The sequence below is a fragment of the Rhinatrema bivittatum genome, unplaced genomic scaffold (assembly GCF_901001135.1).
Source record: "Rhinatrema bivittatum unplaced genomic scaffold, aRhiBiv1.1, whole genome shotgun sequence".
Taxonomy (NCBI): Eukaryota; Metazoa; Chordata; class Amphibia; order Gymnophiona; family Rhinatrematidae; genus Rhinatrema; species Rhinatrema bivittatum.
The window spans coordinates 1-124,568 of record NW_021820978.1 but is presented as its reverse complement, the minus strand read 5'-3'; the positions used below and the strand labels follow the sequence as shown (position 1 = coordinate 124,568).

General features: G+C 46.5%; 1 protein-coding gene across 1 annotated transcript; it reads left to right on the top strand.

Annotated features, from left to right (window-relative positions):
- Positions 1-6,456: 6,456 nt before the first annotated feature.
- On the top strand, positions 6,457-112,981 carry LOC115082340 (breast cancer type 2 susceptibility protein homolog; the record flags this gene model as incomplete). Its single annotated transcript, XM_029586576.1, has 11 exons — positions 6,457-6,571; positions 27,144-27,395; positions 45,289-45,400; positions 68,924-69,006; positions 69,120-69,160; positions 78,921-79,032; positions 82,345-82,397; positions 83,216-83,330; positions 97,580-98,734; positions 106,596-112,040; positions 112,823-112,981. Coding segments are annotated over exons 1-11 (7,594 nt in total), but the record flags the coding sequence as incomplete, so codon positions are not given.
- Between the last annotated feature and the right edge of the window lie 11,587 nt (positions 112,982-124,568).

The window sequence follows — 124,568 nt, the reverse complement described above, 5'->3', positions numbered from 1 at the left end:
CTTAACCAACTAATCAAACTTAATATTTCACTTGGAAGCAGCTCCATCACTGCTCTCTACATTAATGGTGGGGGTGAAAGGGAAATAGAACCTAAGGTTACTAAGAGCCAAGAGAAACATAAGTATGAGAAAAAAGAAGTGTGAAGCTTGCTGGGCAGACTGGATGGGCCGATTGGTCTTCTTCTGCCGTCATTTTCTATGTTTCTATACACACATCCCTCAGGCAGGTTGCCATTCACACACACCCCCCCTCAGGCAGGTTGCCATTCACACACACACACACAGACAGACACACACCCCCCCTCAGGCAGGTTACCATTCTCATACACAAACCCCTCAGGAAGGTTGCCATTCACACACACGCAAACACGCATACCCAGGCAGATTCCCATTCACTCACACACACGTACACCCCCACCCCCCTCCAGACAGGATCCCATACACACACACACACCAGGCCCGATCCCATTCACACACCCGCACCATTCTGCTGGTTCTCCGGTAAGCCGACCCCTGCAGTGCTGAAATGTTGTAATGCTAGCACTTCCTTTATGCTAATCTCATGCATGCCGGACCAGCATAGAGCATGCGTTAGCTGCATAGGTTTTGGACAGTGCACGCCAGCACCCAGAAGCAGGAGGATGGGCTCCCTTTTTTTTCAATCGCTGGTGGGGATGGGGTCCACCGGCAGCCTCCTCACTTTCTTGGCCACATGAGCTTCTGTTTTTCCTTCGGCCGCCAGCGGGATAATTGCAGCTGCACAGGCCTCTATGGTGTGAACTTTGCTTTACGAAAACACTTAGTTCACGCCCATACGTCGTGAAGCTTTTTCTACACCCAATCTGTGCGCGCTTCAGACCGGGGCCAAACCCTCTTCCCCGCCCCAAATTTTACATCATTTCCGGTGTCACGGTGCTTCACGCGGCGACGTATCTAGAATGTGGCGCGAGCAGTTGAAAAGTTCATTGGCGCCATCAGGTGAGGAAGGGAGTTTTAGGGTTTAATGTGAAACCCCCATCTGATAAATGACAACAGGAGGGTTATTGCAGAGTCGCTCAGCCCTTTCACGTAGTGGCTATCCTGCAGTTTGATTACAGAGGTAGCGGTTTCATGCTTCCTTTTGCAAAACGATTCTTACCGTTGCCCTTTAGCGAAGTTTGATAATATCCCCTCTTTTCTATCATATCTACTTTAAAATGGCCCCGAAAGTATTTTTGACAGTTGAGAACAGGGCCTGCAGAGACCCTGCTGCCCCGTGTCCCCTCTCTGAACTTCATCGTGTTAACACAGGCAGGACTCCAGATCCCAAAATGCATCAGGGCAGGGCTGGCTGGATCCTTTAATCTTCGGGAAACGCTTGCCCCAAAATTTAAAATTCTGTATCTTTCCCCCGCTGTCTCTCGCCTGCTTCCCCGCTGCTTATTACATTAATTTCTTTCTTCCTGTTCTTCCTCACACTTACCTATCTCTGTTTCTTTCTGCCTTCTACTCTTAACAAGCCTGCACCTGATTCATTTTGATGGCTTCTCAGTTTTAAGGGCCTTTCTCCCTACCCACCCTCAATCATCTGGGTTCTTCCTTCCTGCCCACTCTGGAAACCTCAGGTCATTGCACCATGTAATGTGGGCCTACAATCCTCATGGAAAAGATGGGGGAAATAAAGAGAAAAGATGAAAGGAAGGGCCACTGCACTTCTATTTATAGTGCCGTGCTCCATGCCCAGCCAAAGTGTTTAGGGTAATATCCTGCTTTTAGAACATAAGGTATGCCATGCTGGGTCTGAGCAAGGGATTTTCAAGCCCAGTATCCTGTCTCCAACAGTGGCTAATCCAACTCACAAGGACTGGAACATAATTTATATATGGAATACAGACCCTTTGGGGCAATTTTCAATAGGCTGCATAGTTGCAAAATTGTGTACTTGTAACATATACATTTTAGTTAATTGTCAAAGGGAAACTACTTCTGTAGTTTCTGTTTGAAAAGTAGCTAATGTAAATCTGGCACATACAAAGGGTACTCATACTTTAATTTATTCCTTGACCTAAAATTCCTATAACAGTGGTTCTTATCAGGTGTGTTACAGGACCAGCAGGAGATGGTTCTTGCCTCATTATCATGGGTGGAAGTCAGTTGACTTTTCCTTTATCAGGCCTGATGGTAGGCCACTATCACTTTTGCCTGCTCTTTCTGGCCCAGTGAGAGGCTGTTTCCTCCTTCATCTGGATCAGAGCAAGACATTGCCAACTTCTGCTCTTCTGGGCCCAGTGGGACACTGACTTTATCGTTCCTTGCTTGGCCTGGAAGTGAAGCGGGTTGGAGGAAAGGAGGTTGAGGTTAGCTGGGCAGGGAGGGGAAAGGGGAGGAAGAGAGCAGGGAGAGTCTAGGAGAGAGGGAATGAGGAATGTTGGGCAGGGATGTGAGTGTGAGGGGATTGAAAAGAAGTACCGGTAATTGGGAGAAGTGAGGGATGATGGAGGGGAAGTGAGGATGCAAGAGACATAGTATGTCAGTTTTGGGAGTGTGCATTTCTTCTATTTTTGTACTTAGTATAGAGGAAATTATTTCTGTTTCTAGTTCTCCAGTATTGCACTGCATGCATAGTTTTTATTGGGGTTTCCATTCTAGTTTTGGTCCCCACAATTGTAATTTTTATTCTGTATTTGGTGAATGTCAGTTTTGTGTGTGTGACTAACGTGACCTATTTTGCTAGCATATAGGCATTTGTAGCAGACTTATTTGTTGTGTTTTCTCAATAGGATGTGCATTGGTTGTGTACTGCTGTCTTTTCATAGACAGGGCTATTGCTATTTGAGTCCTTGGAGATAATGTTGCTATGGTATGGCAGATTTACTACACGTGCTGAGTGGATTCTGTTTTTTTCAGGTTTTGTATTTTACAATGCGCCTGGTAGAGAATGTTTGTGGTGTTGTTACTGAGATGACAGAATATCTTTTTTCTATGGTGAGTTGTATGTGGAAATACCCTAGATATATAGTGCTTCAGCATAAGGCAGCTATAAGAACATAAGAAATTGTCATACCAGGTCAGACAGAGGGTTCATCAAGCCCAGAATCCTGTTTTCAACAGTGACCAATCCAAGTTACACATACCTAGCAAGTGCCCAAATGTTAAATACATCCCCTTCTACTAATGACAGTAATAACAGTGGCTAATCCCTAAATCAGCTTGATTAATAGTTTATGGACTTCTCCTCTAGGAACTTATCCAAGCCTTATTTAAACCCAGCTACGCTAGCTGCGCTAACCACATCCTCTAGTCATGAATTTCAGAGCTTAATTGTATGTTGAGTGAAAGAATTTTGCCTGATTTGTTTTAATTGTGTTACTTTCTAATTTCATGGAGTGGTCCTTAGTCTTTCTATTTTCTGAAAGAATAAATAACTGATTTGCATATACCTGTTCTCACCCTGTCATGATTTTATAGACCTCTATCATATTCTACCTCAGCCGTTTCTTCTCCAAGCTGAACAGCCCTAACCTCTTTTGCCTTTCCTCATGGGGAGCCATTCCATCCCCTTTATCATTTTGGTCTCTCTTCTCTGTACCTTCTCCAGTGTTATATCTTTTTTTGAGATGCGGCAACCAGAATTGCATACATTACTCTAGGTGCAGTCTCACCATGGAACAATATGGAGGCATTCTGACATTCTCTGTTTTATTCACCATGCCCATCCTAATAATTCCAGTCATTCTCTTTGCTTTTTTGACCACCACAGCTCACTGAGCTGAGAATTTCAATGTATTATCCACTATGACGCCTAGCTCTTTTTCCTGGGTGGTAACTCCTAATATGGAACCTAACATCATGTAACTACAGCATGGGTTTTTTTCTTATATGCATCACCTTGCACTTATCCACATTATCCAGGAGAGTAGCTGAGAGGAAAAGAGTGGTGCAGATTCCCTGCTAAGGGCCCTTGTTAGCGGTAAATCAGAGCTGTGTTTTGTGAAGTGTGGGAATTTCAGGACCACTGGAGAGCCATCCAGATTAGTTCTCCCCAAGAAGAAAAGAGATACTGTCTTGCGTGGGGAAGCCCACAGTGTAGACGTTTGGAGAAGTATTATTTGAAGTAGCAACCAATGCCTTTGGGTTATCTGAGAAGAGGAGTTGTATCATACTACAAGTGTATTGTTTGGACTGAGAACTGTCATCAAAGGAAGCTGTGTCTATTCATTTTTATTTTGCTTCTCTCCATTGTTTATCTGATTTGAATTTGTGTGCTGAGAGCTACCTTTTTTTCTTATTAAACTTTACAATATTTTTTTGGAACTAATTACAGTGGTATGGACCCTCTTTTTTTTGAAAGCCTCCCCATGAACCATCCAAAACCAATTGGTCCCCACTTGGTGAACTCTGGAAGTTTGGATTGTTGCTCTTACATTTCTGGGGCTGCAAAAGGGTCACTCACCACCCCTGCAACCCCAAAGGGAACCCCCATTGACAAATGGGTTACATATATTCTGTGTCCTCAAGAACCTCCCGATCTCCAACAATGAGTATAGAGCAGAAATGTCTCTTTGATCTATGGGGAAAACCTCCCACTAAGGCCAGAAGTGAACATAGCCCCTTATCCTTTTACCTGAACTTCCTCTCTTCTGCAGAGAAAATATCCTAATCTCTGCAAACACCTCTTTAGTGACCCGGGAGGGTTACATATATGTTTACATTTAGCCCTGTGACAGTCATATGTTCAGTGAGCATCATTTGTCAGGTGTGTCTAGACAGAAAAAAGATTGAGAGCCACTACCCTAAAAGGTTTCAAGTCTGCTGTAAATCCAAGTTTGTTGATTGTTTGTTTATTTATATTTTGTATATTTATACTTATATTTATAATAATTTAATGTTATTTTAAGTCGTTCGCTGCTTTATCTATAAGTTCATACGAAGTTAGCCCTGTTATCTGTACCCTCTTGTTTGATGTAATTTCCAACTTTGGTTCTATGTAAACTGACGTGCTATGTACTAGTACAGGAACATCGGTATATAAAAGCTGTAAATAAATAAATAAAACACCTCTTTTTTTTTTTCATTTATCTTTATTGAGGCAAGATAGGTGTACATACAAATCAACGAGAACAGAACAGTAGAAAATAGCCCTAACATGCCTCCTTTTGGCCCTTTATACCCCTTCCCTCCCTCCCCCCCCCCCCCCAACCCTCCCACCTTCCCCTTACAGAGGATCTCTAACTATGGTGATTACATATCAATTCACATAGATGTACAATAAGATGGAAAAGGGAGGAACTAGGAAACAAGGAAAAATGGAAAACCCAGTATACCTGAAAACAAACTATAAGGTTTGGGTACACGCATAGATGGGATGGAATAAACCTCAAGTGTCCCCCATCAAACGGGGCCAACCTTTGGATTGGTGAAGGTAGCATGCGATAACACCCCCAGATCTCCTGGAAAAGCCTCTTCCAGCAAGGAGAAAAGCGTTTGAACATAGAACACCTCTTTTTAACTTTGCTAAAAGTTTGCATGCTTTGGAAGCTTACACAGACTTTTAGACAGGCTGAGGAAGGCAATTTTCAGCCAGGGCTGATCTATCAAAGTAAATGGCTTTGAAAATTACCCTCTTTGAAGAGAATATCACAATTTTCTACTTCTGTATATTGAAGCATTTGTAATTGTGAATTACTGGTTCGGTATTATGACTTTTATTGCATGTATAACTTGGTGTCTTGCCATTTAAAATTAATCTAATGCCTTAAAATTTGAGAAGGTCTAAGTCACAGGTTTCAAACTTCCATCTGGGTTGCACTGTTGAGGTGTAAAAAAAATCATGTGCTCTAATACAAAATAAAGTACATTAAATTTGGGAGGGTTTTACAGTTTTAATTTTCTGTCATGTATTTTTAAATTCTTTGCAGATTGTTTTGCATTTTACTCTTTAATTTCCCCACACAGGGGCTTCTTCAAGAGACCACCTGACAGTCTTTCTAGATCCCTGATTTGGGAGCTTCTGACATGACTCCTCTTTCCCCTTTTGATTATATAATTCATACTACATTTATTTATTGGATTTATATCCTCCTTTTTCAGGCACTTCAAAGCAGATTATATTCAGGTACTGTAGGTAATTTTCTTGTCCCCAGAGGGTTTATAATCCTAAAGTCCAGATTTACCTAAGGTTTTTCTTCCATTCTGTGTTTATGGGAAAAATGTATAGTAAATGAGGGTCAAAGTTTGAACCTGAGGCAGTGGAGAATGAAGTGACTTGCCCAAGGTCACAAGGAGCAGCAGCAAGATTGAACCCTGGTTTCCTTGGTTCACAGCCCTCTGCTCTAACTACTAGCCTACTCTTTCACACTACATGAGAATTACACCACAGACGCGCACACTCCTCTGTAGCACATGTTATGGTATAATTATCTGAAGTTATTTCATCTCTTGATGACAAAAATTCTAAAGCTTTTTGCCATTAATTTTCAGGTTTAATCCAAGAAGAGCTCTGTCCGTGATGCTGGGAGTATCAAAATGGCAATTGAACGTGAAGAGCGACCCTCTTTCTTTGAGCTTTTTAATGCTTGCTGCAGTAATGCAGGTATAACATTTATAAAAATAGCTTCTACATAAACTGACTACAGATTATTATCTAAGAGAAAAATCAGGAACTGTCATGTATGGTGAAGAATAAGCCTTCTGATATGCTTGTGGCTTGTTGCATTTTGCACCATTAGAGAGAATTTTTCAACTTCCTTGATAAGATGTATTGGACCCCAGTATCATATATATGATAGTCTATCTATCGTAGAAGTGCCTCATACTGATGCATAGGGCTAGTGAGAGGAGGCTTGGCCTGAGGAGGAACAGCTGAATGGCTGGCAGAGACCAGCAAGCAAAAATAATGATCCTCTATTGTAACAGGTGGAAGGGTGAGAGAAATGGTTGAAGAATGAGAGAGGAGTAGCTCAACTTTCCTAAGATGGCATTTGAGAGTTGGACAGACCCCAGTAAGGGAAAGCTCAGAAATTGAGAATCCAGCCCTGGGGAGGGGGATGTCCACAATCAAAATTAGAATCATTTTTCTGTAGTAAGGTTGGGTTTTATGCTCTATGCATTTGAATGACTTTTAAATCTGAAAACTACAAGAGCTAGGAGGCTGTCATGCCACTAGTTTTTAGTGTACAGTCTAGACCAGCGGTTCTCAACCGGTGTGTCGCGAAGCACCGGCAGGTGTGTCACGCACCTGCTGCTCTTCCCCTCCCCCCCCTTTCACCTCAGCGAGATGAACACTGCTGCCGTTCCTGCCCGGGCTATCAGCACCTTCAAGCCCTGAGGCAGCAGGGTTTGTGGAAGCCGGCAACAGGAACGTGACCTTTTCTTCTTGCCGCCCCTGTGGCCCGGAAGAGGAAGTGATGTCTACCGGGCACGCGGAAAGAAGAAAAGGCCATGCATGCTGCTGCTGCAGAAGGAGCACGGTGCCGCTGCCACCTCCCCTTCTCTGGCCAGCGCGACACCTGCAAGAAAATATAAAATTATAATTATCAAACTGCAAAAAAAAAAAAAAGGCTGGGGTGGGGAGAAAATAATAAAATTACAATCTCAGCTGATTGCTCTGTGCTGCGATCGATCGCAGCACAAGCAAACAGCTGAGTGCTGCCTTCTTAGCGCTGTGGGGCTGGGGAGGTCACTCCTGCTGCAGTTTCCAGCCTGTCAGGACTCTGCTTTTAATAGCAGCATACCGGCTACCTTGTGCTGTAGCTGCTATGTGTGCTGTGGGTGGGGGTGAGAGAGACAGAGAGTGAGTCAGTATGTGTGTAAGTGTATGAGAGAATGTGTGTGTAAGTAAGAGAAATGTGTGAGAGCAAGAGACTGCTCAGGAAAGTCACTGGTGTGTGTGAGAGAAAGAGATTGGTCAGGCAGATGACTGGTGTGTGTGAGTGAGAGAAAGAAAGAGAACTTGGTCAGGCAGGTGACTGGTGTGTGTATGTGTGAGAGACAGACTAGTCATGGGCCGTAAGGAAGAAGAGCGTCAGGACAGAGCTTCAGCAGCCCTTGCTGCTTCTGGTATGTGCTATTGGCCTACAATGGAAAGGAGTACGAGAGTTACTGGAGAGGGTAAGTAAAGGTGGCTTTTTAAGTTTATCTATCTTGATTGCCATTTTCATTATTAGGTATTATGTGATGTGTCTGCTGTTAGAAATATTTTATTGGTGTTTGGAGAATTTTTAATAATTTTGAAAATTTTTAATGATTGGATGTTCCATTTATCAGTTGTTTTGAAACATTTATTATATTCTAGTTTTAGAATTATTTTATATTTCTCGGGGTATGTATAGAAATGGGGAGACAAAAACTGAATTGGAAACAGCAAGAAGCCAAACTCTGTATGCAGTAAAACAACGCAGAAACAAAAACATTAGCTTTATGGTCACTTTATTCTGTATTTGGTGAGGGTCTGTCTGTGTTCTGCGTGTGTGACCCAGCTAAGGGTGTTCTGCGAGCTTATAGTTTCTTGGTAGGGAGCTATAGCAGCTTGGCTTGTTCTGTTTTCCTAATAGGAGGTGTATTGGTGTTTAGGGCCTGGTGTAATTTTTGCAGTGCTGTCTTTTCATAGGTAGGTTGTTACTGTTTGAGTTCCATAATTTATTTATTTATTTATTTATTTGCGTTTTTTCTATACCGGCATTCATGGTTAGAAACCACATCATGCCGGTTTACATGTAACAAGGGGTGAGAACAAAGAACAGAACATAAACAAGTGCAAGGAGATAAAAAAGTTACATTACAACAAGGGTCTTAAACTTGGAGGAGAGATAAGAATAAGAGAGTAGAACTGTAAGGATTACCTTATTTACATTATATACATTATACTGTGAAGTTTCTTGAATAAATTACTATCTCTTATAAAATTGTTATAATGCAGGTGTAACTTTGCGCACATTATTTCAGATCCTAGAAATCTGATAGGTGCCATATTTTTGTTTTGCACAGAATGTAGAGTGGATTTTTTTGGGTTTCCATTCCAGTTTCTGTTTCCATATTTGTAATTTGTGGTCTTTCTGTACTTGGTGAAGGTTGATTCTATGTATGAGACCGAGGTGAAGTATTTTACTAGCATGTAGGCATTTGTATCAATATTATTTGTTGTGTTTTCTCAATAGAACATGCATTGGTGGTAAATTACTGGGTTTTTTTCATAAGGTCTATTGCACCTGGTAGGAGAGAGTGTGTTATTGAGATGTCACCAGAAATATCTTTTTTTGTATGGTAAATTGAACGGGGAATGTCATAGTTCCCTGTACGTACCAGGATCAGTCCAGACGGTGGGTTATGTCCCCCGTCCAGCAGATGGAGTCAGATCAGAGCTCGAGAGTGTCACCTCATCTACCAGCGCACCCTCTGCTGGAGCTCAGTATCTTTCTGACTCCAGCAGATGCAGTGCTTCCCCAGTGAGACAGGTTTTTGGTTTATTTTCGTTTTATCAACAGTTCTTCCTGTCATTTTGTTGGTTCTTTAACAATTTGGATCAAGTTTAAAAAAAAAAAAAAAAAAAAGTTTAAAAGTAGTTTAATTTCTGAGGAGGCGTGCTTTCCTCTGCTCTGCCTCCTTCTGCGCTTTCCTCTCTATACTTCGGGGTAAGTGTGGTTTTTCTTGTACTATTTTTTTTTTTATCTTTTCAGCTGTTTGCTTTTTCGGTCGGCTTTACCGGCCACTGAGCACTTCGGTCCCGCGGCCCGGCAAGATTTCTCGCGGGCCTGGGCGCGCCGGAGGGGATTTCCCGCCGGTGCAGGTGGACTCGTAGTCGGGTAGTGAGAGGCCTTTGGCCCCCCCGTGGTGCGATTTTGTTTTCGGCCCCCCCCGATGCATTGCTTTTTCGCCGGCACAGCTATGCCGCGATTCTCCCGTTGTGAGTCCTGCGGAGACCCGGGGTCTCGCTTTTCGTGGGAGGGACTCTGCCCTCGATGCCTTCCCGATGGGGAAGGTGAGGCGCACACTTCGGGGGCGTTTCCGACGCCATCCTCGCCTCAGCCCGGGAAGCGTGGGCCGGCCACCTCTTCGCCGAGGGCGGGAAGGGCGGCCATTTTAGATGAGGTTCCGTGCGCTGCCATTTCGCCAGAGGATGAAGACGCAGTTAAGGGGCCCCCTCGCCTACACCGATGCCCCGAAGAAGGACGGCCTGCTCAGCTGCATCAGGGGGACCCGGCTGCTGCTGCTGCGCCTCCCGGTATGCCATTTTTTTCCCCGGATTTTATTTTAAAAATGCACACTGCATATTTGCAGGGCCTGGCAGATCCGGGAGGTGCTTCAGCTGGTCCTACGGCGCCCAAGGTTCCTAAGCTTGCGCTCGCCCCTCCAGGGTCCCTGCCTCCGGCTGGGGCAGTTCCCGGGACCTCGGTCTTGCCATCTCAGCCACGGCTGGTAGGAGCGGCTTCCCCGTCGGGGTTTGACCCCTCGGACCCTTCACTCCCGGAGGGACAGGCGGAGGGCGATGATCCTCGCGCCTTGCGAATTTTTCATAAGGAAGAGCTGGAGGATCTCCTTCGGCAGACCCTGCAGGAGCTGGATCTGGATCCCCCACCGGACCCCCCGGCACCGGTGGCTCCGGCGATCGCGACGTCATCAAAGAAGGGGGACCCAGTGCTGGCCGCTCTCAGACCTCGGGCAAAGGCTTTCCCAGTACATGAGTCTTTCCTGCAGCTCCTCACAGGGGAATGGGACGTCCCTGAGGCGTCGTTGAAGGTTTCCCGGGCCATGGAAAAATTATATCCCTTGCCGGAGGATTTCTTGGAGTTCATTCGCTTTCCGAAAGTGGACTCGGCGGTCTCAGCGGTGACGAAAAGGACGACAATTCCCGTCACGGGCGGAACGGCCCTACGGGACACGCAAGACCGCAAGCTGGAGACGTTTCTCAAGAGGGTGTTTGAAGTTTCGGCCTTGGGTATGCGGGCCGTCATGTGTACTTCTTTGACTCAGAGGGCCAGCCTTCTCTGGGTCCAGCGGCTCTTGACGTCCCAGCAGTTGCCTCCGGAGGAAGCCGCCCAGGCCGACAGCCTGGAGTCTGCTGTTGCTTACGGGGCGGATGCCCTGTATGATCTGTTCCGGGTACTGGCTCGATCCATGGTTTCGGTGGTGGCGGCTCGGAGACTCCTCTGGCTGCGTAATTGGTCGGCGGACGCCTCGTCCAAATCGAGCCTGGGATCCCTCCCCTTTAGGGGGAAGTTCCTATTTGGAAATGATCTCGATGAAATCATCAAGTCGCTGGGGGAGAACTCGGTACATCGTCTGCCGGAAGACAGACAGCGTCCTTACCGGGCGTTTGCTTCCACTAGAACCAGGGCTAGAGCACAGCGGCGTTACAGGTTGTACCGACAGCCTGGTTCTCGCGCAGCTCCCAGTAGATCGCAGCCTTGGTCCCGTTCCTTTCGCGGGCGGCGTCCCGCAAGAGAGGCCTCGGGACAGGGGAATACCTCCACCAAGCCTTCCCAATGATGCCAGAGCGACCCACTCCTCCAGTCCGCCCATCGGGGGCAGGCTCACGGCATTCTTCGAGGAGTGGGTAAGGATAACCTCAGACCAGTGGGTGCTGGACACCATACAACACGGTTACGCCTTGGAGTTTGTCCGTCCTCCAAGAGACAGGTTCGTCTTCTCTCCTTGCGGCTCCGATCTCAAGCGGATGGCGGTTCAACAGACGTTGGACCGGCTCCAGAACATCGAGGCTATTGTTCCCGTTCCCTCCGCCGAGGTGGGCTCGGGCCATTATTCCATCTACTTCGTAGTTCCCACAAAGGACGATTCGTTCAGACCCATACTGGACTTAAAGGAAGTAAACCGCTCACTACGGGTCAGTCGGTTCCGCATGGAGACGTTGCGGTCGGTAATTGCAGCAGTCCACCAGGGGGAGTTCCTGGCTTCCCTGGATCTGACAGAGGCGTATCTACACATCCCTATACGTCCGGACCACAGACGATATATCCGCTTCAAAGTTCTGGATCAGCATTTTCAATTCCGGGCTCTACCCTTCGGTCTCGCGACGGCTCCACGAACTTTCACCAAGCTCATGGTGGTGGTGGCGGCGGCCCTTCGACGGGAGGGGATCTTAGTACATCCCTACCTGGACGACTGGCTGGTGCGGGCAAAGTCTTTCTCGCATGGACAGGCTTCGGTGTCCAGAGTTTTGGAGATGCTCCGCTCTCTCGGCTGGGTGGTGAATCTGGCCAAGAGTTCCCTAGCTCCCTCCCAGCGCTTGGATTTTCTGGGGGCGACCTTCGACACTCAACAGGGCATGGTCTTCCTACGAGCGGACAAGGCCCTCTCCTTGAGGGAGCACGTCAGACACTTCGCGTCTTTGACGGAACCCACCGCTTGGAATTATCTACAGCTTCTGGGAGTGATGGCATCCACCATAGACATGGTTCCGTGGGCATTTGCACACCTACGCCCGCTTCAGGCGTCCCTACTCTCTCGTTGGAAACCGGTGTCACAGGAGTATCACGTGATTCTGCCTCTTCCTCAGTCGGCTCGCGACAGCCTAGAGTGGTGGCTGGTCCCGGCTCACCTGGCTCGCGGCGTTTCTCTGGAAGTTCCATCTTGGGTGGTGGTGACCACTGACGCCAGCCTCATGGGGTGGGGCGCGGTCTGCGAGCGCAGCGCCATACAGGGGACATGGTCTCCGGTGGAGGCGACGTGGCCGATCAATCGTCTGGAGACCAGGGCAGTGCGCCTCGCGCTGCAACGTTTCCTTCCCCTGCTTCGGAACAGGGAGGTACGGATTCTCTCGGACAACGCGACTACTGTGGCTTACATCAATCGTCAAGGAGGAACGAGGAGCGCTCAGGTTTCAGCCGAAACCACGCCCCTGATGGCATGGGCGGAACTTCACCTGGTTCGGCTCGCGGCCTCTCACATTGCCGGCGTGGACAACATTCAGGCAGATTACCTGAGTCGGCAAAGGCTGGATCCCAGCGAGTGGTCTCTCTCCGACGAGGCGATGGCTCTCCTGGTTCGTCGCTGGGGAACCCCTCGCCTGGACTTGATGGCGACCGCGCTCAACGCCAAGGCCCCGCGCTTCTTCAGTCGCAGAAGGGAGCGGGGGGCAGAGGGGGTGGACACTCTCGCTCTGCCGTGGCCAGAAGGTCAGCTGCTCTATGTTTTTCCTCCCTGGCCTTTGGTGGGGAAAATACTTCGCAGAATAGAGAATCACAGCGGTCCTGTGATTCTCGTGGCGCCGGAGGGCCGTGGTTTGCAGACCTGCTGCACATGTCGGTGGACGGGCCGATCCGTCTGAGTCATCTTCCCCAGCTCCTGCAACAGGGACCGGTATTTTTCGAGCAGGCGGCACTCTTTTGTCTTGCGGCCTGGCTTTTGAACGGCGCCGCCTCCGCCGCAGAGGCTATCCAGAGGCGGTAATCTCCACGATGCTCAGGGCACGCAAGCCTTCCACTTCTGTAGCCTACGTTCGCGTATGGAAGGTTTTCGAGTCTTGGTGTATCGACCATGGAGCCCGGCCCACGGAGGCGACGGTCCCACTGATCCTTCAATTCTTGCAGGACGGGCTGGATAAGGGACTGGCATATAATTCTCTCCGAGTGCAAGTCGCGGCTCTGAATGTCCTGGTACAGACAACAGTCTCTCTCTGCTCTCCAACCGGATATCACACGTTTCCTGAAGGGGGTCCGACATTTACGGCCACCGGTCAGGGATCCCTGTCCGTCGTGGAGTCTCAACCTGGTTCTTCGAGCACTGGCGGGCACGCCTTTCGAGCCTCTACAGGGCGCTTCACTGAAGGACCTCACTATGAAGACCGTTTTTCTGGTAGCGATCTGCTCTGCCCGCCGCATTTCGGAACTGCAGGCGCTCTCCTGCAGGGAACCTTACCTACGCATTTCGGAAGCGGGGATCTCGCTTCGTACGGTACCATCTTTCCTTCCGAAGGTGGTTTCTTCCTTCCACATGAATCAGACGGTGGAGCTCCCGGCGTTCTCTCCCGCGGATTCGAAGTCTCTTCGTCATTTGGACGTCAAGCGGGTGCTCCTCCACTACCTAGAGGTTACCAATGACTTCCGGGTTTCCGATCACCTGTTTGTGCTCTCGTCGGGACCTAAAAAGGGCTCCGCCGCGTCAAAGACGACCATCGCCCGCTGGATCAAGGATGCCATTTCGGCGTCTTACATTGGGTCCGGTCAGGATCCGCCTAGGGGCGTCAGAGCTCATTCTACACGCTCTCAAGCTGCGTCTTGGGCGGAGTCTCGTGCGGTCTCTCCACAGGAGATCTGCCGGCCGGCGACGTGGAAGTCACTGCATACCTTCGCTAGGCATTATCGGCTACACCTGCCGCCTTCGGCTTCTGAGCACTTTGGCGATCAGGTTATCCGAGCAGGGCTCTCAGGGGCCCACCCGATTTAGGGAAGCTTTGGTACATCCCACCGTCTGGACTGATCCTGGTACGTACAGGGAAAAGAAAATTATTCCTTACCTGCTAATTTTCGTTCCTGTAGTACCATGGATCAGTCCAGACGCCCACCACTTTGGGACTGGGAGCCTCTGCTCGGCCTTGTATCTGTAGCTGTCTCTTCTATATTCTTGCTATGGGGGTTGGTACAGCTCCTCACAAGTTTGACTGTTACGACCTAGTTCTGGGTCGTCCCTGTTCTTGTTCTTGGTGTTTTCTTACGCCAGTTTGTTTGATCCAAATTGTTTTATGTTTCTTGCTCGTTTTTGGGCTTTGTTATTCATGATACTGAGCTCCAGCAGAGGGTGCGCTGGTAGATGAGGTGACACTCTCGAGCTCTGATCTGACTCCATCTGCTGGACGGGGGACATAACCCACCGTCTGGACTGATCCATGGTACTACAGGAACGAAAATTAGCAGGTAAGGAATAATTTTCTTTTTTGCTCTGCACCCATTGTTGGGGGTCGAGGGGGTTCCTGTGGAATGCAGAGTGTTTGTTTACATTTAGCCTGGTGATGATCATGTGCTCAGTGTGTCACGCATGTGAGAACCATCTGTGAGGTGTGTCCCAACTCATAAAAGGTTGAGAACCACTGGTCTAGATCTTGCTTGGTAAACTGGGTTAAACCTGGTTTAAGCATATAAGGAAAGCGGAGTAAAGGGCACACACATTTAGATGAACAACAACAGAGTAATGTGCGGCAATTAATTATACTGGACAATATCACTTTGGCAAGAACAATTTTTAATTCTATATTGTGCAATTAAAAATTGTTCTTGCCAAAGTGATATTGTCCAGTATAATTAATTGCCACACATTACTCTGTTGTGTTAAACCTGGTTTAACCATTTTCATTGGGTGAAAGTTTAAAAAATGCACACTGCCTAAAAATTTGACATCCTATCGGGAAAAGTCAATAAATTCAAAGGGATATAAAACTTACACGGATTTGAAACTAAACTATTACTCCAAATAGATCAAGGTCCAACTGTGGTTTTTTTCTGTTGATAAACAGGCTGAATTAGCCATTACATGTGGGTGATGTCATCCAGTGGCACCAAACAAACTTGTTCTTCCAAACTGTAGAGATTTTAGCTCTACTGAGCGTGTGTGGAAGTTGCCTCATGAGTCTCCTCAGTTATTTTTTTTTTTAATCTGAGCTGAAGCACAGATGTATACTTTCTCTCCTCTATTTTTTCCTTACTTGTTTTTCTCTTCAGGAAACGTTTCTCACCTTGACTTGCACTTTTAAATGCTTAAAAAAAAAAAAAAAAAAAAGACCAAATTTCTCCCTCGCAGAAAAATGTCGCTGCAAAGCCTATGGATGAATGTACCCCAGCACTTCAGTATTCCAGGTCCTTGAGAATGGAAGACCTGTGTAAATCTTTAAGGAATAGCAATAGATCCTCTTTCCGCAGTGCAGCATCGCCTCCTTGGGAAAACTGTTAAGCTGAAGTTGCTCAAAATCTCCCCAGTCTGCAAAGGCCACAGAGTCCAGTTCAAGTGCCTGGGAGCCATAGACACACAAATGGCATCACTTCCTCGAGCCAGTCCTCTCTGCACTGAAGAAACATAAATATTTCCTAGCGTGTAGCCAGATGGACTCGGGACCAATGGGTTGTGGTCTCCCCTGCTAGGAGATGGAGACGGAGTCTGGTTTCAAAGCTGACGTCACCCTAGATGCACCCCTGCGGTGACCTCAGCCATCCAGTATCTCTCCGTCTCCTAGCAGATGTGGATTGTGCCTTCTCTAATGGGAACACAGTACTCTTTAGAAGAGGAAATTTTACCTTTAAATTGGGGAACGATCGAGCCCCGCTCTCCTGCAGTGATACCTAATGGTCCCTCGCTCAGTTGAGAATTCTTGAGGCGATTTCAGAGATCTCTCAGAGGTGTGCCTTGATCCTGTAGCCAGTTCACAGCGTGGACTTTGCTGCTGAAGCAGCTGAAAGGCAGCGGGTGCAGGAAGCAGAGCATGGTGGTGATGACCTAATCCCTCTCCCCCTGCAGTCAGAGACTGTCTCTGTACTCAGCCAGTAAGCTCTGAGCCCAGGTAAGTAAAGAAGAACTCCGATTCAGAGATGTGGAAGGGCTTCAGTAAGTCTTTCCACCGGTCTCCTTGCTTGGTGCGCTGTATCGACGACATTCCTGATCCCGTTAGGGCAAGGGAAGGGGGTTTCCGAGCGGGTTGAGCGGCCCCCTGATGGGCTAGGCCCCACTTCAAACTTGGTGAGCACTCCACGTGGCAGGCCACGGCAGAGCCGTCTTGTGCACGGTTTGGTGCGGCGCCATTTTTCCCCATTAATCGTCGGTATGCGAGGTGCAGGCCAGCCCTGTTGTGCGTCTAACCCCCGCGTAAGTGCGCGCATAACCGCATGCATATATTCGCGCACAATCGGACGCTTATACTTACATGTCGGGGCAGATTTGTGCGCGCTCGAGCTCAGGCGCTAACTGGCTGAACGCACAAGCTACAGTTAACTATAGCTCCAGGCATCAAAGAAGCACAAGCGACACTCCCTTTGTGTTGCCTGCCATATTAGGGTTGCACAGTCTGATCTAGAATCCTTCCTGTGTCAGCCATGTGAGGAAGCACAGGGAGAGCTGGACTCTAGAAATTCTCCAAGTTCGGCCCCTCCTAATCGGAGAACGGGTCAGAAACAATCTTATCTAGTAGCATCCCAGGGCTGCGTCCGCCCCTTGAGAGGGCAGTTCAGTGGCCCCTACCCCAGTTCCTTCTGGGCTAGATATGGACCCAGCGACCTTTTCTTGGGTGGAATTCTTTCAGGGCCTTCAAGCCTTTGTTCAGGCGCAGTCAGCTGCTGCCCCTGCCCAGTCTGAGCCCCATCTGGGAAGGTCTCATCCTCCCAGCCCTATCAGTATGCCTCGGGAAATGCCTCGCCTCACCAAGGGTCTCCCCGATAGGGACCCAGACACCACGGATGACGATGGGGATGCAAACTCATTGGAGGACGGGGAAATTCATCCAGGCCTGGAGCCATACCTGGCTATTCAAACAAGCCTTTCAAATAGCCATACCTGGCTATTCAAACAAGCCATACCTGGCTATTCAAACAAGCCTTTCCCCAACACCCTTGATGAATATTGAATTGTGATGGATCATGACCTGAATTTGACTATGACCTTGTTCTTATGACATTATAGTTCACTTGTTGTTTGTTCCTATGCTTCTCTGTTCTCCTTATGGTTTTTTTGTACCCCTTCCCCTGTTACTTGTAATTTCCGTTGCTTTTGTTCCATGTAAACCGAGGTGACGTTTCGACTAACATCGGTATAGAAGACTTTTAAATAAATAAATAAATAAATAAATAAATAATGCTATGGTTTTTCCACATAGATGAATTGCCGGTCCTGGTCTCCCAGACCCTGAAGACTGGGAATTCCCAGCACGAACCCTGTGTCTGAACCAAAGAGGAATCCCATACTGGTGTCTTTATGGAAAGCCTCTTGCTATTTCCTGATGCTGGAAGCAACCCAGGAGTTGATTGATTTGGAGTGGGATGCCCTGGAAGCCAGTTTTAAAGGAGGTAGGGCCTTAGAGGCTTTGTATCCTCTGGACCTGGCGGCCAAATAATGCCTATATTTCCCAAATGTGGATGCCCTGGTCTGTGCTGTTTCGAAGCAAACAACTATCCCAGTAGAGGGAGGAGCGGCCTTGAAGGATGCACACAATAGGCAGTTGGAGTCCATCCTTAAGCAAGCCTGTGATGCAACAGCAATGACACTGCAGATCGCTTCCTGTTGTGCCCTGGTGGCTCATTCATGTCTACTATCGAGAGAGAGGCAGATAGCTCGGGGGCGCATCCCAGAGAGGTGATGGAGTCCGTCGCAGCCTTCCTAGCGGATACAAGCTCTGACCTAGTGCATACGTGGCCAGAGGAGTAGCCTCAGTGGTGGCGGCCAGAAGTCAGCTATGGCTGCGAAATTGGTCAGCGGACGTGACCTCTAAGGCAACCCTCACAAAGATGCCCTTTACGGGATCCCTTCTATTCGGAAGCGAATTGGAAAAGCTAGCCAGTAAGTGGGGTGAATCCAGTGCCACGGCTACCGGAAGATAAGAAAAAGAGGTCACAGTGCCCCTTGCCCATGAGGGGTCAGGCCAGGGGCTTCCAGCCTACAGAAACTTGACATTTCGGCCCTCAGGAAGGTCTCAGTCCTTTCGGAGCTGACAACCAAAAAGAGGAACTAGTTCGGGCTCAGGTTCGAACCGAACTTCCCAATGAAGTTTGGCCAACCCATCCATGGGATGAGGAGAAGGGGGCCAACTAACCCTCTTCTATCAGAGGTGGGTCAAATCACGTCGGACAAATGGGTACTGGACATCATACGAGAAGGATACGCTCTAGAATTTCGCAGCATCCCTCGGGACATGTTGATGATATCACCTTGCCACTCCCAGAACAAAAAACTGGCAGTGGCAGTTTGAGGTACCTACTCCTCAGGAAATTACGGGGCGTCTTTCCATCTATTTCATCATACCCAAGCAGGAGGGTTCATTTCGCTCCATCCTGGATCTCAAGAGCATCGATCGTCATCTGTGGTTCATTTACTTCCACATGGAAACTCTTTGCTCTGTCATAACGGCCATACAACCGGGAGAGTTTTTAACATCCCTGGACCTCTCAGAAGCCTACCTTCATATCCCAATCCGTCAAGACCACCAGCGTTTCCTACGCTTTGCGGTATTGGGCCACCATTATCAGTTCCAGGCATTGCCCTTCGTCCTGGCAACTGCCCCCAGAACATTCTCCAAAATTATGGTGGTTGTAGCGGTGGCACTGAGAAAAGAAGGGATCCGGGTGCACCCTTACTTAGACAAGTGGCTGATTTGGGCGAAGTCGTTGGAAGAGAGCCTCCAGGTGACCAGCAAGGTCAGGTCCCTGTTTCAGGAACTCGATTGGGTCATGAACATGGACAAGAGCAATCTCAAGCCCTCCCAGTCCTTAGAGTACCTGGGAATCCGGTTCAACACCAAGCAGGACAAGGTCTACCACCCTCCCTCAAGGTTAAGAAAACTGATATGCCAAGTGCGTTGGTTGACAAACACAGTGTGCCCCAGGATGTGGAGCTATCTCCAGGTCCTCGGCCTGATAGCGTCAACCCTGGAGGTAGTACCGTGGGCGAGGGCACACATGTGGCCACTCCAACGCTTCCTGCTGTCACGTTGGAACTCACTGTCTCAAGACTACTCGATTCGCCTCCACCTATCGATGGAAGTATGTTCTCGGCATCAGTGGTCGCTACAGGAAGTGCATCTAAGCAAGGTTGTAAGCCTGTCTCCACCAAACTGGCTAGTCCTCATGATGGATGCAAGCCTCCAAGGGTGGGGAGCCCACTGTTAGGAATTGACAACCCAGGGCAATGGACTAAGGAAGAGGCGCGCTGGAACATAAACCATCTGGAAGACCGAGCTGTCAGATTAGCATGTCTGCAATTCAGCTATAGGCTCCAGGGACAAGCAGTCTGTGTGATGTCGGACAACACAACAACGGTAGCCTACATCAACCAACAGGGAGGAACCAAATGCCACCGAGTGTCTCTGGAGATAGAACCCCTTATGGAATGGGCGGAGTTAAATCTACAAGGGATCTTGGCCTCCCACATCACAGGAAAAGACAGCGTCAGAGCAGATTTTCTCAGCAGGGAGAGTATGGATCCAGGGGAATGGGCGTTGTCGACCAGAGCTTTCCAGCTCCTAGTAGATTGCTGGGGCCTCTCATCCATCGACCTACTGGCCACATCTCACAATGCAAAGGTCCCCTGATTCTTCAGTTGCAGAAGAGATCAACGTTCCCAAGGGATCGATGCCCTTGTCCAGAGGAGGACTTACTGTACGCCTTCCCTCTGTGGCCTCTGCTGGGCAATGTCATTCGCAAGGTCGAACGCCACAGTCCTTCTGGTGGTCTTGGCTTGGCCCAGATGCCCGTGGTATGCAGACATGCAGAGGCTTCTGGTGGAGAGACCCTATACCTCCCCCCACACAGGGACCTTCTCCAACAAGGTCCGATCCTTCACAAGGACCCAACTCTGTTTTTTCTTACGGTCTGGCCCTTGAGAAGGCTTGCCTGACAAAGCATGGATATTTGGTGTGTTATCACCACCTTGCTCTGTGCGCGGAAGTTCTCAATGTCCCTGGCATTCGTGTGGATCTAGAGAATATTTGAGGCCTGGTGTGAGGAACACGGGGAACCCCCTCGGACAACCAAGATTCCCATGATTCTGGAATTCTTACAGGGTGGCCTGAACAAAGGACTGCCCCTCAACTCCTTGAAGGTCCAGGTGGTGGCGCTCTCCTGTTTCAGAGGGTGAGGTGAACGGAGCTCGCCTGTCGACACATCTGGACTTGGCCCGTTTCCTAAAAGGAGTTAAACACTTCCAACCACCCTTAAAGTGGCCAATGCCCCTATGAACCTCAATCTAGGATTGGACTTCTTAGCAGGGCCTTCCTTTCAGCTGCTGCACGCTCTCTCTTCACTGTAATGCTGAAGACTGTATTTTTGGTGGCGATATGCTTGGCTCGTCGCATCTATGAACTACATGCGCTGTCATGTCGGGAGCCGTTCCTCTGGTTGACTCCAGGAACATTGCAGCTTTGCACTGTCCCTTCCTTCTTGCCATAGGTAATCTTAGAGTTTCACCTGAACCAGTCCATTTCCTTACCATCCCTAGATAGATGCAAGGACTCGGAAGACTACCGCCTCCTACGCCACTTAAACGTCAGTAGGCTGCTAGCATGGTATCTAGAAACTACAAAACTGGTGCGCAAGATGGACCGTTTGTTTGTTCTTCACGGTGGAAGGAAACAAGGCGAAGCAGCTTCTTCAGCTACCATAGCTCGCTGGATCAAGGAAGTGATCAAGGGAGCTTATGTAGAGGCTGTGAAGCCTTTACCTCTTCAGGTTAAAGCTCATTCCACTAGGGCCCGAGCTGTATCCTGGGCGGAAGCTAAGCTACTGTCTCCCGTCAACATCTGCCGAGCATCGATGTGGTCTTCCTTGCACACCTTCTCCAGGTTTATTGCCTTGGCGTCCAAGCCTGAGAAGACGCAGCCTTTGTGAGGGCGATCCTGAGTGCATCTGGCTACACTCTAGGAAATGGTGAAATGACTTGCCTGATAATTTTGTTTTCCTTACTGTAGACAGATGGACTCAGCATCCCGTCCACGGCTGCCCATGAACAGTGCCAAGGAATCACACATGAATCTCGATCCCAAAGAGGTTACGGGTAAGCCATCACCCTATGCCTAGATCTGGGCATCTATAATATTGTGGGGATTTCCGCGCTTATGTTTGGTTGGGTACAGTTACAGTCACCAGTTTTAATCAAGTTCTCAAGTTATTAAATTCAAGTTTTTCAATAGCATGTCCACAATGGCTTTTGAAGAGAATACTGAATGGCTGAGGTCACTGCAGGGGTATATCTAGGATGATGTCAGCTTTGAAACTTGACTCCGTCTCCATCTGCTACCAGGAAAGCGCATAACCCATTGGTCCTGAGTCCATCTGTCTACACTAAGGAAACAAAATTATCAGGTAAGTAATTTCTCAATTAGACATACTGAGTGTTCATGCCAGCGCCATCAGATCAACCACCTTCAGCACCACTGATGCACGTCTCGACTCAACATGGTGCTCCTGCTGCATAGAAACATCATGCAGTGACCCACTCAAAACACGGAGCATCACTGAACTTGAAGCACAATGAATTGGCGCACTCGGTATGAGGAGCATCAAAGCACTCAACGCATGATGGATTTGATGCACTCGATGCATGGTGCATGGACACATGACACATCCTACACTGATGCACGATGTACCGATATACCAATGCAGGTGATCCCGATGCACTTGATGCATCTTGACGCTTCCGATTCAGGTCTGACTTTTCCTTAGCTGGTGCCGGTGCACTCTTTGCAAGCCACGATACATTCAGTGCATATTTTGCTCCATGATGTGCCAGGTCCATCCTTGACCATACCACACAAAAGGGGCTTCAGATCCATAACATCAGCCAGAGATTTTGCATCTCCGTCCTGGGACCTGAGAGCATGACCTACCAGTAAATCACTAACCATCCCAGAACTGCAGGAGAAGGGGTCAGATTACCCTTACCTCCTCCATTAATCAGAAGAATAAAGCCCCAAAGGCTAGTAGTGAAGAACTTCAATTGCAAATAATAGAACCTGTTTGCTCAGTAGTGCCAGTGTCCCTGAATAAGCCACCTATCACTTTGCAAAAAATCAGTACTAGTTTTGGAAGATATTCTTCTGCTCACCTTGGGCCAGAGGACACAACAGTCTTATGAAAAAGTTGCAGTAATAACGAGGAATTTCTTTGCTTGTAAAAGAGACAGATAGAACATTCCACCCCCTCTTTTCAACTCCTGCTTTGGTGGTTCCCGAGACCGGAGACCCTGTTTCTCTCGTTCCCTCTCCCCTACACCTTCCCTCCTTTACTTTGATTTATTCCCCCCTCCTGCCATCCTGCGCATTCTCTCACTTTAACCCTCTTTAATTTAATTGTAAACCTCTCTGAGTCCTTCACTTGTTAATTGCTATTTTTCCCTCATTTGAAATCCTGATATTTACTTTTTATTTATTACTATGTTTATAGTTATGTACTATATCTTAACACTATGCTACCAATTGTTCCATGTAACTGTTATTCTTTTTTATTTAATTATACTGTTCCATGTAAACCGATACGATGTGCAAACGGTTATCGGTATATAAAAGCCTTTAAATAAATAAATAAATCACTGATAAGTGTGTTTTCAGTATCAGAACACCAGACTAGAGGTTCTGAGGGATCTCAGTGTGGTTCTCTGATCTGATGAATCCTCCTTTTGAACCAATGGAAACTGTTTCTTTAAAATTCTTGGCTTGGAAAGTACTTTTTCTCGCCAAAAGTAGTAGTAGCTTACTTCCCAAAGTTCAATGCTGATTGAGGGATAAAAAGCACTCCATTCTATAGACCAGTAGTTCCCAACCTGTGGTTCGCAGACCCCTGGGGTCTGCCACACTATAACAAGGGGTCCATGGGAAATGAGCAGCGATAGAAGAAAGCCCGCACTTTGAAAGAAGAGGCTCGACAGGCCACTGGTGCACCCATCCTGCCAGCGACTGAAGATGATAGGAAGCTCTACAGGCTGCCAGCGCACTCATCCCGTCGGTTGAAGATGACAGGAGGCCCAACGGGCCACTGGCACACCCATTACACCGGCGGCTGAAGCTGGAAAGAGGCCCTCGTGAGAGTGTGAGCCTGTGTGAATGAGAGAGGAGGAGTGAGTGTGTGTGTATGAGAGCATGTGTATATGAGAGAGTGGGAGGGATATGTGCAACAAACCTCTCTCCACATCTCCTTTTAGTGATGTGGCCCTGTCCCAAACATCCCTCCTTCCCCTTCCCCCACCAGTCTCTCACTCTGTCTCTGCTTCATGGTCCATTCCAACCAGGCCCTCTCTCCTTCACCAGTCTATCCTGCAAATTTCTCTCTCTCTCCCCTGCACAGTCCAAGTCCATCCCCCCCAGTCCCTTTCTCTCTGCCCTCCTCCACCAGTCCTTTGACATCAGTGCTTCTCCCTCTCTACCGGTCCATCCCTACCAGTCTCTCTCCTTCTCCACCAATCTCTCTGTCTCCTTCCACCAGTCTGTTCCTACCACTTTGTGTGTGTGTCTCTCTCAGTACATTTCTACCAGTCTCTTTACCCTCCTCCAATCTTTCACTCTTTCCCTCCACCAATCTTTCTTGCCAATCTCTCTCCTCTCCCTCCAGTCCATTCCCCCCAGTTGCTACTGATCCAGCTGTGTGGCTGCCTGTAGTTTCACTATTTAAGTTATTTAATATAAGTGCATTCTTGCACATTTACTGCTGTGCTTTGCAATTATATGTATTCCATTTATATCAATAAGCTTTATTTAATGTTTTATATATTATGTATGAGCATGGTGTGCATATAATTATTTTTTCTTTCATTAATAACTTTTCTATATATGGCCTATAACTGCAGGTAAAAATGAAAGGGAGGCATATGGGGGTCTGTGAAAATTTTGAAGGTTGAAAAGGGGGTCCATACTTGAGGTGGAGGGAGTTTGTGTTGATGTTAATGAGATGACACCAGAATTTGATTTTATATATATATATATGTGTGTGTTTAGCCTTTGACAAGTGTACATAAAGAGGTATATTTATTAATAAAGAAAGCAACACCGTTTACTAGCTGATTGTTGTGAGTGTACCTTTGACTGGAGAAGGTACAGAGAAGGGCTACCAAAATGATAAGGGGAATGGAACAACTCCCCTATGAGGAAAGACTAAAGAGGTTAGGACTTTTCAGCTTGGAGAAGAGACGACTGAGGGGGGGATATGATAGAGGTGTTTAAAATCATGAGAGGTCTAGAACGGGTAGATGTGAATCTGTTATTTACTCTTTCGGATAGTAGAAAGACTAGGGGGCACTCCATGAAGTTAGCATGGGGCACATTTAAAACTAATCGGAGAAAGTTCTTTTTTACTCAACGCACAATTAAACTCTGGAATTTGTTGCCAGAGAATGTGGTTAGTGCAGTTAATATAGCTGTGTTTAAAAAAGGATTGGATAAGTTCTTGGAGGAGAAGTCCATTACCTGCTATTAAGTTCACTTAGAGAATAGCCACTGCCATTAGCAATGGTTACATGGAATAGACTTAGTTTTTGGGTACTTGCCAGGTTCTTATGGCCTGGATTGGCCACTGTTGGAAACAGGATGCTGGGCTTGATGGACCCTTGGTCTGACCCAGTATGGCATTTTCTTATGTTCTTATGTCTGCTTTTTGGTGACCTTAATTAGAATAGCAGTTGCCAAACACACACTTTGTCAACTGGATAGCAGATTTATTTATTTATTTATTTATTTATAGATTCTTTTATACCGCGGTACGTATAGTTATACATCACCTCGGTTTACAGTTAAACAATTTAGCAACAGGCTTTACATATAACAGATTGCATCCATCATGGCTATAACTTAGCAGGACTTAAACTCATGGACTTAGGCTCATCATATGCGAGCTGTGATTTTTTCCATTGCTCACCTCTGAGAGGCACCTGTTGAAGACATGTGCAAAGCTGTAACGTGGTCTTCAGTCCACACATTCCGTTCCCTTACTGCCTTGATAACATTTCAAGGACTGAGAGTAGATTTGGTCAAGCAGTTTTGTGTTGTCCTCCTCTCCCCCTTTCCTGGGAAATTGTTCCATGCATTTGCCATCTAGATTCAGATAACTTTATTGGCATGACAATTTTACATTTGTTGTCATATAATACATAGAATGATTAACCCTTTTTAGCCACATATTATGACTTCTTGAGACTTAGAAGGTAAACTCAGCACTAGTATTAAAAAAAAAAAAAAAAAAAGTAATGCAAACCACTGGACATACAGGGAAACAGAATATGACAGAGATAAGGGACTTAGGCTTCATCTGTCTGCTCAGATTCATTCCTGGTGCAGTAACATAGACTCCAATGTGCTTTCTTCTCAAGACCAGACATCCTCTGTGCTTCTCATGCTCTCCTGAATTCTTTGTGATTCATAAAATTTATTAGCATGACAATTTGTGCATGAATTGCCAAAGTAATATATAAAGGAAGAAAAAAAAGTACATAGAATGGTAAATTAAAATTACAGGATTTATAAAGGTCAATAACAATCCTCTGGTTCTGGTCCATTTTGTCCCTGGTTATGTCTTATTTCTGACCTGATGGCAGGATACAATGTTTTGCTGCTATAGCTATTTATTATACAGAGGTTTTCCTGCCCGTTTTTTGTGAACATCTTTCATTTTCTCCTTTAGTTTTGGGACATGGCATCTCTGATTATATTTGTATTTTGTATAGCACAAGAAGAAATGCATTTCTGTTTCTATTTCTTCAGTGTTGCATTGCATGCAGAGTCTAGTATCTTGGGGTTTCCAGTTCAGCTTTTGTCTGCACATTTTATTTATAATTTGTGGTCATTCATTTTGTATTCATTGAGGGTTTCTTTTTTTAGCATGTGTAACTGAGGTGTGAGGTATTCTGCTAGAGTGTAATTTCTGTGTAGCTATCTATAGCAGTCCCCTTATGTTCTCCAGTCTGTGCTTCCCAGCAGGAAGTTTATCGATGTTCTAGGGCATGTTGCAATATGTGCTGTCTTTCACTGTCTGCTTCCACCACCTTTTCTGAGAGACATTTCATGCATTCACCACCCTTGATGAGAAGAAGAAAGGAGGAGATTAGTAACACCCAGTTACAGGAGTCGTTTGCATTTGTGCACAATATAAAATGACTTTTTTTCCAAAATTTAAATACTATCTCAAAACTCGGTAAATTTTACATTTTTTCATTTTTGAGATTCCTGGATAATGAGGTTTCTTGTTTTCTCTACAGGTCACATATTGGTGAATTCAAGAACAGAAACTTGTGTTTTTTGAAAGATCACCAGTATTCCTAATATAAAAAGTTTGACTCTGTTAATTATTTGGGTGGTATTTCAATGGAATGCCTTTTTTGTATATAATTTTTGTATTGATAAATTCTCATGTTTTCTGTCAGCGATTCTGTTACATTTCTAATGCTTTAGTTTTTTTTAATATGTTCTAGGCCTGTTTTACTGAATTACATGGGTCTTTTTCTGCCATTATTTACTATGTTACTGTGTTTCTTGGGATTTTCAGATTTGGGACCGATAAGTCTTAACTGGTTTGAAGAGCTCACTGCAGAAGCTCTCCCATATAACCCTAAAACTTCAGAAGAAACTGAATACAAAACAGACTTGCCTTATAATTATGGTTTTAAAACACCAAAGCGAAAGCAACCTATGTGCAGCCAGCTAGCATCAACGCCAAGAATTTTCAAAGAATTGCCTTTAACTTCACCACCGTTTTCCTCTCCAATAAAGAAACTATGTCAAAGAAGATCTGAGGAAGGTGAGTGACTCTATTGTGCTTACATTTATTCTGGGTCCTGACATGCTTTCTTAGTCATTTATTACAATTAGGACTAATAGTACTGGCAACAGACAAATGCTTTAGAGTGGACACCTACTACATTGAATTCCCTATATAACTCTGATACTGTTGCTGATCCCTAAACTAGCTGTACCCTAGGTAATACACTCCTCTGGGAAGCTAATATCATCCATCCAAGGACAAAGCTTAGACTACCAAATTCATGCTACTAAGGATGAGAGCCATGTTAGGATCTCAGGGTTTTTAAGGAGGCGTCAAGCATGCTCTGAATAGCTCCCTGATTTCTTGAGTTTAGTATCCATCATATCCTTCAAAGGGCATTATTTTTGCCTTCATAAATGAAAAAAGGGCATCACACTAGCCCCTGTATCTGTACAAAATATCTTTTCATGAAGTTAATTATCATCCGTGCATTTTTATATGAGAGTTTTAGTGCGTACAAATCAGCATACATTTTTTAAGAAAAATATTTGCTTAAATCAGAAATATTTACTACTTATCTTTTCATTTATTTTACAAGTTGCTGATTGGTGCATGACTGTTTTGGGTTCAGCGTTTATCCCCATGATTAATATTCTCTTCTGAGATGGATTGTAATTTTGTAGTTTTGGTGTTTTAATTGAGAAAATAAACAGTGTAGAATTTTCTAACAGTCCTTTATTTAATTTATTTAAAAGTGTTTACCGCTTTTACAAATATAATTTAATCAAAATGGTTTACAATATGAAACATACATAATAAAAAACATGAAATTAAAAGAACTAAACTAAAAGGAAAATTAAAAATATCAATAAAATAGAAGAATAAGAACAATCATAACAGAAAAAAAAAACACCATAGCTAAGTAAAAACTAGTCATACATCAAGTGCCTAAAATACCGCAGTAATGTAATTTGATGGGTGGGTGAAGGAGGGAAGAACAAGAAGGAGTGGAGTGTGTAGACAGGTTATAAATATTTCATATCTTGGTTTTTGAAAGCAAGTTTAAATAAATGAGTTTTTAAAGATTTTTTTAAATTGTTGTGTATTAGGAATATGACGGAGAGAGTTGGGTAGAGAATTCCAGAGTATTGGCCTGGCCATGGAAAAAGTTATTTTTCGAGCGATGTCAAGTCTAGCTAAACGGACTGAAGGAATATCAAGAAGGTTTTTTGATACAGATCTTAAATGTTGCATTGGTTTGTAGATACGTAATATTGAACATAACCAGGTTGAGGAAGGATTATATATAAGAAAATAAATTATGGATAAGATTTTATACTGAATTCTAAATTTTATTGGAAGCCAGTAGAAAGAGTAAAGGATTGGAGTTATATGATTTCTAAGTGAAGTGCCGGAAAGTATATGTGCAGCGGCGTTCTGAACCAATTGTAAAGGATGAATAGTAAGCCCAGGTAGAGTGCGTTGCAGTAGACAAGACCGGAAAACACAAATGATTGAAGAACAGTTCGAAAATCGTGATGAAACAGCATGGGACGGAGACGTCTTAATAGGTGAAGTTTGTAAAAAGATTTTTTAGTTACAGCAGAAATATATTGTATCATGGATAGATCTGAATTTAATATTCCCAGATTGGGTGCATGCTTTACAATCGTTTAAAAAAAAGATGAGAGGGGGAACCGATGTTGGAACTAGAGACTGATGTTAAATGAACTGGAGTGGAGGAGTAACCTAGTGGTTAGAGCAGTGGGCTAAGAACCAGGAGTCCAGGGTTCGAGTCCTGCTGTCGCTCCTTGTGACCTTGGGCAAGTCACTTTATCCTCTATTGCCTCAGGTGCAAACAGATTGTAAGCCCCCTGGGGATAGAGAAATACCTACAGTAACTGAATGTAATCCACTTTGAAGCACTGAAAAAAGTGCAAAAAGCAGAATATAAATCTAAATAAATTTCAGTTTTGGAAGAGTTTAATTTTAGACGATTATGAAATAGCCAAGTATTGATAGTATTTAAATATAAGATCACCATAGAAAGAGTAGAAGACCAAGAAGAATTCTAAGGAACCAGAAACTGAATATTGTCAGCATAAATTTTGAATTGAATATTTAGAGAGGAAAGGATATGACAGAGAGGAAGCAGATAGATATTAAAAAGAATAGGAGATAAGGAAGAACCTTGAGGGACACCGGATCAGATCGTGTATTGCTCTGATGAATGATTATCAATGTTAATTTGTTGTGTATGGCCTGATAGGAAGGATGAGAACCAGTTTAGAACAGTAGCAGAAATACCTATAGATCGTAAGCCTGAGATAAGAATCTGGTGATCTAGGGTGTCAAAAGCTGCAGAAATATCTAAGAAAACCATGATAAAGTCCACATTGGAGTCGAAGCCTCACAGTAGAGTATCAAAAGAGGAAAGAAGAAGAGTTTCTGTAGAATGGCCCTTACGGAAGCCATGCTGTCCAGAGTTAAAATGTCATGTTCAGAAGGAAAGTCTTTCAGTTGATGTAAAACTACTGATTCTAACAGTTTCGCCAGAGAGGATAGTGATGCAGTGGGTTTAAGATTATTTGGATCTAAGGGATCTTTAGATTTGATTTTTATTATCGGAAGAATGGAGATTTGCTTAAGACTGTCTGGAAACTGACCGGATTCAAAGGACTGATTTATCATTGCATAGAGAAACTTACTAACGAAGGGGCCCTGAGGATTTAAAAAGGGAACCTGAGCATGGATTCAGAGGTGAGTTAGAGACGTGAAGGTGGCGGACCTCACGCATCACCTAGATAAAATTTTAGACAGTGCTGGGGAGGAGCCAGCTGTCGTGGTACATGTGGGCACCAATGACATAGGAAAATGTGGGAGGGAGGTTCTGGAAGCCAAATTTAGGCTCTTAGGTAGAAAGCTTAAATCCAGAACCTCCCGGGTAGCATTCTCTGAAATGCTTCCTGTTCCACGCACAGGTCACCAGAGGCGGGTAGAGCTCCGGAGTCTCAATGCGTGGATGAGACGATGGTGCAAGGAAGGAGGGATTCAGTTTTGTTAGGAACTGGGGAACCTTTTGGGGAAAGGGGAGTCTCTTCCGAAGGGATGGGCTCCACCTTAACCAGGGTAGAACCAGACTGCTGGCGCTAACCTTCAAAAAGGAGAGAGAGCAGCTTTTAAACTAGAACATAGGGGAAAGCCGACAGTCGCTCAGCAGTGCATGGTTCGGAGAGAGGTATCTTCAAAGGATACTAATGATGCATTAGAATTAGGGCATCCCGACAGTGAGGTTCCAATAATAAGAAAAGTAGTCCAAGTAGTCGGTGGAAGGGAGTGGGCAGTGGAGTGCCTCAGGGATCTGTATTGGGACCCTCACTTTTCAATATGTTTATAAATGATCTGGAAAGAAATACGACGAGTGAGATAATCAAATTTGCAGATGATACAAAATTGTTCAGAGTAGTTAAATCACAAGCAGATTGTGATAAATTGCAGGAAGACCTTGTAACACTGGAAAATTGGGCATCAAAATGGCAGATGACATTTAATGTGGATAAGTGCAAGGTGATGCATATAGGGAAAAATAACCCATTCTATAGTTACACAATGTTAGGTTCCATATTAGGTGCTACAACCCAAGAAAGAGATCTAGGTGTCATAGTGGATAACACATTGAAATTGTCTGTTCAGTGTGCTGCAGCTGTCAAAAAAGGCAAACAGAATGTTGGGAATTATTAGAAAGGGAATGGTGAATAAAACGGAAAATGTCATAATACCTCTGTATCGCTCCATGGTGAGACTGCACCTTGAATACTGTGTACAATTCTGGTCGCCGCATCTCAAAAAAGATATAATTGCGATGGAGAAGGTACAGAGAAGGGCTACCAAAATGATAAGGGGAATGGAACAGGAAAGACTAAAGAGGTTAGGACTTTTCAGCTTGGAGAAGAGACGGCTGAGGGGGGATATGATAGAGGTGTTTAAAATCATGAGAGGTCTAGAACGGGTAGATGTGAATCGGTTATTTACTCTTTCGGATAATAGAAAGACTAGGGGGCATTCCATGAAGTTAGCATGTGGCACATTTAAAACTAATCGGAGAAAGTTCTTTTTAACTCAACGCACAATTAAACTCTGGAATTTGTTGCCAGAGGATGTGGTTAGTGCAGTTAGTATAGCTGTGTTTAAAAAAGGATTGGATAAGTTCTTGGAGAAGTCCATTACCTGCTATTAATTAAGTTGACTTAGAAAATAGCCACTGCTATTCTAGCAACGGTAACATGGAATAGACTTAGTTTTTTGGTACTTGCCAGGTTCTTATGGCCTGGATTGGCCACTGTTGGAAACAGGATGCTGGGCTTGATGGACCCTTGGTCTGACCCAGTATTGCATGTTCTTATGTTCTTAAGTGCCTGTAACTAAAAACTCACCTGAGCTAAAAAATTCTAACTTATCCCTATGAAAATACAAACAAAAAACAAACTTTGAAATGTTTGTATGCTAATGCCAGAAGTCTAAGAAGTAAGATGGGAGAATTAGAATGTATAGCAGTGAATGATGACATAGACTTAATTGGCATCTCAGAGACATGGTGGAAGGAGGACAACCAATGGGACAGTGCTATACCGGGATACAAATTATATCGCAACGACAGAGAGGAGCACCCAGGAGGCGATTTGGTGCTTTATGTCCAGGATGGCATAGAGTTCAACAGGATAAACATCCTGCATGAGACTAAATGCACAATTGAATCTTTATGGGTAGAAATCCCTTGTGTGTCGGGGAAGACTATAGTGATAGGAGTATACTATCGTCCACCTGGTCAAGATGGTGAGACTGACAGCGAAATGCTAAGAGAAATTAGGGAAGCTAACCAAATTGGTTGTGTGGTAATAATGGGAGACTTCAATTACCCCAATAATGACTGGGTAAATGTATCATCGGGACACGCTAGAGAGATACAGTTCCTGGATGGAATAAATGATAGCTTTATGGAGCAATTGGTTCAGGAACCGACGAGAGAGGGAGCAAATTTAGATCTAATTCTCAGTGGAGCACAGGATTTGGTGAGAGAGGTAATAGTGATGGGGCCGCTTGGCAATAGTGATCATAATATGATCAAATTTGAATTAATGACTGGAAGGGGACAGTAAGCAAATCCACGGCTCTCGTGCTAAACTTTCAAAAGGGAAACTTTGATAAAATGAGAAAAATAGAAAAAAACTGAAAGGAGCAGCTACAAAAGTAAAATGTGTGCAAAAGCGTGGTTATTGTTAAAAAAAAATACCATCCTAGAAGCACAGTCCAGATGTATTCCACACATTAAGAAAGGTGAAAAGAAGGCAAAACGATTACCGGCATGGTTAAAAGGGGAGGTGAAAGAAGCTATTTTAGCCAAAAGATCTTCATTCAAAAATTGGAAGAAGGATCCAAAAGAAGAAAATAGGATAATGCATAAACGTTGGCAAGTTAAATGTAAGACATTGATAAGACAGGCTAAGAGATAATTTGAAAAGAAGTTGGCCGTAGAGGCAACTCACGGTAAAACATTTTTAAAATATATCCGAAGCAGCCTGTGAGGGAGTCAGTTGAACCGTTAGATGATCGAGGGGTTAAAGGGGCACTTAGAGAAGATAAGGCCATCGCGGAAAGATTAAATTATTTCTTTGCTTTGGCGTTTACTGAAGAGGATGTTGGGGAGGTACCCGTACTGGAGAAGGTTTTCATGGGTAATGATTCAGATGGACTGAACCAAATCACAGTGAATCTAGAAGTTCCCTGTACGTACCAGGATCAGTCCAGACTGCTGGGTTATGTCTCCCCTCCAGCAGATGGAGTCAGAGAGAAAACTGAAAGCACCCCCTAGATATACTCTTGTGCCACCTGCGATCACTCAGTATATTCTCTGACTCCAGCAGATTGAGAGGCATAACCTGCGGTCCTAGCCTGGTCAGTGTGTTGGTACGGGAAAAAAAAAAAAAAGAAAATTTTTGGGGACAAGATCAATTAGTCTTTTCCCTTCTCTCGCTGATGTTACTACTTTTCTTCTGTCTGTTTTCTGGTTGCGCAGCGCAGTTTGGAGCTTAGCGTGGGGCAGGCACAGAGGGCATTGCCCTCTTAAGTTTCCCGGACTAGTGTGTCCCTGAGGATGGGGGAGAGCTTACCGGTGGGCCGGTCACCCTACCCCTATTTTCCAGGGGTTCAGCCCTGAAGGGGGTTTAAAAAAAAAAAAAAAAGCAAGCGCAAGTTTGAAAAAAAAAAAAAAAAAAAGAGGATTAAATGTCTTTGTCCTTGCTCCGGAGCCACTTAAGGCCTGTTGGGGACAGGCAGTGAGCTCCTTTCTTTCAGCCCCGGCCTGCCAGTGCCTCTACGGACTCCGGAGGGGGTGGCTCGTCACCCGGCGCGTTTTGCTTGGGAAGGTTTCCTCACCTTATTCTTTGGCGCGCTTTTGTGTTGCAGCTCCGTTCCTGCTGCGATGCTGCGATCTTCGGCCTGCACGGCCTGTGGGGGGGCGGGGGCGCGACTCTCCCGAGAGGGCTTCTGCTCCCGATGCCTTCCTGGGGGCGAGGGACCCTCTCGGGGGTCGAGCGCTGCCCGCAGTGCATCCTCTCCCCCCTCTGCTGCGCGGCATCGCAGAGCTCCGGGCAGCCGTTCTCCGGCCCCTCCTCCCTCGGGGAGGAGAGCGGCGGCCATCTTGGCCACGCGGCAAGCAGACCTGTCAGCATCGGAGGAGGAAACCTCCCCTCCTCCTTCTCCTCCCGACCTGAGCCCGCGATCTCCGCCCGCTTTGGGGGACCCTCGAGCCCCCCCCCCTAGGCTCCACGAAAAAAGATTTAAAACGGTCGGTGCCATTTTCTTCAGAGTTTGTGCTCTTGATGCACAAAGCTTTTTTGCAGGCAGAGGCTGGCTGGGAGGCGGAAGGTCCCTCTCCTCCGAAGGTCCCCAAGACTTCCTTGGATCAGGGGAGCTCCCTGGGGCTGGGGACCACCGGGGCTCCTGTCACCCGCCCGCGGGGGGGGGGGGGGGGGGCGGAGGGTCCGGGGGACCTGGGGGACCTGGGGGCCGCTCCGGATCCTCCGGGGGCACCGGATTTGACAGCGGATGAACAGGGGTCTGTAGAGGGGGACGACCCCCAGGTACTACGCTTATTTGGGAAGGATGAGTTAAGCTTTCTCATTCTCCATGTCCTGCAGGAGCTAGAGCTGATGGCTCCGTATCAGGATGCGGACACTTCTACGGGGGATATCGCTATGGCAGGCCTTCGGGCCCCCCCCTCAGACTTTCCCCTTCCATCCCAAAGTTTTGCAGATTGTCTCAAAGGAATGGGAGCTGCCAGAGGCTTCGTTGCGGGTGAACAGAGCTATGGAAAAGCTATATCCCTTACCCGCGGAATCCCTGGATCTTATGAAGACATCCGCGGTGGATTCGGCTGTCAAGGCCGTGGTCAAGCACACGACTATCCCTGTTATGGGGGCTATAGCCTTGAAAGATCTCCAGGATTGCAAGCTGGAGGTCTTGTTGAAGCGCATTTTTGACGTGGTGGCCTTGGGTGTCCGGGCAGCGGCATGCAGCAGCCTCGTACAGAGGGCCAACCTGTGCTGGGTCCAACAGCTGCTGACCACGCAGGAGCTTCCTCTGGGCGAGGCAGAGCAGGCAAATTGTGTTGAATCTGCGGTCGCTTATACGGCGGATGCCTTGTATGATTTGTTGCGCACCTCAGCTCGCATTATGTGTTCGGCAGTTTCCGCAAGGAGGTTGTTGTGGCTCCGTCGTTGGTCGGCAGATGCCTCCTCCAAGGCGAGATTAGGTTCCTTCCCCTTTTAAGGGCAAGTTGTTGTTTGGCGAGGAATTAGATCAGCTCATTAAGGACCTGGGAGACAACAAAGTTTACAAATTGCCTTAGGATAAGCCTCGTCAGTCTCGGTCCTTTGGGAATGCCAGGGCTCGGTTTCAGGGTCAAAGGCGATTCCGTGCGGGAATAGGTGGTTCCTTTCCCCAGAAGCAGCAGTCAACAAGGTCCCAGTCTTGGTCTCCTTCCTTTCGTGGCAGGAGGCCTCAGCGGGGAGGGTTCTCGCAAGGTTTTGCTACCATCAAGCCCGCTCAATGAAGGCGAGCAGGCCCATTCCTCCGTTCATTTTATCGGAGGTCGGCTGTCCTGGTTCTGGGAGGAGTGGGTCAAAATAACTTCGGATCAATGGGTCCTCGACGTTATTCGGCACGGTTACGAGTTGGATTTTGCACGTCCCCTCCGGGATCTTTTTATGATATCGCCGTGCGGTCCTCCGGAAAAACAGCTGGCTATAGCTCAAACTGTCAACCACTTGCAGGCTCTGGGAGCGGTGGTTCCGGTCCCGCCGGACCAGCTCAGGACAGGTCTGTATTCCATATACTTCCTGGTTCCCAAAAAGGAGGGCACATTCAGACCAATTCTGGATCTAAAAGGTGTGAACAAGGCGTTGCGCGTGCCTCGCTTTCGTATGGAGACGCTACGGTCTGTTATTGCGGCCGTCCACAAGGGAGAGTATTTGGATTCTTTGGATCTGACCGAGGCGTATCTCCACATTGGAATCCGAGAGCGTCATCAAAGATACCTGAGGTTCATGGTGTTGGGGGTACCATTAACAATTTTGTGCCCTTCCATTCGGGTTGGCGACCGCTCCGTGAGTATTCACCAAGGTTCTCGAAGTGGTTGCGGCTTCCCTCCGTCGTCAAGGAGTCCTTGTACATCCCTATCTCGACGATTGGCTCACCCGGGCAAAGACGCAAGCGTCCTGCAAACGGGCGGTTTATTTAGTGGTGCGTCAACTTCAGTCGTTGGGTTGGGTAGTCAACTTCGCGAAGAGCCGACTCGAGCCGACCCAACAGTTGGAATTTTTGGGCGCTCGGTTCAATACCTTGGTAGGCAAGGTCTTTCTTCCACATCAACACATGCTCAATCTCATGACATAGGTGCGGCGCCTGATGGACCTTCCGACTCCTACGGCTTGGGATTATTTACAGGTCATTGGTCATATGGTGTCTACTATGGAGATGGTGCCGTGGGCTTTTGCGCATATGCGGCCGTTGCAAAGAGCGCTTCTTTCTCGTTGGGATCCCAGGTCCGAGGATTACGGGCTGGAATTGCCTTTTATGGAGCCGGCCCGCTCCAGTCTCTCCTGGTGGCTAACTCCAGGCAATCTCCTGCAGGGAGTGGACTTGGAGCCTCCGTCCTGGATAGTGGTGACGACGGATGCCAGCCTCTCCGGCTGGGGGGCGGTCTGTCAGTCCCAGGTGGTCCAGGGCACCTGGTCAGCGCTCCAGTCCACTTGGTCCATCAGTCGTTTGGAGACCAGAGCGGTACGTCTGGCCTTGCGTCGCCTCCTTCCGATTGTGCGCGGCCGAGCAGTAAGAATTCTGTCGGACAATGCAACCACAGTGGCGTACATAAATCGGCAAGGCGGCACAAAAAGTCGGGCGGTGGCGACAGAGGCGGCGTTGTTGATGGACTGGGCGGAACGACATTTGTCGCGCATCGCGGCAACCCACATTGCGGGCGTGGACAACGTTCAGGCAGACTACCTCAGTCGGCAGCATCTAGATCCAGGAGAATGGGAGCTGTCGGCAGAGGCGATGCATCTCATCACCCAGCGTTGGGGGACTTCGCGCTTGGACCTGATGGCGACTCGGCTAAATGCGAAAGCGGCGCGTTTCTTCAGCCGAAGACGGGAACACGGGTCGGAAGGTGTGGATGTGTTGGTGCTTCCGTGGCCCCATCGCATCCTTCTTTATGTGTTTCCTCAGTGGCCCCTGGTGGGGAAAGTCTTACGGCGCATAGAGGCCCATCAAGGTCTGGTGATTCTCGTGGCTCCGGAATGGCTGCGTCGCCCGTGGTTTGCTGATCTCGTCAATCTGGCGGTGGACGGTCCTCTACGTCTGGGTCATCTTCCCAATCTTCTCCGTCAGGGCCCGGTATTTTTCGATCTGGCAGATCACTTTTGTCTGGCGGCCTGGCTTATGAGCGGAAGCAGTTCAGGAAGAGAGGTTATTCGGACGCTGTTGTTTCTACTCTCCTTCGGGCACGCAGGTCTTCCACTACGCTTGCTTATGCTAGGGTTTGGAAGGTGTTTCACGACTGGTGTGCTGCGCTAAGTATTTCGCCCAGATCCTTACCTTCTTGAAAGATGGCCTGAAGAAGGGTTTGCTGTACAATTCGCTTCGAGTTCAGGTGGCGGCTCTGGGCTGCTTGAGAGGTAAGGTCGAGGGGTCTTCCCATGCGAGTCACCCAGATGTTGCATGGTTTTTGCGAGGTGTTAGGAACTTGCGTCCTCCTGTGAGGGTTCCCTGTCCTTCCTGGAACTTGAACTTGGTACTCCGTGGCCTGTGTGCGGCCCCTTTTGAGCCTATTAAGACTGCTTCGTTAAAGGATTTGACTCTCAAGACGGTATTTCTAGTGGCCATTTCCTCGGCTCGTCGTGTTTTGGAGCTGCAGGCTCTTTCATGCAGAGAACCGTTCTTGCGTATTTCTGCGTCAGGAGTCTCATTACGAACCGTACCCTCCTTCTTGCCTAAGTTGGTTTCCGTGTTTCATGTTAACCAGACGGTGGAATTGCCTTCGTTTTCGGAGGAGGAGCTGCAGTCTTCTCAAGGTAGAGACTTGAGACGTTTGGACGTCCGTCGGGTTCTTTTGCGCTATTTGGAGGTTACCAACGACTTTCGAAGGTCGGATCACCTTTTTGTGTTATGGAATGGACCCAAAAAGGGACTTCAGGCGTCCAAAGCTACGATCACACGCTGGTTGAAGGGCGCTATTGCGTCCACGTATATTGGCTGTGGTAAACCTGTTCCTGATGGACTTAAGGCTCATTCATTGCGTTCTCAAGCGACTTCGTGGGCAGAAAATCAATTGGTCTCTTGCCAAGAGATATGCAGGGCGGCCACTTGGAAATCCTGGCATACGTTTTCCAGGCATTATCGCCTGGATGTCCGTGGTCCGTCTGCAGAGTCCTTTGGGAGCAGCGTGATTCGAGCGGGACTCTCCGGGTACCACCCCAGTTAAGGCGGCTCGGGTACATCCCAGCAGTCTGGACTGATCCTGGTACATACAGGGAAAGGAAAATTAGTTTCTTACCTGATAATTTTCGTTCCTGTAGTACCAAGGATCAGTCCAGACGCCCGCCCACAGTTTCTGGGAGTCCGCTCGTGTTCAATATTCTTCATTTGCAGATAATATTCGTAACGTTTGGAACAGTTTTGATGGTAAGTTTGTCGTTTCGTGTTTTACTGTACACTCTTTGGTGTCATACTTTGTTATACCTGGTTTTTCTCTGTTATCAAGGAGGTTTCTGCTTGATCTGGTCACCAAGTTTAGGGAAAAAAAAAAAAAGAAAAGGAACTTTATTGGGGGCAGTAACGGAAGTGGTTAATTCATTACTTCTGCTTTGATATCACATATACTGAGGGATCGCAGGTGGCACACCAGTATATCTAGGGGGTGCTTTCAGTTTTCTCTCTGACTCCATCTGCTGGAGGGGAGGCATAACCCAGCAGTCTGGACTGATCCTTGGTACTACAGGAACGAAAATTATCAGGTAAGAAACTCATTTTCCTATGTGGTAGACCTGATTGACAAACTGAAGAGTAGTAAATCACCTGGACCAGATGGTATACACCCCAGAGTTCTGAAGGAACTAAGAAATGAATTTTCAAACCTATTAGTAACAATTTGTAACCTAACATTAAAATCATCTATTTCCTAGCATGTAGCAGATGGACTCAAAACAAGTTGGTATAGTGTGCTCGTGCTAGCAGTTGGAGACGGATCTGACGTCAGCACGGGTACATATGCCCCCACAGGAAGTGCAGCAATTCAGTAATTTCCGTCTCCAAAGCAGTTTGGAGCTACCTCACGCTCGCTGAGCGTGTTTCCAAATTCTGACGACTAAATTCATAGAAGAAACCTACCTGAAGACGAGCCCCGCACTCCTGCGGTGATATCATTCGGTCCCTCCCCCAGTTGAGTTTCCTGAGCTGATTTCCGTGATCCCTCGGAGGTAAGAGCCTCGGTCCGGTGGCCGACTCGCGGCAGGGACCTAGCCCCCGAGTGAGAAGGGCTCGGGCGCGGCATAGAGGCAGCCTCGGTCCCGGTGAGGACTTGGCCCCCGAGCGAGACGAGTACGGGCGCGGCATAGAGGCAGCCTCGGTCCCGGTGAGGACTTGGCCCCCGAGCGAGACGAGTACGGGCGCGGCCTAGAGGCAGCGGGTGCACTTCCTCGAGCGCGGCGGTGAAGGTACTCACCCTCTCCCCCCGCAGCCGGAGACCGCCCGGGTTGCAGCCGGAAAGCGCCGAAGACAAGGTAAGGCGTACATCTTTACTGTGGTCTCCGAGGAAGTGAGGATTAGCGGGGTCTGCCTTCATGGCAGCCCGCCAAGGAGGTCGCCATTTTGCCTGCCTGCCCGCCTTCGCCACCTGTGCGCACGTTGCTAAGCGCACGCTGATAGGGCGCACATTGCTAGGCGCACGCTGATAGGCGCACGCTGCTCAGCGCACGCCGATAGGCGCAGGCCGATAGATAGGCGCCCATTCATAAGCGCACGTTCATAGACGCACGTTCATAGGCGCCTGGGGATAAGCGCATATTAGTAGGCGGCACATATTACAAGGCGCATACTCCGGCTGGAAGGAAATAACAGATGCAATGGAGCGTAAGAGAGCCCATGCGTCCGCAGAGCCGGCACCTCCAGAATCAGGCATAAGAGCTCTAAGCCTCTGCTCAGCATGCAACCTCAGAGCCACACTGAGCGAGGATGCAGACTCCCTATGCGCCCAATGTGAGGAGGCCCTGGGAGTTCCAGGCCCGGTCCCAGCCCAGCGTACTTGCCAGTTCCTCAGGGAACACTCCGGACTTAGCAGGCCGCGGTGAACAGCCAGGGAACCCGAGAGACCTGGTGCCCCTAAGGCCAGATCCGGCTTCGCTTTCCTGGGTGGAATTATTCAAGGGGATTCACACCTTTGTCCAGATGCAGTCTGCTCCTCAACTGGGTCCTTCCATACCGGATGATCCGGCCCCTGGACCCTCAAGACCTAGGCACGGTCACTCGCCACCCGGAAGCCCCACTTATGGGGATTCGGACTGCTCCGAGGAAGACGAGGAGCCCCCCGAGGAGGGAGAACTCCCCTCGGAGATAGAACCATATCGGACCATGAGATGCTTCTTTCGAAGGAGGATCTCCCAGGCCTGGTCTCTCAATGCATGTCAGAACTGGCTATTCCGGGCCAGGACACACCAGGGGAACCTAGAATGAACCCCCTGCTAGAGGGCCTGCGCCAAACGGCTCACCATTTTCCCCTCCTACAAGCAGCACAGCAGCTAATCGATCTGGAATGGAATGCGCCAGAGGCCTCATTCAAAGGGGGTCGGGCATGTACCCTCTGGACCCGGCGACCAAGGAGCTGCTAGCGTGCCCCAAGGTAGAAGCCATAGTTAGCGCAATTGTGAAGCGCACCACCATTCCGGTGGAGGGGGGAGCGGCCCTCAAGGATACACATGACCGGCGCATGGACGCCATTCTGAAACAAGCTTTTGAGGTGGCAGCCATGTCCCTACGAATTGCGACCTGCTGCACCGTGGTGACGCGTTCCTGTTTATCACAAGCTAGGAACAACACCCCGAGAGAAGAAATGGAATCAGCTCTATCGTTCCTCACTGACGCAGCCTCCGACCTAGTCCGTACGGCAGCCAAGGGAGTGTCATCCTCAGTGGCAGCCAGGAGACAGCTCTGGCTACGTAATTGGGCGGCCGACTCTTCCTTCAAGACACGCCTCACAAGACTACCCTTTAAGGGATCCCTACTGTTCGGCAGCAATCTCGAGAAATTGGCTAATAGATGGGGCGCCTCCCCATTACCCCGTCTACCAGAAGACAGGTCGAGGAGGAGCCAGCGTTCTTTTCCTAGGCCATCCAGAGGTAGACACTCTCAGCGCTTCAACCCTTACAGGGCTCGCTACCAAGCACCTCGTTCTCAGGCCAGGAACCAGCCCTTTCGGACTAGGTACAACAAGAGGAGAACCGGCTTGGGTTCTGGTCCCGGCCGCACCCCACAATGACAATCAGCCGACCCATCCGGGGGTAGCAGCCATAGGGGGCAGGCTAACCCTCTTCTACCGCAGGTGGGTCGAGATTACCTCGGACCAGTGGGTCCTCGCCATCATCCGAGAAGGGTATTACCTGGACTTTCTTCGGCTCCCGCCGGACAAGTTTGTGGAATCTCCTTGTTCACCCCTAAAGAAGGCGGCACTAGAAGTTACCTTCCGGAGGCTCCTATCCCTAAAAGCCATAATCCCAGTGCCTGCAGGGGAGATAAATTCTGGGCATTATTCCATTTATTTCATAGTACCCAAGAAGGAGGGCACTTTCAGGCCCGTCCTGGACCTCAAGTCAGTCAACCGACACCTACGGGTCCCCAGCTTTCGCATGGAAACTCTGCGGTCTGTCAAGAATGCAGTACAGCCAAGGGAGTTTCTCACATCCCTAGATCTGTCGGAAGCCTACTTGCATATCCCAATCCATCGGGATCACCAGCGCTATTTACGCTTCAAAGTCCTGGGCCAACACTTCCAGTTCCGAGCTTTACCCTTCGGGTTAGCTACCGCACCGCGGATCTTTACCAAGGTCATAGTAGTAGTGGCGGCGGCACTCAGGAAGGAAGGAATTCTTGTCCATCCCTACCTGGACGATTGGCTGATCAGGGCAAAGTCACCGGAGGAGAGCCACCAGGCAACCAACAGAGTTATAGCTCTTCTGGAAAGCCTAGGATGGGTAGTAAACTTGAACAAGAGTTCCCTGCAGCCTTCTCGGTCACTGGAATACCTAGGAGTCCGATTCGACACCCAGGAAGACAAGGTCAGTCTGACATCCAAGAGGAGAGCAAAGCTCCGGAATCGTCTGCAGGCCCTGCTGAGCGCCACCCGGCCCACAGCTTGGGATTACCTATAGGTCCTCGGCCTTATGGCATCCACTCTGGAGGTGATACCATGGGCGCGGGCTCATATGAGACCATTACAACGCGCCCTCCTATCTCGGTGGAGCCCACGATCACAGAATTACACCGTACACCTACCTCTACCAGCCAGAGTTTGGAATCAGATACGGTGGTGGTTGCAGCCCGGCCACATGAGCCGGGGGTCAAGAATGTCCTCCCCAACCTGGACCCTGCTCACTACAGATGCCAGCCTGAACAGATGGGGAGCACACTGCGAGGAACTCGCCGCCCAAGGGCGGTGGAACAGAGAAGAGTCAGGGTGGAACATCAACCGACTAGAGGCACGGGCAGTCAGGCTAGCTTGCCTGTGATTTGCCCACAGACTCCGAAACAGAGCGGTCAGAGTAATGTCGGACAACGCCACCACAGTGGCATACATCAACCGTCAAGGCGGAACCAGAAGCCGACAGGTATCTCTAGAAATAGCCCCCCTGATGACTTGGGCGGAAGCAAATCTCCAGGACATCTCCGCCGTCCACATCGCCGGGAAGGACAACACCACGGCAGACTTCCTCAGCAGAGAAAGCCTAAATCCGGGGGAATGGCAGCTGTCGCCCACAGCTTTCCAGATGATTGTGGACCAGTGGGGGACGCCGGGCATGGACCTACTAGCGGACAGGTCCAACGCTCAAGTACCCAGATATTTCAGCCGCAGGCGGGATCCTCTATCCCAGGGGATCGATGCCCTGCTACAGCCATGGCCTCAGGGGATCCTGCTATATGCCTTTCCTCCATGGCCCCTGCTGGGCGCCATTATACACAAGATTCGGTGGCACAGAGACCTAGTTCTTCTAGTGGCCCCGGACTGGCCAAGAAGACCCTGGTACGCAGACATGAGAAGACTACTGGCAGGGAATCCATTACCCCTGCCTCCACACAGGGACCTGCTGTGGCAAGGTCCCATCCTCCACGAGGATCCAGCTCAATTCTCTCTTACGGTCTGGCCATTGAGAGGGCTAGACTGAAGAAAAGGGGATACTTGGAGCCGGTAATAGATACACTCCTCCGAGCACGCAAGTTCTCCACATCACTAACATATATAAGGATCTGGAGAGTATTTAAAGCCTGGTGCGACACTCACAGCACCAATCCACATGCTACAAAAATCCTTATCATTTTGAATTTCCTGCAAGATGGACTTCAGAAGGGTCTATCCCTCAACTCCATCAAGGTTCAGGTGGCAGCGCTGTCTTGCTAAGGTCCCAGGAGGGACGGCAACACCATTGCCACACACCCAGACGTCTCACGTTTCCTGAAAGGAGTCAAACACATTCGCCCGCCACTGAAGTGGCCAGTGCCCCTGTGGAACCTCAACCTAGTGTTGGAATTTCTAGCGGGACCCGCCTTCAGGCCCCTTCGAGGCCTGTCTCTCCGTTTGTTAACCTTTGAAGATGGTGTTCTTGCTGGCTGTGTGTTCAGCACGCCGCATCTCAGAGCTACAAGCACTGTCCTGCCGTGATCCGTTTCTCAGAATCACTCCAGAGGCTATCCATCTTCGCACGGTTCCTTCCTTCTTACCCAAAGTAGTCTCACACTTCCAACTCAACCAAACCATATCCTTGCCAACCACGGAAGGTTTGAAGAAATCGGAAGAAGATCGAATGCTACGCCATCTCGACATCGGCAGACTGCTGTCCAGATACCTGGAAATGTCAGAAGCAGTACGAAAGACGGACCACCTGTTCGTCCTTCACAGCGGGAAGAAGCAAGGGGAAGCGGCCTCATGGGCAACCATCGCCCGCTGGATCAAAGAAGTTATCAAGGCAGCCTACGTAGAAGCGGGAAAACCACCACCTCTACGGGTCAAGGCTCATTCTACCAGAGCGCAAGCGGCCTCTTGGGCAGAAACTAGGATGCTGTCGCCTGCAGAGATATGCAGAGCGGCAACGTGGTCCTCCCTCCATACCTTCTCCAGATTCTACCGTCTGGACATCCAGGCCAGGGAGGACACAGCATTTGCGAGGGCAATCCTAAACGGTCCTCGGGCAGCCTCCCGCCCAGTCCGGGAGTAGCTTTTGTACATCCCACTTGTTTTGAGTCCATCTGCTACACGCTAGGAAATGTAGAGATTACTTACCTGATAATCTCCTTTTCCTTAGTGTATGCAGATGGACTTAGCATCCTGCCCAGCTGCCGGTATACATGGGGATTCACCGACTCACGGTAAGCCATGTTTTCTTATAATAGGGCTTCCACCCTGCCGGGTGTCGACGCCTTCTGGTTGGGAACGCTGGCGGTCTCCAGCTACTATCAATCGGTCAGGAACTTGGATCAATTGTTCCCATCCCATTCCATAGCGTCTAAGAAAGAGATCACTATAGGAGGAGGAGGAGGATTGGCATTGATATGTATATTAACTAATATGGTTTTGGATAAATCTTCCGGAAGGGAGGAAATCAGTTCTAAGAAACTAGATGCATCTGAAAAGAGGAGCCCTGGGAGGCAATATATTATACAGATATTTAAAACAGAAGTAGTTAGTAGCAAAATTTCATAAGGAGGTATCGTAGTAATTTGCTTTTTAGTTGGACACATAGAAGATTTTATAATTGCTAATAAGCCACCACCTCTACGGTTTGGCCTAAGTTCAGATATAATAGTATAACCTGTAGGACAAAGGTTATTTAATATGACAGTGTTTGAGTCAATTAGCCAAGATTCTGTAATTAAGAAAAAATCGGGGTTGTTAAGATGTAGCAAATCTGTCAGAACTGGAATTTTCTTTCTAACAGATTGAGCATTACAAAAAATAAATGACAATGATGATAAAGCTAAAGTTCTAATTAAAGCTGGAACAATGGGTATCAAAGAGTTCCAAAGGTAGAATTTATAATTTGAAGAATAGGAGTGTTTTTTCTTTGGCACCAGCATATCATATTTACCCATACCAGTTGTATCTGTTCTACAGGCAATGAGAAAACAGATGGTAAAATGCAAATAATGAGTCCTTTTATTGCAAGAACCAAGCCAGTTCTACCAGATGATGATTTCTCTTCTCGCAACAGCTCCCTGAATGAGAGGTATGCTAAGGTCACTTGCAAAGGCTTTACTTTTTAATTGAAATGTTGCAGTTTAACTTTCTTGTGAAACATTAAGTACTTAGACTCCACTCTTTCTTTGGTTATGCCATTCCACAAGGATAGAGCTATAACAGAAAACTTTTTGAGAACTGTTTATTAGGCTGTTCTGTGATTTAGAGCACATATCTTTAGTTGACTGGTTAAATTTGCCTTTTTAACATTTATTTTCTACACAGGAACAATAGAGTACATGAGATGAATGCTTTGAGATATGACAATATTAGACTTTGCTCCACCTGTTGATGTGTCAGCTCCTGAGACCATCATCCAGAGTATTTTATTCATTTATAGTTACTTTATTCACTGGTGGACCACATCGAACAAACATAGAAATGTATAACAGTGGTGCTCAGAGCAGTCTGCAAACACACCAGGTTTTCAGGATACCCATAATAAATAGGCATGGAGTATATCTGCATGCACTGATTCCAATGAGCAAGTACCTCCAACACCATAGAAAACTTCAGGAAGTGGAAGCGCTGCAAGATTTTCAGCATTCAAAGAGGAGTTTCTGTCAGCTGGGGCCGAGATGATGTGCCATTTCCAAGTATCTCATTTAAGATCGGAAATGGTCAAGGAGCTTAACAGGCTGGAGGTTACCCCAGTGAATACAGCAATAACCGGGAATGTGGGAGAGATAGCTGGATCCACTGTTAGTATTGAAGCCTCTGGAGTGTTTCTGGGGCCTTGCAGTTGTCCCTCTTTAGCTCACATAATGAGATGATTAAAGGTACAGTTATTCATTTGCAAATCTTGGAGAGTTAATTTGTCCCTCTGCATGACTTTACTAAATCTTTTCAGAAGTCCGAGACTATCTTGTCCAAGAAGGATATTTTGGAAAACATAGGAGGAATACCCCAGTTTGATTAACTTTTTCTGTTTGTTCACTATTACTCTTGTCATGCTGAAGAGATGCTTGCATGAGTTGCTTAAGCTTCCTGAAGATGTGATGCTGCCTTTACAAATATGTATTTATTTGATCTCTAATAGATTGAGGGACAACTAGTGGGGAAGGGATGGGGTGGGTAGATAGAGGTTTCTATGATAGTCTCGATCTTACCTGATTACTAGAATCGTCTCGAGGAGAAGGATATACATAGGACCACTTTATTTTTGTGTTTAGACCAGTAAAGATGGCATTTTGAAATGTTACTTTCCTGAACATACCCAGATCAGTCCAGACAAGCGGGTTTTATTCATCCCTACCAGCAGATGGAAGTAGAGAACAAAACTTTGGGCACTGCCACGTATACAAGAGTGCCCCCTGCAGTCCCTCAGTATTTCTCTACCTACAGCAGATGGTAGAGGTGCTAATCCTGCAGTACTGACTGACTGGATATTTTAAGGAAAATTGCTCCCTGAGATGACAGGCTCCTGCAAAAGGGTCGTCCCTCGGGTTGAGCCGGGCGAACGGGGTTTGGATGCCCCTGGCCAGCTTCAGCCCATGACCCCGGGACCACTGACAGCCAGTGGTCTGGTTCCCTCGGTGGGCCCGAAGCCCCTCCGCCTGCTCAGGACAGGGAAGAACTCTTACTTTTATTTTTGTGCTTTACTGTGTCTGGGCCTTTAAATCTTTGTTGTGGAAAAAAAAAAAAAAGTCGCTGGCAGCTGTCTGCGTTTGCAACAGCAGCCGCATGAGAGCAGGCTGTGCGGCCTAGCAGGCTGAATGCAACAGCAGAAGCATGCGGCAGGCTGTGTGGCCTAGCAGGCTGAAATCCTCGGCAAGATTGTCGGGTGCAGGCCGGGCAGTAAGTGGGCGGATCGGGGGATCATTTGGAGGAGGATGGTCCCGGTCGGGGCAAATTCACTCCGGTGGGGGCTGGCTGTACTCCTGAAAAAGCCACGTGGTTTTCAGTTGCGGCAGCGGCCTGTTCACTTCGCCGGTGGGAAATTCTTGGGGCAGTGCTCCCTCTTCAGGATTTGACAGCTGCCACATGGTGCGCCCCTCCCCCTCGCGATCCAGGCCGTGTGGAAGCGCGGCAAGCATAGGATTGCCTGTTTGGATTTGTATTTTGCTTTGCTTTATTTCTTGGTGCTTGTTATGACAGACAAGCAGCTCAGAGAGACCTGCAGGGCCTGTGGCAGCCCGTCGGTCGGCCTGAATAACCACCTCCTCTGCACGGAGTGTGCTGGAGGGGGAAGGGGGAGTCTGAAGAAAGGCAAGCAAAGCGCGGAGGCATTCGCGGACCGCAGTGGTGGTGCTGGGATCATAAGAGGGAGTGGCTATGGCCGCAGAAGCGGAGCTCGATAGGGGGGCTTCTCCCCGGGGGTCCCTGCCGCTCCTGTCTCCCATGGTTCGACCTGGGGAAAATGTTCCGGATGTCTCGGGGCCTAGCAGCCCCAAGCGCCCTTCGGGGCCCTGGAGGGGGGGGGGTTTCGCCCGAATTCGAACTTTTCCTGCATGAGGCCTTCCTGGCTAGGCAGGCAGGTAAGTGCGATGTCACAGAAGGCCGACGGATTTGGCAAAGCAGGGGAAGGTCCCCCTTAAAGGTTCCGTGGGCCCGCGAACTCTGCCTCCCGAAGGATGGCTAGCGAGATTGGAATCGGACCCGGAAGATTCGGACGAGTCTAAGCAGGAAGATGAGGTCTCCTCGAAAGCCTATCAGGATGGGGACCCAATTGGGTGTCCCCCTCTGGACCAAGGGGACTCTAAAACTGAACAGGGGACCTTGGAGAGTCCGGAGGCTGAAGGCGAGCCACGGGTGGATCCGGCTTTTCAAGAGAGAGGAGCTTCGCCCGCTTATACCTCAGGTGTCTGAGGAGCTGGGGATTAAGCTCACCCTGGAGAATTCAGATGCTGAAGGGGTTAATCAGTTCTGGATGGCCTACAGAGACCCCCAGCGCTTTCCCAATTCCGAAGAAAATCCAGAAATTGATCAACCGAGAGTGGAATTCCCCCAACTCGGGTCTGCGAGTTGGCAGAGCGATGCCAAGCTTTATCCGCTTCTGCAGCACCATCTGGACGTTCTCAAGGTCCCGACGGTGGATGCGGCAGTTTCGGCAGCCACTAAGAAGACCACTATTCCAGTGGTTGGAGCTAGCGCTCTCAAGGATGTTCAGGAGCGGAAGTTGGAAGATCATCTCAAGCGAGCTTTTGAGGTCCTGAGGCTCGGCCTGCAGGCGGCGGTATGTTCAAGTCTGATGCAGCGGACCTGTTTGTGTTGGATCCAGAAGCCGCAGGACCAGTCGGCCTCCAGGACTCTTTCCCCAGTCCAGGCGGCCCGCCTGGAGGCAGGGGTTGCCTTTGGCACGAATGCCTTGTATGACCTGGTGAGAACCACGGCCCGCGCTATGTTGTCGGTGGTGGTGTCCAGGCGACACTTGTGGCTACACAGCTGGTCAGCGGATCTGTCATCAAAATCGCAGCTCTGTAATCTGCCCTTTCAGGGGAAACTGCTGTTTGGTGAGGACCTCGATCGTCTGATGAAGTCGCTAGGAGAGACAAAGGGCAATAGGCTGCCAGAGAATCGAAAGTCTGGCCAGAAACATTTCTCGGCCTCGCTTTCGGGAGTCCAAACGTTTTCGTCAGACGAAGCCCTCGGGGGGCCTTGGCCCCAAGACAGTCCTCGCACTGGCAACAGTCCTTTCGAGGGGCTGGAAAGTCATCTAGAGGCGGATCTACCCAGGGTGCAGGTGGCAATAAGTCCTCACAATGAGATCCGGCAGGTCCCCTCCTTGTCTCTGGTAATTGGGGGCAGGCTGGCCCAGTTCTACAGGAAGTAGACCAAGATCACTTCCGACCGGTAGGTGTTGAGCGTGGTGAGAAACGGCTACGGCTTGGAATTTTCTCACCCACTGTGGTCGGTCTTTCTGGAGTTGTGTTGTCTTTCCCGAAGCAAGCGGGCAGCGGTCCTGGAAATGCTTCAGCAGTTGTTAAGTCTGGAGGTGGTTGTACCGATGCCAGTGTCCGAACAGGGACAAGGCAGATATTCCATCTATTTCGTGGTGCCCAAGAAGGAAGGCACGTTCCAACCTATCCTAGACCTGAAGAAAGTCAACCAGAGTTTGAAGGTACCACGTTTTCAGATGGAGACGTTGCGCACCGTAATTGCGGTGGTACGGAGTTGAGAGTTTTTGGTGTCTCTGGATCGCACCGAGGCTTATCTGCATATCCCCATCAGTCAGGAGCACCAGAAGTTTCTCAGATTCATGGTTCTGGGACAGCACTATCAGTTTTAAAGCGCTGCCTTTCGGGCTGGCCACCGCCCCGTGGACCTTTACAAAGGTGATGGCGGTAGTGGGGGCGGCGCTGCAACAGGAGGGATTGCTGGTACACCCGTACTTGGACGATTGGCTGATACAGGCAAAGTCACTAGAGGAATGTGTGCGCTCCGTGAACCGAGTCTGTCGCTCCTGGAATCTCTAGGCCGGATTATCAATGTGCAGAAGAGCCATCTGGTCCCCTCCCGTTCCCTCGGATACTTGGGAACCCGTTTCGACACCCAGCAGTGCAGAGTATTTCTTACAGATGACAGTGTGAACAAAATTCAGGGGCAGATAGCGTGTCTGCTTTGTCTACAGGTGCCGAATGTATGGGATTACTTACAGGTCCTGGGCTCGATGACGTCCACATTGGAACTGGTGCCCTGGGCGTTTGCCCATTTGAAGACTCTGCAGAGAGCTTTGTTATCCTGTTGGAAACCTTTGTCGCAACAATATTTCCCGCCCCTGGCTCTGATGGAGTCGGCGAGTCTGGCCTGGTGGATGATGCGAACAATCTGGAGAAGGGGATGCCTCTCGAGATCCCGTAGTGGGTGGTGGTCACCACGGATGCAAATCTTCGGGGCTGGGGGACAGTTTGTCTGGGCAGGTCTGCTCAGGGCCTTTGGTCGACGTCTGAACAGACATGTCCATCAAGCGCCTGGAGATGAAAGCGGTGCGCTAAGCTCTGGAGCAGTTTCTACCCTTGGACCCCGATCGGATGGTGCGAGTTTTCTCGGACAATTCAACCACAGCGGCTTACATCAACCACCGGGGGGAACCAAGACTCCCCACAGTAGCGCAGGAGGCTCAGATGCTGTTCGAGTGGGCAGAGCTTCATCTCGAAGGAATCGCCGCCTCCCATGTCGCAGAAGTCTACAAAGTCCAGGCGGATTACTTCAGCCGGCAGCAGTTGGATCCGGGGGAGTGGAAATTCTCTCAGAGGGCCTGGGAGCTTCTCTGCGAACGGTGGGGATCCCCACAGTTTGATCTCATGGCAACGAGTCTCAATAACAAGATGAAAGGTTCTTCAGCCACCGGAGGGAGTCCGGGGCGGTGGGGCTCAATGCCCTCATATGTCCATGGCCGACCGGAGTCCTCTTGTACGTCTTTCCTCCGTGGCCACTTATAGCAAAGGTACTTAGGCGTGTAGAGGGCCACGCGGGGTCAATGATTCTGGTGGCTCCGGAATGTCCTCGCCGTCTGTGGTTCGCGGATCTGGTGCGGCTGGCAGTGGATGGATCGCTACGCCTGACCCATTTACTGGATCTTCTGCGTCAGGGTCCTATATTTTTCAATCGGGAAGATCGCTTTTGTCTCGCGGCCTGGCTTTTGAGAGAAGGCAATTGCGCGTAAGGGGGTTTTCAGAACCAGTAATTATTTTTATTTATTTAACAGGTTTTATTGACCGTCGTTTAGTTAACACTCTCACAACAGTTTACAAACTTTAAGAAAATAAATACATCATTTTAGATAATAACATTAAAATACATAAAATACAAAATACAGTCTTAACACAGGTTATTAACAATAAAAGTAAAACAGGTAAAAGATAAAACAGGTAAGAAGTAAAAGCACTAAACTGTTTTCATGCATCTATACTATAAGCCCTTTTAAATAACCATGTTTTCAGGTTTCGCTTAAATATCTTAAAATCTGACTGTAGTCTTAATTCAGTTGGCATTTCATTCCAAATTTTAGGGCCTGCTAATGATATAGCTCTCTCACTAACTGATGTTAATTTGGCTGTGTTGACTGATGGAATGGACAATAATTCCTTATTTGCCGATCTTAAGTTTCTCTGCGGCGTGTGAAGACGTATTGCTGCTTTCAGCCAATCATTTATTTATGTATTTATTTATTTATTTAAAAGTTTTATATACCGCACAATGGGTAGGGAACTATCCGTCTAGGCGGTTTACATAATCACACATATATAATTAAGCAGTACATAAATACAAACAAATTAAAATTTTCGGGATAGACAATTATATTGACAAACATAATGTAATATGATAGACTTTAATATAAATTGTATGCACAGGTAAAAAGGTGGGTTTTTAATAGTTTCTTAAATTCTGTACGGTTAGCTGTCAGTCGAATATGTTCTGGGAGTGAGTTCCACAGTATTGGACCAGCTACAGAGAATGCTCGTTTACGAGTCAAAGCTAAACTAACGGATTTTATTGATGGTACTTCTAAAATGCATTTGTCAAGGGAACGGAGTTGTCTAGTCGGTCTGTAGATTCTTAATAATGAACATAACCAGATAGAGTTAGTATTGTAGAGTAGGTTGTGTATTGTAGATAAAATTTTATACGTTATATGATATGAAATTGGAAGTCAGTGCAAGTATTGTAAGATAGGGGTGATGTGGTCTCTCCGGGATACATTACATAACATTCGGGCAGTTGCGTTTTGTATTAACTGTAGAGGTTGTATAGTAGACTGAGGTAAACCGAGGTACAGTGAATTACAATAGTCTAATGAGGATAGGATTAGAGCCTGGGTGATCAATCGGAAATCATTCGGAAGAAGAAGTGGTTTATTTTCTCCAAAGATTACTTTATGTAAATTACCTCGCTGCTCCAAGCGAGATGCCCTGCTACCTCTTTAGCTAATTCCAGGGTATGGAAGGTGTTTGAGACCTGGTGTGGACAACAGGGATTGGACCCTCTTCAGGTGTCGGTGTCCCATATTTTGACTTTTTTGCAGGTGGATTTATCCAAAGGATTAGCCCAAAGTTCCATTCGGGTCCAGGATTCTGTTTTGGGTTGTCTCAGAGGGAGAGTCCAGGGGAAGGCCTTGGCAACCCATCCGGATGAGGTGCATTTTCTACGAGGAGTCAAATATCTCCGTCCACCTCTGCGTCGCATTTGTCCTGAATGGAATCTTAATCTCCTTTGCAAGGAGCCGTTCGAGCCTCTGAATCGGGTATCTTTGAAGATCCTGACTCTGAAGACGGTCTTTTTAGTAGCTATCTGTTCGGCTAGAAGGATTTCGGAATTGCAGATGCTTTTGTGCCATGATCCATTTCTCCGGTTATCGTCCGATACGGTGTCCTTGGGTATGGTCCTTCGTTTCTTCCTAAGGTGGTGTCTGTTTTTCATGTAAATCAATCAGTGGAGTTGCCCGGGTTTCCGGATTGGGCTCGGGATCCCTCGATGGGAAAAGAACTTCACCTTTTGGATATGAGACGGGTGGTATTACATTACTTGAAAGTCACTAACGCTTTTCGTCGTTCTGATCATTTGTTAGTCCTGTTCGGGGGAGCAAAAAAGCGCGGAAAGGCGTCTAAGGCTTCTTTGTCTCATTGGTTGAAAGAGATGATCTCTGCAGCTTATGAATCAAAAGGAAGAGCGGTTCCAGTGGGTCTTAGAGCATATTCGACTCGAGCTCAGGCGCCGTCCTGGGCTGAGTGTCAGCTGGTATCTCCCCAAGAGATCTGTAGAGCCGCGGTGTGGCCTTCATTGCACACTTTTACCAAGCATTACCATTTGGATGTGCGGGCCCCGGAGGCGGCCCCCTTTTGTTCTTCAAGCGGGTCTTTTGGGTTTCCGCCCAGTGTAAGAGGGCTTTGGTACATCCCGCTTGTCTGGACTGATCTGGGTATGTTCAGGAAAGGAAAATTGGTTCTTACCTGCTAATTTTCGTTCCTGTAATACCACAGATCAGTCCAGAGGCCCGCCCTGAGGATCTCTGCCGAAAGACTGCTTGATCTATTTATTTGCAAAGCAGATTTGCCATTTTTTGGCTTCAATTTCTAGGTTTAGCGTTTTCTGCATGGTTATCTAGTTGGTCAGAGGTATCCATGTTGGGAGCCTCGTTCACTCTTTGTTTTTCTTATCTTGACTTGGGTATCGATTAATACTGAGGGACTGTAGGTGGTACTCTCGTGTATGTGGCAGTGCCCAAAGTTTTGTCCTCTACCTCCATCTCCTTTCTAAATAGAGCTGATACCCATACTGATGTGAAGATATGGATATTTCCAACTGTCATGTATCACTTTAGAGATAGTCCTATCACCCACTGAAGATTAACTTGTAGATATGTGGAGGGTCTTGCTGAGCAGTGCTTATGCCTGTCTGCACCTGCACATGTGACCCTACACTATCAGCCCCCATCCGCTAACTAGATTCCCTCTTGCTCCTGGGCAAGTACCCTCCCACAACTCCTGATGGTTTCTAGGGACAATGAGATCCCATGAAACCCAAGAGTCACACAGTTTCTAGAAATGCACCTTACATATCAACTGTAAAAACAAAATGCTGGGATCATCAATTGGTCACAAAGACAGAGCTAAGAAACAAAAAAATTATTAATAGAACAATAAACAGAAAAAAGATGTAACTTTCAGACACACAACTGAAAACATAACAAGGATTCATGTAATAAACATTATCTAGCCAGTTTCACTGTACTTAGTGCCTGGTCAGGTTCAGGATATGTTGTCCTCACAAGGATGTATAGAGCTAGGACAGGGCCATGGCTCAGAAAAAGATTCTCTGCACTCCCAACCAAGTCTGGAGAACTTGGAGTTCTGGGTTAATCTTACTAAAGCTGGTACTATACAAACAATGTTAGCCCAAGGCAATAGCTTCTTGACCTATAGCAATGTAGAATGTTGCAACTTTACACCACCTCGTGGAGACTGGGGAAATATGCTTTGCAGGCCTCGCTTTGGGGTGTATAGCAAGTTAACCTATTTATTCCTAGCTGTCAGAAACTGTAGAGCACAGAAGGCGTTAGGTTGCCAGCTGCCTGTCATTTCAATGATGGCAAGGGAAAAGAGGTCTTACTAGGGAAAACAAAAAGGTTTAGGTGCAGAATAAGAAATTTCAGCAAGCACAAAGATCCTCCTTTTGCTGCACCAGACATTTGTAGGGACTCAGAGGAGGCATAAAACATTTCTTTTCATGTGCCATGAGGTATTTTCACTTGGTGCTGATTTGTTTTCTTGAAATTCCTTTGCAAGTGCATAGTGAAACACCTTGGGAATAGGTGCATCTTTTCAGAACCACAGCATTCAGAAAACTTCCTGTCTAGATGTGTAACCTAAAAATACAAGAAGGGAGGCAATCTATGAAAGCTGTTATGGTGTAAACAAAAAAGATAAATGCCAGATGACCTTTTAAAATGTTTATTATGGTGGAGACGTGTTAAAATGCCCGACTCTGGCCGTGTTTCGCCACTTCTCAAGTGGCTGCCTCGGGGGCTATGACTGAATGACATAAAGATAGATAGATATATTAGTACTCACAACAAACAAGTAAAAACAAAAATACAATACATAAATCAATAAAAACAAATAAAAACACAGACTTAAAATATTACAATTAAAATGGTGACATGAGGAACAAGAACATAAAAATTATATAATTATCAAACTTAGTGTATCTAAAAAAAAGGGGGTAATGTACAGAAACTATATACGTGACAATGTTAAGTATTATCTGAGGATGTATTTTATCTCATGCACACTCATAAAAAAAACTTTTTTATAAAAATTGAAACATGAAAAAGTTTTATTCTTTTTAATTAATAAGACCCATATCCTATCAAAGGCTGAATTGAACCGATTTCTTTAAAACTTCACCTAGTGTTTGTTATCAATAGAATTGTTATAATTATCTTTCTGTTCAGAACTCAAGCATACATTGTTCATGTATCAGTCATATTTGACGCACACTAATGATCAGTGAAGCATCTACAGTGGGTGCCTGTCTGTAAAACAATTTATTTTGTGTACAATTATCGGATTTATCTTTTTATCAGAAATTAGATCACAATCCTACCAATAAAATTAAACAAGAAATTAATGATTTATTAAAAATTGCTGGAGAAAATTGGTTTCTGACAAACAAAGAGTTAGGTTTCTTGAAGGTGGACAATCCAATAATGCCCACGTTATACGTGTTACCAAAAATTCACAAATCCATAACAGCTCCACCTGGGAGACCGATAGTCTCCCTCCTTGAACCCATCTCGACCTTTATAGACACCTTTTTAAAACCACAGATTTCGGAGATGCCCTCCTATATCAGAGATTTCTCACATTTTATTATGATTTTAGAACAGAGTAAGAATCCCAATGAAGGCATTTTAATGGTGACTTTAGATATAAAATCTCTATACACAAATATTCCACAAATTGCTGCATTAGATATCATCACTCATCAACTTCAGAAACATATAGAACACAGACTCATCCCAAACCAATTTCTGATTGATTTGGCAGAAATTGCTTTGACAAATAACTTTTTCAGTTTCAACAAAAAAATCTTCAAACATATAAAAGGGGTAGCTATGGGGTCAACTATGGCCCCGTCAGTTGCTAATTTATACGTGACAAAGTTTGAAAAAGATTTTTTAATGGACAACGATTTAAGATAATATTTTATTATGGAAAAGGTATATTGATGATGTTTTTTTATTGTGGGAGTGTGACATAACATCATTAGGTTTTTTAATTGGCTTAACACTCTGGATAGTAATTTAAGATTTACCATGAGTTTTAATAGTACGAGTATCGCGTTTTAGATATTTTAATCAGTTTTAAAGGAAGTTCTTTTAGCACTGATTTGTACAGGAAGCCAACCAATACAAATAAGCTATTGCACTATAAGAGTTGCCACAACAACTCGCTGCTCAAAAATTTACCATACTCGCAGTTTTTAAGGTTAAGAAGACTGTGTGCAGATGAACCAACCTTCTACACAAGAGCCAAAAAAATGAAACAGAGATTCATTGATAAAGATTATCCAGCCAAACATATATAGAAACTGGATTTATAAGAGCATCCAAACATGATAGATCAGATCTCCTGTATAAAAAATAGAAAAAAACCCTATGAATCGTATCGTATGTCCAATTACTTATACTCAGATGTCACACAGCATTATATCCATCTTGAGAAAATACTGGTCAATATTACAAGTACTATCCATTTTTAAAGATAAAGAGTTACTTGAAGCAAACAAACGGGGAAAAAATCTAAAAGACTTGATATCACAGTCAGCACTGCCACAAAAGGCAGTTCAAGATATAAGACCCCCCCAGGCCATTATCCTTGTGGTAGATGCTCTGTTTGCAATGTCAACATTAGATCAGATCATCTCAAAATACCTGGACAACAGAGAATTTTTAAATTTAAAACTTTCACGAACTACAATACCAAAGAGGTTATATATGCAGCAATTTGCCCATGCAACAAGATTTATATCGGGAAAACAAGTAGAGAATTTAAGAAACAGATCATTGAGCATAAAAGTAACATTAATAGGTCTATCACATCAAAACCATTGGTAGAGCACTCAGTTACGCACAAACATTAGTTTAATGACTACAAATTTTGTGTAATCCAGCAACCTGCTCTTAGTTGGAGAGGGGGTAATCTTGATCGACTATTACTACAGTTAGAACTAAAATATATTTCTGATTTCAACACTTTGATTCCGCATGGTTTAAATGCTGATATTGACTATTCTGTTTTCTTATAACTGTTATTAGGTATATGTATTAAGTATTACACAAAGCTGTATACGTTATATGATATTTATTTTCTTTGTATTTATAAGCACACATTATTTTTGAGAATGTTATTACTTTTAATTCTTTTAAACCCAGTTTTATTGATTCTAAAGGCACTTAACCATGTACATAGAAGAATATATATATATATATATATATATATATATATACACACAGGTTTTTTTCAGTCAGCTCTAGTGTATAACCAAATATGAACAATTCCTTTGTTCATTCTATCTCATATGAGGATTCATTTTATTTCTAAATATAATATTTAGACATGCCCCCCTTTTTTTTATATGTTGTTACATTGATAGAGTTCAAGGAACATAATATTTTTTTTAAAAATGTTTTAAATATTTTGAAGGAACCAAGCAATGTATACTGCACACTTTTGCTGTCATTTTAAAAGATCTCACATAAACTATCATTTTTTTTGTTAGCACTAATGTCCAATTATTTTTATCCTTTCTTTCTATATGAGTCCCCCCTCCAATGTAAACACATGATTTAGATACACCCCCTTTTTTGAATGACATGTTTTTTAGCACGTTTTTTTCTTCACACTCACTATTTATTTATTTATTTAACAGCTTTCTTTATACCGGTATTTGTGGATACATCATATCGGTTTACATGAAACTAAAAGAAAATACCGGTATATAAAACAGGGGGGGTTATGCTAGAGAGGAGAAAGCATGAAAATAAATGAGGTGAAACAGTAAACTGCATTATATATTATAACCAGGTAAATAACTTAATATTTATTTATTTTATTTATTTATTTTTATTTTTTATATACCGACATTCCTGTAAAAATACAAATCATAGCAGGGGGAGAATTAACAATTGGGGCGAAAAGAAACTGTGTTATACAATGTAACCAGGGGAGAAAGGGTAAAGAGGGTAAGGGGGGGGGGGAGACTGAAAGTTAATTAACAACTAAGGAGAACTGTAAAATACATTATTCAATATGACAAGACAAATAAATGAGGGGGGATATAGGGTAGGGGGTGTCTAAGAAAGATGATATGAATGAAACGGGGGTGTCTAGGGAGTAAATTCTGAAGGAGAGGAGTGAGGGTTACGTAGGTGAGGAGGATAGAAGGATAAGAAAATGAAATGAAAAAAGGACAGATGAGGGGAGGAAAATGTCAATGGGAGTAGAGGATACAGGGTAGAGAAGGTGTAAGGTGGGTAGAGAAGGGAGCAGGGTAGAGTCAAAGGGGGAGGGGTACAGGTAAAAGGGGTATTTAAGATGAGGTGAAGAGGGAGATAAGGATGATACACTTTAAATATGATAAACTCTTAAAACCTAATCTGGATATGCCTGTTTAAAAAGCCATGTCTTTAGCTTTTTCTTAAATTTCACTGTGCAAGGCTTGAGGCGGAGTTCGGGGGCATGGTATTCCAAAGGGCAGGATCTGCAACAGAAAGTGCTCGCTCCCTTGTGGAAGTGAGGTGTGCATTCTTAAGGGAGGGAACATGAAGGGTACCTTCGTGGGCAGTTCTGGGGGGGCGGTTGGAGGAGAGGAAGCGGAGCGGCTCTTCAAGCCAATGAAAGTTGTGATTGTAAAGGGTTTTGAAAAGGATGCAAAAGGATATAGGGAGCCAATGGAGTTCTTTGAGGATAGGGGTTATGTGGTTGGATTTACCGGTATTAGAATTCTGGCCATCGCATTTTGCAACATTTGGAGAGGTTTGATGGTGGAGTACGGTAGGCCTAGGAGTAAAGAGTTGCAGTAATCCATTTTGAGCAGATGGTCATTTGTATGACAGTTCAGAAGTCGTGTGCATATAGTAGGGGTTTGAGTTTTTTAAGAACATGGAGTTTAAAGAAACATTCTTTTAGGATAGTATTGATATGTTTTTTTAAGTTTAATTGCTGGTCAAGAAGGACACCAGGATCACGCACGAAGGGCGGGATAGAGGTCATGTGGAGGGGGTGGCTTTGAGTTATCGTAATTAGAAATGAAGAGAAGTTCAGTTTTAGTGGCATTAAGGGCTAGGTGGAGGTTTGTGAGAAGGGGGTTTATGGAGGAGAGGCAGTTTTCCCAAAATTTTAGGGATTTGGGGAGGGATTCTTGTATTGGTATGAGGACTTGGACATCGTCTGCGTATATGAAAAATTTGAGTCCAAGATCGGAGAGGAGTTGGCAAAGGGGCAGAAGGTATATGTTAAAAAGGGTGGAGGATAGGGAGGAGCCCTGAGGGATAACTTGAGTAGGATTGATTTGAGAGAATTCAGAATTTCCAATTTATTTATTTAAAAACTTATTTACTTATTTAAAAATTTTTCTATGCCGTCAAGTTAAGTACCATCACAACGGTTTACAGTAAGGCACAAAGATTAATGTTGAATAAGTGTATAGAACCATATAATCTAAACAGGTGCCATAAAGGTTCAATTACCGTATTTTTCGCTCCATAAGACGCACTTTTTTCCCCCCCAAAAGTGGGGAGAAAATGTCTGTGCGTCTTATGGAGCGAATGTAGCGTCTCTCCTTCTCGCGCGCCATCCCCTTCCTCCTCCCCCCAACTCAGCTCAATCAGCATGGCGGCGCAGGTCAAATGCACACCGCCCCCACGACCCTCTAGTGCGTCTGGACAAATGCGAGGGAGATGGCCCGCGCCGACCATGGGCCCCGATGCTGTGTGCCGTCCTCCGCCGGCGGAGCTCGAGCTCCCTGCCGGTCTGCTGCTCCTGGGGCGCACCCCGCCGCAAGAGCCGGCACGACACAGGCCAGACATCAGCCACCCGAACCACGTGGGCTACGGAGGCCCCTCCAGTTCAGACGGCTGACATTTGACCTGCGCTGCGCCGGCCTTCGCAGCAAGATGCACTCCGCGAACAGCAGACCGGCAGGGAGCTGTTTGAACTGGAGGGGCCGCCGTAGCGCACGTGGTTCTAACAGCTGATGTCTGACCTGCCCACGTCGATCTTCGCAGTGAGATGCACCCCGGGAACGGCGGACCAGTGGGAAGCTCGGGCTCTGCCGGCGGAGGACGATACATGGCATCGGGGTTTGTGGTTGGTGCAGGCCATTTCCTTCTCATTTGCTTGGATGTATTGGAGAGAGTCATGGGGGTGATATACTGCCTGGGATGGAGATTACATGACAGAGACCTTTGCTTTTTTCGTTCTTTTGTGTATTTCAGTGATTTCTGATAAAATGTTTCTTGCATATGATGCAATGTGGCTTTTCAGAACTGATTAGCAGTTTGACAGCTGAAATTAATGAAAAGCAAATAGAATTACTGCCTGTGCTGATTAAGTGGCTACCTGTTGAAATATTAGGAGCAAATTGCTCTCCTAATCAATGTAATAGAGCCCTGATTATTTATTATTGAACTTTGGAGCAGTCATGAAAGTTTAAAATAACTGGTGTGAGAGAGCTGTGTGTATGAGGGAGAGAGTCTGAGTGTGTGATTGTGGATATATGAGGGAGAGAAAACCAGTGAGTGTGAGAACCTGTGTGGATGTTCTCTGCCTTACTATAAAAAACAAAAATAAAAAAATATCCCACGGACAGCCACCAGGGGGGAGCTCTGTACAGAGCCCCTCATGGGGACAGAATTTTTTTTTTCTTATTTTCCTCCTCTAAATCCTAGGTGCGTCTTATGGTCAGGTGCATCTTATAGTGCGAAAAATACGGTACATAATTTTGTGATAAATACTATTTGGTGAATGTGATAAATCTTGTCCTTTTATACCTGTATCATATTTAATAACAAGTATAATTTTAAAAACTGAATCTTTCTTTTAGTAGTGAGATAAAATAAAAAATACGCACATATTGGATTAGGTGCTGTGCAGGGATGTTCTTCTGCCCGTTCCCTACTCCTTTCTGTTTTCTATTCTGCATTCTCTTTGTGATAAGCTTGTTTAAAGAGCCAGATTTTTAAACTTTTTTTTTAAACGTTTTGATGTCTCTTTGTAATCTGATCTCTAGAGGCATGGTGCTCCATAGTATAGGTCCTGCTAATGATAATGCCCTTTCTCTTACTTGGGTTAGTTTTGCTGTTCTGACGGAAGGTACAGTTAGGAGTGCTTTGTTGGCTGATCTCAGGTTTCTATGAGGGACATGTACACGAAGTGCTGTGTTCAGCCATTCTGCTTTTTCGTTGTGTGTTAATTTGTGTATAGTGCATAGTGTTTTGAACCAGAAATAGGCGGTGCCTGAAATGCCTATTTCCGATAGACGAGAGAGGAGGATATTATGGTTTATAGTGTCAAAGGCTGAAGAGATATTGAGGAGGGCAAGGAGATAGCATTGCCCGTGATCTAGGCCTTTTTTGAGGAGGGAATCGGTGGGAGAAAGTAATAGGGTTTCCGAATTGAAGTGCTTACGGAAGCAGAATTGGGATGGGTGTAGTATATTGTGATAGTCAAGGAAATCAGAGTTGGGAGTTGACCACCTTTTCCATAATTTTAGCTAGAAAGGGAAGGTTGAAGATAGGACGGTAGTTGGATGGGTCAGTGGGGTCGAGGATGGGTTGTTTTTTTTTAGGAGGGATTTGACAATAGCATGCTTTTTTTTTTTTTTTTAATTGTTTATCAATTTTCAATTACAGAAAAGTAAAGTATCCTAGGCAAGATTACATTGTCATTGGATAAAGAGTAAACAGTAATAAAGCAAAATTATTTTTACAATAAAGCAAGTTAAATCCAATTTCTTTTCCATATAAGAAACAAAAACATAAAAAATAGAAGTTATCTGATCGTAACCATGCCTATATATAAATTTCAACATTCTATTCAAGTGGTATTTAATTCAGCTGCATAGGGCAAGGCAATTTTTAATGGGAGCCATATAAGAAACAAATTTAACATAATAGCAATAACATAGGATTAAACTGGATCAATCCTTTCAAATAGCACTGTGCTAATCAACTGGGGAAGAAGTAGTGGGTCTACGTGCATCTATGAATTGACGGAGTTGGTCAACCTGAAAGAATATAAAACATTCCTCTCCTTTCCTCAAAATACATTTACTGGGATAACGGAGTGTGAAGGTATAACCTAGAGATCTAACATCTTGTCTTAGCATTAGGAATTCCCTCCTTCTAATCTGTGTAATCTGTGCTAAATCCGGGTAAATACGTATGGCCTGGCCATAAAATAGTAGGGGAAATTTACGGAAGTAATTCCTCATGACTCCGTTTAAATCTTGTTCAGTAATAAATGCAACAAGTAATGTATTTCTTTCTAAAACGTCCGTCTCAGAATTCTCTAGGAAATTGGTCAGGTTCAGCGGAATAGCTGGAGTTGTTGTAGGTCTTGTAATGGAAGGTCTGTTATTCACAAATCTGCAAAAATTGATTGAAGGCATATTCTCTTCCGTATAACCCAAACCCTCTCTAAAAAAATCTCTTTAAGGTTAAAAAGGGAATTTCCCCAGCAATTTTAGGAAAGTTCAGCATTCTTAGGTTGAGGTGACGGATGTTGTTCTCTAGTATTTCTAAGCGTCTGGAGCAGGCTATCTGCTCCCTTGTCACTACAGCATTTACAACTTGAAGTGACTGAATTTTCTTTTCAGCCTCAGAAACTTTTACTGTGGTTGCAGTGGTTTGTGTTTGCACCTCCAATATTCTTTGTTGAATATTATAGTTCAAGGAGTCCATTTTACTCTCCAATCTTTTCATAGCCTGCCCTTGACCCGCCATTAAATCCCACAGTGACTCTCGCAGCGAGAGACTAACCGTCAGCGTCAGATGGCATTCTTCCCAAAAGTCCGTTTGGTAGTGCCTCTCCACCTTCCGCTCCAAGGCAAACCACCATCTCCGGGCTCTTTCGGGGCTCCGCGCCGGTCGAGACGCACCTCTCCTGGGCGAATTCTCCCGCTGTCGGCGTCTGCTCGGAGTCAACATCCACCCCCCCCCGTCGCACCGGCCGCATCATCGACCTGCGACTGGGGGATGACTCGATCGAGGTCACGCTGCGCTGGGGGCGGTCTAGCAACAGGGCTGAGGGACGCCTCGTCCGCAGGGGCACCCAGCTCTCCCCCGCTGGTGCTCACACCGGATTCCCCGGTTCCCTCAAGATCCAGTTGGCGCATGTATCGTAAGATATCTAACTGCCCCAAAGGTGGTAAGGATTCGGGTGGAAAAATCCTTACTTTCCCCTTCCTTTTAGATGGCATAGCTTCAGAGGAAATAGAATAAAGGAGAAAATCCAGGAGCGTGCGAAACAGCGTTCCACCTATGCCGCCATCTTGCTTGACAGCTCTCTCTCATACGTTTCCATTCTGACAATAGCATGCTTTAGTGTGTCAGGGACTTTACCAGTGGAGAGGGAGCAATTAATTATGTCAGCTAGGGGTTTAGTGATAATGTTAGGGATCGATAGCAAGGCTTTAGTGGGGATGGTGTCAGAGGGGTGGGTAGCAGGTTTGCTTTTCTTCAGTATAGATTCGATTTCCTTAGATGAGGTAAGGTCAAGTGAATCTAGGATGGCATTAGTGTTTGTTTGAGGTTGGGTTCGCAGGTGAGGGGGTGGTAGGGAAACAGAGCAGGATATTTGCTATTTTGTTGTTGAAGAAGTGAGCCAGTTCTTCACATTTACTTTTGGCTTCTTCGTCGGTGATTGGGGGGGGGGGGGGGGGATGATTTGGTGAGGTCTGCGACGTATGAGGATAGGGCTTTTAGATTGTATTGGTAGTCATGTATTTTGGTAGCATAGTAGTCACGTTTTGTCTGGAGTGTGGAAAGTCTGTAGGTGTGAAGGGCAGATTTATATATGGCAGTTTGTTGAGGGGTTGGGTCTTTGTGCCAAATCTCTCTTTAAGTCTGAGGTTGTTTTTTAGTCTTTTAGTTCGGGGGTGTACCAGGGTTTTTTGGGTTTTTGCGCGTGGTGTATCTCTCTACTAATGAGGGGACATATTTCATTGGCGATGTTCTTAGTGAGATTATTCCAGGAGGAGAGTTCAGCCTCAGGGTTGGTAAGGTCTAGGTGGTTGAGAGAGTTTACGAGAGAAGAGATCAAATCCTCTGTAGAGCAGGGTTTTCTAAAGATAATGGTGTTACTGTGGGTAGGGTTGAATGTGGTTGAGGGCTTTATAGAGAAGAGTGCGTGGGTGAGTGAGTGATCTGACCAGGGGATGGGTGTGCAGGTAGGCGAGTTAGGGGAGTCAATGCAGGAGTTGACAAAGATAAGGTCGAGTGTGTGGCCAGCTTTGTGTGTGGGGGAAGTGATGAGTTGTCTGAACCTGATGGCATTGAGAGAGTTAAGGAAAGTTTCACAGGAAGAGGAGAGAGGGGTGGAGTTTACGTGGAGGTTGAGATCTCCCAATATGATGGCGGGGATGTCTATATTAAGGTTGTCGGTGATGAATTTGATTAGGGGGGATGGGTTGTGTTCAAGTAGGATGGGGGGAGTGTGTGTGTGTGTAGATAAGGCAAAAGTTGAAGTTCCAGGGATTTAAATAAGCCAATTTCAAATCTGTGGGGGGCCTTGATGTTTAATGGTCTCAGTTTGAGGTGTTTTTTGACCACTAGGAGGAGACCACCACACATTTTAGACTTTTTATATAACACATTGTCGTGGTTAAAATCTTATTTCAAGAATCCATTAATATAATGCTTCTCACAGTCGATATTCAGCTTTTTATACATGAACTGTTGTCCCATCTTAGAATACACACTTTTTAGACACCCCCCCCCCCCCCCTCTCCTTTTGAATGACATGTAGTTTGGCGCGTTTTTCCCTTTAAAAACAATAGGAAGAGTAGAAAAAGTTTTTACCTTTAAGAGTGGAGACGGTACATCTAGACTTGGCAAAAATGGTAAGAAATGACCTACCTTCACTTAAAAATAAGTATAGTAGTTACTCTTGTATGCACTCGATTTTGTTTTTTTAACTCCCGTTTAGTAGTAAAGAACACGAGTGGGTCCGTATGATTGAAACACAAGGATTCTTTTTGCTGTTGTGGCTTGTGTAATAATTTCAAAAGGTCCCGCTAATAAATTAAAAGTTACGTTTCTGGAACAATAAGAATGTTAAGGTATTTCCCGACATGCGGGTTAGAAGATCTTTTTGTTATGTGCCGCAATAAATTTTGCTTTCTGTTTATAATGCTGTTTACTGCAACATGCCTCATAGAAACATAGAAATGACGGCAGAAGAAGACCAAACGGCCCATCCAGTCTGCCCAGCAAGCTACGCGCTTTAACCATTTTTTCCCCTTTTTTTCTCTCCCACCTGTTACTATTGGCTTCCAGTACCCTCCAGCCCTAATTCCTCTCCACCCCACCACCAGTTTAGAGAGCAGCGCCGTATCTGCATCCAAGTGAACATCCAGCTCAATTAGGGGTAGCAACCGCTGTAACAAGCAGGCCACACCCTTACCCCATTCTCTTACCCACCCCTGTTTTTATTTTTTTGTCTGTTTTTTTTGTTTTATGTTTTTTTTGTTTTTTTTTTGGAGATAGCAGCCCTCCATCCTTCCGCTCCGTGAAGGTGGAACACCAACTACTGGCCACTGGCATCCCGCTCCGTGAATGCCTCTGTGGCTACTGCCGCTCCGTGCAGTGTTTGAATGCCTCTGTGGCTACTGCCGCTCCGTGCAGTGTTTTGCTGCCTCCTCTTTATTCACGCCCTCTAGACTTGATGGATCCACAGTGTTTATCCCACGCCCTTTTGAAGTCGTTCACAGTTTTAGACTTCACCACTTCCTCCGGAAGGGCATTCCAGGCATCCACCACCCTTTCCGTGAAGAAATACTTCCTGACATTGGTTCTTAGTCTTCCTCCCTGGAGCCTCAGCTCGTGACCTCTGGTTCTGCTGATTTTTTTCTGACAGAAAAGGTTTGTCGTTGTCTTTGGATCGTTAAAGTTTTTCAAGTATCTGAAAGTCTGAATCATATCACCCCTGCTCCTCCTTTCCTCCACGGAGTACATATTTAGATTGTTCAATCTCTCCTCGTACGTCATCCGATGAAGGCCCTCCACCTTCCTGGTCGCCCTTCTCTGTACCGCTTCCATCTTGTCCTTGTCTCTTTGTAGATACGGTCTCCAGAACTGAACACAGTACTCCAGGTGAGGCCTCACCAAGGACCTGTACAAGGGGATAATCACTTCCCTTTTCTTACTCGATATTCCTCTCTCTATGCAGCCCAGCATTCTTCTGGCTTTTGCTATCGCCTTGTCGCATTGTTTTGCAGACTTCATATCATTAGACACTATCACCCCAAGGTCTCTCTCCTGCTCCGTGCACATCAGCCCTTCTCCCCCCATCGAATACAGTTCATTTGGATTTCCACTCCCCATATGCATGACTCTGCACTTCTTGGCATTGAATCTCAGCTGCCATATCTTCGACCACTCTTCCAGCTTCCTTAAATCCCGTCTCATTCTCTCCACTCCTTCTGGCGAGAATGAGACGTCATTTATAGTACCGCTCACATCACAGTGATTTTTTTCTAGTTCAGAATGTACAATATCAAGATAGACTTAGTACTGCATTCTATACATTAGTTGGTTTCTATGTTTTTTTTTACCATGTTTTGTCCACTTGGTTCCTTTGGAAGCTTTTAAATTTGAATCGGCTTTGGTTTTGTAAGTGGCTTCACTCCTATTGTTTTTTTTGTTTCTGAATTTAAAATACTGACAGCCACTCAGGAAAAAATTCACATATTGAAGATAATTAAATAATTGGGTTATTTTTAAAGTAAATCTTAAGACTGTGCTTTATTGCATTTCTAAACAAGGTTGATGCATAAAATTGATGACCAGTTTTGTAAACAAATGGTCTGAGTAGACAGATTTGGGAATGCAACTGTGTATTCATTTAATAAATCCCTCACTCTATATGGGTTATATATATTTTGAGTTATACCCTGTTACTTTTACTTTAACAATACATGTTTCATAAATATATTCTTGCACACAAAATAAATTGTTGTACAGACAGGCACCCACTGTAGATGCTTCACTGATCATTAGTGTGCGTCAAATATGACTGACACGTCTCATAAAGAACAAAGACAATTTCCACAACACAAAATTAAATTCAAAAAGGAAATGTCACATCAGAAAAACTTTATATTGAATCACCGATTCCCAAAATGTATCAAAATGTTTTGTTGTTATTTAATTTTGTTTTAGCCGCATCATCAAGCCTGACAGCGTGTTCTCTGTAAATTCAAAACGAGAGCCGCCCGGACCTCTAATCATTTGCGGCAGAAGTTGTATCTATGTTTAGTCTTTTTTTCATTCAATTTTCATTCAATTTTCTTTCTTTCAATTTTACAATCTTTTTATATTTTTTGTTTATATTTAAGCTTCAATTCAATGGCACTGCTGATGTCAAAATTGTTATGATTTTAAATCAAGCTCAACATACGGCCGAAGTTTCGCAGCGTCAGCTACTTATCAGGAGCTATGATGCAAGTGCGAGATCTTTATTCAAGAATATGAGCAAACTTTCTCTGTCAAATGAATTCCTTCAAGCTGGACGAGCTTCGTCTCACCACATCATTCGACAAGAAGACGTTCCTCTCATTTCCAACCACAAGGTCCCACAATAATCCAAGCATCCATTAACATCAGTGTGGCTGTTACCCAAACATCTGATCTCTGTGGGCTTTCTGGATAGTTCCCCATTAACAATAACCCGCCATATCAATCTGATCAACATGAGTGTGGACCCTGCCAGTCAAATGTAACTACACTGCATTTCCACTGGGCTTTTAATCATTATTGTACTTACAGCCTCCCAGAGAGACCCAGCTACTATCTCTTCACTTTTTGCCACTGAAGATCCTCTGCTTATCCTATGTCTTCATGAAGTCTGCTACCATTTTAGCCTCCACCCCACACACTGGGAGGGCATTCCATGCATCTGACACCCTTTCTGTGAAACAATATTTCCTGACATTGTTCCTGAGTTTTCCTGCCTAGGAGCCTCATATGATGACCCCTTGTTCAAAAACTTCCTTTCCAATGAAAAAGGTTTGCTTCTTGTGTACTGTTAATAGCATTCAGGCATTTGAATATCTTTAAACTCTTTTTGTAATATGGGTTATTGAGAGAGGTCTTAATATATTTAAGAGATGTTGACCTCCTGTTAATAAGACACTGCAAAAATGAGACAGTTTAGTTGTATGCTATGATTTCTCTTTGACTTACATATCATATGAGCTCAGATTGCTGGTGAAAACTGCAGGTTTCAGGCTTGGAGATACACAGTGAATATCTAAAGTGAAGGCCAGCATGTATTTTCTGCAGTATATGTCAGCTAATTGTCTAATAAAATCCACTTCAAAAAGAACATGTTATAAGATGGACCCAGCCCCCTGAGGAGGTGTTAACTGTAAATCACAGTGCAGCAATATGCCACTTCTCTAAAATGTACAACATAGTTTTTGTGTCTCCACAAGTGCAGAATAGGTTGGCTGTGCACTGGTCTTTGTCTGTCTTGAACTTGTTTGGCTTGGGCTATCTTAGTCATGTTAATTGAAAGCTAGTAAATTGAACAATGGGGGTTGGCACAAAGAGCTTGTTTGATTTCCTGTTATTCCCATTCCTTGATCCAAATGATATATGCAGACAGATCCTGGTCAAGGAATCGCTCCATAAATGGCATTACAAGGGAACAGTAGGACTTAAGTGGATTAAACAGGTCAATGCCATAATCTATTGTGCAGTAACTTCTGTCACTGGAGAGAGATTTCAATATATAATGGCATTCATTGTGCAAAATAACTGTTTTTTGTTTTGTTTTTTTTTAAATAGCCCAGCTGTTGTAAGAGACATGTATAGAACACCATGGCATGATGAACATTTGTATAGCACATCACAGCAATATATGAAGTCTGGTATGTATATTTTATGTGCATTTCAGAATGTTTGTTTGTTTTTTTTTAGCAGTAATTTGAAATTATAACTTACCATTATCAAATCCTTTTATCAATGGTTTTTTTTTTTCCAGATGTGCCTGGAAGCTTGTTTTGCACACCTAAGTTTCTGTCAGTGAGTATTTTTTCCTCCCAGTTTTAATTAAACATGGATTTCCTAGCATTTAGACAGATGGACTCAGGACCAGTGGGTTTATGCTCCGCTGCCAGCAGATGGAGATGGAGCAAGCTGACATCACAGCATATATAGCCCTGCCATAACCCCAGCCTGCCAGTATTCTCAGTCTTCAACAGATAGTGGACGTACATCTCCCTTTGGGGATTGCTTCAAGCTTTTTGGAAGGAGACATTTGAAATTCTGAATACAGGAAAAGAAAGCCCCGCTCTCCTGCGGTGATACCTAAAGGTCTCTTCCCCCAGTTGAGAATTCCAGAGGTCATGGTCCCTCAGAGGTGTGCCTTGGTCTGGTATCTGGGTTTTCCAGCGTGGACTTAGCTGCTAGTTTAGCTGAAAGGTGTGGGTGCAAGAGACCGAGTGTGGCGGTGATGGCAGATGCCCTCTTCCCCCGCAGCACTGAGCTCAGTTAGGTTTAAAAAAAAAAAAAAAGTTTTATCCTGAGTCCTGGAGGTAATACACGAAAGGTATGTACTGGAATTTTGTAGTATTCCTCGGGACATGTTCATGGTGTCCCCTTGCCACTCCCCGTAGAAGAAGCTGGCCGTGGGCTTCACTCTTCAAAGGCTCCTCAGACTGAGGGCTGTGTTTCTGGTGCCCACAACTCAAAGTGTGGGGTGATATTCCATTTATTTTGTCCCATCCTGGATCTCAAGAGGGTCAACCGTCACTTGAAGGTGACTCATTTTCGAATGGAAACCCTTAGTTCTGTGATAATGGCGGTGCAGTTGGGGGAATTTCTGACCACCTTGGATCTGTCAGAAGCTCACCTTCTATTCCCATCCAATTGAAACAACAATGCTTTCTACACTTTGCGGTTTTGGGGCGCTATTATCAGTTTTGGGCACTACTTTTTGGTCTAGCCCTGCTCCCAGAACATTTTCCAAGATTATGGTGGTAGAAGCAGTGGCCTTGCGGAAAAAAAGGAATCCTGGTGCACCCATATTTGGACGACTGGCTGATTCGAGTCAAGTCTCAATAAGAACGCCGCCTGGTGACACACAAGGTGATCTCCTTATTGCAGGAGCTTGGTTGAGTGGTGAACCTGACCAAGAGCAATCTTCAACTATCCCAGTCGTCGGAGTATCTGAGGTCCAATTCAACACAGGACACAACAGAGTTTTCCTACTAGAAGTTCGGATCCAGAAACTGATGTCTGAGGTGCGTCAGTTGATGACCACCATACGCGCGATGGGGTGGTCCTACCTACAGGTACTCTTGTTTGATAGCAACTACCCTGGAAGTGGTGCCATGGGTAAGGGTGCATATGCGTCCTCTTCGGCGCTCTCTGCTTTCTAGTTGGAACCCGCAGTCTCAGGATTATATGGTTTGGCCCCACTTGCCGATGAAAATCTGCTCCCACCTCCAGTGGTGGTTGCAGGAGGATCTTCTGAGAAACAGAGTTCCCTTGTCCTCTTCAGCCTGGTTGGTACTCACAACAGTTATAAGTCTCCATGGTTGGGGGGGGCTCACTGACTGGAGTTAACGGCCAAGGGGCGTTGGAATGCCAAAGAGTCCCGCTGGAACATCAATCGCCTGGAAGCCCGGGCGGTACAGCTGGCATGCTTGCAGTTCAGCCATAGGCTGCAGTATCAAGCAGTTTGCATGATGTTGGACAACACGATGACGGTGGCCTATATCATTCGCCAGGGAGGAAGCAAGAGCCAGTAAGTGTCGCAAGAAATAGACCAGCTGATGGAATGGCCGGAAGTTCTTCTGCAGACTATCTCGGCCTCTCACATTGCAGGAAAAGACAATGTAAGAGCGTATTTTCTCAGCAGGGAGAGTCTGGACCCAGGAGAGTGGGTGTTGTCAGCTGAGGCATTTCAGCTGATTGTGGATCACTGGGGCCTTAAATTCATAGATCTGCTGGTGACTTTTCGAAATGTGAAGGTTCCTTAATTCTACAGTCTCAGGAGAAATCTGTGGACCCTGCGAATAGATGCTCTTGTACAGGTCTGGCCCTCTATGGCCCTTGCTGAGCTTTATGCCTTTCCTCTATGGCCCTTGATGAGCAGGGTAACTCGCAAGATCGAAGGCCACAGGGGACTAGTACTCCTGGTGATGCTGGATTGGCCCAGGCATCCATAGTATGCAGATTTGTGATGACTCCTGGAGGAGGCTGCCCTTTGTCTTCCGCCACACATGGATCTGCTACAGCAGAGACTGGTTCATCACGAGGATCCGACTCTATTCTATCTTACGGTTTGGTCCTTGAGAGGGCTTACCTATTGAAGCATGGTTATTCCTCTGCGGTGATTGCCACTTTACTCCGCGATTGCAAATTCTCCACTTCCTAGGCTTATGTGTGGGTTTGGAAAGTTTTTGAGGCCTGGTGTGAGGAGCGGGGTGTTCTTCCTTGTTCAGTTAAGATGCTTCTCATTCTGGATTTTATGCAGGATGGATTGAATAAAGGCTTGGCCCTTAATTATTTGAAGGTGCAGGTTGTGGCTCTTGCCTATTTCAGAAGCTTGGTGAATGGTGTTTCTTTGCCGTCTCATCCTGATGTGGCCCATGTTTTGCAAGGAGTGAAGCATCTTCGGCCTTCCTTGAAGTTACCGGTTCCATTGTGGAGTCTTAATTTCGTGCTGGATGTTTTGACGGGCCCTACATTCCGACCATTGTGTAGCCTTTCCTTACGGTTGTTGACCTTGAAGACTGTTCCTAGTAGCTGTCTATTCTGCGCGTCGGATTTCTGAGCTGCAGGCCTTGTCTTGTCGTGAGCCGTTCCCTCAGGTGACTCCAAGGGTGTTACAGCTGCGTACTGTTCCATCCTTCTTGCCCAAGATAGTCTTGGACTTTTGTTTGAATTAGTCCATCTCCTTACCATTCCTGGATAAGGTCAGGGATGCTGAGGAGTTTTGCCTTTTGTGCTCCTTGGATCTTAAGCGTCTTGTCATGCGGTATCTGGAGGTATCTGAGTCTTTTCGAAAGACTGATCACCTGTTTGTTCTCCATGGTGGAAGTAAGCAGGGCGTTCCGGCTTTGCGGGCTACCATAGCTCATTGGATTAAGGAGGTGGTCACAGCCGCATATGTGGCTGCTGGAAAGCCGTTGCCTACTCAGGTTAGGGCTCATTCCAGTAGGGCTCAGGCAGTGTCATGGGCGGAGGTTAGTCTGTTGTCTCCCATTGATATCTGCCGAGCTGTGAAGTGGTCCTCCTTACACACATTTTCCAGGTTTTATCATCTGGATGTGCAGGCCTGGGAGGATGCAGCCTTTGCACGTGCGGTGTTGACTGGATCGTGGGTGGCCTCCCATCCTGTTGGGGAGTAGCTTTGGTATTTCTCACAGGACAAGCAGGATGGTAGTCCTCACAAATGGGTGACATCGAGGATGGAGCCCTGTACGGAAAACTTTTCTGTCAAAGTTTCAACAAGCTTTGACTGACACTAGCACACTGGGTGCACTGAGCATGCCCAGCCTGCAATTATCCCTGTGAGCCACAGGTGTCTCCCTCAGTCTTCTTTTTTCCGCTCTGCAGTCAGCATAGCGGTTGGAGCTCTGTGAGGATTTTTTAACTAATGACCTCATGGAAACACTTAACTTTTCACTTCAAAAAACACTTTTCCCTGCACAGGTCTCCCTCCGCGTACGTTTTTACGACGCTCGGTGAGTACTAATTCTTATTTTTCTGTCGGTTTCTGTCACTATCTTAAGGCTGTTAACTGACTGAAGCCTTCCCTTCCCCCATTTTTCAGTTAGCTTTAAACAGCTTGCGAGTATCTCTGTGACACTCTGCTTGCTTATGCTAGTGGGGTAGGGATTTTTTCCTTAACTTTAGGACCTCTGTAGCTTCAAGTCCTTCGTTCCCTGGTACCCTCACGCAGTCGATACCCTATCGCTACACCGGGACCCTCCTAAACCGCCCTGGGCTTTTATATGTCATCAGCGCCCCTCCCCCCACGGTGCCCTGATGCCTTTATCCATGTTTTTTGCTTTTCAGTGCTACCAGGCTTTTTCCTCCTACGCACTGTTTTTTTCCTTGGGCCGTCCCTACCATGCATCCGGTGCCGTCCCTACCCGGATGCATGCCATTGACGCACACGCTGTTAGTCACTGCCATGCATACTCGGGTCGCCGCCACCGCTGCCCGAGACACTTTTTAACGATCCCAGGGTCACTTCATCGATGCCACCCCCCCTTTTGGGGATGCCATCGATGCCCCATCCTCCCCACCGATGTCCAGCCCTTTTCCATCGGTGGGCATCGGTGCCACATCGATTCGTCGGTGGGCATCGATGCCGGATGGTCCCCATCCGTGGACATCGGTGCCGGATGGTCCCCATCGATGGACATCGGTGCCGGATGGCTTGTCCGTCGATGGCATTGGTGCCGGATGGCCGTCCGTCGATGGCATCGGTGCCAGGTCCTTTTGCATCGATGGACACCGATGCCCAGGTGTTTCATCCATGGGCATCTGTTAGAATGCATCCATCGAGGGCAGTCGATGCCAGGCTGCTCCCATCGGTGAAATTCGATGCCCAGGTGGGTCCCATCGGTGGGTATCCATGCCGGCTCGATTCCGTGGATGGGCGTTGATGCCAATGCCAGCCTTATGGCTGGCATCGATGCCCATGCCGATTCCAGGACTGGCGTTGATGCCGGGATGGAATTCATCGACTGGGAGATCCATGCCATCGATTCCATACGTGTCCATATCGATGCCACCGACACACGTGTCTGGGGCACCGATGCCATGTACACTTGGAAATCTGAGTCTGTCCAAATCGATACCGTCAACGTCTGTGGCCCTATAGTTGATGCCCGTGGCCATGCCACAAACGGCATAAATGCCCGCCTCCATGCATCGATGCCCTCGACACCTCCGTTTTCCTTCGGTGTCCTTGACACCCTATTGATTCGACTTCGACTCAGTCGATGCCGGTATCTTTTTCAATAACGGCAATGTTTTTCGATTATTCGATTCCACATCGTTTCAAAGATACCTATGCCACTGCTGTCAGTGCCCGTCACTGTCATCATTCTCCTGGCCAGTCATCGACGATTTTTCATACCCATTTTGATGATATCCTCGAAGCCCCTTAGGTTGCCTTCAATATCGTCAATACCGACATAGCACCGCCACATAATACCCTCGCCTCCTCACATTGCTCCACGCTTTGGGTTCTTTTTTAAGCCCCGTATTAGCTTAAGACACTCCATTGTGTCAGGAGCAGAGCAGGCGTGCTGACAGTTCGTCATCGATCGCCTTCCAGGACGACGAGGGCTTCCATCTCGGCGCTGGGGAAAGACCGGGCCGAGCACCGTGGCACCCATCATCGCCGACATCGTGATCGTCCGCCGCTGACGCCATCCAGCACATCGGTGCCATCCTTCTCCAGGCTGGACAACGCTCGGGCAGAGCGACATCACCACTGCCATCAGCACTGTTCCTACAGTTTTGGCAGTCCTTGGTGATCCAGAACTTCCGGATCCAGGTCCGACAGCTTCTGCATTGGCGTCACGACACATCGAGCCGCTGTGACGAGGGAAGGGAACATGAGTTCCGTTAGGGCTCCTCTGTTCCTGGCGTGCCCCACCGTCAAGTGGTGTGGGACTATGGCCATCTGTTACACTTAGCAGTCTAAACGCCACTCACGCCTGGCCTGTCTCCTCTGTACCTGTGCCACCATACCGGGTTTCAGAGCGAGATGGACGTTTACGTCCCCGGCCTTACCCTCGAGGACTCCGGAGACCGTCGGAGTCAACAATCTTCACCGGCTCGTCTTGCGGCGATCCACGTCGGATGGTAAGTACCCGCTTCGGCGGCATTCCCATAGAGTTGTGTTCTCCCATTCGGACCGTGGTTCGAAAAGTTCTGGGTCATGTGCCTTTTAGAACTGTATTAGTGTCACATATCGCTATGTTAGGTATGTTAGCCACAATATCAGGAGAACCCCTCTATCTTCTTGGGATTGCAGCAGGGCTTCTTCTCTTGTCAGTAACAAGTCCCTGTGCCGACCAATGCTCTGACTCTTGGTTCCCTCCCAACCAAGGTCCAGCTGCATTGGCTGATCTGCTAAACATGAGATTCAGCAACCATTGCCCCATGTACAAGTCCACCTTGAGGCCTGGCCACAGGTCTCAGTGTCTCCTTGTACAGCATACAGAAATGTGGGTACCACTTACCGCTCACACACCTGCAGGAGCCTACATGATATCCTCCATTGGGACACCTCCTGGTCTCCCATCTGGTCAGATATCAGAGCGGCCACCCCACCTTGTACCAAAGTCCCGGTACACTCCCCCAGGCGCTACGAAGTGCAGAGGGGAGAAGGGAGGGGGGTTGGGGAGTTTTAATTGCACTATTCTTTCTTTTAACAGAAAATAGTTACTCTCCGCACATCCTGGACCTAAGAAAATCCAACTTTCTTTAGACGTCACAGGTACAATGGTATCTTTGGTTACCATCACTCCATACTGCAGTAAGTACATTATTTTAATGTTTCTATGTGCTTTATGGTGAGTCAACATTACAACCCCAAGCTCTGCCGCTGGCACCAGCTTCGGTAAGTGAACTGTCTCTTGCATCACTGTTGGTGAATGCTGTTTTCTCTGCGGAGTGTAACATCATTCACTTTCCTTGCATAGACTACTGCTAACCACTTTCAGTACATGCAAGGAGCTCTCACTTTTTTCAGGACTCACTATACATTTACTAACTGGGATTACTGTCACTGCCATAAATCCCTTCTGTAACACTTCTGGACACCACAGTCTTAAGACCCTCTTGTCCAGCATGCGCACAGACATTCTGATACATTGTTATATGTCCCTGCGCATATTTTCCATAACCTCAGCCTTTCAACTTTTCATGGTTGGGCTATGGGGTTTCTTCCCACTATGCATTTTTCTCATAATTCAAAACTGCTATGGGTTATATTCAGTGACATTCTATACTCAATGGACCTAAGTGGTTTCATTGCTTTCGTCCCTGATTCTTATCCCAGTTCGAACTAGGACCTAGTCTCCTTCGACTCATGCTCGCAATTCCTTAGGGTTATAAAGTTTCTCCTGAAAGCTGTCAACCCATTATGCATCTATTGCACTCCAGCATAGTTTCTCATAAACTTCCTGGACGTTGCACCCATGAGTTATGCCCTTATGCCTTCCAATACTGCTTTTGCAACAATTCTTTGTGCATACAGACAGACAGCATAGGGACAATGTGCTTTCCAACTCATAAGCACGCATTACCTCTTAGCTGCTCTGCTAGACAGCTGCGCAGCTCTACCCTTGGCCCTTGTTCACTTCATGCGTCCTTGGGCCACATATCTAAGAGATTTAATGAACGCTCTATCAGACCTTCTCCACGTAGGTTCTATCCTCTCGAATGGTCTCAATTACATGTGTACAGGGCAAATCTTTTAACGCTGAGTTTAACTAAACTTTCCTCGGCGTCTGCATCATTCCATACGATGCACAGGTTCTGCTCCCTGCACATGTTTCCTATGCGTTCCCTTAGATGCCTTTTCTTCCATCAAAGGCCTCTTCAATATATCTCTTCTGCTGCCTCTCGTAGCCAGCATTCTTCTAATGTTGAACTGGGATGGGGTTCAGTATTCTTTTCCCCACTCCCTGACTGAGATCAGTATGCTTTCCCATACTTCTCAATCCATCATATCAGTAACCTTTTATTCTCTCACCAGTCAGTCCCAAATCATAGACTTACTGATGTTCTTAGGTTCTGGTAGCGTCACAAAACCTTCTAAACATAAATCTTGCCGTTTAATATGGCAGGCTTTACCTCCTGACGCTAAAAAAAAAAAAAAAAAAAAGAGGTATTACCCCTTTTACTTTTCCACCATTTTTTCTTACTCCCTCGGATTCTGTTCTCCAGACATCCTCCACATAGATACACCTTTCTCTTAGGAGGTGTATCGTTTTGGGAGTTGGGTTCCCGTTTTCGGTAATCCTCTCTGAGTCGGCTTACCATGGATTATCCACTGATCAAGCCGCCTCTATTTCTCTAATCACGGAATGAACATATATATTCTCCTTATAAGTCTCATACATTCTACGTTTGAGCCTTTCCATTCCTCTCTTCCACAGTTTGGCAAGGGAACTTCTTTCCCTCTTAATGTCATTCCTGCCAGCAGGGTCCGTGAGTTATGCACTCTTTCCATACTCACCTGACTCCGTTCCTCTGCCACTGAGTAGTTCTACGCATTCAACTTTCTATCCTTTTCAGGTAGATGTTGTATCTCCTTTCCTCAGGAAATACTCTATTAATTTTTCCTAACCTCTCTCTCTTGCCCTAGGGAGAGACTGGGTTTTCCACATTCCTGGACAGTAATGCTGCGCTTACATTCTATCTACATTGCACTGCATTCCATGTGAATTCCACTTGACTCTTTCCTTCATGCAAGGGTCAAGCTGCTACTTCCAGTGGCCACACAGACCTAATCCTTCTGATTAAGTGGTCTATATTTCCTTTCCTACCAACAAGCAGACATTTCACTACAACACTGTGGGTATCCACATACTGTTGTGTCCGTCTTAGCCTTAACAGCTTCCCTTTGGTTACTGCTGCTTGTACTTTTTTATCAGGTTGCAGCCTGGAGTCCTCTCCATACCTTCGCAGCCTATTATTGCTTACATTTGACTAGCCGGCATGCTCCATGTTTGGCCAGTCCGCCTACTCTTACTTTTTTCAATTCACTACCCAACATCCTTCCACGAACCCATTATGGTGTTGCGGATGCCCTCCGTTCCCATTTCCACCTCAGTCGTTACGCCTTTGCGCATCTGCGGTGTATCTGGTGCATTCCCGGGCATCCTCAGCTCGGTACTCACCCATTTGTGAGGACTACCATCCTGCTTGTCCTGTGAGAAAGCAAATGTTGCTTACCTGATGTAACAGGTGTTCTCACAGGACAGCAGGATGTTAGTCCTCACGAAACCCGCCCGCCACCCCGCGGAGTTGGGTCTGTATACTTTTATTTTAGTTTCGCTTGCGCTTTTTAGCTATAAGACGAGACTGAGGGAGACACCTGTGGCTCACAGGGATAATTGCAGGCTGGGCATGCTCAGTGCACCCAGTGTGCTAGTGTCAGTCAAAGCTTGTTGAAACTTTGACAGAAAAGTTTTCCGTACAGGGCTCCATCCTCGATGTCACCCATTTGTGAGGACTAACATCCTGCTGTCCTGTGAGAACACCTGTTACATCAGGTAAGCAACATTTGCTATCCCCCTGGGCCTGAGTCCATCTGTTTACACACTAGGAAATGGAGAAATTACTTACCTGATAATTTTGTTTTCCTTTGTGTAGACAGATGGACTCAGCTTTCCACTCTCAGCTGCCGAATGAGCGTGTCAATAGTCCTCCTGTGTGGCCCTGGGTCCCAAGGGATTACTGATAAGTGTTTATCCAATCCCTAGCTTGGGGTACCTAGAATCTTACATGAGTTCAGAGTTTGTTTGGTTGAGTTCAGTTCTGTTTACCTGTTTTTAATCATGTTTTTGCTAGTCTGTCCACAGTTGCTTTTGAAGAGAATACTGGCAGGCTGGGGTCACGGCAGGGCTATATATACTGTGACGACAGCTTGTTCAGTCTCCATCTGCTGGCAGGGGAGCAGAAACTCACTGGTCCTGAGTCCATCTGTCTACACTAAGGAAAACAAAATTATCAGGTAAGTAATTTCTCCAATATTTTTTTTGTTGTATTTGGTTGTATTTATCTCAGTTTTTCTTCCTAGACTGAAACTCCAAAATGCATTTCTGAAAGTCTTGGAGCAGAGGTGGATCCAGAAATGTCATGGTCAAGTTCTTTAGCTACACCTCCTACACTTGCTGCAACTGTGATAATAGGTAAACTTTTGACTGAGAATTCCTTGTCTAATAGGTTTCTGTGCATTGTATTTAAAAAAAACAAAACAAAACACATTCTAAGACTTTCCTTGATCTTTGCTTAAATGATTAGGATGGTTGCCAGATAGCTTTCACTATTTGCTGACTGACATAATTATTGAAGATTTTTTGTTGTTTTTGTAATTGACTTTAAAATAACTTTTGCTAATCACATTTTTCTGTTTATTAGTTGATATACAAGTTCCTATGGAACAGCTCTTGAAATGGATTTAACAGTGGGCAGAGGTTTTAGGGATTGATATTGACTGGGTAAATGTAACATCAGAACATGCTAGAGATATAAAGTTCCTGGATATAATAAATGACTGCTTCATGGAGCAATTGGTTCAGGAACCAACGAGAGAGGGAGCTATTTTAGATTTAATTTTTAGTGGAACGCAGGATTTGGTGAGAGGGGTAATGGAGGTGAGGCTACTTGGCAATAGTGATCATAACATGATCAAATTTAAACTAATAACTGGAAGGGGGACAATAAGTAAATCTACAGCTCTAACACAAAATTTTCAAAAGGGAAACTTTGATAAATTGAGGTCAATAATTAGAAAAAAAACCTGAAAGGTGCAGCTGAAAATGTTAAGTATTCAACAGGCATAGACATTGTTAAAAAATACAATTCTAGATGCGCAGTCCAGATGTATTTCAAGCGTTAAGAAAGGTGAAAGGAAGGCAAAGTGATTACCGGCATGGTTAAAAGGTGAGGGGTGAGAGGCTATTTTAGCCAAAAAAAAAACTTCCTTCAAAAATTGGAAAAAGGATCCATCTGAAGAAAATAGGAAAAAGCATAAGCATTGTCAAGTTAAGTGTAAAACATTTGATAAGACAGGCAAAGAGAGAATTTGAAATTAAGTTGGCCGTAGACGCAAAAACTCATAAAAACGTTTTAAAATATATCCGAAGCAAGAAACCTGTAAGGGAGTCGGTTGGACCGTTAGATGACCGAGGGGTTAAAGGGGCTCTTAGGGAAGATAAGGCCATTGCAGAAAGACTAAATGAATTCTTTGCTTCTATGTTTATTAATGAGGATGTTGGGGAAATACCAGTTCCGGAGATGGTTTTCATGGGTGATAAGTCAGATGAATTGAACCAAATCACTGAGAACCTGGAAGATGTAGTAGGCCAGATTAACAAACTAACAGGCTGATACAGTAAAGTGCGGCCGCGGTTACCCTGCTTCTAAACCTGCTTTTTACCCACAATTTCGTCGCGTAAAGCCAACCCGCGATTCACTATCCCTTTTAACCCATCCTTGCCGCTTCTTTAAATCAACGGGTAACCCTTTCCGCCCGCGGCATGCATATGGTATGTAAACGATCGGATTAGCTATTCCCTCCCATACAGTAACGTGCGCCCCGATTATCGCCTTTTTAACCTGCAGTTTTGCCGCGTGTTTAACCTGCTAATTTATCGCCTACCCTTACCCCTGCATTAGGTGGAGCGTCAGGTCAGAGAGACGAACTTTCACGGGCAAACGACCCCCTCACCCCCCGGGACAAGACCTTTAGAGGAGCCAGGATCGGGCAAACTTGCCCCCGCTCACCTGCCCTGGGTGCCGGTCTCCCGTGCGGGTGCGCTGACAGCTCCGGAGCAGGAAGGAAGGACCTGTTGTTTCCAAGCATAACCTAAACTCTTGCCTGCCCAACCTAAAATCCAACGCACCGGGAAAGCCACTCTTCAGATCGCGCTCATCTGCCCTGGCCGTGTCCATGGGTGCCGATCTCCGAAGCAGCCCCAGTCCTCTCTCCCCTCCTCCCGGGGGCAGCCGGCGGCAAAAGCGAGAGCGGCTTCAGCAGCCCGGGGCAAATCGGGCGCTCCCCATGCGAGGCGCAGCTTCCAGCAGCCCTCGCTGGCGAAGGTGCACGAGCGCATGAGCGCATGCTGTGACCTGAGCGCCTGGCTGGACGTCCGTGGTCATGGCGTGCACTCATGGCAGTGCATGAACGCAAGCTGTGACCTGAGCGCCCGGCTGGACGTCCAAGGTCACGGCGTGCGCTCATTCACCATCGCCGGCGAGGGCTGCTGGAAGCCGCGCCTCGCATGGGGAGCGCCCGATCCGCCCCGGGCTGCTGAAGCCGCTCTCGCTCTCGCCGCTGGACATGAGGAAGAAGCCAACACCCAGATAGGCCAATGCAATACAGTGTGCTCAGCCTAGTGCACAGCTTGCTGTGCGATTGGACGCGCATTTTGGATGTGCTACAATAACTCCCCATGCAATAATGGGATTAGTGTGTCCAAACCAGTACATAGCTAATAGCATTCATAGCATGTAAATGCCACAATAGATGAGGCTATTAGCTATTACCCCATGGAAAAAATTGTGTGCCCAAGGTACACATTATTGCTCCCAAAAATTAATGCCAGCCTTGTAGCTGGCATTAAGTCTTGAGTTGCGCCAAGCCTCAACAAAAAAGAAAATACTGTTTTTCTGTGGCTCTTCCTGCTTAATATTGTCACGATACCTTAAGTAGGAGGAACCGCAGAAGTGTCAGGAAAAAGAAAAGTGTTGACCCCGGTCAAGTTAGAAAAATGGCCACTCAATTTATGGGTGTCCATTTTCCTAATCCGTAGCTGTGCGCGAGTTAGGAAAATGGAATCTCATTATTTGAGCGTCCATTTTCCTAACCGACGCACAGCCACATCTCCTGGGTGCCTAATGCTATGGATGTGCTAGTGCGTTCTTTTAAGCGTGGCAGCTCATTTGCCTATTGCATCGGGTGGATGCAATTTTTTTCGCACTTGATATTGCATCAGCCCCAAAATGTTTTAGGAGCTGACAAAAGTGGGCAAAAATTTTATATTACTATCTGATATCATCTCTTGCAAGAACCATCTTGAACTTTGCATTCTGTTAATTACTTTTTCTACCAGATGGATATTTTAGATTGATCTCCCAATCACTTTTGAGTAAAATTCCTAGCCACTTTGTCAATTCCTGCTGATGGATTCTCCCACCCAGCTGAAATACAGTTTTAGATTAAATGGGAGCCATGGATTCAAACATGTGAGACTGAATTTACCACTGAAGGGCCGAATCAGAAAATGTATAAAGTAAAAATGATCTTCTGTTCTTTAAAATTATTTGGAAACTTGGTCTTGCAGGATATTGTATCATGCCATAACTGAGTACTGCTTGGATGCATTTTGGCGTGTCATAGTTATTGCAACAGAATACTTGAAAGCTAAATTCAAGGCATGAATTTCTTCAGAGGGCTGTACTGAATAAAAAGTTTATGCACTTTTTATTTTATTTTTAAGCTAAAGGAAATGATTTATTAGGAGCAAGACCTTTGGATAACAGAACTGCGTATGTAAGTAGAATTAAATAGTAGTCTGCTGCTAACAGATAAATAAAGGAAGCGTTTGCATGGTTCTTTCCTTGAGCAAGAAAATTAGAATAAACTGAATTGGATGTAGTATCAGATTAAGAAATCTCTTGATACAGTTATTCATATGTTATAAAACTGGTTAGGCCTCAGGGAGATTGAAAACAATTTGTTAAAATGCTGTACAATATTTGTAGGTATTTAGGTTCAATTCATTAAAACTTGTCTGGCTACAAAAGTACCTATGTACTTTGTCCCTGCTATATCTGTGGGTGAAGCTTTATGTGCAAATTTGAATATTCAGTATACATTGTAAGGTTCTCTCCTGACCAAGTTAAACTCCTTGGCGTGCTTGTATTTAGAGCATCTAAATATTGCTGCCCTATCTGCTACAGATAAATGGTTCCCAGAATTACTTGCTACTGTTGTGATGCTGTTGGTGACTAGAGATGGTTTCTGTTCTCATGATCTTGATGCTCAGTTGGAAATTGGATACACGTCGAAAATCTGTGCCACATGAATGCAGATAATGGTTTTCCTTTCTACACAGGAAATTAAGATGAAAATTTGAAGCAAATCATCTTAAATTTAGTTATAATATCTAAGAAAATATGAAAATATCCAGTGATAAATTTAAGCTGGATCCCAGAATAAATGGAGAGTACCTTTGCAAAATAAGTTATTGTTACTGGTATCCCTTTAGGTAAAGCTTGGCAGAATCAAATTCTTCTAAATGATTATTTTTAAATTTATATTTTATGCCTTTACTCAGTGGCTTTAACTCCATATGTTTGGGCTGACAGGTTGTAAGTAGTCTCTTTTCCAAACGGAAGGAAAGTCCTGAGAAGACTGACATCATCAGACCATCCAAATCTGAGAACGAAAACCTAAATGTAGAATATGATATGAAGAGTCAAGGTAAACCTTCAGTAAAAATGTTTAGCTATAAATGTACTATTTCTTGGCAAAATGATTACATCACAAACAAGCCTAATACAAACCAATGGCAGAGCAATGGTAACTCTGCTGGTTAGAGAAGGAAAAACCTAAAAAATATGGGGTAGATTTTCAGAGCCCTGCTCGCCTAAATCCGCCCAAAACCGGGCGGATTTAGGCGAGCAGGGCCCTGCGCGCCGGGAAGCCTATTTTACATAGGCCTCCCGGCGCGCGCAGAGCCCCGGGACTCGCGTAAGTCCCGGGGTTCTCGGAGGGGGGCGTGTCGGGGGCGTGTCGGGGGGCGGGGCCGGTCGTCGCGGCGTTCCGGGGGCGTGTCGGCAGCGTTTTGGGGGCGGGTACGGGGCGTGGCTACGGCCCGGGGGCGTGGCCGCGCCCTCCGTACCCGCCCCCAGGTCGCGGCCCGGCGCGCAGCAGGCCCGCTGGCGCGCGGGGATTTACGTCTCCCTCCGGGAGGCGTAAATCCCCCGACAAAGGTAAGGGGGGGGTGTAGACAGGGCCGGGCGGGTGGGTTAGGTAGGGGAAGGGAGGGGAAGGTGAGGGGAGGGCAAAGGAAAGTTCCCTCCAAGGCCGCTCCGATTTCGGAGCGGCCTTGGAGGGAACGGGGGGAGGCAGCGCGGCTCGGCGCGCGCAGGCTATACAAAATCGATAGCCTTGCGCGCGCCGATCCAGGATTTTAGTAGATACGCGCGGCTCCGCGCGTATCTACTAAAATCCAGCGTACTTTTGCTTGAGTCTGATGCGCAAGCAAAAGTAGGCTGATCGCGCTTCTTTTAAAATCTACCCCTATGTTAATTGATATACCAGAAACAAAAGAAAATCATATATATACATATCTATCTATATCTATTTATATATTATTTTATAACAATAATTCTGCCTTACATTATACACTAAATGCATTATTTGAGCAGCCTGAATACTGCATCAGTCTCTAATTTAATTATTTATAGACATTTGCTATTCCACCTTCCTTATTGACCTTTAGACCAGTCCAGACGAATGGGTTTTTCTCCCCTACCAGCAGATGGAGACAGAGAAGAAAAATGCTCTGTCCCCTGGCTCTTATAGGGTCCTAGGGGGGGGGCTTGCCACTTGAGGATTCAGCCAAGGATTCCTTGCCCGGTGACCCTTTGCTGGCTTGGGGCGATACTGGTGGTCTAGTCACTCTCCCTCTTGACTTATCGGACCTGTGAGGCCTTTGCCTCGGGCCCTATTGCACTGACAATTTACTGCTGACGAAAAAAAAGGGTCAAGGAAGCCAGAAGGAGCACTTTTGCCTCACCCGCGTTTAGTTGCTCTAAGGACAAGAGGAAAGAGAATTGCAGGGTTCATTCTCCTGCTCTCGCTCCACATTGCAGCCCGGCTCAGTTGTTTTCATTTACTTTCATTTTCTCCATGGCACTTTTTTCCTCTCATGCCGCGATTGGCTGCTTGTCTTGCCTGCGGGGAGCCTGTTTCGTGGCTCTCCCGTGATGGCCTATGTTCAGCTTACTTGCCTGGGGGTGAGGGACCCTTCGGGATTCCAGCGAAATCGGCGGTCCAAGGTTGGGTTCCCTGGCGCGTTTCCGGGCCGGCTCTCTCACAAAAAACCGCAGGAACGGTAGCCATTTTGGGCTCAGTCATCGCAGCAGGCTCGGTGCCTTAAGGGGAGAGGGGAGCTGGATTTTACAATTTCTCCAATCGATCTCAGCCCCATGCACTCCCCGGGGGGGGGGGGTGCCTGACTCCTCTGACCCTTTTCCCCCTCCCCCACTACCCAGGAAAGCCCAGCATCATCCTTTCTCACCGGATTTTGTGCTCTTGCTGCACAAATCTTATTTAGTCTTATTTAGCCAGCCTTCAGGAACAGGAGGAACCCTCCCTGGCCCTCCCTCTGGCAAAGATCCCTCGGGTCTCCATTACCCAGCCTAGGGCCCTAGATTCCCAGGGTTCCGCCCGGGTCAGGACAGTTCTGGGCGTACCAATCTCCCCAGACCCCCAGCCCCCTCCTAAGGATCCAGATATGGACCCAGATTTGCTCGCCAGTCCCCCAATAGAAGGTGACGACCCACGGGTTTTGAGATTGTTCCAGAGGGAAGAGCTAGACCCGTTCATTCCTTTTGTTCTGGATGAGCTGGGGATCGAAAACCCTCCTGAAGACTCCTCTGGTGCTGCTGCCTCAGGGAATGTGGACCCAGTCTTGGCGGAACTTAGTGCTCCTCCACGTATTTTTCCTTTCCACCCCATGCTCATGCAACTCCTACGGGAATGGGAGTCTCCCGAAACGGGTCTTCGGGTGGGCAGGGCGATGGACAAGCTGTATCCCCTCCTTGACCAATGCCTGGAGATGCTTAAGGTTCCCAAGGTGGACGCTTCGGTTTCCGCATTCGCCAAACGGACCACCATCCCCATGGTCGGTGCCATGGTGCTAAAGGATATTCAGGATCGCAAACTGGAACTGCATCTCAAGCAGATTTTTGAAGTCCTCGCTCTTGGAGTTCGGGCGACAGTCTGTAGCAGTCTCATGCAGTGGGCAAGTCTCAGGTGGATTCAACAATTACTCAGCACCCAGGACCTCCTGTCTGCAGAGGTGAAACAAGTGGATTGGCTGGAAGCTGCGGTGGCGTATGGGGCTGATGCCCTCTACGACTTGCTTCAGGTGCAGGCCAGGGCCATGGTATCAGCAGTTTCGGCCAGACGACTTCTTTGGCTGCGCAATTGGTCTGCAGACCCTTCTTCCAAGTCGCAGCTCGGCACGCTTTCTTTCAAGGGTAAGTTGCTTTTTGGTGAGGACCTTGAACAGCTTTGGGAGACAACAAGATCCATAAGCTGCCTGAGGACCACCCTAAACAAACTAAGTCTTTCTTTCCTTCGCACTCTCGCTTTTGAGGCCAACGCAGGTATAATAACTGAGCGTGGGGCTTCTTCCAAAGAGTGCTTCCGCTAAATCCCAGCCGTGGTCTCAGTCCTTTTGGGGCCATCGGCCCTTCCAAGATGGTAACCTGCAAGGCTCCTCTGCAAAGTCCTCACAGTGAGATACGGCCGACCCATTCCTCCGTTCCAAACTTAGGTGGTCGTCTGTCCCTCTTTCTCGAAGAATGGGTCAAGGTTACAACGCATCCGTGGGTCCTCGAAGTGATCGAAAATGGTGACGCATTAGAATTTGCTCGGGAGCTCCCGGACCGCTACCTTGTGTCTCCCTGTGGGAGCCAAAAGCATCTAGCGGTGTGTCAGACTATGGCCAGGTTGAAGGAGCTGGGAGCCATAGTCCCTGTGCCACTGGAGGAACAAGGATCCGGCCAGTACTCCATCTACTTCGTCGTTCCCAAAAAGGACGGCTCTTTCCAGCCCATTTTGGATCTCAAGAGAGTCAACCAGGCCCTCAAGGTTCCCCATTTTCGGATGGAGATCCTGAAGGCGGTCATAGCGGTGGTTCGCTCAGGCGAATATCTCGCATCTCTCGACCTTATGGAGGCCTACTTGCACATTCCAATCCGCCACGACCACCAGAAGTATCTCTGCTTCAACATCCTGGGTCAGCACTTCCAGTTTCGGGCGCTTCTGTTCGGTCTTGCCACTGCACCGCATACATTTACCAAGAATCATGGTGGTGGTGGTGGTGGCGGCCTCCCTCCACCGGGATGGAGTCCTAGTCCACCCTTACCTGGACGACTGGCTCATTTGTGCTAAATCGGAGAACCTCCGCACAATAGCGGTCAACAGAGTCGTGATGTTCCTCACCTCCCTCGGATGGATAGTCAACTTCTCCAAGAGCAGCCTTCAGCCCTCCCAGGTCCTGGAATTCCTGGGAGCTCGCTTCGACACCCGCGTGGGCAAGGTGTTGTTGCCAGAGTCCCGGGAGCTCAAGTTCATGCATCAGGTACGTCATCTCTTGTCCCTCTCTGTTCCCACGGCCTAGGACTACCTTCAGGTCCTGGGCTCTATGGCTTCAACTATCGATTTGGTTCCTTGGGCCTTTGCACATATGCGTCCGTTACAGAAAGCTTTGCTGTCCCGCTGGAAGCCGGTCTCGGAGGACTTTCGGGCTCCACTTCCGCTCTTCGACTCAGCCGTCGCCAGCATGCAGTGGTGGCTTTCGCTCGCCCACCTCCTGAAGGGGATGCCCCTGAAGACTCCTCAGTGGATCATTGTTACAACGGATGCCAGCCTCTCCGGCTGGGGAGCGGTGTGTCAGAACCAGTCTACCCAGGGACCTTGGTCCCCAGTGCAATCCCAGTGGCACATAAATAGTCTAGAGGCCCGAGCGGTCCATCTCGCACTCAAGGCTTTTCTTCCTTTGATCCATCGCAGAGCGTTACGAGTCCTATCCGACAATGCCACCACAGTAGCATACATCAATCGCCAGGGAGGCACCAGGAGCTGTCTGGTGGCGTTGGAAGCCAGCAAGCTCCTTTCCTGGGCGGAGCGTCATCTGGATCAACTGGCGGCATCCCACGTTGCGGAGAAGGACAATATTCAAGTCGACTTTCTCAGTCGCCAGCATCTAGACCCCGGAGAATGGGAATTGTCTGAAGACGCGATGCGCCTGATCGTACGCAAGTGGGGGGCTCCCCACTTGGATCTCATGGCCACACTGGAAATGCAAAGGCTCCCTGGTTCTTCAGTTGCAGAAGGGAGCACTTCTCAGAAGGCATGGATGCCTTAGTCCTCCCCTGGCTGCGAGACATTCTTCTCTACGTGTTCCCACCCTGGTCTCTAGTGGGAAAGATTCTCAGAAGGATAGAACTTCACAAGGGCCCTGTCATCCTGGTAGCTCCAGAGTGGCCACGGAGGCCATGGTTCACAGACCTCGTAAACCTTGCAATGGAGAGTCCGCTGCGCCTCGGTCACCTCTCCAACCTTCTGCGCCATGGTCCCGTATTTGGCTTTTTTGGTTGCGGAATTAGTTAGTAGATATGATCTCTAAATCCAATTTGACAAAGCTCCCTTTCAAGAGGATTTTGCTGTTTGGCAAGAATTTGGAAAGATTTTCAAGGTTTTGGGCAACTAAGATACTGAGGCTTTCCAAAGACAGGCCTAAGGGTGGTGCAAGTTCAGGTCCAACCTGGAATAATTTTCAAGATACTAGGAGGCTTAAGCAGGGACATTCTCTTAATTGTCAACAGTCTTGATCTTTTGGAAGATTTCAGTACTTTCATACAACAAAGAAAGGAGGAAAGGATGGTTTTTCTGGAACCATGGGATCCTCGCGAGTTTCGCAATGAGTCTGTAGGGACCTAATATCTGGTTCTGGTAATAGGCAGGTGGTTAATACTCTGCTGAATGCCAGGAAAGCATCTACCTCCATGGCTTATGGGAGAGCTTGGAGTCTTTGAAAAATAGTGTTCCACTCATTTTCCTCGGTTGGCTTCTTTACCTTCAATCTTGGCCTTCTTGCAAGAGGGCCTAGAGAAGGGTCTGACTGTCCGTTCTTTAAAGGTTCAGGTTTGTGGTTATCTGTTGTAGGGATCGGGTGGATCTTTGTCTATGTCCCACTTTTTTGAGAGGGGGTAAAAACTTCAGGCTCCCTGTATGGGATACCATTCTGTCTTGGGATCTGAATTGGTCTTATCCTTCTTGGCAAGTTCTCAATTTGAGCCTATTAGGCCCATTTTCTGTTAGGTTGCTTACCTTAAAAAAAAGTGTTTTTTTAAGCAAATTATTCGGCCAGGAGGATTTCTGAATTACAGACGCTTTCTTATAGAGAATCTTTCTTATAGATCTCTAAGGATGTGGTCAAGATTCATACAGTGTCTTCTATCAATTCTCTCTTTTCCTTTGATAAGACTGTAACAATAATCAAATCAGACAGTCCTTATCATAGCGGTCAAATTACGTCCCTTTATTCAATATATATGTACACAGAAGTTTGCTGTCACAAAAAGCTCAGGAAGCAAAACCTGGCTGCGCAGCTCTAAATACACTTTCTCACTTCTGCTTTTTAACATATAAGGTAAAGCATTGAGAATTATCCTATAAAATAGTTTCTGTACTCTCTTAATTATTTCTCTTTATGTATCAAGAAAAAGAGTAACCGCGTCATCGCGCTGATTGGCTAAGAAAAAGTGGAATTGCAGTGCTTTGCTCACTCTCTTTTGTTGCCCTGTCTTTTCTCAGCTGCCTTTCGTTAACCCCTCTCCCAGTTCTGATTTCCCTGTTAAAATGTAACTTTCCAAACTTAAGATGTTTATTGTAAACCGACATGATGTTCAAAACTAATGCCGGTATATAAAATGTTTTAAATAAAATAAATAAAAAAATAAATAAATGAATATTCATTAATCACAGGTGCAGCTAAACTTATGCGATCCTAACTGTCTCTTAAGCAGTAAACAACTACTGGCTATAACTGGCTTTTCCTTACTTATTTCTATGTACTTGCTGAATAGCCCCCTTGTCACATGTCCAGCCTTTAGCAGTTTCTGCATTATTTAATTATATATATCAAAGAGGAGCTTAAAGCCTTATTTCTAACTGTATAGTTCTGGCCTTGTCAGCCTCAATGCATCAATACAATTGGGATCTTAATCATAGATTCTGTCTAGATCTGACACTTCCTTTCTCCCTAAGATCCTGTTGGTTTTTATTTGAATCAGGTGGTCTGTTTGCCTTCTTTTGATTGGCAAACTTGTAGCAGGGGTGATCATTCTCTGCATTCCTTGGATATTCACAGAGTAGGTCACTAATAAGTTTAGAAGATCGGACCATTTGTCCTATTTAGTGGTAATAGGAAGGAAAAGCTGCATTCAAGAAGTCTTTTGTGCATTGGATAAAGGATATGATTATGGCTGCTTTTGTGGAGAAACATAAGCCTTTGCCCAAGCTAGTTAGAGTGCATTCCATGAGGGCTCAGCAGCTTCATGGGCAGAACTTTGCTTGGTTTCTCTGCAAGAGAGTTGTAAGGCAACAACTTGATCTTCCTTGTATTCTTTTTCAAGGCACTGAACATGATGTTAGGGAGGATGCCTCTTTTGCATCGAAGGTTTTGTCAATGGGTTTGGTAGTATCCTGCTCTAATCAACAATTTCCTAGCGTGTAGCAGATGGACTCAAAACAAGTGGGTATAGTGTGCTCGTGCTAGCAGTTGGAGACTGATCTGACGTCAGCATGGGTACATATACCCCCACAGGAAGTGTAGCAATTCAGTAATTTCCGTCTCCAAAGCAGTTTGGAGCTACCTCACGCTCGCTGAGCGTGTTTCCAAATTCTAACGACTAAATTCCTAGAAGAAAACCTATTGAAGACGAGCCCCGCACTCCTGTGGTGATACCAGTCGGTCACTCACCCAGTTGAGTTTCCTGAGCTGACTTCCATGGAACCTCGGAGGTAGGAGCCTCGGTCCGGTGGCCGACTCGCGGCAGGGACCTAGCCCCTGAGTGAGAAGGGCTTGGGCGCGGCGTAGAGGCAGCCTCGGTCCCGGCGAGGACTTGGCCCCCGAGCGAGACGAGTTCGGGAGCGGCCTAGAGGCAGCGAGTGCACTTCCTCGAGCGCGGCAGTGAAGGTACTCACCCTCTCCTCCCGCAGCCGGAGACCGCCCGGGTCGCAGCTGGGAAGCGCCGAAGACAAGGTAAGGCGTACATCTTTACTGTGGTCTCCGAGGAAGTGAGGATTCGCAGGGCCTGCCTCAGTGGCAGCCCGCCGAGGAGGTCGCCATTTTACCTGCCTACTCGCCTTCGCTACCTAGCCGCACGTTGCTATGCGCACGCTGAGATAGGCGCACATCGCTAAGCGCACACGGATAGGCGCAAGCGGAATAGGCGCACGTTCCTAAGACGCCGTTGATAGGCGCACGTTCATAAGACGCCATTGATAGGCGCACGTTATAGGCGCACGTTCCTAAGACGCCGTTGATAGGCGCACGTTCATAAGACGCCGTTGATAGGCGCCCGTTATAGGCGCACATAAGACACCGTTGATAGGCGCACGTTATAGGCGCACATAAGACGCCCGTTCATAGGCGCACACAGCTAAGCGCAGGTTGATAAGCGCACTCTCACAGGATAAGCGCATATTAGTAGGCGATACATATTGCAAAGCGTATGGAGCATCAGAGAGCCCATACATCCGCAGAGCAGGCACCTCCAGAATCAGGTATAAGGGCTCTAAGCCTCTGCTCCGCATGCAACCTCAGAGCCACACAGAACGAGGAAGCAGACTCACTATGTGCCCAATGTGAGGAGGTCATGGGAGTTCCAGGACAGGACAGGTCCCAGCCCAGCGGTTCCTCAGGGAACACTCCGGACTTAGCAGGCTGCGGTGAGCAGCCAGGGACCCCAAGAGACCTGGTGCCCCTAAGGCCAGATCTGGCTTCACTCTCCTGGGTGTGGAATTATTCAAGGGAATCCACGCCTTTGTCCAGATGCAGTCTGCTCCTCGAATGGGCCTATCTGTTCCGAATGATCCGGCCCCTGGACCCTCGAGACCTAGGCGCAGCCACTCGCCACCCAGAAGCCCCACGTATGGGGATTCGGATTGCTCCGAGGAAGATGAGGAGCCCCCCGAGGAGGGAGAACTTCCCTCGGAGATAGAACCATATCGGACCATGAGACGCTTCTTTCGGAAAGAGGATCTTCCAGGCCTGGTCTCACAATGCCTATCAGAACTGGCTATTCCGGGCCGGGACGCCCCAGGGGACCCTAACATGAACCCCGTGTTAGAGGGCCTGCGCCAATCGGCTCACCATTTTCCCCTCCTAAAAGCAGCACAGCAGCTAATAGATCTGGAATGGACTGCGCCGGAGGCCGCATTCAAAGGGGGTCGGGTCTTGTCAGGCATGTACCCTCTGGATCCGGCATCCAAGGAGCTGCTGGCGTGCCCTAAGGTAGACGCCATCGTTAACGCAATTGTGAAGCGCACCACAATTCCGGTGGAGGGGGGAGCGGCCCTCAAGGATACACATGACCGGCGCATGGACACCATTCTGAAACAAGCCTTCGAGGTGGCAGCCATGTCCCTAAGAATCGCGACATGCTGCACCATGGTGACGCGTTCCTGTTTATCACAAGCGAGAAACAACACCCCGGGAGAAGACATGGAATCAGCTCTCGCGTTCCTCACTGACGCAGCCTCCGACCATGTCCGTACGGCAGCCAAGGGAGTGTCATCCTCGGTGGCAGCCAGGAGACAGCTCTGGCTACGCAACTGGGCTGCCGACTCTTCCTCCAAGACGCGCATCACAAGAATGCCCTTTAAGGGATCCCTACTGTTCGGCAGCAAACTCGAAAACTGGGCTAATAAATGGGGTGCCTCTCCATTACCCCGTCTGCCAGAAGACAGGTCGAGGAGGACCCAGCGTTTTTTTCCTAGACCATCCAGAGGTAGGAACTCTCAGCGCTTCAACCCTTACAGGGCTCGCTATCAAGCACCTCAGTCTCGGGCCAGGAACCAGCTCTTTCAGGCTAAGCACAATAAGAGGAGAACCAGCTCGGGTTCTGGTCCCGGCCGCAACCCACAATGACAATCAGCCGACCCATTCGGGGGTAGCAGCCATAGGGGGCAGGCTAACCCTCTTCTACCGCAGGTGGGTCGAGATTACTTCGGACCAGTGGGTCCTCGCCATCATCCGAGAAGGTTATTTCCTGGATTTTCTTCGGCTCCCACCGGACAAGTTTGTGGAATCTCCTTGTTCGCCTCTCAAGAAAGCGGCACTAGCAGTGACCTTACAGAGGCTCCTGGCACTAAAAGCCATAATCCCAGTGCCTGCAGAGGAGATGAATTCTGGGCATTATTCCATTTATTTCATAGTACCCAAGAAGGAGGGCACTTTCAGGCCCGTCCTGGACCTCAAGTCGGTCAACCGATACCTACGGGTCCCCAGCTTTCGCATGGAAACTCTACGGTCTGTCAAGAATGCAGTACAGCCAGGGGAGTTTCTCACCTCCCTAGACCTGTCAGAAGCCTATTTGCATATCCCGATCCATCGGGATCACCAGCGCTATTTACGCTTCAAAGTCCTGAATCAGCACTTCCAGTTCCGGGCCTTACCCTTCGGGTTAGCCACCGCACCGTGGATCTTTACCAAGGTCATAGTGGTAGTGGCGGCAGCACTCAGGAAGGAAGGAATTCTCGTCCATCCCTACCTAGACGATTGGCTGATCAGGGCAAAGTCACCGGAGGAGAGCCACCGGGCAACCAACAGAGTTATAGCTCTTCTGGAAAGCCTAGGATGGGTAGTCAACATAAAGAAGAGTTCCCTACAGCCGTCCCAGTCGCTGGAATACCTAGGGGTTCAATTCGACACCCAGGAAGACAAGGTCAGCCTGACCTCCAAAAGGAAGTCGAAACTCCGGAATCACCTGCAGGTCCTGCTGAGCGCCAGCTGACCCACAGCTCGGGATTACCTACAGGTCCTCGGCCTCATGGCATCCACTCTGGAGGTGATACCATGGGCGCGGGCTCATATGAGACCATTACAACGCGCCCTCCTATCTCGGTGGAGCCCACGATCACAGAACTACACCTACCTCTACCAGGCAGAGTGTGGAATCAGCTACGGTGGTGGTTGCAGCCCGGCCACATGAGCCGGGGGTCAAGAATGTCCTCCCCAACCTGGACCCTGCTCACTACAGATGCCAGCCTGAACGGATGGGGAGCACACTGCGAAGAACTCACCGCCCAAGGGCGGTGGAACAGAGAAGAGTCAAGGTGGAACATCAACCGACTAGAAGCACGGGCAGTCAGGCTAGCGTGCCTGCGATTTGCCCACAGACTTCGCAACAGAGCGGTCAGAGTGATGTCAGACAACGCCACCACGGTGGCATACATCAACCGACAGGGCGGAACCAGAAGCCAACAGGTATCTCTAGAAATAGCCCCCCTGATGACTTGGGCGGAAGCGAATCTCCATGACATCTCCGCCGTTCACATCGCCGGGAAGGACAACACCACGGCAGACTTCCTCAGCAGAGAAAGCCTAAATCCAGGGGAATGGCAGCTGTCGCCCACAGCTTTCCAGATGATTGTGGACCAGTGGGGGACGCCGGGCATGGACCTACTAGCAGACAGGTCCAACGCTCAAGTACCCAGATATTTCAGCCGCAGGTGGGATCCGCTATCCCAGGGGATCGATGCCCTGGTACAGCCGTGGCCTCAGTGAATCCTGTTATATGCCTTTCCTCCGTGGCCCCTGCTGGTCGCCATTATACACAAGATTCAGCGACACAGAGGCCTAGTTCTTCTAGTGGCCCCGGATTGGCCAAGAAGACCCTGGTACGCAGACATGAGAAGACTACTGGCAGGGAATCCTCTACGCCTGCCTCCACACAGGGACCTGCTGCGGCAAGGTCCCATCCTCCACGAGGATCCAGCTCAATTCTCTCTTACGGTCTGGCCATTGAGAGGGCTAGATTGAAGAAAAGAGGATACTCTGAGCCGGTAATAGATACACTCCTCCGAGCACGCAAGTTCTCCACATCACTGACATATATCAGGATCTGGAGAGTTTTTGAAGACTGGTGTGACTCTCACAGTACCAATTCACATGCCGCTAAGATTCCTATCATCTTGGACTTTCTAAAAGATGGACTTCAGAAGGGACTGTCCCTCAGCTCCATCAAGGTTCAGGTAGCAGCTCTGTCTTGCTACGGTCCCAGGAGTGACGGCAACACCATTGCCAAACACCCAGACGTTTTACGTTTCCTGAAAGGAGTCAAACACATTCGCCCGCCACTGAAGTGGCCATTGCCCTTGTGGAACCTCAACCTAGTTTTGGAATTTCTAGCGGGATCCGCCTTCAGGCCCCTTCGAGGCCTGTCTCTCCGTTTGTTAACCCTGAAGATGGTGTTCTTGCTGGCTGTGTGTTCAGCACGCCGCATCTCAGAGCTACAAGCACTGTCCTGCCGTGATCCGTTTCTCAGAATCACTCCAGAAGCTATCCATCTTCGCACGGTTCCTTCCTTCTTACCCAAAGTGGTCTCTCACTTTCACCTCAACCAAACCATATACTTGCCATCTACGGAAGGTTTGAAGAAGTCAGAAGAAGGTTGAATATTGCGTCATCTCGACATCGGCAGAATACTGGCCAGATACTTAGAAATGTCAGAAGCAGTACGAAAGACAGACCATCTGTTCGTCCTTCACAGCGGGAAGAAGCAAGGGGAAGCGGCCTCATGGCCCACCATCGCCCGCTGGATCAAAGAAATTATCAAGGCGGCCTACGTAGAGGCAGGAAAACCACCACCTCTACAGGTCAAGGCTCATTCCACCAGAGAGCAAGCGGCCTCTTGGGCAGAAACTAGGATGCTGTCGCCTGCAGAGATATGTAAAGCGGCGACTTGGTCCTCCCTCCATACCTTCTCCAGATTCTACCGTCTGGACATCCAGGCCAGGGAGGACACAGCATTTGCGAGGGCAATCCTACAAGGTCCTCGGGCAGCCTCCCGCCCAGTCCGGGAGTAGCTTTTGTACATCCCACTTGTTTTGAGTCCATCTGCTACACGCTAGGAAATGTAGAGATTACTTACCTGATAATCTCCTTTTCCTTAGTGTATGCAGATGGACTCAGCATCCCGCCCGGCAGCCGGTATACATGAGGATTCGCCGACTCACGGTAAGCCATGTTTTGCTTATAATAGGGCTTCCACCCTGCCGGGTGTCGACGCCTTCCGGTTGAGAACACTGGCGGTCTCCAGCTACTATCAATTGGTCAGGGTACTCCTGTTCATTTAAACGATCGGTCAGCTACAGCTTTTGCAAGGAAGATTACTGAATTGCTACACTTCCTGTGGGGGTATATGTACCCGTGCTGACGTCAGATCCGTCTCCAACTGCTAGCACGAGCACACTGTACCCACTTGTTTTGAGTCCATCTGCATACACTAAGGAAAAGGAGATTATCAGGTAAGTAATCTCTACATTATTTTACCTGATAATTTCCTTTAGTCCATTCAGACCAGTCCAGAACCTTCCTTTTGCTACTATAAAGCATAAAAGAAAGATGTCTGTGCTGGAAATACTGTACAGGTATGATTCATGGGCAGATTGTATATAGTTGATTGTTTGTTTTTTTTTCCTTAACATTTTGGTATTCTGGAAGCTTTTAAAGTTTTTAAGAAGCTTGTTACAGAAAATAATGCAGACTGAGGTCCGCATGGCTGCGTAAAAGGCATGATGTAGCGAGCCTTTTGTTCTCTGTATCCATCTACTGGTTGGTGGGCATAACCGTCTGACTGAATTAGAGAAAAGGAAATTAACCAGTAAGATTAAATTTCTCCTTTAAATTCCTCTGAAGCAGGAATTTTATGCTGAAATATGGCAATATTGGGACTTCAGTGTTTATCTTTGACCTGGTTCTTTTAAAGTATATAATTTTTATTATCTGTTTATATAAATGATTTTTGTATGATTTATTCATTGTTTTTTACTATTTATATACCACTTTCCTGGTCATTTGGTCATTCAAAGTGATGAACAATGAAACCACATTCTAATTTATAGAAACAATTATTTATGGTATGATTTTCTTATGTTTGGTATATCAATTCACATATGTTTTAGGGTTTGACCATATTTATCCAGTTGTGTTCTTTCTGAATTCTGCCACTCTTTTGCATTTTGGTTTTCCTGTGTGCACACTGGTTCTGCCTCTTCCCTTTCTTTGAAGATGAAAAGAGCCAGGGAATTTCCAGATAGCACATACCACCAAAGGATGTTGAAACATGAAAATGTTATTTTAGTCAGCTTCATTACTGAAAGTTGAATAGTTTTTTGGACTTGGATCCGTGCTCATGCAAGAGTATTGAAGGAATGCTGGAAGAAATGTAGTTTAACTAGAAACCCTTGAAAGAAATCCTGAGAGCTGACCAGCAAACTCTGCCTCCAAGGAGTAATCACTGTAGTCCTTTCTGTATCAGTAAAGCAGAAATATGTCTCACTTTATTAGGTACAGGTTAACATTTCTATATAATTTGGGTGTAAAAGAAAAACATTTTTTTAATAAAGGGTACATCTTACAGCTATACAACAGAATATGTTAAATGTGAAGAAAAAGAAAACATGCACAGAGTGAAATGTTTTTATCAGTAACTGGGGCATGCAGAAATAGTCTTCAAAAATATGCAGATTTGTCAATCATAGCATATTCAATGTGGATACACTGAAAACCCAACTGTCTGTGGGGTCACCAGTACAAGGTTAGGGAAGCCCTGTGCTAAATGAAAGCACCAAGTAATATAATAATCTTAGTGCTTTTTGAATTCCTGTTTTCTATAACACTTTTTTAAAACTTTTAACAGAGCTAGAAAAAGATGCCTTCCAGAATGGATTGTACTGTGCAACCAATTCAGCAAGGAAACAGACTGTATCAAATGCCTTGGATAATGGAGATATGCATCAAACTACAGCAGATGTACTAGAAGGAGTAGATGAGGATCTTTCAATATTTTTTACTAGTGGTAAACCTGCTAGTCTAAGAAAAGTGGAAAATGGTAGCAAAGTTGAAAAAAACCACAGTGATAAAAGATCTCAAGAACCTGTCAGTATGTCACAAGAAGAAGATAAAGATGTATGTTTCGAAAAGTTGAAAACACAATTGAATTCTAGTTGTAATTCATCTCAAAAAAATGTGCCAGAAGACACTGTGGAAAATGAGACTGCAGAAAGTAAACTCATCAGGGAATATGTACAGTCTTTAACTTCAGAATGGTCGCAATTAAACCTGTCTGGTTTAGACATAACTCAGATGGAGGAAATGCCCAAATATATTACTTCTTCATCAATCAATTTAATTATCAGGAAAACAGAAGAAAAGATAATTACATCTAAAGACACTAATAATTTAAGTAATTTAGATGATGCTGGTTCACCACAATTGAGAAAAATGTTAAATATAAATACTTTAGAAAATATCGAGGATGAAACAAACTCTTCTCAGCTACGGAAGGATGCAGTGTTAAAACAGGCGGTCCAGGATACACCTCTACTAGAATCATTATCTTTGGATCATCAAAACTCCACACTTGTGAAAAGACAGATTTCCAAAATGAATTTAGATATGAATTTGTTGGACAAATTAGCTAGGGATTTAGAAAAAGGATATGATGTTTGTGAGCATGTCTTTAAAAATCAGTCTATGGAGACCTGCAAAATCTGTAAAAGCATCACTGTATCTGATGATACCATCCCACTTTCATGTACCAGTGATGTCCGTGGAGCAATCTGTTCAAGAAATACTAAAGATGTTGCTACGAGATCAAGCTTGAAAGGAAAGTGCATGCTGCCTCGTTTAATAAAACAACCTAAAAAATTTATTTATTGTGTAAATGAGTTTCCTGGCCATCGACAGGGAACCATCTCCAAAGATCTAAAGTCGTCTACCTACTGTGCATTGTCACATTTGAAATTTAAACCTCATTCCTCAGACATTCCTTTTGCAAAGAAGGGTGATCAAGGTAATTTACTGTACTGATTTAAAGTGTTTATTTTTTTAAAATACAATTTACTATTGGGTATTTCAAATAGTGATAAATTTTTAAATGCTTACAATTTTCAGTAAATTAGAAATAGATTTTCCTGTCGTGTAGCCAGATGGATTCAGAACAAGTGGGTATAGTGTGCTCGTGCTAGCAGTTGGAGACGGATCTGACGTCAGCACGGGTACATATACCCCCACAGGAAGTGAAGCACTTCAGTAATTTCCGTCTCCAAAGCAGTTTGGAGAGCCTGCACGCTCGCTGAGCGTGTTTCCAATCTACTTTCTATTTTCTACTTTCTACTTACTAAATTTCTACAGGAACATCGAGCCCCGCACTCCTGCGGTGATACCCTCGGGTCCCTCCCCCAGTTGAGTTTCCCGGGGTGATTTCCGTGATCCCTCGGAGGTTTAGGCCTCGGTCCGGTGGCCGAATCGCGGCAGGGACCTAGCCCCCGAGCGAGAAGGGCTTGGGTCGGGCTGAGAGGCGCCTCGGTCCCGGCGTGGACTTAGAGGCAGCGGGTGCATTCCTCAAGCGCGGCGGTGAAGGTATTTCCCTTCTCCCCCCGCAGCCGGAGACCGCCCGGGTTTCTGCCGGGAAGCGCCGAGGATCAGGTAAGGCGTACATCTTTTACTTTTGGTCTCCGAGGTACGAGGATCGGCGGCGTTGCCTGTATGTGGCACGCCGCGGAGGTCGCCATTTTGTCTGCCTTGTTAAGGTATTGAGCGCCCATGATAGGCGCCTGTATTGTTGAGCATATATTGTACTGGGCGTATATTGCTGACCGCATATTATTGAGCGCATATTGTATTAAGCGTATATAGCTGCCACTTATTATTGAGCGCATATTGTATTAAGTGTATATTGCTGACCGCATATTATTGAGCGCATATTATTGAGCGCTTATTGTATTGAGCGCTTATTGTATTGAGCGCATATTATTGAGCGCACAATGGAACATTCGAATGCCCCGGCGTCTCCGGCAGCGGCGCCTCCTGATTCCGGCGTGAAAGCTCTCGGCCTCTGCTCAGCATGCCAGCTCAGAGCCACGCACAGCGAGGAGCCAGACTCCCTTTGTGCCCAATGTGAGGAGGCAGTGGGAGCCTCGGGCCAGGACCAGTCTCAACGGAGGTTTGTCGACAGTTCCCCAGGAGCCACCCCGGATCTAGTGGGCAGTCTCGAACAACCTGGGATCCCGGGGGACTTGGTACCCTGACGACTTGAGACTGCTTCCATTTCCTGGGTGGATCTCTTTAAGGGGATCCATGCCTTTGTGCAGATGCAATCAGCTTCCCGTCCAGGCCCTGCTGCTGCTGCTCCAGCTGACCCTGCCGCTGGACTTTCGCGCCCTTATCGTGGGCAAGAACACCTGCCTCCGGGCAGTCCGGTTCAGGCGGACCCTGATGTTTCAGAGGACGAATCCGAACCCTCCGAGGAGAGGGAGCTTCCCTCGGGGATTGAGCCATATCGAACTATGAGGCGATTCTTTCCCAAGGAAGATCTCTCCGACCTGGTATCTCAGTGCCTGGCGGAGTTGGCTATTACAGGCCCCAGCACTACGGTGCCATCTACGCAGAACCCTCTGCTGGAAGGTCTTCGTCCTACAGCCCGCCATTTTCCCTTCTTGCAAGCCGCACAGCAACTGATAGACCTGGAATGGGCTGCACCAGGGGTCTCATTCAAAAGGGGTCAGGCCCTGATGGGCATGTACCCACTGGATCCGGCAATCAAGGAGATGCTGGCATGCCCTCAGGTGGACGCCTTGGTTAGTGCGGTGGTCAAGCCCACTACCATTCCAGTTGAGGGGGGGGCGGCCCTCAAGGAACCTCATGACCAGCGACTGGACGCCATCTTGAAACAGACTTTTGAGGTGGCAGCTCTGTCTTTGCGAATCGCAACCTGCTGCACAGTGGTGACACGTTCCTGTTTGTCACAAGTCAGGAACAATGCTCCAGCAGCGGACATGGAATCCGCTCTCTCGTTCCTCACGGATGCCGCATCCGACCTAGTCCGTACAATAGCCAAGGGGATCTCATCTTCTGTAGCTGCCAGGCAGCTCTGGATACGGAACTGGTCAGCCGATGCTCCTTCGAAGACACGCCTCACCAGAATGCCCTTTAGGGGTTCTCTCCTGTTCGGCAGCGACCTTGATAAACTGGCCAGCACATGGGGTGCCTCTCCAATACCTCGCCTGCCGGAAGATAGGTTCAAGAGGAACCAGCGCGCCTTTCCAAGGCCTTCCAGAGGCAGAGGCTCTCAGCGCTTCACTCCCTTTAGGAGTCACTACCAGGCACCCCATCCTCAGGCCAGGAACCAGTCCTTTCGGACCAAGCAGCATAAGAGGGGAGCCGGCTCGGGTTCAGGGCCCGGCCGCGCCTCCCAATGAGAATCAGCCGATCCATCCGGGGGACGGAGCCATAGGGGGCAGGTTAATCCTCTTCTACCCCAGATGGGTCGAGATTACGTCGGACCAGTGGGTCCTCACCATTATCCGAGAGGGGTATTATCTGGACTTCCATCATCTCCCTCCGGACAGGTTTGTGGAATCTCCATGTCCAATCCACAAGAAGGCAGCATTGGAAGCTACCCCGGCGAGGCTCCTGTCCTTGAAAGCCATAATCCCAGTACCTGCATGGGAAATGGATTCTGGACATTATTCCATTTATTTCATGGTACCCAAGAAAGAGGGCACTTTCCGGCCCGTCCTGGACCTCAAGTCAGTCAACCGATACTTAAGGGTCCCGAGGTTTCGCATGGAAACTCTGCGCTCAGTCAAGACCGCAGTACAGCCAGGGGAATTCCTCACGGCTTTAGACTTGTCAGAAGCCTATCTGCATATCCCGATCCATCCGGATCATCAGCACTATCTACGCTTTAAGGTTCTAGGACGCCACTTCCAATTCCGGGCTTTACCCTTCGGGCTAGCCGCGGACCTTCACCAAGGTGATCGTAGTGGTAGCAGCGGCGCTCAGACGGGAAGGAATCCTGGTCCATCCCTACCTAGACGATTGGCTGATCAGGGCGAAATCACGAGAGGAGAGCCATCGGGCAACCAACAGAGTGATCGCCCTTCTGGAAAGCCTGGGATGGGTAGTCAAGCTAAACAAGAGTTGCTACAGCCTTCCCAATCACTGGAATACCTGGGAGTCCAGTTCGACACTCAGGCAGACAAAGTCAGTCTCACCACCAAGAGAAGGTTAAAACTTCAGACGCGTCTCCGGTCCTTGATGGGAGCCAACCGGCCCATAGCTTGGGATTATCTACAGGTTCTCGGCCTCATGGCATCCACCCTGGAAGTGGTACCCTGGGCAAGGGCCCATATGAGACCTCTGCAACGCTCCCTGCTCTCTCGCTGGAGCCATCGCTTCCGGAATTACTCCGTGCATCTACCTCTGCCAGCCAGAGTACGGACCCAGTTACAGTGGTGGTTGCAGCCCAACCACACAAGCAAGGGGTCGAAGATGTCCTCCCCCATGTGGATTCTGCTCACCACAGATGCCAGCCTGAGCGGATGGGGCGCACACTGCGAAGAACTCACCGCACAAGGGCGGTGGAACAGAGAAGAGTCAGGGTGGAACATCAACCGCCTAGAGGCACGGGCAGTCCGGTTAGCCTGCCTACAATTTGCTCACAGACTGCAGAACCGGGCAGTCAGAGTGATGTCCGACAACGCCACCATGGTGGCATACATCAACCATCAGGGTGGAACCAGAAGCCGACAGGTGTCCCTAGAGATAGCCCCGCTGATGGCTTGGGCAGAGGCGAATCTTCTGGACATCTCCGCCGTCCACATTGCCGGAAGGGACAACACCACGGCAGACTTCCTCAGCAGAGAAAGCCTAAATCCGGGGGAATGGCAGCTGTCACCCACAGCCTTTCAGATGATTGTGGATCACTGGGGGATTCCGGACATGGACTTACTAGAGGACAGGTCCAATGCCCAAGTACCCAGATACTTCAGTCGCAAGCGAGATCCGTTCTCTCACGGGATCGATGCCCTGGTTCAGCAATGGCCTCCAGGGACCCTGCTATACGCCTTTCCTCCGTGGCCCCTGCTGGGCACCCTTATCCACAAGATTCAGAAGCACCAGGGCCTAGTTCTTCTAGTGGCACCAGACTGGCCAAGAAGACCCTGGTACGCGGACATGAGAAGACTACTGGCAGGAGAGCCCCTTCCCCTGCCTCCTCTCAGGGACCTGCTACGTCAGGGTCCCATCCTCCACGAGGATCCGGCTCAATTCTCTCTTACGGTCTGGCCATTGAGAGGGCTAGGCTGAAGAAAAGAGATTACTCGGAGCCGGTGATAGATACACTCCTCCGAGCTCGCAAGTTTTCCACATCCCTCACCTACGTAAGGATCTGGAGAGTATTTGAAGCCTGGTGCGACACTCATGGCACCAATCCACATGCGACTACTATCCCTATTGTTTTGGATTTCCTGCAGGATGGGCTTCAGAAGGGTCTCTCCCTCAGCTCCATCAAGGTTCAGGTGGCTGCGCTGTCTTGCTACGGTCCCAGGAGGGATGGCAAGACGATTGCTACGCACCCAGATGGTTCACGTTTCCTGAAAGGAGTCAAGCACATTCGTCCGCCACTGAAGTGGCCAGTGCCCCTGTGGAACCTCAACAATGTTTTGGATTTCCTCGCGGGATCCACCTTTAGACCCCTTCGGGGCCTGTCTCTCCATTTGCTAACTTTGAAGATGGTATTCCTGCTGGCAGTGTGTTCAGCACGTCGCATCTCAGAGCTACAAGCACTGTCCTGCCGTGATCCCTTTCTCAGAATCACTCCTGAGGCTATCCATCTTCGCACGGTTCCATCCTTCTTGCCTAAGGTAGTCTCACAATTTCACCTCAACCAGACCATATCCTTGCCAACCACGGCGGTCTGAAGAAATCAGAAGAAGGGCGTTTGCTACGCCATCTCGACATTGGCAGATTGCTGCCCAGATATCTGGAAATGACAGAAGCCGTACGAAAGACTGACCATCTGTTCATCCTGCACAGCGGGAAGAAACAAGGAGAAGCGGCCTCTCGGCCCACCATCGCCCGCTGGATTAAAGAAGTTATCAGAGCGGCCTACGTAGAGGCCGGGAAGTCACCACCTCTACAAGTCAAGGCTTATTCTACCAGAGCCCAAGCAGCATCTTGGGCAGAATCTAGGATGCTGTCGCCTGCAAAAATATGTAAAGCAGCGACATGGTCCTCCCTCCATACGTTCTCCAGGTTCTACCGTCTGGATGTCCAGGCCAGGGAGGACACAGCATTTGCAAGGGCGGTCCTCAGGCAGCCTCCCACCCAGTCCGGGAGTAAAGGTTTTGTACATCCCACTTGTTCTGAGTCCATCTGGCTACACGCTAGGAAATGTTGAGATTACTTACCTGATAATCTCGTTTTCCTTAGTGTAGACAGATGACTCAGCATCCCGCCCGGCTGCCAGTATACATGGGTTTCACCGATTAAGGTAAGCCTTATCATTTCTTACATGAGTGCGTCCACTCTACCAGGTGTCGACGCCTTCCGGTTGGGAATGCTGGCGGTCTCCAGCTCCTATCAATCGGTCAGAGGAATCCTGTTTTCACTATTTCATTGATCGTCAGTACACATATATCCATAACAGCTTTTGCAAGGAAGATTACTGAATTGTCTCACTTCCTGTGGGGGTATATGTACCCGTGTTGACATCAGATCCGTCTCCAACTGCTAGCACGAGCACACTGTACCCACTTGTTCTGAGTCCATCTGTCTATACTAAGGAAAACGAGATTATCAGGTAAGTAATCTCAACATTTCTCATTCAGGATCTAAACTTTTTTATTATGATCCTGTTCAATTGAGATCCTATCTTGATGGTCATGGTAGTTATATTTAGCCTTTTTTGATCGTCTGTATTGATTTGTTTGAATGCTGTCTCTCTTATTTCTTTTGTTTTCTTGTGTTTCCTTGGTTCTAATTTGTATTGCTCAACTTCATCTTGTCTTCCCCGTTTATTTCCTTTAAATAATTGAGTTGTTTGGAATTTGTTACTGCTTTTGATTGCTTAATATAATTAGTTATCCAACTCAAGTTTTTTCTGTACAAGTTTAAACTTGTTTATTGTGAAAATTCTAATAAGTATAAAGTTAAAAAAAAAAAAAAAAAAAGCTTGCTGTCAACAAAATATTTTTGTTGGGGGTAGCCTGTTGGTATGGATTCCTCAAGTATGACGACTGCCATCTTTCTTTTTCTTGAAAAAAGCAGAGTGATCTCCAAAGACAGAAGGATGTTAGTCTTCACAAAACCCAACTGTCTATGGAGTTTATTTCACTGTTTTTTGTTTTAATGACTAAATACAAGACTGAAGGGACCACCACGTGCACATGTGGTACAATGGCAAGTATGAGCATGTCCAGTGAAACACAGTCAAAATTCAAGAAACTTTGATGTAAGTGTTCCATGTCGAGCTCCATTAGATGATGTCACCTCATGTATGAGGACTGACATCCTGCTGTCCAAGGAGAACACCTGTTATAGGTAAGCAACTCTGCTTTCTGAAGTAGATGAATTGATCACCATGAAGAGAGACAGGGTTAAGACTTGAATGTGGGTAAATAGCTCATTTATTTACCTGGGAAATGTTGAATTGTGGTCACTTTGAATCTGGTGTTTATTAGCTGGGAGGAATAGCACATCCAGCTTTTCCTTCTCCTAGCATTCCTCCTGTTTATCCCCATAAGATAAGAACATAAGATATGCCATACTGGGTCAGACCAAGGGTCCATCAAGCCCAGAATCCTGTTTCCACCGGTGCCAATCCAAGTCACAAGTACCTTGCAAGTACCCAAACATTAGATAGATCACAAGCTACTATTGCTTATTAATTACCGTCTTAGCAGTTTATGGATTTAACCTCTAGGAACCTATCCAAACCTTTTTTAAACCCAGTTACACTAACTGCTGTAACCACATCCTCTGGCAATGAATTCCAGAGCTTAACTATGCGCTGAGTGAAAAATAATTTTCTTCAATTTGTTTTAAATGAGCTAGTTGCTAACTTCATGGAGTGCTCCCTGGTCCTTCTATTATCTGAGAGAGTAAATAACTTATTTACATTAACTTGTTCAAGTCCTTTCAAGATTTTGTAGAATTCTATCATATCCCCCCTCAGTCATCTCTCCTCTAAATTGAACAGCCCTAACTTCTTTAGCCTTGCCTCATGTTCTGTCTGTTCAGGGACAGAAGAGGGGGGGGGGGGGTAAGACTGGAACAGACACTGCAAAGGAAAAAAAATCCTCCACTTCCCTTTCCATCCCCTCTCCTTCTGTTGCCTGCAGGCTACCTGGAGAGGAGGGGCTGGAGCAGTAAACTGAATAGCCTCTTCCTGAGATTCAGAGCACTGGCCAATCCCTGCCTGAAGCTCTCCAGTCTCTCCCTGCAATTTGTTAATTCCTGGAATTTCCAGGTAAAACCTAATTGAGCTTCCAGGTATGATCATTAGCTAACTGTAAAGCTGTACAAAATCAGGCTTTATTTTTGTTGTTAATTATATAAGAAAAACAATAACTGGAATGGGAGGGAGGCATCCCCAGAAACTTAATCCCAATCACCCTCCCAACATCGAAATATATAACCCAAGACCAAGATATACATACTTTAGATCCTTAAGTTTGATAGCTTTCCCCTGGGCTGTCTCTATTTTGTCTATATCCTGTGGGAGATGCAATTTCTAGAATCAGTACAGTACTCCATATGAGGTCTCACTATGACAAATCTGGATCACAATAAAAATTACCATACAGTTTAACTTTTCTTTTCTTTTTTAAAATGTCCTATTTTTAAAGTTATCTTTGATTGTCTTACAGATGTTTGTGGTGTTTCTGCAGACAGTTTGCACTTGCGCTTGGATATATGTACTGAGAAAAATCCTGAGACCCAGAGTATAAATGCCTTTGGAATGGATGACACATTTAATGAATATAATTCTCTGATTGACCAAATAAGATACCAAGAGCTGAAGAAAAGTGAATTAAAAACTATTAAAAAACAGCAACAAATAAGAGAGAATAGTTCTCTAGCTTCTTCACTAATTAGTACGCTTGTCTCCAAACAAAATCTTGATGTAAGTAACAACAGAATTGGTTCAACTATAAAGCAAAAGGTTTTGGCTGCTGCGTACCTCTTAGCAGAAAAACATCTCCAAATGGAGTACAGCAGGAAGGAAGTCTTAATTCGATGTCCAAAAAAGGACCCAGGACTTTTAAATGCCACAGTTGATTCAACAAATACTTTTCCAATCCTTATTTCTCTGGATATGGATGGAGAGATTACCAGCAATTCTTCACGAGTAAGTGAACCCTCTGAAAATCTAGAATATAAACCACCTAAGGAAACCTGTGACTTCAGTTCCAGTTTACAGGAAATTGGTTATGAAGAAAACAAACAAAAAAGAATTTGTTTTAAAAAAGAAACTGCTAATTTTGATCCTATTGCAAGCCATCTGAAACAGCTGCCTTCTGGTGGATATGAAGAAATTATTTCACCATGTTTTGAAATGCTGTCTGGTACAAGTGATAGGGCCGTCATGTTGGAGACTGAAAACACATTAGATAAAAATCCTCTTCCAAAAGAGTCACTTGTTAAACAGCAGTGTGGTTTCAGTATGTCATCTCACAATAAAAACATGCTTATATCTCTTCAAACTGCTAATATCAAGAGCATGTCAGTGTCTTCAGCACCTATAGAAAAAGGCAAACAAATATTTGATCACATTGAATCTGGTTATTTAAATGAAGTAATTTCTGCAAATTTAAGCTTAGTAAAACAGGAATCTATAGTGGAATATCCACAGACAGTCTTTTCCGTTCCTCAAAAAGAATCTGGTTCCACAATTGCTCAGAAAGTAAAACTTTTAAATTCTTTACCAAAGGTTCAAGAATTTTCAGAAAAAAATAAACATGTGAAATCGGTAACCAGCTTTCCTTCATTATGCACATCATCAGATAAAGCTTCTTCTAGTTCAGAAACATATTTAGATTTGAATTTGCCTGCAGGAGGAGTAGAAGCAGTAGAAAATACAAGCAGCAAACAAGATTTATACTGCTTACTTAGTTGTAATGCAAATCAAAATTTTGTTGGCTTTAAAACTGCATCCAATAAACAGATACAGCTGTCTGAGAACAGCATGAAAAAAAGTAAAATGATGTTTAAAGAAATTGAAGATCAGTGCTTAATGAACAAAAGAGATGAAAAAGCAGCTAATAAAGAGAATTCTTATTTCTTGCCCAGTTCTAACATATCTGTTTTAAATCTTCAGTTTGATAGCTTCAATACCACATCCAGCAAACAGATACAAGTCTCTGAAAACATCAATAAGGGCAAATTGTTGCTCAAAGAAATTGAAGACCAGAGCCTCTCGATCTTTCTCCAAGAGCAAATGGAAAGCATTTCGACTTTTACTGGGCAAGATAATGTGGTAACTCTTTCAGTTGCAGAAAACAAATTGGCAACCAATTCCTCATGTTCTACTGCGTTGCAGATAAGTCATTCTGAGACCAGGAATCTTGTCTCTAACACAACAGTGACTTCCACTAGAGAAATAGATTCAGCTGTACAGGATTTGCCTGTTAAACAGATACCTGAACTAAGCCAAAGTCTGACAGCTAGCCAAAAAGCTGAAATTACTGAACTTTCTTCCATTTTGGAGGAGACTAACAGTCAGTTTGAGTTTACACAGTTTAGTAAGAAAATTGACATGATGGCAGATGTTTCTGAACTGGTGGAGGATTTAGAGAGTACTGCAAATCTAAATAATTCTGAGGTATGGAAAGAGATAAATTTTGATGACAGTTTTAATACTGAATCCTTTATAACCATGGACACATGGCCTGCAAGTCAGGTTTATATGAATGAAGAGAGAATTTGTGTAGAAAACAAAGATACTAAAGTTAATGTGTCACATGCTGGAACACCTGTTATCACTCTAAGCAAACCTGTGGATACTTTTTTTCCAAACAACAGTTCTACAAATTTTGGAGGGTTTAGTTCAGCTAGTGGTAAAAAGATTAACATTAGCAATGAAGTTTTTCTCAAAGCTGTAAAAGTGTTCAGTGATGTAGATGATGTTGAAGAATCTTTTCTGACACCTGTTTCAGGATGCTCAAATGTTACAGCAGGTCTGAATCATGCATTTTCTTCTCAAAGAAATTCTATGTGCCAGATGGGAAAAAATAGTTATTGTATCAGTAACTTAACCAAAAAAAATTCTAAACATCAATATCATCCAAAAAGTAATAGTGCAGCAGAGGCCATTAATCAGTTTCCTGCCAGAAATATAGAAAATAAAAGTAAAATAATGGATGAAGAGAAGAAGAGATCTTGTATTTCTAGTGGCAAGGACATAAAGGACTATAGTTTAAAAGATGCTCTTAGCATCTATAATGAGGATAGTTCTAGTAGAAAGCACATTGTTGATAAAGTTGGAAGTAGGAAATCTTTGAATCACCAACATTCAAGCCTAAAAAACTTAAACCAGTTTGATCCTGAAAAAAATTCATCTGAATGTAGTTTGCAGGCAGCTTGGATGCACTCTGTAGCATGTTTCACAAAAACTGCTGAAGTAAAAGAAAAGTATGATGTGAACATTTCCAGTGAAATTCCAAGAGAGACTGAACAACTGAAAGTTGAACAGAACAGGCCAAGAGTTGAGCCTAGCAAACTCTTCCATATGCAACCAGGCTTTCAGACTGCATATGGTAGAAATATCTCTGTCTCAACGGCTTCACTAGAGAAGGCATTCCATTTGTTTGCAGAAGAGTATTATGAAAACAGTTCTAATAGCTCATTATTTTCTAATGAGCTGATAGCAAATCAGGTCAAAATGTTGCCAGTTGCAATGGAATGTTATACTGGTAAAAATAAAGTATCAGGAGTGAAGGAAACTGATTTGGATGATTTAAAAGATAAACAGATTGTCCAACAAAAAGATCATGCAAACCAAGGTGTACAAGAAAACATTTCTATGGGCTTCTGTACAGCTAGTGGTAAAAAAGTTACAATTACAGATGAATCTTTAGCTAAAGCGAAAAGCCTTTTCGCTGAGGAATCCATATTAGGGATACATAACCAGACTACTAGTGAAGCCGATGACTACCTGCAGCCAGGCTTTAAGAAAGGGGATGAAAATCTGAATGACAGAGTTTGTAAGACATTTGGGAAAACATCCTCCAAATATTGTGGAGAAATGCTACAACTTCAAGGTGATAATGGTGGAAAACATTCTGTCTGTGAAGGATCTGTAAAGATATTAGAAAAGAAGCTTAATGGCTCAGTTTATCATGCTACAGATTTTGAAACTGAACATACACTTTCATTGGAAGCAAACTCAACTACTCTACCCAAAAAGAATTTAGAATCTTTAAATATAAAAAATTTATCTGTGATGCCCTCCACAAAGGCTTTTAGAGGGTTCCAAACTGGACAGGGTAAGTTAATTTCTGTTAGTGAGGTTTCATTACTTAAGGCCAGAAAATTGCTGAATGAGGACAGTTTGAAACGTACGCCATTAAAAATCGGTGATGCTTCTACAACTGCATTCTGTCGTGCTTCTACCGAGGAAACATCTGAGAAACATCCTTCACCCATGAGCACTGGTTTAGCTATTAAAGTTGATAAACCATTCTTAAAGGACATCAGAGGCTTAGCCAATGAAACAGATAGTTGCTTTTCTAGAACTAATTCTGAGATAGATTATGTAAATAATTTAGATGATTCTGATTGTAAACTTAACCATTCAACAAAAAATATGCCAACTGTGTTCCAAAATCAGTCAATGGATGTATGTACTATGCCCAGGAAGAGAGTAACTGCTTCTGAAGAAGCACTGGAATCTGACATCTGCAATATGAATAATCTTGACTTATCAAATGCTGAAAATGTTGCTATGTCACAAAACTTTGTTTTTGGAGAAGGACCATTAATTACTGAAAAAGAGAGAGTTAATTTGAGGCCCCTCAATACAGGACCTGCTGTGTTCAGTACAGCAGGTGGTAAGACTGTCAGTATTTCCCACGAAGCTCTAAAGCGAGCCCGGCAGATATTTTCTGATGAGAAATCCATTGATACTAATATTGAAACTAAATTTCAAACTGAAGTTCCAGCTAGTTCTAAGCTGTCAGGTAGTTCTGAATATTTAACACAAGTCAAAGGTAAAAATGCAGATAGTTCATGCTGTTTTTCTACTGCAAAAGGAGAAGCAATTTGCATAAATGAAAAGAGCTTAAAATATGTAAGAAATATGTTTGCAGATACTCTCTCTAAGCAAATCAACGCAGAGCCTCAGAAAGTAGAAAAACACATTTATGAAAATCATGCAGTCACTGTTTCCCATTTAGACACTTCTGAAAACAAGCCTGGCTTTTTCAGTACAGCGAGTGGGAAACATGTACAGTTGTCTGATGAATCCTTGAAGAAAGCTAGACGGCTTTTCTCTGAAATAGAAAATAATTATTCACTGGAGCAACAAGGTGTCTTAGCTTTGGACTATCAATGTAAAGAACCTTTGCTAGGGAATAAGGAAACTAAATTTCCAGGAGAGGAGAATAGGTTAGTTAATATAAGAAGTGAGCGACAAGTGCCTCAAGACCCAGATATTTCAACAACTATAGGAAATCCAAAGAGTTCTCTTGGATTCAGCACAGCAAGTGGGACACCTGTGATAGTTTCTGAAAATGCACTTCAGAATGTTAAGATTATGTTCAAAGAATTTGACTCTGGCAATAGTGACAGCTTCCTTGAAAGTACATCCTGTTTTACAGTCACAAAAGTTAATAAAACTGAATACCAAGAACTTGGAAAGGATATTTTAGCAGCCAAAGGCAAGGAAACACAACAAAATGATGGTTATATTAATATGAAGTCTTCTAGAAATATGCATGTGACTAAAATTCCAAACTGTATGCCTTACATAGATAAGAGTAAACAACTAACAGCAGTGTTAGAAGCAAGCACAACATTTTCTACAAAACATCATGTTTTGGATGATAAGCAGCAACAGTATGTCAGGCCAGAAACTAAAACTGATTTGGCGTCAGTTAATGTGCCGCCTAAAGCAACACTAAAGATATATTCCACTACCAGTGCTCAAAACCCTGAAAACTATTTGGAAAAAGAAGCTGTGGAGAGTGCAAAAGCTTTCATGGAAGATGATGAGCTTACTGATGCTGGCTTAGTATGTGAGCAGAATAAATCTCATTCAAGAACAGATGACCTGAGAAATGGAAAAAGAAAAAGAGCAGAAGGAACTTTTTCTGGTATGTATCCAATATATATTTCTGTCAAAAGCTTTTTAGAGCTTTAATTTAGAAGACAATTATTTTAGTTTGATTGCTTAGCTACATTATCATTGTTTCCACAGCACAAATACATGCAGATTAAAAATACAGATTTTATTTAAACTGAAAACCTTCCATGTAAACAGTAGGGATGTGCATTCATTCATGTGTCTTTGCATTATGCGTGTACCTCTAATATGCACACAAGGTCTTCTGTGTGTACTTTAAGTTTGCGAGTAATGCCGAAATGAATGAACAAATGCACATTGAATGTACAACAAATGCATATCCCTAGTAAACAGTAAGCAATAACTGAGTGTACAGTAAAACAGATTTTAGCGCACTCTATGCCTTTACGCTTTGATTATAAAATAGCTGGTTTGGGGATGAGAGCCTTTCACTAACTGTATTATAAGAAGTCACTCAGGAGATGACTGCTTTATAATATGGTTGAATGACCATGTAGTAAATTGAATTTTACTTTATGATCATGTACTCTTGTATCACAACCCTTCATTCCAAGTGCCATTTTATAAATTTGTAACAAATTTTACCTTACAAACACTAGCTAAGCAGCTTTGATTTTAGTCTTCTGACTATAAAATGAAAGCCACACAGCAGCTCAACAAATTTTTCATTGTTTCATATATAGCAGTATTTTTTCTATATAAAAAATGTTTTCATTGAATTGTGAATTAAAGCTAGTTGGAGGATCAGTCATGATCTTTTTGTAAAATCCTTCTGCATATTGTTTTTTTCAGAGGAGCCTACAATTAAAAGGCAGCTGTTGCCTGAGTTTGACAGATCAATGAAGAATTGCCCAAAACCATCACTGAAAGCTTTAGGCACTCCAGATGGTATGACTTTCTTTATTATGATTATAATAACCACAAACACCAAATTTAAAATGTTTAACAGTTGTACAGTTCAGCTTGATTATAACACATATGCATCCTAGTATACAGTAAGTTTCATCAAACATTTCAAGGCTTTCATAATAACCTAGTAAATGTTAACAGATAAGGACTTTTTGACCCACCCAATCTGCCCAGTTGTTCCTACTTGCAGTGGTCTAAGGATATTTCCCAGCAGTCAGCCATATAAGCTTGATTGCTGCAGGATATCACCCCCATATACTTTGTCCTTAGCTAGAAATTTCAGCCATATCATTTTGTCTTAGTCAACTTACCATTTCCTCCCCCCAAGTTATCTTTGAAAATGTACCAAAGCCCTGTTGCAGCTGGACCTGACTTGGGAGTTTAATGTATCTGTCCAACCACTTTATGCTGGCTGACTTTGTCATCTAGCTTTTATGACCCTCGGATGTTCTGGATAGATGAGCACATAGGTTTCCATTCCTGGACCAACATGCAGACTCTCTATTTTATCCTACTTCTTCCCCACCCCTGCTCTTACCACAACTGTCTGTATCTGTTTCAAACATACTTAGTAACCAAAATCATGGAAGCATTATCACTTCTGCTGGTAGGCTGTTCCAGACACTTAACACACTAAATAAATTAGTTTTTCTCAAAGCCACCCTCTCTAACTTTCTACCACTATATCTAACTTTCTACCACAATATAAAACTATTTAGCAATAGCTAAAATATTTAGGGACAAGGAAAAAATGTTTTTTTTGGTTATTTTTGTATTTTGCATTTTTTTCTTTTTTTTTCTTATTGCTTATTTTGCTTTCTTTTTTTCTTTGTGCCCTTTTACTGTTTTGCTTTGCTGTCTCCTCCATTCGTCTTTTTCCTCCCTCTCCTTGCGCCTTAGTTTAACCTCTTCCCCCTCCCTCTAGTATCTTCCACAGCAGCCTTTAAATCTCCCTTCAGCTTCTCTTCCCTGCTCCTTTTTGTGTCTTGGCAGCAGAGAGCCTGCCCCAGGTCTCAGTAGTTGTGGCAATGGCTTCTCTTCACAGCCCAGTGGTAGGAGAATAACTTAAGCTGCAGTGGTGGCTTCTCTTAGTCTAGCAGCAAAAGGTTACCATAGCCTGCACTGGCAAGCTCCAGAAGCCAAATTATAGGTATCCAGAATTTTTCACACATCATGAGATCTTGTCCTTGAATTTTTTACATAGTAACATAGTAATGATAGCAGGAAAATACCAGTTCCTGTACGTACCCGGATCAGTCTAGACAGTGGGTTGAGCCTCCTTTCCAGCAGGTGGAGACAGACTAAAACTTGAAGAATGCCCTATATCAGGACAGAGCCTATCCTCTAACCCTTCAGTATTCGTCTGTCTCCAGCAGGTGTAGCATCTCCCCTTCGGTTCTCTGCTGTGGGCTAGTCAGCTTTTTCTTCTGTCTTCTTGTAGGCTCAAGCAAGTATTTCTTGTGATTCTCGCTTGTTTAAAAAAAAAAAAGAAGTTTTTTGCTTTTTTCGTGATTTTTCTTTTTTCTGTGTGGGAGACGGCTCCGTCATCCAGCTCTTGCCCGGCTCAGGGGGGCTTTGCCCCTTTTGCGCTGCATAGCCTGAGTCCGTGGACGCTTCCAGGTGTGGGGACCGAGTCTCTCGGGTCTCGTCTCCCCCCCATCTGGCTGCCGAGAGGGGTTTTTTTAACCCGCTGCTGCACTCAGTACAAAAAAAAAAAAATAACAAAAGTTTCAAACTTTAAATAAGTTGCAGGTACTCACCTACCTCTAACTTATTTGCAGCAGTTGACCAGCATTTTTTAATTTTTTCTGGTCATAGCAGGCCTTGAACCGGCAGCCAGACAGGCAGGAGGCAGCAGGTTTTCCCTTCTGCTCTCTCCGGCCCTGCCAGGCTGTCAATCAAAGCTTTTTTCTACTTTTTTTTTCTTCAGCCGCGGCTCAGCTATGTCCCGGCAGGCAGCCTGCCTTTCTTGTGGGCTGCCCTCCTCGTGTTTTTCGCGGCAGGGTCTTTGTTCTGCTTGCCTGCCGGGTGGGGAAGGTCCCTCCTCGGCAGGACAAGCAAATTTAACCCGGGGCTCCTCTTCTCCTGGCATGGCCAGGCCTTTCCCGGGTCGGCAGAGCCCGGGAACGGCGGCCATGTTGGATTTTTCATCGGGGCCGATTTCGGAGCGCCCTGGGCTGGGGGGGCCAGACTTTTTGATTTAACCCCCGATTTGAACCCTGTGGGTCCCCAAGAGGGGGGTCCTGACCCCTCCTCGCCCCCCCCCCCCCCCCCCCGGTCAAATCCAGGGTCCCTTTTTCTGCGGATTTCGTCCTCCTCATGCATAAATCTTATTTAGCTAGCTTGCATGAGCAGGACGAAAGCCCCCCCTTAACCCCCCCCCCCGCCAAAAATCCCTCGCTCCGCGCCGTTGACCCCTGGACCGGCTGCGGAGCCCCAGAGGCCAGTGCGGGTGGGCCGGGGGTGCCCCCCCTTCCTCTCCCCCGGTGTCTCCCGGGCCCTCAGATCCCCGCCGTTTACCTGGATTCAGCGGATTGCCCCCCCCCTTTAGAGGGGGATGACCCCAGAGTCCTCCGCTTATTCCGTAAGGAGGAATTAGAGCCCCTCATTCCATTTGTCCTGCAGGAGCTGTGTCTGGAGAGTCCTTCTGTGGATGATCTCAATGCTCACTGCCCAAGGATATGAATCCGGTCCTGGGGGGGCTCCGGGCTCCGGCCTCGGCCTTTCCCTTCCACCCCATGCTCAAGCTCCTAATCCTGCGGGAATGGGAGACCCCTGAGGGTGCGCTCCGGGTGGGGCGTGCGATGGATAAGCTCTATTCCCTCCCAGAGGAAGGTTTGGAGCTGCTGAAATATCCCTCTGTGGATGCTTATGTCCTCTGCGGTGGCCAAACACACTACGATTCCGGTGGAGGGTTTCCCGGCTCTGAAAGGATGGACAGGACCGCAAATTAGAGGGCTCACTTGAAGCACATCTTCGACATCTAGGCCCTCGGGTCCGGGCGTCTTGCTGTAGCAGCCTCATGATGCGGGCAGGACCTTCACAGTGGGGTCCAACAGTTACTCTGCGCCCGGGAGCTTCCGCAGGGCAGAGCAGGCCTGAACTCTGGAGGCCGTAATTGCCACGTATCGGACGCCCTCTACGATCCGATCTGTGTGCAGGGCGAGGCGATGGTTTCCAGCGGTGGCTGCCCGGAGGCTCCTTTGGCTACGCCATTGGTCAGCTGATCAGTCGTCAAGACCTCGGCTGGGGCACGGCTGCCCTTCAAAGGTAGATGCCTTTTTGGAGAGGATCTCGAGAAGCTTATGGATTCTTTGCTGACAACAAGGTCCATAAGCTTTCCAGAGGACCACCCTAAACCTGCCCGGTCTTACGCACCCTCCGTTCTCGTTTCAGAGGTAAGGCGTCGTTTTGGCTCCACGGGGGTGGGGCAGGTTCCTCGAGGGGGTTCTTCTCTTGCCTCAGTCCTGGTTGCAGCCCTTTCGTGAGAGGTGGCCCTTTCGTGAGGGCCACCCCTAAACCTGCCACGCAATGAAGTTCAGCTGACTCATTCCTTGGTTCCTTACCTCGGCGGACGCCTCTCCTTGTTCTTCGAGGAATGGGTCAAAATCACATCGGATCAGTGGGTCCTCGACATTATCAAAGACGGGTACGCTTTCGAGATTGTCAGGGACCTGCCGGATCTCTTTCTTTTCTCGCCTTGCGGACGGGCCAAAAGCGCGGTGGTGCAGACTCTCTCCAAACTTCTGGATCTGGGTGCAGTGGTTCCAGTTCCGGAGAGGGAGATTGGCGCCGGCCAGTATTCTATTTACTTCACCATGCCCAAAAAGGACGGGTCCTTCCGCCCAATCCTGGACCTCAAGAGGGTCAATCGGGCCCTCAAGATCCCCACTTCCGCATGGAAACCCTGCGTGCGGTCATTGTGGCGGTCCGTCCCGGAGAGTTCCTCACTTCCCTCGATCTCGCAGAAGCGTACTTCCATATTCCCATTCACCGCGACTACCAGAAATATCTGCGCTTTCACATCCTCAATCAGGACTTCCAGTTTCGGGCGCTTCCCTTCGGCCTTGCGACTGCGCCCCGCACTTTCACGAAGGTCATGGTAGTAGTAGCAGTGGCTCTGCGCCGGGAGGGGATTCTTGTCCACCCCTATCTGGACGATTGGCTCATCAGGGCCAAGTCGGCAGTTTCCTGCCAACAGGCGGTGGATCGCGTACTGGATCTCCTTGCTTCCCTCGGGTGGATAGTGAACTTTTCCAAAAGCAAGCTTCAGCCCTCCCAGGAGTTGGAGTTCCTGGGAGCCCACTTCGACACCCGAGTAGGCAAGGTTTCTTACCACGGGCCGCGCCCTCAAGCTGATCGATCAGGTCCGGAATCTGATTGCGCTACCTTCCCTGACAGCCTGGGATTATCTACAAGTTCTGGGATCCATGGCTTCCACCATCGACCTCGTTCCCTGGGCCTTTGCTCATATGCGTCCGTTGCAGAAAGCTTTGCTATCCCGTTGGCAGCCAGTGTTGGAGCAGTTTCACATAGTACTTCCGTTCTTGGACTCTACTGTCGACGACTTACAGTGGAGGCTATCTCTTCCTCATCTTCTGCAAGGGATGCCTCTTCAAGCTCCACAGTGGACGATAGTGACCACGGGCACCAGCCTGTTGGGCTGGGGTGCGGTCTGCCTCTCTCAATCCACCCAGGGAACCTGGTCGCCGACTCAGTCTCGCTGGCACATCAATCGACTGGAAACCTTGGCGGTACGCCTGGCTCTTCAGGAGTTCCTTCCCCTGATCCGCGGCAAGGCGGTAAGAGTCCTGTCCGACAACTCCACCACAGTTGCCTACATCAGTCGCCAAGGGGGCACTCGCAGTCCCATGGTAGCCTTAGAAGCCAACCATCTCCCTCTTGGGCAGAGCAACACCTACAGTGCCTTGCGGCCTCCCACATCGCGGGCAAGGAAAATGTTCAAGCCGACTTCCTCAGCCGTCAGTCGCTCGATCCGGGAGAGTGGGAGCTCTCGGACGCGGCCATGGCTCTGATAGTGGACAGGTGGGGTCCACCTCACCTCGACCTCATGGCAACTCTGCGCAATGCCAAGGCCAGTCGGTTCTTCAGCCGCTGGAGAGAGCACGGCTCAGAGGGCGTGGATGCTCTGGCTCTGCCTTGGCCAGTGGACATCCTTCTGTATGTGTTCCCCCCCCCTTGGCCCCTGGTGGGGAAAGTTCTCAGGAGAATCAAACTCCACCGGGGACCAGTGATTCTCGTCGCACCCGAGTGGCCGCGAAGACCGTGGTTTGCGGATCTCATCAATCTAGCGGTGGACGGGCCCCTGCACCTCGGTCATCTTCCTCGTCTCCTCCGGCAGGGGCCTGTATTTTTCGACCAGGCCGATCGCTTATGTCTAGCGGCCTGGCTTTTGAATGGCGTCTGAGGCGTAAGGGTTATAAGGAGGAGGTCATCTCCACCCGAAAGCAGTCTACTTCTCTGGCCTATGTGTGCATCTGGAAAGCTTTTGAGTCCGTGTGTGCGGAGTCGGGTGTTCCGGCGCGCTCCGCCTCGATCCCTCTGGTTCTTTCCTTTCTTCAGAAGGATCTCTCTAAGGGCCTCTCCTTCAGTTCTCTGCGCGTTCAAGTCTCTGCGTTCGGCTCTCTCCTGGGTCGGGTGGACAGTCATTCCTTAGCAGCTCACCCGGATGTGATTCGTTTTCTGAGGGGTGTTAGACACCTTCGCCCCCCCTCTCGTGCCACATGTCCATCGTGGAGTCTCAACTTAGTCCTTCGTGCTCTCTGTGCGGCTCCTTTTGAGCCTCTTCGCCACGCTACGCTCAAGGATCTAACACTCAAAACTGTCTTTCTGGTCTCTATCTCTTCCGCTCGCCGGATTTCCGAGCTCCAGGCGCTGTCCTGTCGGGAGCCCTTCTTGCGTTTTTCTGATTCCGGGGTCTCTCTCAAGATGGTCCCTTCTTTCTTGCCTAAGGTTGTCTCCGCCTTCCATGTCAATCAGTCGGTAGAACTACCCGCGTTTTCTCCGGAGGAGATTACGGGTACGGCTGGTGGCGACCTCGTCGGCTAGATGTCAAACAAGTTTGCTTCGCTATCTCCAGGTTACCAATGACTTTCGCGTGTCGGACCATCTCTTCATCCTTTGGAGTGGTCCCAACCGGGGTAAACAGGCTTCTAAGACCACGATTGCGCGGTGGTTAAAAGAAGCCATTTCTTCGGCATATCTTTGTCAAGGTCGTCCGCTTCCTGAGGGTCTGAAGGCCAATTCTCTACGTTCTCAGGCTACTTCGTGGGCGGAGAGTCAATCTGTCTCCCCGCAGGAGATTTGCAGGGCCGCCACTTGGATGTCTCTGCATACTTTTGCTCGGCACTACCGTCTGGATGTGCACGCTCCGGTTTTTGGTTCTTTTGGGCGGCAAGTGCTTCGAGCAGGACTGTCTCGGTCCCACCCAGTTTAAGGAAGCTTTGGTACATCCCAGTGTCTGGACTGATCCGGGTACGTACTGGAAAGGAAAATTAGTTCTTACCTGTTAATTTTCGTTCCTGTAGTACCACGGATCAGTCCAGACGCCCTTCCCTGTCTGTCTTTCTGTCCTCTCAAAGCTTGTTTTCTTGCAGGTTCGCAGATTTTTATATTTCACTTTGTGCAAGATTACTGAGCAATTACACCGGAAGCCTTGGTCATTTTTTATACCAAGTTTATGCAAGAGCGTATAGGTATACCATGTTTATACATTATTCTATAGTTGCTCCTTTGAGATTTATGGTTACTTGCTTGACCCTATTCTTGGGTTTGTTGTTTTCTGCTTTGACAAACGTTATACTGAAGGATTAGAGGATAGGCTCTGTCCTGATATAGGGTATCCTTCAAGTTTTAGTCTGTCTCCAGCTGCTGGAAAGGAGGCTCAACCCACTGTCTGGACTGATCCGTGGTACTACAGGAACGAAAATTAACAGGTAAGAACTAATTTTCCTATAGTCCATCCAGACTGCCCAGTAAGTTTCTTATGGTAGTAACTGCCACTTTGTGCTAGTTACCCCCAAATCTTATGTTAAGGGTGGTAATATTAAGTCAAGCAACAAAAATCGGGGAATAGCTAGTATACAATCCAAATAAAACAATAACTAACTATATGAATGAATGTTAGCTGCAGAAATTTGTGAAATTCAATTAAGCTAATAGAATAATATTAATAATACTGTAAGCAACTGATTAATGGCTATTTGTATAGTTCAATATTTTATTTTTATAGATAAGACCTCAGTATTGGCAAGAGATCTGAAAAACAGAAACTTCTTATAGCCAATTGGTTCAGTCACCGGTCTTATACTCTCTAATTTTATTTTAAGATAAAAATACCTAAATTATTTTAATTATTGTCTCAAAGCAGCTCAAATTTTAATTTTTAATAAAAACATTTAAACTGAATACATTCTTGAATGATTTTTTGACGACACCATTAAATCTCGATGTAATTGCAACCATGAGGTACTTCAATTGAACCTAATCCGTTGTGTATTTTTTATCTAAATTTCTGAAAACTGATTTTTGCTTGAAAATAATTTTGCTTTTATAACTGTATTGAAAAGTAATTTTGCAATGTTTATAGGACGATTTGACATCTATATAGCTGATTAAGCTTAGCTGTAACAATTTGTTGAAAATTAACCTAATGTGCTGTCACACAGTAACTATTGAATAGTAACATGAATTTGCTTTGAGACAGCTAAGTCCATTCAGCTGCACAGACGTCTATCTTGTTCAATGAACATTGTAACATAATTTTCAACAAATTGTTACAGCTAAGCTTAATCAGCTATATAGATGTCAAATCGTCCTATGAACATTGCAAAACTACTTTTCAATACAGTTATAAAAGTACAATGAAGAAACATGACAAAAACTGTCTTGGATATGGAGCTATAAGAGATCACATTCTATGACTGATATTTCCTGTGTATTCTTGGCAGTTTGTACACTGTTCAAATTTGGAAAACTTGGCTATTGCTAAAATAGTTTTTACCACTGAAATCTTAACGGGAAGGTGAAGAAACACCTCTCTTGGGGAAGGACATTTTTCTTCTATTTATAGATATCTGGCAATAATGATAAGACCACACTACCTTCACAATCTGATCTATATAGATGGTGATAGCCGCAGTCTTTTGGTTTGCCTTATCTTTTTAAACAAAGGCTTCTTCTGAAGGACATACTCTTTCTTTAAGCCTAGAATAATAGCAGAGATAGGTAAAAGCATTATTTTCTAGACTTTGAGGACTCATGGTGATATTTGGGAGCAAATGCAAAGGAAAATTGGTTCTTACCTGCTAATTTTCATTCCTGAAGTATCACAGATCAGTCCATACAAGTAGGTTTATGCATCCCTACCAGCAGATGGAGGCAGAGAGCAAACCTTTGAGGCACTGCTACATATCCGAGAGTGCTACCTGCAGTCCCTCAGTACTGACCTGTCCCCAAGCCAATATGTCTGTTAATAAACAATAAGGTAAACATAGAATCAAAGTTGGAGCCCTCTGGAACTAGACCTCCTTTACTTAATACAAAACACATACCAAACTATGTACACATCTCATTAATCTGAGTATATCACATACTAGTCCAGCAACATCCAGAAGCAAGGATTGAAAGATGGGGATAGGTCTCTGGACTGATCCATGGTATTTCAGGAACGAAAATTAGCAGGTAAGAACCAATTTTCCTTTCCTGTTCATACCCCGGATCAGTCCTGACAAGTGGGATGTACCAAAGCCCCTCTATTTTGGGCAGGAACTCGAAAGACCCGCGCGCAACACACTTTCCCCAAAAGTCGCCTCTTCTGGCGCCCGCACATCCAAGTGATAATGTCTGGTAAAAATGTGAAGAGAAGACCACATTGCCACTTGACAAATCTTCTGCAGAGAAAGCAGTTGACACTCCACCCAAGAGGTTGCCTGCACCCTAGTGGAATGTGCTCTCAACCCCTCCGGCACTGATCGGCCCTTACCAATATAAGCTGAAGCTATTGTCTCCTTCAACCATCGTACAGTAGTGCCCTTGGAAGCCTTATTTCCATTCTTTGCTCCACTAAACAGGACAAACAGATGATCAGATCTCCGAAAGGCATTTGTCACCTTAAGATATCGCAAAAGAATTGATGCACATCCAATAAGTGAAGCTCCCTTGCCATCAGAGCATCAGCTGCCAAATTTGGCAAGGCCAGAGGCTCGACAACCTGGTTAAGGTGAAAAGAGGACACCACCTTAGGCAAAAAGGAAGGAACCGTACGTAAAGAAACCCCTATCCTCCGAAAAATGCAGGAAAGGGACCCTACACAACAACGCTTACAGCTCAGATATTCGCCTAGTCGAACAGATAGCCACCAGGAATTCAGGGTTAAATCCTTTACCGAAGCCCTCCGCATTAGTGCAAAGGGAGGACCACTCAGCCCTCTATGCACTAAATTAAGGTTCCAGGCTGGACAAATCCTCACTGGAGAACACACGTTTCGCCCGCTTAAGGAAATGAACTACATCTGGATGAGACGCCACAGGTCTTCCCTGAATCCTACTTCGAAGGGAACCCAAGGCTGTTACCTGGACCCGAAGGAATTAGGCCAAACCCTTAGCCAAACCGCTCTGCAAAAAGACCAAGATCTGCAGAACGTTCACCTTCAAAAGTTGCAACCTGTTTTGAAAAAAACATGATTCGAATACCCTCCACACTCGGACATAAGCCATTGACATGGAAGGTCACCTTGCCTGAAGCAAAGTTGCAATCACAGTTTCTGAATAACCCTTCAAACGGAGTCATCGCTTCTCAAAAGCTAAGCCACTAGGCAGAAGTGAGCCTCTCGATCTGAAAATACAGGCCCCTGTCGCAGCAATCCATACAGATGGATCAAGCGCACAGGACCATCTACCGCTAGACACAGAAGGTCTGCAAACCACAGCCGGTGCAGCCACTCGGGTGCTACCAGATTCACCCTGCCTGAATGAAGCTCAATGCGCCACAGCACACGACCTATGAGAAGCCACGGTGGGGACATGTATAGCAACTGATGTGTCGGCCACGGTTGAACTAGAGCATCAATGCCTCTGATCCCATTTTTTCATTTCCTGGAGGCGCCATTAGGTCTACTACTGGTCTGCCCCACCTTGCCTGCAGCAAGGTGAAGGCTTCCGCTGACAACTCCCACTGCCATGGGTCTAGGCGCTGTCTGCTGAGGAAGTCCGCCTGCACATTGTCCATTCCAGTGATATGAGAAGCAGCTATTCTCAGCAGATATTTCTCCACCCACACAAACAGTGTTTGCGCCTCCAGCGCCACTAGACAACTCTTTGTACCACCTGACGATTGATGTGCGCCACTGTCGTCGCATTGTCCGTGAACACTCACACTGACTTGTCTCAAATGAGCGGAAGAAACGCCTGTAAGACTTTACACACACTGCCCTGGTTTCCAGCCAATTGATAGACCAGGTCACCTCCTCTGGCAACCACGGACCCTGGGCTGATTTCCCTTGATAAATCGCCCCCAGCCAGAGAGGCTGGCATCCGTGGTCACCAACACATAGTCGGGCACTTCCAGATCCATCCCTTTCTCCAGATTGTGCTGAGACAGCCACCACAAGAGACTAGACCTGGCATCCTCTGGCCACAGTAAAGGAAGCTGAAATTCTTCCAAAAGCAGATTCCAACAGGATAACAGAGCCCCTTGCAGAGGACACACGTGAGCAAAGGCCCATGGAACTAATTCCAGTGCAGACACCATGGAACCCAGGACCTGCAAGTAATCCCAGACCTTGGGCACAGACAGGCGCAGCAACCAAAGGATCTGACTCTGTAACTTGACTCTATCCGCAGTCAGAAACACCTTCCCTCACCGGGTATTGAAGCATGCCGCTAGATACTCCGACTGAGCCGGCTTTATCCAGCCCAACGACTCCAGAAGCTGCAGTACTCACTGAACTGATCAACCACATTCCACCTTCGACTTTCCTGTATCAGCCAGTCATCCAGGTACGGGTGCACCAGGATAACTTCTATAAAACAAATCGGAAGGCGGTCCCACATAGCCAACGCAAAAAACAACAAAGGGACTACCTTACACCGTGGAAGATTTTATTAGAGGTGCCCGACTCGAACTGAGTTTCGCCAACAAGGCTGCATCAGGGGCTTTATACTGTAAACATACTCTCACCGCAGTAAGAGTCAATATATCAATCTGTGTATTGATTGTTGCAATAAAACTTACAATGCAGCGATCTGTCTGGACACAAAGTTAGTGCTTTTGTTGTTTTTTGCCCAGGATAACTTCCTTCCTGAGTGCTGCCACCACTACTACCATCACCTTTGTGAATGTGCGCGGCGCTGTCACCAACCCAAAGGAAAGAGCTTGAAATTGGAAATGTTCTCCCAGAACCATGAACCTCAGGAACCTTTGGTGTTCAGCCCGAATGGGGATATGAAATTAGACTTCCATCAAATCCAATGACAGTAGAAACTCCCCCTTTGTGCAGCATCTCCATCCGAAACCGTGGTACCCAGAGGGAAGCATTGACCTTCTGCAGATCATGAATAGACTAAAAGGTCCCCTCCTTTTTTGTCACCACGAAGCATACAGAAAATGG